The sequence below is a fragment of the Solanum lycopersicum genome, chromosome 4 (genome assembly GCF_036512215.1).
Source record: "Solanum lycopersicum chromosome 4, SLM_r2.1".
In the NCBI taxonomy this organism is placed as follows: domain Eukaryota; kingdom Viridiplantae; phylum Streptophyta; class Magnoliopsida; order Solanales; family Solanaceae; genus Solanum; species Solanum lycopersicum.
The window spans coordinates 54,485,745-54,629,923 of NC_090803.1; the positions used below are offsets into that span (position 1 = coordinate 54,485,745).

The 144,179-nt window shown below is 32.0% G+C and overlaps 7 protein-coding genes and 1 long non-coding RNA gene across 17 annotated transcripts; 5 read left to right on the forward strand and 3 right to left on the reverse strand.

The window, feature by feature from the left end:
* Nucleotides 1-20,785: 20,785 nt before the first annotated feature.
* Nucleotides 20,786-30,479, reverse strand: LOC104646943 (uncharacterized). Its single transcript, XR_741108.4, has 3 exons — nucleotides 30,246-30,479; nucleotides 30,092-30,181; nucleotides 20,786-23,910 (listed from the first exon to the last, which is right to left on the reverse strand). It is a non-coding gene; the product is annotated as an uncharacterized lncRNA (long non-coding RNA).
* A 21,865-nt stretch (nucleotides 30,480-52,344) lies between these two features.
* On the forward strand, nucleotides 52,345-55,304 carry LOC101256278 (protein SOSEKI 2). Of its 2 annotated transcripts, none has more exons than XM_004237368.5 (5): nucleotides 52,345-52,673; nucleotides 52,766-52,835; nucleotides 53,784-53,896; nucleotides 53,968-54,688; nucleotides 54,944-55,304. In XM_004237368.5, the coding sequence occupies exons 1-5, from the start codon at nucleotides 52,466-52,468 to the stop codon at nucleotides 55,062-55,064; spliced, it is 1,233 nt and encodes a 410-aa protein (XP_004237416.3). In that variant the 5' UTR covers nucleotides 52,345-52,465; the 3' UTR covers nucleotides 55,065-55,304. The 2 variants fall into 2 exon arrangements, with proteins under 2 accessions (XP_004237416.3, XP_010319750.2); XM_010321448.4 differs by having other exon boundaries at nucleotides 52,411-52,673; nucleotides 54,877-54,972.
* A 16,349-nt stretch (nucleotides 55,305-71,653) lies between these two features.
* Nucleotides 71,654-73,068, forward strand: LOC101266327 (pollen-specific protein C13). Its single transcript, XM_004237367.5, has 2 exons — nucleotides 71,654-72,000; nucleotides 72,438-73,068. The coding sequence occupies exons 1-2, from the start codon at nucleotides 71,853-71,855 to the stop codon at nucleotides 72,767-72,769; spliced, it is 480 nt and encodes a 159-aa protein (XP_004237415.1). The 5' UTR covers nucleotides 71,654-71,852; the 3' UTR covers nucleotides 72,770-73,068.
* A 1,777-nt stretch (nucleotides 73,069-74,845) lies between these two features.
* On the forward strand, nucleotides 74,846-81,583 carry LOC101265817 (2,3-bisphosphoglycerate-dependent phosphoglycerate mutase 1). Of its 7 annotated transcripts, none has more exons than XM_069297199.1 (8): nucleotides 74,846-76,181; nucleotides 76,741-77,043; nucleotides 77,123-77,346; nucleotides 78,182-78,300; nucleotides 78,379-78,535; nucleotides 78,636-78,737; nucleotides 78,824-78,943; nucleotides 80,847-81,583. In XM_069297199.1, the coding sequence occupies exons 2-8, from the start codon at nucleotides 76,977-76,979 to the stop codon at nucleotides 80,904-80,906; spliced, it is 849 nt and encodes a 282-aa protein (XP_069153300.1). In that variant the 5' UTR covers nucleotides 74,846-76,181; nucleotides 76,741-76,976; the 3' UTR covers nucleotides 80,907-81,583. The 7 variants fall into 7 exon arrangements, with proteins under 7 accessions (XP_069153300.1, XP_010319749.1, XP_004237413.1 ...); XM_010321447.4 differs by having other exon boundaries at nucleotides 76,741-76,997; nucleotides 77,108-77,346; XM_004237365.5 differs by having other exon boundaries at nucleotides 75,992-76,181; nucleotides 76,741-76,997.
* Nucleotides 81,584-83,835: 2,252 nt separating this feature from the next.
* Nucleotides 83,836-87,837, forward strand: LOC101255985 (type I inositol polyphosphate 5-phosphatase 5). 2 transcript variants are annotated; one of them, XM_019213566.3, is made up of 10 exons: nucleotides 83,836-84,111; nucleotides 84,186-84,270; nucleotides 84,353-84,427; nucleotides 85,686-85,773; nucleotides 85,858-85,962; nucleotides 86,177-86,660; nucleotides 86,738-86,931; nucleotides 86,996-87,104; nucleotides 87,189-87,337; nucleotides 87,404-87,837. In XM_019213566.3, the coding sequence occupies exons 1-10, from the start codon at nucleotides 83,962-83,964 to the stop codon at nucleotides 87,639-87,641; spliced, it is 1,677 nt and encodes a 558-aa protein (XP_019069111.2). In that variant the 5' UTR covers nucleotides 83,836-83,961; the 3' UTR covers nucleotides 87,642-87,837. The 2 variants fall into 2 exon arrangements, with proteins under 2 accessions (XP_019069111.2, XP_010319748.3); XM_010321446.4 differs by having other exon boundaries at nucleotides 83,923-84,111; nucleotides 85,690-85,773.
* A 54-nt stretch (nucleotides 87,838-87,891) lies between these two features.
* LOC101255685 (putative ETHYLENE INSENSITIVE 3-like 4 protein) lies at nucleotides 87,892-89,615 on the reverse strand. The gene has a single exon (XM_010321445.4). The coding sequence runs from the start codon at nucleotides 89,421-89,423 to the stop codon at nucleotides 88,026-88,028; it is 1,398 nt and encodes a 465-aa protein (XP_010319747.2). The 5' UTR covers nucleotides 89,424-89,615; the 3' UTR covers nucleotides 87,892-88,025.
* A 10,466-nt stretch (nucleotides 89,616-100,081) lies between these two features.
* Nucleotides 100,082-101,693, reverse strand: LOC138348184 (uncharacterized). Its single transcript, XM_069296807.1, has 3 exons — nucleotides 101,299-101,693; nucleotides 100,307-101,069; nucleotides 100,082-100,159 (listed from the first exon to the last, which is right to left on the reverse strand). Exons 1-3 carry the CDS (start codon nucleotides 101,691-101,693, stop codon nucleotides 100,082-100,084), a joined length of 1,236 nt encoding a protein of 411 aa, XP_069152908.1.
* A 34,964-nt stretch (nucleotides 101,694-136,657) lies between these two features.
* LOC101265534 (protein ALTERED PHOSPHATE STARVATION RESPONSE 1) lies at nucleotides 136,658-143,555 on the forward strand. 2 transcript variants are annotated; one of them, XM_004237364.5, is made up of 6 exons: nucleotides 136,658-136,881; nucleotides 137,100-138,255; nucleotides 138,387-138,464; nucleotides 140,325-140,530; nucleotides 142,360-142,583; nucleotides 142,743-143,555. In XM_004237364.5, the coding sequence occupies exons 2-6, from the start codon at nucleotides 137,277-137,279 to the stop codon at nucleotides 143,407-143,409; spliced, it is 2,154 nt and encodes a 717-aa protein (XP_004237412.1). In that variant the 5' UTR covers nucleotides 136,658-136,881; nucleotides 137,100-137,276; the 3' UTR covers nucleotides 143,410-143,555. The 2 variants fall into 2 exon arrangements, with proteins under 2 accessions (XP_004237412.1, XP_010319746.1); XM_010321444.4 differs by having other exon boundaries at nucleotides 136,731-136,964.
* The last annotated feature ends 624 nt before the right edge of the window (nucleotides 143,556-144,179 follow it).

The following is a 144,179-nucleotide window of genomic DNA, read 5'->3' on the forward strand; positions in this document are numbered from 1 at the left end:
ACAGCAGCTGCATGTTGTACTCCCGGAACCTGAGGTATTGGTGCAGAAAACACTAGAGGCGTTTGGCCTTGATCGGATAACCCGCTAAGATAAGCAAGAACCTGATTAATCATCTCTGTGGTAGGTTGGGGTGGTAATCCCTCATTCTGCACTTGTTCATTCTCCCCTTCCTCCCCCTCTCTTAATACTTCCTCAGTCGGTGGAGGAGTCACCACCTTAGTACTAGCTAGGCCAGGTGCTTGTCCTCTTCCTCTAGAGGACGTCCTCCCGCGACCTCTACCACGGCCTCTTGCCACTGCTCCTCTTTGAGCTACAGCCTCAGTGGCTGGTTCTTCAGACACGTCTTGTCTTGCCGGTGTTGGTGTTGGCGCAGTTGAGGCACCTCCTAAATGGGCGTCCAAATTGGACCGAACCCTTTGTCAGGCTATGGTTCCCTCAAAGTTATGGAGTAAGACATCGATTTCTCAACAAGATCAATTTTTCTGATTGTATGATGAACTCTAGTTCTAACCATCTGCGAAATAGAGTGAAGATGGTCAGATACCAATTTGTATCACCTAGATACCAATTGGATCCAAGTAATAGCACGAAAGAAAGAAAGAATGGAATTTTCCTAAAGTCTTATAGCCTCTCAAAGAAAAGTAAAGGCGCCCCCCTACCGTTCCTTAAGACTCTACTAGACTCGTTCTTGTGTGATGAGATCAACGAACCTAATGCTCTGATACCAAGTTTGTCACGACCCAAAACGACAGCGAGTGGCACCCACACTTACCCTCCTATGTGAGCGAACCAACCAATCTAAACCCCAACATTTCAACCATAATAAACAGAATATAATGCGGAAGACTTAAAACTCATTAATGAAAACGATTAAACAAATTCTAAAATTTAATACCTATTTTTCCCCAAAATCTGGAAGTCATCATCACAAGAACATCTACCCTCAAATTACTAAATCTAAGAGTATCTAAGAAGCTAAAATAAGTAAAAGTGATGGTCCATTCCGAACTTCAAGAAATCAAGACGCGAAGGAAAGAATCCAGTCCGAGCTAGGAATATTAGCTCATTTTGAAATCTGATATGCTGAAGACTGGCTAGAGTTGCGGACGAGTCGAAGTTGTTGGCACGTTTGTTGCACTCCACAAATAACAAGAAAATAAATACAAGTAGGGGTCAGTACAAGACACAAGTACTGAGTAGGTCATCGGCCAACTCAGAATAGAGAGCAATATATATCAAATAATAACATAAAATCAACCATAACACTTAACAGGTGACAACAACAAGTACCATAACCATTGGGCACAACCCAAGCACATCTATGAGGACTTAAGCCTCCACACCATATTCATTTGGGAAACAGGTTCTTTAAATCTGAGTATATTAGCATAATTCAAGATTCATTCTCTTTACTTTCCTGGTGTCGGAACGTGACACCCGATCCATACTATCCTGTTGTCGGAACGTGACACCCGATCCATACTATCCTGGTGTCGGAACGTGACACTCCGATACTTTACTATCTTGGTGGCGGAACGTGACACCCGATCCATACTATCCTGGTTTCGGAATATGACACTCCGATCCTTTACTATCCTGGTGCCGGAACGTGACACCCAATCCATACTATCCTGGTGCCGGAACGTGACACTCCGATCCCCTAATTCTACGTGTCGGTTCGTGACACCCGATCCCCTAATCTCATTCTTTCAGTTCATCAAGCCTTCTTTTATACCAAGGCATCATCATTAACAAGGAGGTTTTAAGGTTTAAGATTCAATAGCCTCATCATGCTAATTCATCACAATTACATAATCACATCATGCAAGCACACAATTAAGCATATAGAAGACTTTACAAAATTACCCAATACATATCAATCGCTATTTAAAGTTTACTACGGAATAGCATAAACCATAACCTACCTCCACCGAAGAACTTGTGATCACGCAAGCTACTCCTCAAGGTCTTTGCTTTCCTCCTCGTTCTCTCTTCTCTCGCTCGTTCGTCCCTCTCTTCTGTTCTTTCTATTTTTTCTTATTCAAACTCTTTTTCTTTTACCCTAATTACCATATAATTAAGTATAAAAGATGACAAAAGTAACCCAATATTTAATTCAAGGTTATCACCTTTAACCCCCAAGTAATTGAATTATTAACATTAAATCACTAACTTTATAATCATAAGCAGGAATAGTCCAAAACACCCCTTAAAACTTTTAACAGAAATTCGACCCAGTCAGGGTTACGCAGCATGTGACGGTCCGTCGTGCCTGCGACGGTCCGTCCTGCTGAGTCGTCACAGAGTTCAGAGACTCAAATTCATTAAAGAGTCTGTGACGGTCCGTCGTGCCTACGACGGTCCGTCCTGCTCTTCCGTCGCGAAGTTCAGAGAGTTGTTCTCAGTACCCAATTTTCCAGAGTCTAAGTGTTTTGGAACGAGACCCCCTCGACGGTCCGTCGTGCCCATGACGGTCCGTCGTGGGATCCGTCGACCCAGACAGTTATTATCAGAAATAAACTCTACTGCTCAAAACGACTAAACAAGTCGTTACATGTATGATACCTAAAATAATGGTATAAAACCACTCAATGAGAGCATCGTACTTGAGAATTTATTGGTGCAGGAGAAGAAGAAGGTTCAGAAAATTTGTAAGGAATAATCTAAGGAAATAAGATGTACTTATAGACATCGAAGTACTGTTTCTGAAAGTTTGCAACCTTTCAAATAGTCATTTAAGGGAAGTACTATTTTGGAAAGTTTGCAACCATCCAAAATAGCCACTTAAAAAAGGTATGAACTTGATCCGAAAAAGAAAATGAATTGGATCGCATAGATCCAATTCAGGTTGCACATTTGGTCAATTTAATAAAAGATTAAATATTTTAAAAATTATCCAAAAAATAATTTATCAATCAATCATTAGCTAAAAAAAACTCAAAATCAAAGAGAGCGATGAACACGCGAGGGGTTCCTCTTTCCAATCCTTTCAATAACAAATATAAATATTTTTTTATTTAAACATTTGAACTTTTCTTGCCACCGCTAATAAAGGAAAAAAATATTTTTATTAAAGCATATGGAATCACCTTATATTCCCTCCATTCATATTCCCTCACCTCAATTTCCCATTTATTCTTGCTAGCCCAACATATCCTATGTTTGAGAACTCTTCATCTATTTGTAAACTACTCAGTGCTAATCCTGTTTGGCTTTCTAAAAATATATGTTTTACATTAGTTGATCATTTATTAAATTAAGATAAAATATATATATCTTTATTCTTTATAATTTACATTATGCCTTACCATTTTTAAATTATTTTTCAAAATTCCTTATTTTTTTCTAATTTCCAAGTCAGCCTGATACATAAGTGTCCATTCTTAACCCACATCTTTTCTCCCTTTTTCGCTCTTTTAATCTCTTCTTTATTTCACTCAACAATTTTATTAGTTACAATTGCATCTCAATTTGAATTGTAAAAGGACTCTCTTTCTCTAGTCAACCAAATTCAGATCAATTAATCGATATATTTTCGTATTCTCCATTGCCTCTTTCTCACTTTCATCTTATTCTTCAAACAAAAAATTCATCTTTATTTCCTGATATGGATGGTAGAAAAGTTTTATCTATAATTTCTCGACTTAATTTACCCAAGGACAAGAAAATTGGAAGACTATTGGAATCACATCACTCATTTAATGTTAAATTTGTATATGATATTATGCAGCAAGAATATGATAGTAATTTTTATATGAATTTGTTTTGAGTTATACGTTCAATGAAATTTTATAATGTAATCTTTTGTATTTTGAAGATATTGCATACTTTTGTAAGCTGATTTTGTAGAAATTCTTAGCAATAAAATTCCAATCTCATCTAATAGTGTTCGATCCGATTCTTTTCTTACAAGATATGAAGCAATTTTACTAAAATAAAATAGCGAAAAAAAGGCCTGATACATTAGTGAAAATGACAATTCATCAAAGTCCAAGGAATGATTCACACCACCAGAACAAGAGAATTTGTTCCTATAGTATAACATTATGTATATGTGGACACCCATTTCAATATTTTACATTTTTAAGATACATTAAATTAAGTTTGAGAATTTTTCTCTAATAACTTGGTTGTTTTGAATTTGAATTTCAATATGTTTTGTTTATTAATCTGAGTATGTGTATTTTGTTTTTGAAAATCTAAGTATGTATATTTTTCTTTATATTTTGGTGTAATTATAATGTTTGTTGTACACAACAAAAAATAGGATAACTTTAAAAATTATTTGATACAAAAATAGCTTCATAAATTTAAGTATAACACAAATTTATCATTCAAGATATTGTTTATTATGTTATTAATACACTTGATATTTAATCACGGCATAGTATATTTTGAACATGTATCAAATATATTATTTTGACAGTCCTATTATGTGATATTTTAACATAAATTACATTAAACACAATCATTTACAATCATGATGTATTAGCTATATTATTATTAAACTTTTTTAAAAAAAACATACATTATATAAACATTGTATCAGATTTACAAAATTTTATAGTTTAACAGTATGATTAAATCATTATCACCCAGAAATATACATAAAATTGAACAAATTTTTATTTATTAATAGTAACACTTCATTATATTAAGTTGAATGTATTTTTCTAAAAAGTATGTATCAAAATATAGCCATCAATGTATTATGGCTTATATATCCATATACAAATTCAAAAATAAAAAATACTTATTAAAACACAAGTAAAGAAATCACATGTATAAGATACTTTATCATCAACACTCTAGTTATGTATCAATTTGTAATACGTAATGTATCAGGAATTACAATATACAAAATTCAACAAAAATAAAATAATTGAGGAAATGCATAGCAAATCGAGACAATTAGGGATGCATATCTGTAATATTTTTGTTCTTTTCACATGAATTAATGTATCCGATACATATTCACTGTAATGTCGTAACCAAAGCAGTTAAGATGCATATATGTAATATTGTTGCTCTGAAAAATAGTAATTGTGTGTGCATAAGGTATTTGTCTAGTTGAAATCTCCCACAATTATATATTTCTTGCTCAAGGCTAACAATGCATCTTCTTACAAATTCATAAACTAAAATAATAAATTCAAACGATGCAATAACATGCAAACACTGAATAAATAACTGATACATTAAATTAAATACCATTTTTGGTGTTCTTGAGTCAAATTAAAGTTTTATAAATCTTCAAGCATTGACAAACATGAATAGATAAAAAGACTTTCTTGAGTTTTGGTCGAGGCAAAGAACTTGGTGGCATCTCCACCAGTAAGACACTTATTTCCATCATTACCAAATTAACAACCCCATTATCAAAAATCATTTCTTTTTGCTCTTATTTGAAGAAAAACACAAAAAAAAATAAATTACTAGAATGAGCAAAGTTGAACCACTGTTGATTGATCTTCTCGTGTTCTTTTGAACATCGACTAATGGGGGTTGATAGATCGCCAGATGTAGCATCAACATATCAATGACGAATTTGAGGTTCAATTCAACTGTAATGAATGATTTGAGATTCACAAAATAAATTATTTGCCCAACAATTATTTAATCACTATTATACCGGTCATAACTAAGATTTCTCACCCGAATTCTTGAATATCTCAACAAAAATCAATCTATTCATCATATATTTTGGATATGTTATTATTTGGATAGATGGAGGCGAAAAATATTTGAATTTTAAATTCTCGAAGTCTGTTATGAATTTGAATAGATTGTTATCAATTTATTTTGCAAGATTCATGGAATTGATAATTAATTTTAAATTTAGGTTCCTTTTCTAAGCACAACAGTTAAGCTATTTAATGTATCACAATTTATGTATCCTGGTTGGATATAATGAATCCAGATGATACAATTTTTAAGTGATTTTTAAAAAATAAAAAAGAATAAAAATAAGATGTAATTTAGGTTTTACACTCTGTGATTTAGGTAAATTATACAATTATTTAATGAAAATTGTTCTTATTTTACTCCTATAATTAATATCCCTCCATTTCATATTGATTGAATTTTTGAGGCATTTTTTATTATTCAAATTAACTTAATTGCTCAATTTTCAAGACTACTATTAGAGCGTTCTTCCAAATTTACCCTTCATTTGAATTTACAACGTGATGGCTTTAATAAATTTGACAATAATTAATAAGGATAAAAATGAAAAACTACGTTTAATTTATGTTTTGATCTACTTTTCTTAAAGGGTATGAAACACCTCAAAAACTAAATTAATTTGAAATGGTGGAAGTATTATCAACATGCTTAATCTTCCCATAATTTCTCTATGGAAACTTAAATAAATTTAAGTTCCTAGAATTTATGTTTCTAAAGAGTTCATTAAATACTTAATTACTCCTTTTTACTCTTGCTTTAACCTACTTTGGAGTACTTTATACCTTTTGTATGTCTTGTGTCATCATAAACCATCTTGATATCTATCAATATGGATAGAGTAAATTAATCAAATTGATCATTTTATTTACCTTTTTTTTAAGTATCGTGTAAAATGAAAAGTGATCCCTTATTATGAAATGGTAGAAGTAATCACCCGAGTTTGATGGGTTCTCACTCTATATGATGGTAGCTAGTGAAGCAAAGTTGCTTGAAATTCATTTTTATCATTTTCACAGAAGTAGTCAGGATTACTTGCCTAGTAATTATTGTTCTAAACTCATCATAGTAAACAAAAATCAATTAAACGAACCTTAATATGATTTAAAGAGAAATCTTATGTTTTTTGGAAGAATAATTTACGTAGAATAGATTCCATTTTAATTTCACATTGAAAGCAATAATTGATGTCTCCTAACAACTAAGCTCCAAGACATATTTATGTGTGTCCCCTATGTGCATTATTTTTGGCAGCATGCAATGCTAAATCTTGATTGCTCTTTATATAATTTGGGACATTGATATCCATGTTATTATTACTCTAAGGAAGTTTAACTAGTGGTTCTAAGCTAAAAGGCTATGGGGACCATAACCTAGCATATATCTCAAAGATATGATCACCTTCACAAAATCTTAAGTTTAACTTTCCATAAGTGAATTCAAGAATGTCCGCTTGAAATTTGCACAAGAAGTTGAAAGTGTAAGAGCAATTATAACTTGAAATGGTAATTGGTAAGAGATACTTTAGGTTAAGGTTCTTGAAACCTTTAGGTATAATTCCTTATGTTTCTAATTAATTGTCCATTTTTTCTTTTATAGTTATCCTAAATTATTAGTCTATTTTGACTAATCAAGAAAGGACATTTTTTTTGACATATTATACCCTCAATTAAATGATTAATTACTTTGAAACATGTAGAACTTTTCGTCCACTTCATAATTAATAGGATTAAATTTGTAAACTCATTATGTCATAAATTACTTGCTTAATATGTGTATTTAGGGGTGACAATTTCAGCTTATATATAAATGAAACAATTTTGTTCATATTGAATAAAATGGATCACTCATATTTTCTTTTTATTTCTTAGTGGGTTAATATGGTTTTCAACTTATTTCAACTCATAAGGAAATGGACAAAATGAGTTAACATGAAAATTCACATCCCACCTATATAAGTGAAATGAAACATAATTTTATTTTTATTTTTGGAAACAAACAATTTAGGAGTCGATTGGTGGAAGGTGGGGGCCGGGGGAGGGGATATATTTTTTTTAAAATGAAACATATTTTTTTTTTGTTTTTGGAAAACAAAAAATTTAGGGGTAAGGTGGGGGCCGGGGGAGGGGGTATATTTTTTTAATAAAAAAAACAGATTTCTTTTTTTGTTTGGAAAACAAAAAAATAATTAGAGGTAGGTTGGTGGAAGGTGGGGGATTGTGCTCGAGGTGGGTTTAAATATTTTTTTTTGAAAAAAAAACTTTTTTCAACAAAAAATGAATTTGTTTAAATGGGTTTTAAAACTATTTTACCCAAATTATATTTGACCAAATCCATATTTGCTCATATGATATTTGGATGGATTGTAATCCAAACCATTTTTTCTCAATATATATTCAACCCATCAAATTCGATCAAATCCAGACATTTGCCACCTCTAGGTGTGTCAATTCAAAAATGGACAAATAATTAGGAACAGAGGGAATATAAGTTATGGATGACAAAAGACCCATAACAGATTTAGAATTTTTAATTAAGGGTTTAAATATAAGTGTGTTTTAGAGTGTATAGTAGACCAAAAGGATTACTGTCAATAAGGAGTGTCAAATGGGTAGGTTGGGTTGAATAGAAAGTGGGTTGAGTCTTGACCCGCCCAAATTTACTTTGATCTCAAATGGGTTGGACTCAAATGGGCTAAAAATCAGGTTAGGTCTTAACCCGCCCAATTTGACCCGATAAATCTTAATAATTTAACATATAGATATTTAACTTTTATAACCACAATTTGAATTTCTGCTCAAAAATTTTTTGTTAAAAAAGTAAAAAATGAATAGATAAATCCTAAAAGATGTTTAATAGATAATAATTCATACCTCCAATATATAAACATATCTTAGTAAAAAGTTTTAAAACGGGTTGAAATTGAAGATTGAATTGGGCTCAATTGAGAATTATTTTAAATGGGTAAAGCTTGAATGGTTGACATTGAACCCAATGAAAATTATCTTGAGTCTAACCCTTAAAATTTTGGGCGGATTACCTATGTTTGGGTTCATTTTTGCCACACCTAATGTCAATAATTCTCAAGGACATTTATAATATCACTCGACGAGGTTTCATTGCTTGAAACTTCAGAATTTGGAGAAAACATGTGTGAAATTATTCATAAAGAAAATACTGTCAATCTTAAATTTTTTTCTTGGAAATATTAGTTTGGGTACACTTAATTGCTTTATTTGATAGATTTAAAAAATAAAAAAAGTTGACAGCTTTATTGTGTATATTATTAAATGAGTATATAATTTATATAATAAATTATCATATAGTATACATGACATGTATTCTATAAGGCTATTGAATATTACTTAATTTTATTATATTTGATCAGATATTTATCCCAAGAAGAAAAGTCTCTTATTACAAATTTTTAATTATTTTTATTTTTATAATAAACATTTACACTTTGCTTTTAAGTCGGAGAGTATGATCGATCAATACGGTGAACGATTCCCGCATCTTATAGATTGAAGTGACTTTCAGAACATTTCATAAAAACTTTACTTCAAGACTTCTACTTCAAATATAATTTATGGCTAAGTTATATTTATTTCGAAAGTTTTTTAGTAGAAAAAAATATTACATATAATTGTTTATTTTGTAATATAGACAAGGTATAAGTTTTTATATATAAAATATATCATGTATTTCTATGATATAAATATAATTTATAAGAAATTCAAATTACAGTTATATCTTTTTTTATAAATTTTTGGGATAAATATTCGTGATATACATTGTTATGTCAGCAGAACTTTGTTTGTGCAAAAAAATTGTTCATTAAATTGAATATGAAATTATGAGTATATATTTCTAGTATATACATAGTATTAATTTTTCATATCTAAAATATAGTATGTATTTTTTTATGGTAGAAATATAATTTACAGAAAGTCAAATTATTATTCTGAATATTTTAAACTATAATTTTTAAGATTATAAATAAATTTATATCTAATGATGATTCTATGCATACTAGAATCTGCTTTTGGATTAATAGTTTATGTCATAATTGATAATGAGTTAATGTTGCCATTTATTTGTAATAGAATAAAGGAAATTTTTTAAAAATATCAATATTTTAACATTTAAGAGGGTTCATTATCAACACTTTCAATATTTAGTAAAAATGTCAAAATTTAAGTTTGTTATGTATCTTATTTATGTTCTTATTATTTATTTTATTTCAAACATATATATTTTTTATATAACAGATTGAGAGGAATTTAGTGGAGATTATTATTTTTAAAAAGGAATAAATGTTAAAAGTTTCATCAGTTACAATTTATTAAAATACACCAACTTTCATCTCTTTCTTCTTTTTTTAATCATGTTATAAAAAAAAATTTCTCCATTGTTCTAAAAAAATTCAATATCCAATTCTCGTAATCTTTTTTTTTGTTTCTAAACACTTTTATTAACCAAAATAAATATTCAATTTTCACTAATTATTGTTATAAAAATCACGGAATTAAAGAAGTGCCACATCTATAAAATTTCAATATCAATTTTTCACTAATTATTGTTATGAAAATCATAATAAAAAAATATAATATTTCATTCTCATTAATTATTATTATGAAACTTTATGATAATACTTTATAGTTTTATCTATTAAATTTATTTTTTTTAATTTAGAAACTTGAACACCTATAGTTTTATTTGTAATTGCCATACTTTTCTCACAGTGTATTTGTTTTATTTTTTAAAATTTTGTATCCTTGCTTAAATTGTATTTATTCCAATATGTATACCGTTTGTATTTGTATCCATTCTAGTTTTCATGTTGTATTTTGTATAATGAAGCTTGTATTTCTTTATTAGTTTGTATTCATTCCAATATGTATGTCAAATAAAATGTAGCTATTTAAGAAATACATTTGTATTCGTATATATTTTTCACTGTGTATTTATTTTTCTTTTCAAAAAATCTTGTTTCCTTTTCTAAGTCGTATTCATTCCAATATGTCTATTATTTGTATTTGTATTCGAATACAAATAAACTAATAGAAAGTTGTTCTTCTTATAAATAAAATACATAACTAGTTGACATACATTTGGATAAATACAAATTAGGGACAAATACAAGATTCATAAACCATGCAACACGAAATTTTTAATAAATAAATATATTGATAGTATACATAGTGATTTGAATACAAATTGAGAAAGCATACCGAATTCTAAAAAAGAACTATAAATACAAAACAAACTAATAGAAAATTGTTCGACAACTATCCGATCTTCGTCGTTTTTTTCAAGATCCTCATGAGTAGACAAAGATTCTACATTTGCGTTCTAAATTTGAGGAAGATTTTGCACACCAATGAGTCTTGTAAATGTTCTTACCCTCTTTCTTCCCTCATTTTAGCAGCGGATCATAGATTATACACTATTTGTTAAGTAATAAATAAATTAAAGGATGAAAAATCACCAGAAATTGGTTGATTAAGATGAATACCTCTAGTAAGCCTCTTGGATTCAACTATTGGAGAGTAAATCATGACAGAAATTAAAAAATACAAACAACATTTTTTTAAGATTTAAACAAAAATAAAATTAAAAAAGAAATCGGAAAATAAGATAAAGATTAGAGATACCTTAATCAAAGGGATTCTTGTTGATCCAATTTTGAATTAAAAAAACAACCAAAATATATTGCAGAAAAATATTTGCAACTTGAATGTTAGAGGAATTGCAACTTGAATGTTAGAGGAAAATCAGGAAAGATAATCATGAGAGAGAAAAAAAAAATTAAATGGGAGAGAGAATTAACAATTTGAAAAGATAAATATGTGAGAGAATGATTTTTTTTAAAAAATAGATATATAGAATTAATTGAAAAAGAGAGATAAAATAGGAGGAAAATTGGGACACATAAATTTTTTAAAATAATGACATTTTTTACATTATTGCTAATATTTATAAAGTATGGATATTTTTACTAAATATGTTATTTATTTTGACTAGTTTACTAATTTTCCCTAGAATAAAATTATTTAAAAATTGTCTAGTTATGTTTTTTGCGAACAATCATTTTGGGCTTCTTATTAAAGCTATACATGCGATTAAAGGCGTCATCTATACATATATAATATATGTATATAAATTCTTTTGAACAATCTAAAACTGTGAATATTATCATATCAAATCAAAGTAGTACAAATTGGGGAGCATTTAGCTTTTCGTTTAAACTAGACTTTTAATATTTGCTTCTAAATTTTCCGGATCTATTTTAAAAAGGATAAATAAATATTTTTTCAAAGTGTTTTTAGAAAAAGAGTTTGAAGAACAAGGAAGAGAAGCAGTGTGGCCAAAGTTGCATTTCGTTGGCAAGAAAGTTTGTGAAAGGCCATATTATGTAGTTGAAGTGATAATTGTATCATTTTGAGTAATGTAATTTTGAATAATAGACATTTTGTCTAATATTTCCTTTGGAAAAATTACATAAATCAATACATTTTAAAAAATAATTATAGATTTTACCGATACTTTTTATTTATTATCATTTATAACAATGCTTTGTTAAATCTGTAATATGTATTAAAAGTGAAGTTTGTATGCAATATATATGAATTATAAATTATTTTTCAAATATATCATGTTTGTTTGGTAAAAAATTATCACGTTGTATTATAAGTGTATTAATATGTGTGATAAATGTATTATTCATCATTAAAATTTATATTATATGTGAATAATAAATTATTCTTTGTAATATGTATTAAAATTGTATTATAAATAAATTAAAAATGATCAAGTGAAAAATATATTATTACTATAAATGGTAAATATTTTTTTTATTATAGTATATTTACTTAAGTTTCTCATTTCCTTTTCAATAACTACGTTTGGGCTAGGCCCAGTTATATTTGTGTTGTAGTCCATGTCATTGCAATTTGGGGACTTAGAAAATATAGGTTCAAACTTGATTAGATATTTTTAGTTATAATTTAATTTTTGAGAAAATTTACAAAAATAGTTAAGATAATAAACATAATAAGGCTCGATAACTAAAACTTTTTGTAATTGCACTTCGAAGTTATTGTTTCATTCGCTATAGAGGTTGCAGTTTGTATATTTCGCTTGTCTGTTTGTATATTTAGGGTAAGTATATACAAATGGAGGTTGCAATTTGTATGTTTTGCTTGCCTGTTTATATATTTTGCTCGCGCATATACAAACAGGATAAGTATATACAAATTATGTATTTATACATTAAGAAATTTTCAAAACTCTGTTTGAATATTTCTCTTGCCAATATACAAATTGTGATGATCCGAAAGGTCATTTTTAAAACTTTTTGTAAGGTTATCATTTTATCCCTCCGGGGTCATTCATGATTCGTCAGTGAAATTAATTTGAAAATTTGAAACTATTCGATAATTATAATTACTTCATTGATAGATATTTAATAATTTATTTATTTAATTAATGAAAGATTAATGGGTCAAGTCCATTAAAACCTTACATAATAAATCAAAAAGGGGTTTCATAAGTTTTGATCGTAACGAAAAGCCGCTTGACACTCGACGTTTAACAACCAGAACGATGGCTAGTACGTTTGTCAGGTAAGATATTAACATCTTATTATATATATAAAATTCTGTATGGAGTGAAGTTATCATTGTTACTATTATGATATTGGCTGTGAAAAAGGAACTAAATTCTTTAGGTAAATAATTTTACTAGCCAAGCTTGTTTCTTTCTATTGGAAATTATTGATTTTTTTATTGATGAAAATTTGAGTGGACCAATCATTACTTTAGGCAATGATTGGCAGTGATAAAAAGTGGTAGGATAATGGAGGTACATATTGAGTTAAGCTTTCTGTTAGGTTATTGGGAACATATTAGTGTTGCTTTTGGGTTTAAATTCTTATGTTCGTCTTATTGTGATTCAAGTTTTGATATATTGAGATAGGAAATTAAAGGCATTCCACTATATGATACTATAAAATATAAGTTAGTTGAAAAAAATTGAAAGACTTGACATGTTATTGACATCAAAATTAGAAATTTGATTATAGATTTAAGTGATTTTTTGAGTCTAATCTAGACAGAAAGTAATGTAGCTGTTTTTAGTTTCAAAATCTTATTGTGATTATCAATTTGAATAGATTGCTCTAAGTTGGAAGTTCAACAAAAGGGAAAGACTCAAGTCCGGGAGTAAATTCTTATTTGATTAGGCAAGTATTTCTAAATCCTTGTTAAGTGTATGAAATTCGTGTATTTTTTTGTAATATGTGTTTGGGGATAATGAGACTCAGTGATTGGTTGACTTGTCCACATTGATTAATTCTAATGATAAAAAAAGGGTAATAAAATGTAATGTGATTAATTGTTTATGTATGATGTGTTGAGAAAGGACTGAAGACTTGTTGAATCATTGTTGATGTAATATCATGGTTGTGTTGTTGTGAATTGTGCAATGTTATGAAAATGATCTCCTCGTTATTTATGTGAACATGTCATTTGCATCGTTTTGAGACATAATTGTGACAAATGTTATGTGATATGATTAAGAATGAAAAATTAAAGAAGATTTATCATTTTGAGGATCGTATCGCGCACTGTGATGGATACTATATTACGAGGGACGTATCATGGGTGCGATGGTTACTATTATCGAGAATCGTATCACGCGTTGCAATGGATGCATAGACAAATATGTCCTCCATGGGTCCCGGACTGAGAGACAACGAGTGTGCATCACTAGGTATGACATGCATCATTATACTTGACATTGCATTACATTGCATTGCACATATTTATCATTAGTGAAATTGATATTGTGTTTCTTGTGAATGTCTTTCTGTGGAACTTTGGTTGATGACTATTGAGCTTGTTATTGAAGATGTGTAATTGTTAAAGTGTTGTTGTCGAGCTGTATGCTGTGTGAATTATGAACTGTTAGGTTGGGCTAGTTTCAAGTAGTTTGTGGTTGTGGAGGTTGTAATTTATTAATATTGAGATTGTTGTTGAGAATATGTGATTATTAGAATATTGTTGTTGAGATATACGTTTGAAATTATGAACTGTTAGTTGGGTTGGTTTTATGCAGGTTGTAGTTGTGGAGGTTCGGTTGGTGTGCAAGGAGTACCCGTATTTCATCCTCTTATCTTGTATTTAGAGGTTTATTTGTTGACTATTACATTTGCTATTCACCCCTTGCTACCACATTTTTTGTAGGTTACTAACCCGGACCTTTGTAATACTTTCTATTTTCCTTGTTTGAGGCTTCTTGTGGAGGTTTGTGAGGTAGATGCTTGTCATTTCAGCGGACCTTCTTTCTCCTATTTATGATTTTGTTCTATTCTTGAAACAAAGTCGTTTGAGACTTGTGTTTTTCTTTTTAAGCAATTATAATACTTTAGAGGCTTCTACACGTGACTACCAGGTTTTGGAGGGTTTTATTTACTTAATTATATCTTATTTTCGCACTTTATCATAATGATTGAGTTTTAGGTTGACTTGTCTTGGTGAGATAATACGAGGGTCATCACGTCCCATTTTTGGGTCGTGACACAGACGAGGTAATTTATTGCAAATTATTCAATAAACTTTATGGGAACATTCGTATTGAGTTGAAGAATCACCACATATACTCATACCATTTTTTTCATGTTCATTTCCGCATTTACTGGCCTTATTCTGATTTACCCAAAATCCTCTATTTTTTGTGTGTTAACCAAGTGTCAACAAGATGGAAAGAAAATGAGCAAGATTTGTCTATGTATTCCAGATAAATGTGAATCCACTTAGATACAATGTATCTAGACCCCATAATTCCCAATATACATGCATCCGAACATGTCTAAACACCATTTTTTTTGTTTCTGGTTGTTGCTTGGTGAAGAAACGAAAAGAAAAAATAATGGTGTTTTTGGCTTCGCCGGAAAATGCTTCGGCGAGGGTGGTTGCCGAAAAATATAAATACTAAAGAATATTTTTAATATTCAAAAAAATTGAAACATTAACCCTAAAATTAATCCACCACAACCTTATTTCTTGACCAAATAAAACTTAAATGGAAAAAACAATTATATAATGGGCTCAAATTTTGTGGGCTTGGGATTGTGGCCCAAAATTATCGATTAATTGTGTATGCAAATTTTAAAGGGAAAATTGTATAAAATAGCAAACTAATAACCTAAATTAAATTGAATAGCTAGGGTTTGATTTAATTGTGCTTCATAGCAAACATTGACAAAAATTTGCCAGGCGTCTCTCTCCCAGAAGTCTCGCTCGCCACTCTCCCATTCTCGCCTCTCTCGCTTTATACACAGAAGTGTATAATTTCTGTTTCTGTTTTGTATAAAGCGAGAGAAAATTGTATATACACATGCAAAAATGTATATCTTCGTGTTATACACTTAATTATATAATTTACAAACATTTTACTTCAAATATTGCAGAGAAAAAGGCCAAAGAATTATACAATTGCGAATTATACAATTGCAGTGAAATACAATTTTTCTAGCTTTATACAACAGAAGTGTATATATTGTGTTTCTGTTTTTGTATAAAGCGAGAAAAACATATATATTCTTGCTATACACTTATAATTATGCAATATACATACATTTTAATTCGATTCAACTGTATGCAAAACTAATTATACAATTGCAGCGAAATAGGCCAGCGAATTATACAATTTAGGCCAGCGATATACTTTTATATGTATAGCGAATTATATAGTTTTTATGTTTGCTATGGAGCGCAATTATGCATAGTTTGCTATATTATACAAATATGATTTTTTTGTTTGCTATATGTGAAAGTTGCCCAATTTTAATAGTATTTGAATAAATTTCTAGACTATGGTAAATATCAACATACATATTAACAAATAAAATGAATATTAAAAAATATAATGAAAGTAACTACATGACATGTAAAAATGCAATTTTAAAATTAACTAATAAAAAATCATAAATTTTCATAAATAAAGATAGTTATCGATAAAATTATTTAAAATTATAAAAGATACATTTTGAACTATTAAATAAATAAAAGTTAAAAGTTGCGCATTATGAAATGTTAAGCCAAAATTGGATGTCAACAGCATGTATACTGAAATTATGGGGTTGAGATACATTGTATCTAAGTAGATTTTTATGTATGTGGAATATATAGACAAATCTTGCTCATTTACTGGCCCTTTTTATGGATTCTTCAAATTCCTTTTTTACGATTTCATTTCCTTCTATCCGTCATTATTTCGGAGGCTCTACTACAAGAAGTGATAGGCTAGTATTTGAAAAAATTAGGAACAATATAATTTCTTTGGAATATACGATTAAGACAATCAATTGATGGTAAACCAAAAATATAATATGCACTTGTATTAAAGAACATAGTACCCCTTTCTCATCTAGTTGCTAATCCATTGATTAAGCATTGAATCTGCAATCTTTAAGTCATGAGCCTGCTCAGGAGCAGGGGGTCTTCTCCAACAAAAGTCAATCTTTCAATCCTTTGGCAAAAAGCACTTTCTGATGCCATGTTCTTATAATTTATGTCATATTTGACGAAGCGGCGATCATAAGAATGATGGTCAAGTATGTGAAACCATTTGATCTGCTAAAACTTCTGCTTACGATAGTTAATTTCCCTACAACTGTTGTTTGCCTTTTTCATTTATTGGTGTTGCTTATTATGAAGAAAGAAAGCAATTGTTTTCTAGTATATATTCACTGTGAAAAATAAAAATATCCTATTTAATTTGTTTAGTTGCAAATCCCAACAAATTAATACACACCACTTCTTCTGAGTCTTGCTACCCCCACCCCCACCCTTTCTGATCCAACATTTAAAAAGATCATAGGTATGTTCTGGTATAGTCAAACTACAACATGTGATGTTGAGGAACATCACTTAGATCTGTGTAGTGAATTTGCAATGTAAAAATGTGTTTGTTTGGTGGGGATCAGTTGCTTTCCTTTCTTCTGCAGCACTTCTTGGGTTAAGCAGGTGGGGATCAGTCCTCTCCAAATACTCTTTAATTATGATAGTAGCCTCTAAGCCCAAATTGTATGCCTTTCTTGTAAGCACTATTTACTGTGAATCTGTCATCCTTGTTGTGCTTCCAAATAATTCTATCTGGTGCATTTATTACTAGATTGGTTTCCCCCAATTTTTCCAAGAAAGAAGCCACTCTATCTACTTCTTAATAATTCAATAGTCTTCTGAAAGTTAGACCAACCTTGAGTTGTCCAACATTCACATACTCTGCTTCAGGGTTGTTGCATATTGAGAAAAGACCCGGAATGATCTACTTAGAGGAACTTGATCAATCCATCCATCTCTCCAAAACTTAATCTTGTTGCCATTTCCAACTTTGAGCAACACATTTTCTTCCATAGAGTTCCATAAACCTCTGATTATCCTCCATACTTCCTATCCATAGGAAACTGACACTATCTATGTACACCATGGGTTCAATTCCCCATACTTTGCTACTATCACCTCCTTTCTCAGGGTTCCTTCCTCACCAGTATAACTCAACAACCACTTCATCAAAAGGCTCTTGTTTTGGATTCTCAAATTTCTAATACCCAGTCCCCCTCTTTCTTTGCTTAGCATCACAGTGTTTCATTTTACTAAATAGTAACCCTTGCTTTCTCCCTCTTTACCTTTTTCCAAAGGAAGTTTCTTCTCAGTCTATCCAGTTTTTTGATAATTATTGGAGGAATTGGAAATAACGACATAACATAAGTAGGCAGTAAATCTAAACAAAGTTAATCAAGATCACTCTACCCCCCAAGGATAAATACTAAGCCTTCCATCTTGATAATTTTTTTTCTGCTTTTTCCAGAATTCCATTCCATATAGCCAAAAGCTTTATGTTTGCTCCCTAGTGGCATTCCCAAGTATGTTGTTGGCAAGTTCTCTACTTTACACCCTAGAATGATTGCTAATCCTTGAATATGAGGCACCTCCTTGACTGTAATCAAGCTGTTTTTCCCCATTTGACCCTTATACATGTTACTGCTTCAAATAAGATCAAAATCAATCTGATGTAGTTTAGTTGTTTGGCTTCTGGCTCATAAAGGATGACAGTATCATTTGCATATAGCAAATGGATGATCTCCTTTCCATTCCTTGTTCTGTCTCCTATTTGGAAACCCTTGATCCACCTGTTTTTTTGTAGCTATTCTCATCATACTGTCAAAACCTTCCATTGCTGGAATAAAGAGAAAATAAGACAGTGGATCACCTTGTCGCAACCCCCTTTATGATGCAAAGAAGCCAATAGGTTCACTATTTACTAGCATTGAGAACTTGACTGTTTTAAAGCACACTTCTATCCATTTTAGCCACTCACTACCAAATACATTTGTCTAAAAACATTCAGTAAAAATGCCCAATTTACATGATCATATGCTTTCTGGATGTCTAACTTGCATAATAAACCCGCAACTCCACCTTTCACCCTTGAATCTATGCACTCACTAGCTATCAATGCAACATCCATGATCTGTCTCCCTTTAATGAAAGTCATCTGATTTTTACAATTTTCTCACCACTCAAGTAATTTAGCTATGATTTTGTAGACCCCTCCTATCATACTGATTGTCTTATAATATTTTAGTCGCTCCAACATTTTTAGGAATTAGAGGAATGAATGTTGCATTGAAACTTTTCTCAAAATTCTGATTGGAGTGGAACTGTGAAAGGGTGTTAATTATGTCCTTCAAAACCTCCCAAAAAGTCTCGAAGAAAATCATTGGGAAGCCATCCAGTCCAGGACCCTTCTCCTTAGCACACATCTTAATACTTTTTAGGATTTCTTGTTCCTCGAAAGGTCTTTGCAACCATACTTGTTCCTCTCCATTTATCATATTAACATCTTCAATGTTCAGATCAGGCCTCCAGTGTTCAGCTTCCTTGTATAAATTTATGTAGAAAATTTGGACAGCCTCCTTGATCATAGCTGGATCTTTAACAATGTTATCTTCTACATCAAGTTGTTCCATTGTATTGAACCTCTTATAAGTGGAAATTCTATGGGAAAAAATTGTATTCTTGTCTCCATAATTCAACCATTGAACCCGGAATCTTTGTTGCCATGGTGTCTCCTCTTTCTTGGATATCTCTTCAAACTCCATGCCCAGATTTGACTTCTGTAAGATTTCATCATCAGTAAGCACTATGTGTTCCTGTATTATCTCCAACCACCAAGATTCAAATTTAAAATAAGATTTTTTCCATTCCCAACCACCACATGTTAGCATAATAGGATTATGATCAGATGTTATGTTTGGTAGGACATTTTATTTGAAGTGAATGAAGTTATCCCCCTATTATGCACAATGAAGAAATCTATCAATTCTTGAAACACTCATTTGATTGTTCCCTCTTCTCCAAGTATAAGATCCTCCGAATAAATGAGGATCAATCAACTCCAACTCTTCAATACAATAGGAAAATTTGGTCATAGCACCACTAACAGTTTGTTCTCTCTGATGGGTATCTAGTAACATTAAAATCTCCTCAAACTATCCATGGTCCTACAGTTTTTCCTCACATGGCTTTCAATTCCTCCCGCAGTACCTTTTTGATCTCTCTACTACAATCAACATATGTTGCAGTTATGTGCCAACTGAACTCTTCACGTACCCCTATGAATTTTCTAATTAAGTTTTGCCCGCCAATCTCCACCAGTTCCCCCTTCCGTACCCTTTTAACCCACCAAATTGAAACCCCCCCACTGCTTTCCAGTGCCTCCTTATGAACTTCTCTCATCCATCTATTTTCCCATATCTTCTATATTAGTCCATTAACATTACCCTCCAACTTTTTCTCAACTAAAACATAAATTCTGTCTCCCACTGATGTATTAATTTCCTAACTGTGTCCCTTTTATCCCTCCCATTTAGCCATCTCACATTCCATAGAGATTATTTTCACTCTCAGTGATTGGTTAGAGCTAAAATCCTCCCACTATCTTTGAAATTCATATTAAAGAACAAATTTCCGCCTATTTTGGGACATAATTGTTAGATTTTATTGTCTTCATCTTCTCCCCTTTTCCAGTCTCATTTTCCCTCCTTTGGTCTAGCTTAGCTAACATGGTATACGCTTCCTTGTTGCATCCTTTAACATCGACACCAAATTGTTGACCTAATTTTATCATGTTCGCTTGGATCCATTGTGTGGCATGTGCAGCTAAATCTTTCTCATGTGTGCTATTGTCAACCTATAAAGGTTCTGGATCTATATATATAACCAAGAGTGAATTTGAAAAATCTATCTCCCCTTCTCCATTAATTTGAGTTGGATTGTCCTCCCTTATTGATCCCTCTTCCTCCTGAATTTTAGCATGTGGTTGTAGTTGATTGTGCTGCTCTTTCTCCCTTTTTCCATTCTTGTTACTCCTATTGCATCCAGTTCTCCCTTACCTTCGAATTCTACGAAGTTAGAACAACGACATGCTTCTAAATTTGAAATACTAATGAGCTTGACAAAAGGCTCTATGAAGAGCTTTTTTTCTCGTTCTGGGCTCAATTCTTTTTGATCTATTTTATCCTTCCGTTTATTTGATTTAAAAGGAATGGTCTTTCCACCATCTGGTCCACCACTTAAATGAACTGGAAGGGTCTTTTCTCTTTCTTCCCTAACTTTTTTTTCCAGCTATCCACTACTATTACTACTGGGACCCCCAACTCACTTCAATCTCTCTCTTGAAAAGGTCCCAACTGTGGACACATGCCTTGTGTAAGCAAAGGACACTCCTTTTTTGCATACATTGATATATGAAGTATATCTCTCTGCATCCTCTCCTCCTTTTTGGTGAATTACCCCTGTATCTCTAGATATACTAGGATTTGACCTCTCTCCTTGGTTACTGGTTTCAACAGTCACTATCTCCAGTTTTTTTTCGGTAGGTTGTTAGTTCTTCACACCATACCGGCACTGAGAAAACTAGGTTTTTTTCCTCAACTTCTATAAATGTTGGGATTTTTTCTCTAGGCCCTTTAACTCTGATTTTGGCCCATTGTAAGTAGTTTTTAAGCACCGTTTCTTCTTCATTCTCCAGCCAGCCTCCACATTTGTCTCCTATCTTTCTCATTGTTTCAGAGTTCCATAGATACAGAGGAAGTCCCAAGACCCTGATCTAATACCAGTCGAATTATGTTGTATGAAGAAAAACTCCCTTTGTTGGATTCCACCAGTCCAATTTGAGAATTTGGTTTTGTCTCTTCCATTCTCCCATCAGAATATGTTCTGCAGCTCTTCTTGAATGAAACTCAAAAAGGAAATTGAATCTATTTATGTCATACACTTGGATGTTTGATACTCCTTTCCAGATTTGAACTACCCATTTCTGACATCATTGCGTGTTGGGGCCTCTACTCCTCTGATGAATCTCCCAACCAAACATCTTTGTAGTACATCATTATCCTCCTGACCGACAAATTTTGCCACGTTCATGGGTTCTTTCTAACTTCAAGCCTTAGCTGCTCCCATTTAAGGTTTGTAATGGCTTCTTTGTAATAGCCCCCCCCCCCCCCCCCCAAACTATAGTGTTCCACCTTGTATCCCCTTCTGTAATAAAAGTGTCATGTGTATTTGACACGTTATTAATAAAATCTTCAAAATTTTGTGGACCAGTCTCCCCCACCCCTCATTAAAATAAGTCTGTGGAAGAAAAATGATTGTTTTGTTCAGGCCCTTAATAGCTATTATTGAGATGTAGCGACCATATTTATTGAACTTTTGAGTGCAGTAAATGTAGGTTGCAATATCTCTGCATCTCCATGATTTAAATATTTTCCCCTCATTTCCTGAGGCTTCTTGCATCCTTTTGCACAGCCATAAAAGAACACCCCTGCTAATTGACACCCTCCTCAATGGGGGTCTCGATCTCTCTACCCAATCAAACCAGGTATTTGTGTCTGAGAAGGAAGCTGTGATATCAAAAGACTTTACCCCCATTCTGAAAAAAACCGATTATCCATTTCTAGAAGAAAAGGAAGAGATTAGTAGAAGTGTTCCAACAAACTACTTTATTGGTAGGAATTATTCTTACAGTATAATTTTCTAACAATCGCATCCATATTCCCATCTTAACTAAATCAATAAGGGAAAAATGATAAATATTTAAGTACTTTCTCGGTGGAATTTGTTGCACGGGACTTGCTTAGTATGTAACTTCTACTTAGTATTATATGCGTTGTTAGATTGGAACAACTTCAGATTCTAGTGTCATGAAAACGAAAAGCTTTCACAGTGGAAGTTTACAGATGAGCAAATTGATATGCAGTACTTTTTAGTTTTTCTCATGCTAAAACGTAAGAACAAGTAATTGCATGTCTCATTGGCAATAGAGTATTGTGTATCATACACTCCTCAGCTGAGGAAGTGCAACTCAGTTACTCAGAATTATCATTCACATTTACAATTTAACTTTTGAAAAGATTATTTGACGCAGCATACAAACTCTTGAATCACCTATACATATAATATGCTTGAAGTACACATGAGTTTATGCATATATAAACAAAACGGGAGAAATTCGACGGTAAAAAGTATGTAATTTTTGTTGAAAAAAACAATTTCACCAAATTAAAGATTGAACAAACCTCAACAACCTCAATATATTTAAGGAAAATATATTAAAAGCTCAAATTAAATAGCAGAAAAATACCTTATGTAAACTACTTGTTCAAGTTGGTAACATCACCCATATAGCTATATCTTCCAATGGTCAAAATATAAGCTTTTTTTGGATCACATGTAATAAAAATTATACACCGATGTATAGTAAAGATAATTTGAATTGAATAATACACCGACGTTTAGTAAAGGATAATTTGAATTGAAATATATGAATTTTTGAGATCTCCCACTAACAACTATACCAGGATGGATTCTATCAAATCTTGAATGAAGGGTAGATGAACTAATTAGAATAAACGTCAACTAGTGTGATTGTCAAAAATTATACTGGCACAAAATTAGAACACAAATAAAGAATAATAACATAATACATAACTTGAATAAAAAGTAAGCAAATAAACAAAGCAATCAATGGAGAGGAGATAAAATCAGAAAAGTTAACTCAATTACTCCAGGTAAAATTGACCAGCGAGTTCATCATAATAAGAAAACTTACATTAGCAAGAGAGTCAGGTAATCCTCAAGATTAACGAACGGTAGCCTCCTGAAAGCAGAAATGGATACCTTTGAGCTAAAGATTTTTTGTACTTTTTTTTTGTTATTAGAAGAAAAGGGTTTAAAAAGAGGAAATATGGGATAGGTGGCGAAAATGAAGAAGGAGAAAACATTAAAATGAAGTGATAAAATAATACATGTCAGATCACTTTGAGCGTAAATCCATATTGCATTAAATTATCAAGTGTCCAAACTGCCTTCAGATATAATATTAAGGACAAAATATTGTCATGTTGATACCTCACATTTCTAATATAATTATATATATCAATATTGCATATAGTTTCTTTTGAACAACCTGTAAGGCCTTTAAATTTTTGGTAATAAACTATGAAGATTATTATACCAAATCAAAGTAGTACAAATTAAGGAGCATCTAGCCTTTAGTTTAAATTGGACTTTTAACATTTGCATCTAAATTTTTGGTGTTTATTTTAAAAAGGATAAGAAAAAACTTTTTCAAAGTGTTTTTAGAAGAAATCAAATATCGAGTTTGAAGAATAAGGAAGAGAGGCAATGTTTCCTTGTAAAAAATGCTTATATGTTCATTGTAACAGTGTGTTATTACAATTTAGGTTGAGCCATCGTCGCCGCCTTTTTCATGATCACAATGATTGCTGGCCAATCTCAATCAAAGGTAGGTCAACAAACTTTTTTCAGTTTATTCAAGCAGACATCATGGGAAACGAGACATGTTCCTTTAAAATCAATTTCGTATTTACATGGAGAACCACGAATCATATGGGAGCAAGTAGAGGTAGAATAGATGATAGTCAATGAGAATCTACAATATGCAGTGATATGGAAGTTCTCCTATGGTTAACCCGACATACAAGAACTTTGCAAAATAATACCCAAGCAATATGGATTGAAGGGTGAGTGCAATATTGGTTTACTAACCAACAAATGTGTTAATCAGGGAGACAATTTTTGAAGATTATGTTAATATGCTTTCTAAACATGTTTTCTACATAACTCATAAAAATTGGTTTTATACGATGAGGACCCTAAAGTGGGATCCATTATTTCACCCAGAAGAGGACCCATCAACGACGATAACATGGATTTTCTTTCCTTCACTGCCCCAAAATTTCTTTGGAAAAGAAATTGTATTCACATTAGTTGCAATAGTTGGAAAACAACTGCAGGTGGATATGGCGATTAAAAATCAGACTCGACTTAATTGTGCAAGGATTAAGGTGGAGGTGGATCTGCTCAAGAAATTTTCAAAGCGAATCAACATTGGGTTGAAAAAGATCCAATGGCGAGATTGTAGAGAAATGGGTTAAGATAAAGTATGACTTTATGCCAAAATACTATAAAACATGCATGATACAGGGTCATGATGAAGAAAAGTGCTATGTTGAACAACCAGGACTACACCCAATCAAGCAAAATGCAAGCAAAGAGATCAGTGAGATGCAAAGGCATGGAAAAGGGGAGAGGGAGGAGAATACTGAAATAATGAAAAACACCAAAGGAAGAGAAGGTCAACATAAGGGATGGGACAGAGAAAATAAATAAGAGAGATATAAGGGGGGGAAGGCCAAGCAAGAAGGTGATAAATCAAGTATGGAACAAGGTGAGAGTTAAAACCACAAACAAGTTTGATGCATTGAATGATAAGGATGATATTGATATGTTAGAAAAAGGGACATTGGGGAACAGTGAGAGTAGACATGCTTCTACCAAGCAATGGGTTGAAGACACATTCTCAAAGCCAAACAGAGTGGTACCTGAAGAGAAGGATATTAACGGATAGGGAGAGAAAAATTCAGTTGGATAAAGAAATGGAATTGAGAAAAATATTAACGATATAGAAAGCCAAGAGGTAGGTGGTGACGAAAAGGAAAAAATGCTAACATACACCTACTGAATGATGAGGATGAAGCAGTACATAATCCTACGTGCCTGAAATAGTTCCTTTATAGTTAATTACATCCTTAAAAGAGATACCGGAGAATCAAATGCAGAAGCTTGATGAGGATGAGAAAATGGAAGAAAATATCCAGCAAATTAGCAGGGCCGGGAACTTATAACCCAGGCATGTTAACAATCTGAAGAGGGATTTCAAGAAAGGGAAATCAATTGTACCTCTACAGCTCAAATCAAGGAGTAAGAAGGATTGGAATCTAGAGCTTGATAAATGATTGATAAAATAATATTCTAGAATATAAGGTCAGTTAACATTTAGAAGTCTTTTGGGTGATTGATTGATCTTAAGAGATGGATTCATTATTAATACATAGCAATCATGGAACTATTTAGGAATCCAAATAAGCTAGAACACTATAGAAGAAAGTTGGGGTATACAAATGCCTTAATTAGCAGCTCTGGAAAATATGAATGTTTTGGGATGATGAATATGAAGGACAAATAATATCATATATGGATTAACAACTGCTGTAAGATTAACCCAATAAAATACTCGTAAACTATTTTCGGTAGTGTATGCTAAATGCATAATGAAGATCAGATTGACCTATGGAAGGATTCAGAACACAACCGGAGGTTCAAATATTCCATGGATAATGGGAGGAGACTATAATGTGATTATCAGGGGGAAGAAAAGATAGGAGGTTTAGCATTTACCCAAGTTAAAGCAGCAGACTTTGCGAAATATGTAGATAATTGTGCACTGTCGGAGATTAAATTTATAAAGATTTGTTCAAATTGTGGAATGGAAGAGTACATGAAAAATGAATTTTCAAGAGGCTATATAGGGTCCTAGTGAATCATCCTGGATCTTTACCCTACTAGTGAAATTCAGCATTTGGTGGGACAAGGTTTCAATCATACACCATTACATTTGATATGTAATACCACTGAGGAATCACGTAATAGGCTTTTCAGTTTTCTATACTTCTGTACGAAACATAAAAGTTTTGTAGAGGTGGTTAGGCAGCATTGGAGAACAAATAGACAAAGGAGTTCTTTTTTGATATTTAATGATAAGTTAAAAGAATACTAAGAACGTCTTAGCTAAATCGAGTAAAGACACTTAATATAGCCACACTAGAAGATTTGATTAAGGTCAAAGAGTTATAGCTAGAACTTCAACCAACCTCATATATTAGAAGTGAGCTGAGTAAGGCAGAAGTAGAGTTGAAGAAATTTTTGGTTTTTGAAGAGGAATATTGGAGACAAAAAGCAGGCATGAGCTGGTTTAAGGAAGGGGGATAGAAACACAAATTCTTCCATTCGTATGTAAAGGGAAGAAAAAAGAAGTTGGGCCTGGATGGTATTAAATATATTAGAGGGCATTAAGTCACTGACAACATTCAAATGGGTGAGGCAACGATTTAATATTTTAAACGACAATTCTTAGAAGAGGGAAGCAATCAGAAGGTTGACATGCATCACATTACCCCAATACTAATAAAAGATGGATATAATGTTGCAATGATTGAGCTTCAAAGTTTTGAGAACGTTAAAAATGTAGTCTTTGCCTTAAATGGAGATAGCGTGAGTGGCCCAGATGGTTTCACGCTTTAATATGTGGACAGGAGATACCCAAATTCATTACACACACCAACTTTGTTTTGATTCCAAAAAAAGTTCGTACAAGAATTTAAATATTTATGACCCATAAGTCTGAGCAGTTTCTCAAATAGGGTGATATCAAGGATATTACATGAAAGGATAGTTAGAGTGCTTCCAAATATCATATCTCCTAATTGGTCTAGATTTGTAAAAGGGAGAAGCATAACGGAGAATGTGTTGTTGGTATAGAAGATTATACGGGATATACACCTAAGAAGTAAAGAGGTTAATGTAGTAGTAAAGTTGGATATGTTTAAGGCATCTGACAGAGTGTCAGATTTTCTTAACAAAAGTGCTTAGAAAATTTGGGTTTTCAGAGATGTTAATAGATATGTCTGGAGGTTGATTTTGGCTAATTGGTACTCGGTAAGAATTAGTGGACAGACTCACAGCTTTTTCAACTCAATTAAGGTCTAACGCAAGGGGATCCACTGTCATAAACTTTATTTATTATAGCAGCTGAAGTGTTATCTACAAATATGAATCAACTTCATGCAAGAGTCTTTTAAGGGATTTGGTATGCCAAAGTGGAGCCCTAAAATAAATCATCTAGCATATGAAGATGACACAATTTTGTTTAGATTAGGATACAGACACTCAGTTTAAATGATGGTGAAGGTTTTGAAGGATTAAAAAACAGTTCCGGAACAAAAGGTCAATAATGAGGAGAGTTTTTCTACTTACATGAAAAGACCCCTTTAATTGTTACAATAAGATGAGGAAGTTGATCGGGATTAGGATTGGCAATTCCCTTTCACATACCTAGGTTGTCCTATTTACTATGGAGGAAAAAGAAAGGGTCAATTGTGTCTCCACCAAAAACGGTTATAGAACAAATTCAACAACTCTTTGCTAAATTCTTTTGGGGGAATACAGAGGTGAAAGGTAAACATTGGGTTACATGGACTTATATGTGTTATCCACAGAGGGAAGGAGGGGTTGGGTTTCTTATCACTCTTTGATATATCTAATGCTCTTTTTTGCTAAATTACGATGGATGTTTAGAACTCAGACATTTTTACGGAGCATACTTATGTGGAACAAGTATTGTAAAAAACATCAACCCAGTGACGCATAACAGAGGTGCATCTCAAGTATGTAGAAAAATGATAAGAGTCTAGGAAGATATGGAGCATGAAATTTGATGGTTGCAGAAGGAAGAGAATGCTAGTTTCTGGGTGGATAATTTGACAAAATAAGGCACTTTTTCTTATATAAAAACACAAAGAGTAGAGGAAGAAGTGGAGGTCAAAGAGCTGATTCAGAATGGGTAATGGGACATAGCAACACTACAACAATTATTGTCTCAAGATATGGTAGAATGCATTCTGGATAGTATCAGTCCTAAATTGAGTGTGGAAGGCCTGGTGGATGGGTAATTCACATGGAGAAGTTATTGTGAGATCACCGTTCCATGTAACAAGACAGAAAAGGGAAAAATTTGAATGGATGAATAATATTTGGATTGGGAGATTACCATTTAAAATCTCTTTCTTTTTTTGGAGAGTATGGAGACAGAGAATCCCCACCGATGATGTTCTTAAAAGGATAAGGGTACATGTGGTATCGAAATGTTATTGTTGAAATACGACACCTATTTCTAAAGTCTCTCATAACCCAAAAGCTATGGAAGCATTTTTTTCCATATGCATATAGTAGCATTGATGTAGATCACTTACAACAATTGATTACTATGTGGTGGGATTGACCAGGACAGCACAAGGTTAAACTAATTTTTAAAGCCATACCAACAATTGTTATTTGGGAGCTGTGGAAAAGAAGGAATGCTAGAAGGCATGGAAAAAAAGTCACATATGTGAGGTTATTAGGGCAATGTCTACAAATTCTTCAATGGTTAATTAGAATAAGGTGGATAAGGGGAAGGATTCAGAATTGGAGGGAGACTTTCACCACGCTAAGTTCATATAAAGCTACACAATATTATAGAATAGTGTATTGGGAGAAATTAGAACAGGAATGAGTGAAATGCAATAGATATGGTGCATGTAAAGGAAATTCTAGACAAAGTTCTTCTAGATTTAGCATACGAGATAGCAGGGGAGATTTAATATATGCGGAGGCACATGAGATAAGGGAAGCCACCAATATAGAAGCTGAAATAAAAGCAATGCAATGTTGCAAAACACAAAACTTTCAGAAGATAATTCTGGAGACAAACTCATTAGTACTTACAAACATGTTTTTAAGACTTTGAGGATTCCTTGGTTACATGTTGAAAATATAGAGAATATAAAGCAAAGCATAGCTAGGAAGAAAATTAAGGTAAAGCATATATTTCGGGAAGTTAATCAATTAGCAGATTATCTAGCAAACATGGCCTTAAATCAAGCCGAACAGATACAAGTAAATAACTTTTATGATCTACCAAGCATTGGAAGAAGAATTCTCAACATAGAAAAATAAAATATTCCATCATTAAGAATTAAAGCAAGGAGAATCAAACCACCATGCTAAGCGAGAATATCTACAAACCAAACACAGATATAATATTAACAGGTTTTGTCTTCAAAGAAAGGATCTACCTATGTTAAAACCTAATTGCCTAAAGGTTATTTCAGCTTACAAAAAAGATCAGCACAAAGGGGGGAATTCAATGGAGCACATACTTGATTCGGCAGTCCTTTAGAAAGAGATTCATGGTTCAATACCAACAAAAAGCTCCACAAAATTCCAAACGCCTCTATCGGGATGCACATCTACAAGAAGAGGAAAGTTAACAAGGGAACTACCTGGGAGAAGCACAGAAAATAAAGTGAATACCTTTGTGAGCTGTTAAATCGCTTCACAATCCATGGATGCAGAATACTGATGACCTAGAGGTGGAGAAAAATCAAAAACAAAGAAAAAGGAACAAGAGATATGGAGGTACAGTAGAGGAGAATGGAAATGGAGGCAGAGGATATAGAGCAACGAAAGTGGAGAACTTTCCTATTTTGGGCCTTCTTCATCTTTGCTTATTTGGGCTTGATGTAAGGATTTTTCATCATATGAAATAAATGGACCCCTAGTCCAAAAAATCATTTTATTAAGAAGCAGTGTAGCGAAAGTTGACATATATATACATTTGATAGTTATAATTAGCAATAAATAGTTTAACATTAATTAGCATTTAATAGACAAATAAAAAATAGGTACAAAATAACCCAAATTAATAAATGAAATTTTAATAGCTTTTTTTTTGTTTTCCTTGTATAACCAATATCACTAAACAATAAAAAATAATGGAAACATACAAAATTATACATACAATACGTACCGCCTAAAAACCTAAATTACGTATTTTTATATATTTTTTGGTTCATTATTTGATAATAATAAATTCGATTGTATACTTGATGATTGTATATAGGTAGAAAATGGTGTATTCATTCACTTAGTATTGGTATGCATTTATAGCTATGTTATCCCTTTATGTATTCATTCACTTATAATATGTATACACTACATTTAAAAAAATAATTTAATCATTTACATCATGTATGCATATTCGTGTATTCATTCTCTCGAAATTTGTATCATACTAGATTCTTTCTTCAGAAAAATGAGGATTGCACATGAAATATAAAATGCTCAATAGAAAACACATAAGTCTAATCGGATAACAATAAGAACTTACATGGCTATAGAATTTACAGTAAGCGATAAAGAATACACAAAATTAGAATCAGAATCTCCATTTTTATGAATAATAATCCTAGGATAACTTACTTAAACATGACAATCGATACATACAATTATTAAAAACTATTACGTAATTTTTTTTACCTAAATTAGATATAACCTTTCATTTCAAAGTTAAAACCCCCAAAAAATCAAATAACAATACAAAATGGGATCAAACATAGACTAACAATTACAAAAATTGACGGGTAAATATCAACAAACCATCAAGAATTTAAAAGCGAAAGATAAAAAATATACTATGACGAATGTTTTTATAGAATTCAATATGTAGAACTAATAATCGAGAAAGTAAATCATCTTTTGTTCAAAGTAATGAAGAAGATAATCAATAAATGAAAACATGATTCCAAAGAATTGTATATGGACGAAAAGAAGAGAAAAACCATGTCCCAAAAAAAAAAGGACATCATGTTGTCATCTCTTAAAATTATTAATTTAATTTTAAAAAAACTTCCAGTGGGTTACTAATTGCAAAATTTGATTTCTAAAAATCTTTTTGTCAAGAAAATAAAAGATGGTTGTATTTTGCCATTTAGTAAAATAAGATGTCTTCTTGTGCCATTTTTTCAAGAAAGTTTGTGAAAGGCCATAGTTGGTTAATTAAGTGATAATTGTGTCATTTTGAGTAATGTAATTTTGACCAATAGACATTTTGTCTAATATTTCCTTGGGCAAATTTTAGGTATAGCAAATATAAATTAAGAATTTTGTGTGCTTGCAAAGTTTTTAAAATTGCATTCCGTAGTAAAATTGTAATTTGCTACGGATGTGTTTTTTGTATAATCTATACATATTAATTGTTTAAATTAAAAAGGGTTGTAATTTCGGTTGGATGAAAAAGGAAAAAAATCCCAGCAATCACGTGAATTTGTTTCAGTATAATTTCATTCCTTCTTCGTCTCCTTCAATCGAAAAAACTCCATTGCAGTCCGTTCAAAAAATTGATCAAGCTATTGAAACTGCCAGTTTATACGAATTATATAAGTATATGAAATGTTGAATGCTTATATGAATCTTTCAGTTATATAAATATACCTATAAAGTGTTTTTTGGTGAATTGTATAAGTGTATGAAATTGTTGTATGTTTATACGAATTTATCAGTTATATATATATACCTATTTAGCATTTTTTTCATGAATTATATATTTGTATAAAACTTTAATTTGTGTATATAAAGGCTGAAATTGTTGTATAAGTGTATGAAATTGTTGTATGTTTATACGAATTTGTCAGTTCTATACATATACCTATTTAGTTATACATATGCCTAAGATAAATTATACATTTATACAACCACAATTGTATAAGCAAACAATATAAGTGATGAATCAACATAAACACAAAAACAGATACTAAGATAGACTATACATTTATAAAACCACAATTGTATAAAACATGAATCAACACAAACACAAAAATAGATACTAAGATATATTATACATTTATACAACCACAAATTGTATCAACAGGTAGTAAAATACATGAATCAACAATAAAATATAAATATAATATAAAATTGAAACATATAGGGAATGATTATACAGATACCTTATGATGCTCGAATAACCCATTACCAACAACTTCATTTTATCATTATGTACTATATAAATGTCAGTTTTAACTTTTATTTTCTTACTCGACCCAGCAACAACATCGACATGATCTTTCAGATCTCCACCCACAAATCTAGTTGGGTCATTCCTCAATTTGGATCTGATCCCTTGCATGGTATTCGATTTAGGCATTAAACCTGAAATCTCCCCATAATTCTGAGTTATACCCAAGAAAAACGGTGGGTGTTCAACATTATTTTCAACACGCAATGCTATACCTCTTGTGAATCTCTTCGATGGAGATTAGACATCCATTGTTTGAACCAAAAAATATGAATGAATTATCAAGTGGAGTGAAAAAGTAGTTTGAGAAAATTAAAACAATTAACAAAAAATTGATAAAATGAGATAGAGTTTTTTGAGGTACATGAAATTTTTGAAGTAGTTTTGAAGATAACGAGGACGTGTTAAAGAAGTTTGAAATTTGAAATTTGAAATTGAATTTGTGGAGAATATTTGGGAGAAATTGAAGGAAAGGAGAAGAGATTGTATACTATAAAGGGAAAGAGAAAACTTCTGGGTTTTTTTTTTTAGATATTTTATATAATTCAGTGGGGTCCTATAATAGCAAAGTGATCGATTTTTTGCTCATTAAAGGGAATACTGAAAGGAAAGTTACTGCATTTAATTACATTTATTAGTTTGTCATTATCTACAATTATCCCTATTTCCTTTTATATAACTACGTTTGGGCTAGGCCCAATTGCGTTTGTGTTTAGTCCATATCATTGCAATTTGGGGGAGCTTTCAAAAATATACGTTCAAACTTGATTAGATATTTATAGTTGTAGCTTACTTTTTGAGAAAATTTAAAAAGTAGTAAAGATAATAAACATAATAAGGCTCTATAATAATAGTTTTTGTAATTTCACTCTATAGTTATAGTTTCATTTGCTATCGAGGTTATATTTTGTATATTTCACTTGCAAATAAACAAACAGAGTAAGTATATATAAATGGAGGTTGCGGTTTGTATATTTATTTTGCTTGCCCTTTTGTATATTTTGCTAAGGGAATATACAAATAGGGTAAGTATGCAACTTCGATATTTATACATTAAGAAATTTTCAAAACTCTATTTGAATATTTTGGTTACCAATATACAAACAGAGTAATTTATTGTAAAATTTTCAACAAATTTTATGAGGATATCTAAGACTGGAGGCGGTATCGGAACCGGGTGAACCAGGCCGGTAAGTTTCTGAACCGGGATGGAACCGATACTGTGCAAACCGATACCATTCCAGAACCGGGACCGGACTGAACCGGTAAATTTAACATATTTCGTCCCGATCCGAAAGGGAACCAGTAGTATACCAGACCAATATTAAATTAAAAAAATAATTTAAATTATTTAAAACTTAAAGATTTGATTTTTTTATTTGAATATAATTTTTACTATAATAATTAAAAAATTAAAAATTTAAATTTTCAAACTTTAAAGCTATAAAATTTAAATTTTAAACTCTTAAAGTTTGAAATTTTTAAATTCAAAATTTAAAGTTAAAATTTAAATTTTTCAAACTTTTAAAGTTTGAAATTTAAATTTTATAAACTTTAATGTTTGGAAATTTTAAATTCAAACTTTCAAGTTATAAAATATAAATTTCAAACTTTTAAAGTTTGAAATTTTTAAATTCAAACTTTCAAAATTTGAAAATTTTAAATTCAAATTTTAAAGTTATAAAATTTAAATTTCAAAAGTTTAAAATGTATAAATTCAAACTTTAAAGCTATAAAATTAAAAATTGACAATATGAAAAATTAAATTTAATACAACAATATTAAAAAATAAATTAAGGCGAATATCCTATATTTTTATTAATACTTATTTGATATTACAATTACATAACAAAAATATTAATAGAGTATTAAAAGATTTAACTACACAACCACCTTCTAGGAAAGGTTTTGTTTGAATTAATTCTCGAATTATCATACTCTTACTAATAGTTGGTACCACCATATAAATTCCTTCGTAAATTATTCAACATTTCTTTATTAACATGTTCGGGAATTGGTTGAATAGAAAGATCTTCCATTGCTTCAATCCCGTCGTCACTATAGTCCTGCATTACTTCATCAACGTCATCTTGAAATTTGGTCGATAGTGGTTCACGACCCAAATTTCTTCTCTCGGCATTAATCCAATCTCGAAATAATACCGATATCTCTAAGTTGTCGGCTGCTAGTGAATGTCTATGTTCTCCAAGTTGAAACCTTGTTGCACTAAAGACGCCTTACGAAGCTACTGGCGACGCTTGCATAACTAATATATCTCAAGCCATCGGTTGTAGTTTTGGAAATCTTTTGCCGCGATTTCTCCACCATGCTAGAATATCTTCAGTAGGTTTTGTATTTTGATTAACATAGGCATCAAAAACATTTCTATTATCGTGAGAAAGTACAAGATAATCATATAAATAAGCATCAATATTATCTTTATCAAATCTACTCATACAATTTTCTAGCTTCAGTTTTTATGTCATCTTTAACTTGTTGACAACTAGGAATTTCTTCTAATACATCATTAATATCTAAGTTAAAATACATTTTTTTCAACCATTTTTGATACACCTACATCTTTATATTGAGGGTTTAACAAACGCGTGGTTAAATAAATTTGAGGAATAGGAATATAAAATTTTTTTAAATTTTAGAATCAGTTTTTTAATGGTTTGTTGAAATCTTGATTTATTTTTAAATTGATATTTGTAGGATTTAGAAGAAATCCTACAAATATCAGGCAAAACAGTACAAATTGATGGACTATAAAGTACAGATATTCTTTTTGTAGTTAAGTAAAAAAAATTTAGAAAATCTATAAGTTCATTTATATCACGTCAATCACTATCATCCAGTCTATATGTCATATCAGAATTGTGAGCATTCCAAACCATTTGTAAGGGTTTTCTATATTCATAAGCGACTACAAACATTTCATATTAAAGTATTTCATCTAGTAGCCACTGTTTTTGGAATATTTCTAGGTGGAAGATTATTTTTAAAAAAAAATGATTTTTGAAAAACTTTACGCCTAGACTTAACTTGACATTTAAATATAAAATGACATGCATTTTCAACTTTCGTACATCCATTATCATATATCTGTACACCATTTCTAACTATCAAATTATATATATGTGCAGTATTAATATGATAATTATCACCATAGAAAGGACAAAGAGTAGGTTTCAAATATTCAACAGCAGCATTATTATTTGAAGCATTATCTAAGGTTATACTACTTATTTAATCACACATTCCATAACTTTGTAAAATATCTAAAATAGTTTAAGCAATATAACTATCATTTTTTTTTTGCATTTGATGACATTTATAACTTAAAATTCTTTTTTTCATATACCAATTTTCATCAATCCAATGTGCAATAACAATCAAATAATCGTTACTGTTCACACTACGACCCATATCAGAAGTAATAGTTATTTTACAAGTATTATAATAAAATAAACAATGAAGATACTGAAAATGTTGTGCATGATAATCAAATACAACTTTTTTATTGTATTTCTAGCAAAACCTAATAAAAGTTGGATTATATACTATTTGAATATAATGTATAAAACCAGAATTTTCAGTGAAACTAATTGGCAAACCCATAGCACATATCATTTTAGCAAGTTCTTCAAGATTTTTTTCTCTACTATATGAAAGTGGTAAACTAGAGCCAAAAACATTAGACGGATTTAATTATGTTTGTACCATGTTAGAGCCGCCTACTCCTACATTTTTCAGGATGGGGGTACCCTTTTTTCTTAGCTTCCGCTACCGCTTTAGCATGCAAAAATTCATTTTTACAAGACATTAAATGACTACTCAAATGTCCCGTCCCGTCAGATTTACCAAAACTTTTATGATTTAATCTATGTTTACAATTATTACAAATAGCTTGTGTTTTATCTTCGTTTTGTGTCATAAATTGCCAAACAATCGATTTTTAGCACGTTATACCTTAGGCCTAGGATGTACGGGGGTGCAGAGGCAGGACAACGAAAGGGAGCGGGACTGAGTAGGTGGCTCAGTTTCATCATCATCATTATCAAAAGTAGGCGTACCAGTATATTTATCAACATCATTATCATTATCATTATCATTATCACTAAGAAAATTCTCATCAAAAAAACCAAAGCGACGTTGTAAATGTTCATGATAAGGATCTAATCCTGAATTACTATCAATATTAAAAATCGTATCATCAACATGTGTATAATCATCCGTATTTATTCTTAATATAGTAGATTTTTTAGTTTTTTGATTTAGAAGATCTATCGGTTTTTGTATTATCGGAGGATGTAAAGTTATACATATTTCTTACACGCTCAAATGCACTTTTTTTATCCTTTTCTTTTTGAACAATATTTTTACCGGAATCCATATTAAAATATTAAACGTGAGATTATATATAATACGAAAAATGTAATGCAAATAATAAATCACAAAATAAATAAATAATTATTTAAATATAAATAAAATATAAAATAAAAGTTGAAACGAATGTACCGAATGTCTACATAAAAAAGTAGGCGTTAATGACTGATTGATCGCCTAAAGCTGAACGTGAAAAGTTAAAAGTTAAATTTTGAAGCTCCAAATTCAATTTTCAAAGACCAAATAAGGCAACACCGAAATTTAAGATATTATATATTAGAGAATTAGAATTGTTACCCACAAATCGTTACCCAACGACTATAAACGTATAGATTTAATTAAAAAAAATTGACCGAACCGGTAACGGGTAATTTTCGAAACTGGAAGGGACCCGTAAATTCTGATTTTCTGTCCCGTTACCTATCTCGGAACCGGACTTACTGATTCCGCTGCCAGTATTAAGGATATCCGTAATGAGTTAGGGAACCACCACATGTACTCACACCATTTTTTCACTCATTTTCACATTTATTGGTCCTTATTACGAATTATCCAAATTAATCTATTTTTTGTGTGTTATAGCCCATGGATCGAGCTCTCCCAAACACACAAAATATTTTCTTTCTCAAAAACTTTATGAGGACCTCCGAAATGATCTAGGGAACCAGCGCATACTCATAACATATTTGAACATTCATTTTCACATTTATAAGTTATTTTAGGAATTACCCATATATCTCTTTTTTTCGTGCGTTATAGCCCATGGATCTGGCTCCTTGGAGCACTCAATATTTTTAAAAAAAAACTTACGAGAACATTCGTAATGAGTCAGGAAACCACCACATGTACTCACATCATTTTTTCACACTCATTTCTACATTTACAGGCCCATTTCTACTTTACAGGCCCTTTTAAAAAAATTATCCAAATTTCTCGATTTTTCGTATGTTATAGCTTATGAATTTGACGCCCCAAAATTATGTCGAAGTAAATGTCATATAACTCAACAACTGAGATAAAAAAATTAATATAAGAAATATAAAGGATAAATTGATCTAGTGAAATAAAAATACACACAAAGTAATTAAACTACTCTTAAAGAAATTTTTCTAGGTTCTCTTTCATGAAGTATTATTTTTGGTAGTTATATTCTGGAAGTAATTGTCACGACCCAAATCCGGGCCGCGACTGGCACCCACACTTACCCTCCTATGTGAGCGAACCAACCAATCTAAACCTTAACATTTCAATATAATATCAACAGAAAGTAATGCGGAAGACTTAAACTCATAATAAAATCAATAACTATTATTATCCCCAAAATCTGGAAGTCATCATCACAAGAACATCTACTTCAAATTACTAAATCTAAGAGTTTCTAAGAAGCTAAAAATACATAAAAGCTAGTCCATGCCGGAACTTCAAGGCATCAAGACATGAAGAGGAAGATCCAGTCCAAGCTAGAAGCATTAGCTCACCCTGATATCCGGAGTAATGAAGACTGGCTAGAGTTATTGTTGAGTCGAAGATGACGGCACGTTTGCTGCACTCCACAAATAAACAAGAAGAAAACATAAAAGTAGGGGTCAGTACAAAACACGAGTACTGAGTAGATATCATCGGCCAACTCAAAATAGAAATCAATATATACCAAGTAATATCATAAAATCAACTATGATACTCAACATGTAGCAACAACAAGTACTATATCATTAACAATTACCGTCAAGTTCACACATGAGGACTCAAGCCTCAATACCATATTTATTTGGGAATTATGTTCATTAGATTAAGTATATTAACCTCTTTCAAGATTCATTATCTTTATTTCTCTTGTGTCGGTACGTGACACTCCGCTCCCTCATATTTATTAATCCTCTTGTGTCGGCACGTGACACTCCGATCCCCTACTACTATGTGTCGGAACGTGACACTCCGATCCCCTAAATCTACGTGTCGGTTCGTGACACCCGATCCCCTAAATCTACGTGTCGGTTCGTGACACCCGATCCCCTAAATCTACGTGTCGATTCGTGACACCCGATCCCCTAAATCTACGTGTCGGTTCGTGACACCCGATCCCCTAATCTCATTCTAGTAATTCATCAAGCCTTATCTTATACCAAGGCATCATCATCTCATTACTGTAGTTCATCAAGCCTTATTTTATACCAAGACATCATCATTAACAAGAGATTAGGTTTTTATCAAGATTTAGGATTTAATAGCTTCATCATGCTTTATTTCATCACAATCATATAATCACATTCATGCAAGCATACAATTAAGCACATAGCAGGGTTTTACAACATTATCAATACATATCATTCGCTATTAAGAGTTTACTACGAATATCGTAAGAGAAACCATAACCTACCTCCACCGAAGATTAGTGATCAAGCAAGCAAATTCCCAAAGCTTTGTGTTTTCCTCTTCGTTTCTCCTCTCTCGATCAATCCTCTCTCCCTCTTTGTTCTTTCTATTTTCTTTATTCAAACCCTCTTTCTTTTACCCTAATTAGTATATAATTAAGAATAAAAGATGACAATAATAACCCACTAATTAACTTAAGGTTACCTCTTTTAACCCCCAAGTAATTATACTTATTAACATTAACCCACTAACTTTATAATTAAAGCAGGAATAGTCAAAAACGTCCCTTAAAACGTATAAAGAAATCTGACCTAGACTGGGATTACGCAACCTGCGACGGCCCGTCGTGCCTGCGACGGTCCGTCCTGCAGGTCGTCGCAAGGTTTAGAGACTCAATTTCCACCAAAGAGTCCGTGACGGTCCGTCACACCTGTGACGGTCCGTCCTGCCATTTCGTTACGAAGTTCAGAGAGTCGATTTTCAGTATCCAATTTCAGATTTTCTAAGTGTTTTGAAACGAGACCCTGCGACGGTCCGTCGTGCCCATGACGGTCCGTCGTGGGGTCCGTCGTCTCAGCCAGTTTTCCAGAAATAAAATCTGCTGCTCAAAACGACTAAACAGGTCGTTATAGTAATATACATCAAGAGTAAAAGATTCATGAACTCAAATCGAACTTATATTAAGAAATATAATTTTATTGATAATTATTTTGAGTATTTCAATATAATACTCACTTATATAGTTAATGTTTGTGACACATCCAATTTTTAAATCATGATTTAAATAAACTTCAATGGCTAATTATAACGTGTTTCAATCCAACAAACGCAAAATCTCATTCAAACGATTCCAAATTTTATAATTGCTTTATTATCTTTCAAGTTCTTTTATTATATTCTCTCCGTTTTAAAAAAAAATCTTTTTTTTTAGTTTATCTAAAAAAGAATGATCGTTTTTTTGTAACATTTTAATTTCAACTTTTCACAATGCATGTTTAATACTTCAAGATTAAAGAAGAATTTGTACATTTGATCTAACATTAAATTAGAACTACAAGATTCAAAAGTTCTGATTATATTCTTAAATTTTGTCTCAAATTAAATCAGATTATTCTTTTTAAACGAATGAAGTATTATTTACTTGAAATGCCAAATTTTAAATTAAAAACAGCCAACTACCCTCTTCCTTTTACCCATGCTCAGTTAGACTGTAGCTAGCCTACTGAAAAAGAGATGATGTAATATCCTATGGAAATATTGGTGTCATGGAAAAAGATGAAATTTCACGGACATAGTTGACTTTGTTTTAAAAAAGCTGAAATATTTCATTTTATTTTATTTTTTTCCTTGGGAAACTATATTATGACTTTGTATTATATAACTGGAAAATATCAATATTTATGGCGGAGTTAAAATTAGAAATTTGTGTAGTTTGAATGTAGTTTTTGATGGATTGTAGTTTTGTTAATTATAATATGATTTTGATTCAATGGCATGAGGAGTAGCATAATTGACAGATCATACATAGAAAATAAATGAAGAAAAAGGATGCAATATATCAACTTTACAAAAAGGATAGTGTTATAGTAAAAGAATAATAGAACAAACGTGTCATTTAAGAAAGAAATTGATAAATTCGTTATAGTTATGTCATATTTCAAGGGTAAAAATTATTTTAAATACTTTTAATTTTATAGACACTCTATAAAGTTGTCTTTTCAAAGTAGCAGTGTATAAAATTGTCTAATTTGGGCACTCCATCTCTGCAACTTACACAGCTTTATTGTTGATTTGATGTTTGACAATTAGAATGTTAATTACTTGTCATTAAGGAAGTTTAATTAAGATATACTAAGTTTTAGTTTTAATTTTCACAAACTTAAAGGTTCTCATTCACTTACTAACATAATCATATTTACTAATTATATACAAATTAAGAGATTATATACTACCTTGGGATGAGCAAATTATAGTTCATAAATAATATGTTAAAATATTCTAAGATATTGTATTCATAAATCACATTTACCATATTTCTTTTATAAGTAAATGTTTGTAATTATAGCATATCATTGCAAACTTTTAAATAAGGAAAACGGCTCAAATATGTTTTTTATGTTATCAATTAAAAGTTTAGCTCATTTATGTTATTATTGTTAAAGAAAAGGTCTACTTATATCATTATTTTTTAATAATAATTTTATAAAATTATTTTTGATACGTGGTCAATTATAATTCGGTCATATCATTATATTTTTAATTAAAGAAATAAAAAATAAATTAGATATGTCCACTATATACCCACTAACGCCCATATGGGCCAAAATTTGAATGACAAAGGTATAAGTGAACCAAACTTTAAACAGATGGTATATCTAGACTTTTTCAAATAGTTTAGGATAGGGGTGTCAAAAGTAAACCCAAACATAGGTAATTCGCCCCTAATTTTAAAGGTTGGGCTTAAGATAATTTGAATTAGTTCAATCTCAATCCATTCAAGCTTAACTCATTTGAGTAGAATTCTCAATTGAGCTCAATTCAATCTCCAATTTCAACCCCTTTTTAAATTTTTTTATTAACATATGTTCTTATATTGAAGATATGAATTACTATCTATTCAACATCTTTTAGGATTATCTATCTATTTGTTACTTTTTTAACAAAAAATATTTGAGCAGAAATTCAAGTTGTGATTATAAAAGTTTAATATCAATATATTAAATTATTGAGATTAATCGAGTCAAATTGAGCAGATCAAAACCTAACTCATTTTTTAGCTCATTTGAACCTAAAATAAACTTAAACGAGTCAAGATCCAATCCAATTTTTATCAAAACCCATTTTAACATTTTTAATTTTAGTCTAAATCATCCATTTAACACCCCTAATTTAGGGACATATTTGATTTTTTTTATATATATATAATGAAGTTACACTTGAGAAGAAAGAGAAAGAGAAAGAGACACATGGTAATTAATAGAAGTTACACTTAAAAGAAGGCAAAGTGCATAAGGGCAGAATTGCCTCTTTTGCTCCCAGTAAAAGTCAGGGGTAAATTTGTATGTACATTCACGTGGCGCCCATGCATGCCCAAAATTAATGAGCTGTCTACTTGCACTATTTTTCTAATTTTTAAGTACAAAAAATGGGCACTTGTTAATTCGGTTACTCACATTTTAGATTGGATTAGGAAATCAATCATATTATAACTTTTTCGTTCGATTCTAGTCTTCTTGTTGCTTTTTTTTTTTAAAAAAAAAATAATCTTGGTGTCAATACGTATATGATAGCCTGATTAAATTTAAATTTATATTTAAAAATTCATATAAAACACTTTTTAATAAAGATAATTCAATAATTAAGAAATTTTGAATTTAATATCTCTTGATTAAAAATAAAAAGCCTTCAATCATTAAGGTTATGCATCTAATAGGAACGTAGGAATTAGTCAATTACTTATGCAGAAATTATTTATCATATATATTCTCCATCTTAATTAAGTTGATTAAATACTCTAAATAACAAGAAAATACAAGAATGTTTTTTATAATTTCTTGAACTAAAAAAAATTTAAAAAAAAATATATATATATATATATAGCAGCGGTTTAAATCTTATTATATTTGAACATGTTAGGTAGCACGTTGAAATTAAAAAAACTGTTACTATTAAATATAGAAAGAAGAAAAATCTAATGGCTTGGCTTGATCTCGCTCCCTTTCCGCACTATTTCTTCTCGTAGAAAGGTAATTGAGAATCTCGAGAACCTTCTCGAGCGTATGTCTTCTGTTTATTTCGTAGAGTATTTGCTTAGTTTCCCTTAGTAAACATTTTATTTAATTTATTTGTTTGTTTAAAAGAAATATATCTTTTTCTTTTTTATTGGTCTTTAATGATATTTTTATAGGACATATTTCAGATAAAATTAAAAATATTTTGATTCATTTAAATTTAACATCATAAATTAAAAAAACTTCTTTTATTTTCTTAATCATTGTACGAGTTAATCAAATTGAACAGACAAATTGAATAAACAGCATCAGATATTTTGTGGACGTGGGGATTGAGGGAATCCCTGTTCTTAAGGAAGGAGTATTTTTTAAGTTTAGTCGTATTGTAAAATCTAAAAATGACAACGACATATCATATATTTCATATGTTGAAACTTATACAAAACAATTAAAAATGTATCAAAGGTCAAACGTGATATTTCTCATTTCATATTATTTGGATTTTATATTAAAAATATTTTTTTTTATTTTTAATCTATGAATAAATAAGAGAGTTTTTTTTTAAAAAAAATTATATTGAATAATTACATAAAATAGTAATATAATACTAATAATCAAGTTTTAGAATTTCAAATTTTTTAATAAGATTAGTTTAATACTATAAAAATTCATTATGCATAGTATTAGCTATTTGTATATTAATTATTTTATTTTTTTATCTACATAACATAACATATAAATTTTCTCATATTTTATATATGCTCATATTATACGAAATAAAAATACGACGAAAACATTGATTATATTAGTAGTGTTATGGAGTATATATTATGTGGAAAAGGAAAAAATCAAATCAAACACCGTATATATTACTGCTATCTAGCTAGATTCTATGAGAAGATTTTCTTATTTCCATTTTTATAATGAAACAACAAAATTATGTTTCTTTTTTTAATAATAATTCTAATACACGACGAGTAACTCCATTATTTATTTACTGGTTACTCCAGTACCAATTCATCTGTATCCATGTGATCTGAATAAAGGCCTTTCTGTCTTCTTTCATATATATTTTTTCTGACTTACAATAATATCCCTTGGGAAATTGATGTTAAAGGTTTTAATGGCAGCACGTACAATAATGGAGAAGCAAAGTAATGGGATGAATCCAACTCATTATACTTCGAGCAACTGCATTAAACATAAAATTATTATGTACTTTAATATTGACATAAAAATATGTTTTTAAACTTTATATGGTGATATTTATGTTCTTTAATTTTAGATATACATAAATAAGTACTTATACTAATATAAAATAGAATAATCAAACATATGTATCTTACGTGCATTATAACAAGAACAATTTTTAGTAGTTGACATTAATATAGAGCGTTAAATTGTTTATCGACATTAGTTAAGTATCATAAAAAATTTTAAGAACATATACAAAAAGTGTTATTTACAGCTAATACATATTTGCAATATTAAGAATTAATTGCTGATTTTAAATATAATAATGGCATATCACATGCATAAAATGCCGTGTAGAACATGAATTGTCACATATAATGCCTAACAAAACACATGTAATTAATTATTCAATGTTATATAAATTTAAAACATACTATATATTATATTATGTCTTTTAAATTTGTACGATGTTAACGTGAAAATATATATTTCCAGTGGTCCATAGTGTTAGCTTTGACCAATTTTCTCAGTGAATCTTACTGTTACTTATCGACATCAAGCGGTATTTCTATCTCTGTTATTCACTTTTCACCGCTATATATTGCTCTCCAATCCTATTATACGTATTTCGATTTTCGGATATATCTATTTAGAGTGATTTATATGTATTAAAATATTTGATAGATGAGAGAGTCATAAGCGAGATGGAAGAGAGACGAAGGAAGCAAGAGATTAATTATGTATTTCAAATACATATGAATCTACTTGGATATAATATATCTACAAGAAATTACATTTGAATTTCACTATATATATATATGTGTGTGTGTGTGTGTATGTATGTATGTATGTATCTGAATGCACCAAAATCTGATAAGATACGTTATATTACAAACTAAAGTGTATCTAAATAATTAACTTCTAAACATGTTAAGATTTACGAAAGTTCTTTCTTAATAAATCATGAAACCTTAATCCTTATAAGACTTAATAATATTATTACTAGTACTTTAGTATTTTACGTTATAATATTATAGGTTCTTACTCTTAATGTAAAATACTCTAGCACACGTATAATTTGAAATTGAGGTCCAGAATATTTTTTGTACAAAATAGTTATGTGAAGAGAAAGCTTCTTGTTGTTATATCTAACCCATGTGTATATAACAGATTTGATCTTACATGTCCGGTCTACTTCTGATCCCAATTGCACATACAGATTTAAATTTGTCATCACGTAAGTTTTGTGCAATGTCTTGTCACTTCGCTATGGATTTCCAAAATAATACTATATATATATAGGGATTATTTGGTTGGAGATAAGTTATCACGAGGTTAGATATTATGGGGTCAGCTATCCCACCATGTATATGAGATAATTTATTTCATTATTATGGTCTATGATATAAATGGTGGGTTAAGTTATTTCAAACATGACAACTAAACAAGATACAATTTTTTATCTCATCACTATTATCTTTAATCCCTCACACCAAACGAGACCATGGTATATATTAATATAAAGTAAAAATTTACAACGAACATGATAACTCCGCCCCTGGTGCATACCCGTAAACAAAATATTCCTCGGATACTAACATGCTCATTAATTCTTAACCAGAGGTCTTATATTCAAATCTTTCTCTGTATAAAATCACTTTTATTAGAAACACTTCCTCCACCAATATAAAATGTATTGATACAAATTTAAATTTATTCAAATTTCATTATAAATATGAAATATTAAATAAAATAAAATAAAACACATCAGTTGAATGATAAAGTTGGACGTACGAGAAAGCAGTGTAGCGAGTACAATAATAGTAGGATATGACATCGACTCCCTAGCCATATTAATACAATGAATCTGCTCAACTAGCCACAAATTCTGTCATATAAATAAAAATTATTTGTCGCTTAAGAATGGAGCTAGCTTGTACCGCCCCGCAAAGAGTTACATTAAAATCCAATAATTTCAGCACCTTCATCAAACGTGATCGAGGCAAATCGTAATACGGAGGTTTAAAGACACATGTCAATCTTCAGACCAAGGGTCAAGAACATATGCCACTTTTCAGATCAGCCATTGGGGGTTTGCTTGTAGGCTAAGACGAGCAATTAATGCTCACCTAGCCAAGACAAGGACGTCTCCCAAGAATGGGACAGCAACTGATGGGGCAGTTTCCTTTTTTGGCAATAAAGCAGCCTACTGCTTTTTTGTAAAATTTCCTTTTATATCTTTTCTGCTTCCCAACTGTCACGACCCAAAATGCGTCGTGAGTGGCACCCACATTTATCCTACTATGTGAGCGAACCAACCAATCTAAACCCCAACATTTCAACCATAATTAACATAATATAATGCGGAAGACTTAAACTCATTAATGAAAATCGATTAAATAACTTCTAAAACTCATTACTTATTATTCCCAAAATCTGGAAGTCATCATCACAAAAACATCTATCCTCAAATCACTAATTCTAAGAGTATCTAGAAAGCTAGAATAAATAAAAAGCTAGTCCATGCCGGAACTTCAAGGCATCAAGACATGAAGAAGAAGATCCAGTCCAAGCTAGAAGCGTTAGCTCACCCTGAAATCCGGAGTAATGAAGACTGGCTAGAGTTGCGGTTGAGTTGAAGACGACGGTATGTTTGCTGTACTCCACAAATAACAAAGAAAGAAACATACAAGTAGGGGTCAGTACAAAACACAGGTACTGAGTAGATATCATCGGCCAACTCAAAATAGAAAACAGTATATATCAGATAATATCATAAAATCAACTACAATACTCAACATGCGGCATTTACAATTACCATAACCCTTGGTCACAACACCAAGCACATCAATGAGGACTCACGCCTCCCCATCATACTCATTTGGGAATTAGGTTCATTAAATTGAGTATATTAACATATTTCAAGATTCATTCTCTTTACTAATCCTGGTGCCGGAACGTGACACCCGATCCATATTCTATCCTGGTGTCGAAACGTGACACTCCGATCCTCATATACTATCCTGGTACCGGAAGGTGGCACCCGATCCATAGAATATCCTGGTGTCGGAACGTGACACTCCGATCCTCATATACTATCCTGGTACCGGAACGTGGCACCCGATCCATATACTATCCTGGTGTTGGAACGTAACACTCCGATCCTCATATACTATCCTGGTACCGGAACGTGGCACTCGATCCATATACTATCCTGGTGTCGGAACGTGACACTCCGATCCTCATATACTATCCTGGTACCGGAACGTGGCACCCGATCCCCTAATCTCATTACTTTCGTTCATAAAGCCTTCTTTTATACCAAGGCATCATCATTAACAAAGTAGATTAGGGTTTTTCGAGATTTAGGATTCAATAGCTTCATCATGCTTATTTTATCACAATTATATAATCACATTCATGCAAGCATACAATTAAGCATATAAAAGGGTTTACAACACTACCCAATACATATCATTCGCTATTAAAAGTTTACTACGAATAGCATAAAAACCATAACCTACCTCCACCGAAGATTCGTGATCAAGCAAGCAATTTCCCAAAGCTTCGTTTTTCCTCTCTCTCGATCAATCGTTCTCCCTCTCTCTGTTCTTTCTGTTTTTCTTATTCAAACCCTTTTTCTTTTACCCTAATTAGCATATAATTAAGTATAAAAGATGATGAATTAACCCATTAATTAATTTAAGGTTATCTCCTTTAACCCTCAAGAGATTGGATTATTACTATTCAACCACTAACTTTATAATTATAATCAGGAATAGTCCAAAACGCCCCTTAAAACATTTAACAGAAATCCGACCCTGCCTGGGATTACGTAGCCTGTGACGGGCCGTCGTGCTTGTGACGGGCCGTCGTGCCTGCGACGGTCCGTCCTGCTGAGTCGTCACAGAGTTCAGAGACTCACTTTTTATTTAAGACCCTGTGACGGCCCGTCATGCCTGTGACGGTCCGTCCTGCCACTTCGTCACGAAGTTCAGAGAGTCGATTTCAGTATCCAAATTTCAGAATTCTAAGTGTTTTGGAACAAGACCCCCTTGACGGTCCGTCGTGCCTATGACGGTCCGTCGTGGGATCCGTCGTCTCAGCCAGTTTTTCCAGAAATAAAATCTGCTGCTCAAAACGACTAAATAGGTCGTTACACCAATGTTGTGACTTATTTAAAGAAGGGCTTGTGAGAGTTTTTAGGCAGATTACTCTTGTAAAGACTTGAAGAAATGCATATTGGAAAATTTGCATTTGCCTGCGAACTTTAGTTTTCGATTTGGCCCCGTTGCTTGGCTGTTTTAGTGAATTATTTTGGTCGTCTTGTTGATATGCCTTTGGGTGATCGTTTGATTGTTTAGACTGAACATTTGAAGAGTTGTGCAAGCATTCAAGGCTGTCCCACAAGGTTAAGAAAATAGACCCGTGACATAGCTAGTATATTGGTTATGAATTAATATAGGTGAATAGCTTCGGTATATATTATGTATTGTGTTAAAAATCACTTTAATATATTTAAATACATGATAATTGATATATAACAGTAAATTTATATGTCTTGTACTAATTATGTTAAATTAAAAGATCATATGTATAAAGAATGAAGGTAATGCCATCTTCTTTTATTAAAAATACATATAGGTTTTGTCAGTGTAGTTTAAAATTCCAAATATCTTAATATAATTTGAAACAGTACGAAAGGTTAGGAAAAGTATAAAAATTTATAATAATAGAGCATAAACTAGTATCACGCCCGTTTGAACATCTTATATGAAATAGTAATTTGATATTTAAGTTATACTAGTATTTATCTACCAAATTATTCTATTTAGGACTTGGTAGGCAACACTAATTAGAATAGTTCATTGATTAAAATTTAGTTCATCTAATATATTGTTTGGCTATTTTATTTAACTTAATTCACGTGTTAGTGTTACATCATATGTGATCTTATTTATCGCTAGAAAGTGAAGGAATAAACTAATCTAAGGTTTATCAATCTTTGGACAGGACTCCTTAATGATTAAACTATCCTCCTAATCCTTTTTCTAAATTTCTTTTGTAATTGATTTGGTTTGTTATTTATATTGGTATGGTTTTAAATGTTCTTTTTAATTCTCCATAATTTGATTATTTCACTTTTTTTAAAAAAAATATCTCTATTGTATAAAAAAATTCAATGTATTTCGTTAATTAACTATGTGAATTATTTTTTTAAAAAATAAATTTTAGGTATTGAAAAATTTAAGCAACATTAAATCTATGTAAAATTTAAGATTTATTTAACTAATAAAAAAATAGAAATACACTGTGTTATCAAGAATCTCCGTAGTGATACATCACACTTCAAAATTAACAACAATGATATATATATATATATATATTATTGTTATCTACCTAACAAAAAATAATATTGTTGGGCGGTTATCTACCTTGCTCCAATTACATGATTAAAGAATTTCATAATAACCTAATAATGTAATGGGAAAGAATTTTATTTTAAAAAGTTTTAAATTAAACACAAAATTAAGTAAGAAACACTAAACCATACACTTGGAAAAAAATAATGTAACTAATCTCAGAGTTGTTAATTCATGCATTACTAGTCTTTGCGTTCATAATCTATGCATTACTAATCACGACATAATCAATATTTATATCAAACGATCCCTTAATAACTAATGACTATTTACCTTTGTTATTCATGCCGAATGTGGAAAAAATAATATTTTTAATAGGTAATAATTCATTTGAATAAGTAAAACGCTTTAGTATGCCGCAGTTGGTCTATTGTTTTTGCCCATATTGTTATTTTGTTCTTGTTGATTATTATTCTTATTAATTATGTCATAAAGTTATTTTTTAACAAAACGTGTTAATTATAAAAAGGAAACACACACTAAAAAGTACTAAATAATTCTTCGAACTCATTAATATAACAGTTAAATATTCCTTCTAAAATTTATGACCAAACAAATAGTAAAACTTCATCGAAAAAATAGCTTATAAAAATATTTAAACTCAAATGCTAGCGTGACATAATTTTTTCTCTCAAACATAAAACAAAATATAAGAAATCAGGGTAAAAATAAAAGTTTAACAAATTTCCCCCTTGACCTGACTTTCTAACAAAATAAATTTGTCCATCTTCTTCACATAATCTTTAGAATCTTGCATCTCTTTTCCATAATCTCCTCCATCAAATCTATGTCTCGTTATAGAGAACTTTTCTGAAACATTTTTTCCAACAATTTTTTTTATTATTGTCAAAAAGATTGCGGCTAGAACTACACCCTTAGAATGAATACCCATCTATAACATGGCTCCATCATTGAACCATGACTCTGATAGCATTTGTTGGGATCAAAATAAGTAGGTATAATGCGGAAAGTAGCAAATCAAACATCGAAAGACCACGACTCCATGAGTAAGAAGGCAAACGAGAAAAACACTAAAAGACAAAAAGATTTAAAATTGTTCGATCAATCGACCTACATCCATAAATAAGGAACAAAAATAAACATTATCAAAATTTCCATACCATATACATATACTTCATCCGTTTAATAAAGAATGACATAGTTTCCCTTTTAGAGCCTGTTTGGCTCAGCTTAAAAGCTGGTCAAACTGACTTAAAAGTTGGTTTTTGATTTATTAAGTTGTTTGACAACATTCAAAATAACTTATTTTAAGTTAAAAAAAACTTATTTTAAGTCAAAAGTTAAAAGCTTGGGTAGGGGTGCATTTTTTTTTAGCTTATAAGCTGTTTTAAGTTGACCACATTTTTATCTTTTTGCCCTTAATATTTTTATACAATCTCCAATTACCCACATAACCTAACATCTCTTTCTTCTATTTTTCCCTTTTCACGTTTGACATAACAACTTCAGCACTTTTATCCAAATGCATAACTGCTTATTTTAAAAATAAGTTTCACCACTTTCAAAAGTACTTTTTTAAAGTTGCTTTTATTAAGCCCATCCAAACGGACCCTTAATCTCTTTCAAAAGAATGATCCTTTCCTCTTTTGGTAAGACTTTAATTTCAATTGTCTACATGACATGTGACCACAAAATTGCAGGACATTTTGATACATTTAACATAATTTTTATTTATAACTACAAGATTAAATTTTTTTCTTTTCTTAAAAATCATTCTAAATTAAACTTGATCATTTTTTTAAAAATTGAGAGAGTATAACTTTATCAAATAAAACAAATTATAAATCATAATAAAATATAAAAATTTTAAGATAGGGGTATACAAATCGAATCATTAAGTCAAATCGAACCGACGAACCAAATCAAACCGAAAAAAACCTGACTCGTGTTTTGATTTGATTGGTTTGGCAATGGAAGAAAAAAACCGACCACTCTTGATTTGGTTTGGTATTAGAAAAAAAGAATTAAACCAAACTCAAACCAAACCGACACACACACACATATATATAAAACAAAAATTTATTTTATTTATAAATAAAAAATATTATTTATATGATTTAATTTAATTTTTATATTTGAGAAACCAACATAATAGGTTTATAAATTTTTTTTTTAAAAAAACAAACCGAACGACCTATGTAGTATGTACCCCCTAATTCTAGGGCACTGAATTGACCGGAGGTTTGCCCAATTTTAAAAGAAGAGCAGGGTGAAAAGTCAAAAAGGCAGGAGAATTAAAAAGGTGATGATGACTAATGAACCCATAAATTCTCTCCCTCTGAACTAAGATCTATTAATAATAATATAAAACTTCAATTTACATGAATTAATTTAAGTTGATACAAAATAAAAGAAAATATATAAAATTTATATTTTAAAAATAAATAATAAATATTCATATAGACTAAAAATGATAGTAATGACAGTAGAAAATAGAGTGAATAAATTTTTTCATTGCTTTTATATGTCTGATTAACTTCTTTTGTCTCTCCATATAAGTAGGTGCTTTTACAACATCACAACTCAAATAGAAAAGAGAGAGAGAGAATGAATATGGAGGTTATTGGTGATGGAAGAAGAATATGCAGAGAAAATAGTCCAGAAAGAGGGAAATCACAGAGCAACAGAGTAGTATTAATGAGAGCAAGTTTTAAAAAAGTTCAAGTTGTCTATTATTTATCAAGAAATGGACAACTTGAACACCCTCATTATATTGAAGTTACTCATCTTGCTCATCAACATCTTAGATTAAAAGGTGTAAATTTTTCACTTTTCTTTTTTGTTTTGTGATATAAATTGAAATTAATGTGGAAGTGCATTTTTTTTTGTTTTTTGTTTTGGGAACAGATGTTATTGATAGACTTACTGTGTTGAGAGGCAGAGGCATGCCTTCACTATATTCTTGGTCTTGTAAAAGGTATGTGTGTAGATGTCCATGTTTTTTTTCTTCATTTTTAACATTTTAGTATTGAACCAATACTTTACGTAGGCTGAAATTTACAAGGCGAAGTGACATGATTGAGTATCAATTTTAATTTAATTTATTACAAGTTACAAGTTGTGTTTGTATTAATTGAAAATAAGTGACTTGAAAAACTTATCGAAGTAAGTGTAGGTGTTGGATTTGGTCATAGATTTCAAATTTTCTTTCTTTTATTTGAATTTTTTATGTAGTTGAAGATGGGTGTTTGTACTTCTTACCAAGGAGAAAGAAGACTTCTTTTTTGGAATTAATGAAGATGTAGTTGAAAATCAGGCTTTGAAGCATTTTTTTTCTCTCTAAAGTTTGGAATGAAACCCCAAATTGAATTTGAAAATCTATTAACCAAACACTAATTTTGAAATAAAGTGGGAAACTATTTTGGATAATAACAACTACTTTTTTTGGGTCTCAATTCAGTCCGCATGACTTACTTTTATCTTATTTGTTAGCCTGAAAAATTAACACATTTATATAATAATAAGTAACAATTAAATTTTAAAATACTCATTTATCACTCAAAATTATTTAGAACCACAAATATTAATCACTCATTTTAAACCATTAGTTTTAAATATTTTTATTTCTTTTTGAAATTTCATGTCTGAAGGGTAGGGGGTTTGTGCAGGCCAGTGAAATGGAATAGATAGGGTGCCACAAGTTTGAAATATTGATGATAAATTAAATTATAAAATGAGACAGATATTATTTTCATGACCAAATGGCTCCTTATGTTTAATATTTAATAACTAACCAAAAATATTTTTAATGTAATCAAACAATATCTTTAAACACTTCACTGGTAGTAATATTAATTTGTTTGTTCCTTTGGTTGGAAATTTTATGGGAGCACTACGGTAGATAATATGGTACTAATTCTTGTAGGAGCTACAAGAATGGATATGTGTGGAATGACTTGGCTGAAAATGATTTCATCTGCCCTTCTGAAGGAGCTGAGTATGTTCTTAAAGGATCTGAAATTATTGAAGGTTCCACAGGTAGGATTAAAATTTCTTTTAGTTTGAAAATGAGTTGATGTTTTTGACATTTTCTAAATTTTTTATTTCAGAAAAATTTCAACAAATTCATACATCACAGTTGATGAGAAACGGCCAAGAGTCAAGACGCAAATCTGAAGTCCCAAAACGACATTCAGATGAGCCGCCAGAAATTGTTGAGAACAGCGACAATTACTTGGATGAAGAATTATTTGAAGAGAAATTCTCAAGCACACCCAATTTCAGTTGCTCAAGAGGTGTGATTTGTAGTGATGAGTTAAATCGGAAGAATAATTCTACGGAGTTAACTCACACAAACTCGTTATCTCCTCCTTCAACAACTTCCTCTTCGCTCTCAGACAAACCAATTCATAGCACCACTGAGGTCATCAACACTTCCAAAAGGTTCGAAGACGGTGACCCGGTGGTTACCGAGTCATTACTGAGTCGTAACTCGGTCCTCTTCCAACTCATCTCCTGTGGCGGATCTGTGTCGTTCAGAGGGGGGAAGAGTCCGCCGCACATTGCGAAGCAGCAACCGCCGTGCACGGTGGCGGGGGCGAGGAAGAGCAGTAGTAGCTGTGCTAGTTTTCATAAAGGAGTATTGTGCAAGGTGGCGATGAATGAGGTGGAAGAGATAAAATACATGTCGGAGAATCCACGATTTGGGAATTTGCAATCGGAGGAGAAAGAGTATTTCAGTGGGAGCATTGTCGAATCAATGACGACGGAGGAGAGAACAGCTCAACTGGATTCACAATTGAAGAAATCTTCTTCCTATAACGAAGAGAGGTCAGTTAAACTGAGGTTTGGTTTGTTAATTAATAATTTAAAATGGAAAGGAAAAGATCAAAAGTCCCGTGACTATGCAAGGACTATTTTGTGAATGTAAGGTCATTCATTTTACTAAAATAGTTTTAGAAACTTGTTACTACTTTGGTAAAAGTTCGTTTGTCTCAAAAAACTTTTTCTTATTTTAGGTGAAAAAGCTGTGTCTAAGTTGAAGAATAGACAGGCTTTAATATTTGGGTGTGATTTAATATGTAGGAGCTCAAAGGCAGGGCTAAGAGAAGTAGCAACAGAAGAAGAAGAAAAGGAGGAATTGAAGGCTGTAAAAGGAAAATGCATCCCAAGGAAAAAGTTTTCTTCTAAACACTCCAAAAAGTGACCTTTTTTCTGCTCTTTCAGATCACCAAAAGCTTTTCTTTGGGGCTTTTAGTTGGAACTTAGTTATAAAAGTACTGTTTTATGCTTAGGTTGTATTTTGTAACTCTTCAAACACTTCTTCTGGTAGGGTTACTAAAACTCATCAGAATTATTCAGGATAACTAAGGAAGTAAGGTCAAAATGTAGGATTTGATATTCATCACTTGCTCTCAAAATCTAACAACCTCAAGTTTTTTTTTTACATTCGGATGTTCAGTTTGCGGTGGAGTTCGAGATAAATTCGGACTGTGCATTGAAGGATCCTAACATGATTTTCTCGATACCTGAGGCTTGAACCTGAAATTTCTGATTAAAAATGGTGCAATCCCACTTGTATCACAACCGATGTTTGCACAACCAAAGTTTTATTTATTAGAGGCAATTTTATTTTGTTGTTTTACAAAAAAAAACAAACAACTTGTCTTACCGAAAAAATCATGTTAATTACCTCTACAGTTGAACCAAAGAGAAAAACTATCTTGTACTTAAGGTAATACTAGCTTGCTCTGTGTGACATATCTCTCACCATTAGTAAGCAAATTTCAGTTATTTCATCCATTTCGGATTTGGCTCCACTTCATTATCCCTTACCTCCATTTCTTCAAGTACATATTTAAATGAAAAACATGTATTTTATTTAAACTTTTAAGGTTAAAATGATACTACGTTAATAAATATTATACCCATAGTCTATCATTTTCTTTCTATATATGTTTTGATGGATAAAGTGATACGAGATTATGGTTTTAGAGTTGGGTTTAATGAATTTTCAAGTTGAGTAAAAAATATAAGGAAAAATAAGTTAAATACAAAACTATAAGTTTAGTATTCTCTAATTTTTTTTTCTTTTTTTAATATTATATAATTTTTTTTTAATTTTAGTAGAAGTTTAGAGATACATAACCTTCTCTCTCCTATAACACACACTTCCCCAATATCATGCCTATTTTTTCTCCACTAAAACACTCAATCTTCTGAATCACTTTTTGAATTTTGAATTATTAATTTTAATTAAAAACGTTTCACAACATTTAATATGAAATTTCGAATTTCAAAATTCAAAAAATTTGAAATTCATGAAAATTGGACCATTGTTCTCTGGTTCTTCTTCTTCTTACTCCATCATCCGTCTATAGTTCTTCTTCTTCTTAATCCATCATCTGTTCTTATTTTCTTCTTGTTCATTGCTATATTACACCAGCCGTCTCTAGGTCTTCTTTTTCTTCTTACTCCATCATCCGTTTTTTTTGTTCATTGTTCTATTACATCATATTAATGGATCCTTTTACTAATAGAAGGATTTATGATTCGTACGATGAAAATTGGAAAGAAAATAGAAAAAAGTCTTTGCGTGATCCTATGAATGTTTGGAAGGATTCAAACAAAGATTTTGGCGAATCATCTAAATGAAAGGTTGACAAAAGAGAAAAGAAGCAGCAACCATTGTTGTTGAAATTAGTAAAATTTTTAGTAAAGGAATCCCATATGTATCATGAATTTTTGAAAATTGTTATCATGTATCAGACAATAAGTTTAATACATAAGTACTCAGTGTGTTATAATGTGTTAGTCGATGCATTGATACATGAATTAGATGTGTATCATATGATTTTCTATATATCAAGAGCTTTTGAAAATTGTTATCATGTTTCAGTCAATAAGTTTAATAACTGCGCCATCAAGTGTGCTTGCCGATACATATCGACTCAGTGTGTTATAGTGTTTAGACGATGCATTGATACATAAATTTGATGTGTATCATATGATTTTCTATGTATCACGATTTTTGTGAAAATTTTTATCATGTATCAGTCAATAAGTTTAATAACTGGATGTTCATAAAAATGTCTTCAAACTAGATGATATAATCTTGAATTTTTAAAATTTGAAATTGTTATCCAATTACGTGCTGAATTAATGCTTATTAATGAACTGTTACCGTAATTTAAGCTGATTTAGATAACAAATTTAAATGTTCCGTTTTCCCCCTTTTAATATTAACAATTTTAAGTTACTATGTATCATTTACCATTTATCACAACATATTAATGTATCACGCCACAACAATTTTAAGGGATTACCGCCCTGTGTTTTTTGGATCAAATCCGGTGACAATTCTCCACTCATGTCCTTCCAGAGCTGGGTAAGTGATCTTCAAGGGCATCTTCTCGATCCATTCTTCCCAGCGCCCCTCAATCAAATCCATAACTGCTGTTGTTTGTTCAGGAGTAACTAGTAAATACTAAATTTGTCGGAACAGAATGTAATTATTGTATTACACTATGAGATTCCTTAAATTTATACATTAATATACAAAAATTAAATAGAAGGTAAAATTTTAATTATATTAAAAATATATTCATGTAAGCGCCACATAAAATTAGGGGTGTGTACTATTTAGATTAAATCAAAAAATCAAACCAAATAAAATCGAATTTTAATTTGGATTGATTTTTTGGATTCTTGGTTTGGTTTTGGATTTATAATTTATTTTGTTTGTTTTTTTGGTTAGATTTCGAATTCAGAAAAATAAAAATAAAAAAACCAAATATATATATATAGAATTAAGTTGGAGTTCATCACTTTTGTCCCTTTTTAGTTATTTCCATTATTGACTTAGTTTATTTTCTTATGTTTGGACATCTATAACTGATATATTTTTAAGTATTATGTTTTACATTTTATTTGTGATTTATATTAAAAAGCATACTTAAGAAATTTAATATTATATATATAATTTTTTAAAAATTGCAAATAACTTTGTTATGTCTCTAATTATTGACATAACTGATTAACCAAACCGAAAAAATCCAAACCAAAAAGAGAAAAACCAAACCAAACCAAATTTATTTTGGTTTGGATTGAGTTACACTTCTTCAAAATCAAAAATCAAAAATCGAAAATCCAAACCGAATAGTTTTAAACTGAATCGGAAAATCGAATGCACACACCTACATAGAATAATAAAAGTGGTGACTTAACCAGGGGCGGAGGTACACTATACCCAGTCCAATTGGATAACGTTTGTCAGAAAATTACATCGCATATATAAGTAAAATTACATCTTAAATGATTAAATAACATATTTTGAACACCCTTAAACACACTAAAGTCTCCTAGCCCAACGGTATCTTGGATCAACGCATTGCAAGATGCGCGCACCCACATGTTTGAATCCCCGTTTTGAATAATTCAAAATAACTACTATCTATTAAAAATCTTAATTAGAAACCTAATTGCAGTTAATAAATATGTTTTTTTCCTAACAATTCAAAACTCATATTTATATTTTTTTAAGTCATTTTTTTCAATAAAATTTTAAATAAAATTTAAAAGTAATTATTTAATTTAAATTTAATTAGGAAATTCTAATTTTTTTTCTGTACCGCTACTAAAACTGAAAAGGGCTCTATATAGAATTTCTTTTTTATAAAAATTCATTTGATTTTACTCTTTATTTTTCATATCTTGTTGTTAAGTCGCCAAAGATTGGTGAAATCTCGAAGTATAAAAGTGATTTCATCGTAAACTAAATTTTCTCTTGCTCTTTTTCTTTTTTGTTCACTTCCTATTAAATAAACATGAAAATTCAAGTTAAATCTTATGTGGTTTGATTTTAAAAAATTTAGTATATTTTTTCATTGAAAAAATTAATTATTAATGTTATATAGTTCGATTTCAAAATTTTAGTGCGCCCATCGTCAAATTATTGTTTTTACTATGCAAATTTTGGACACCCTTCATGAAACTTCTGATTACGTCACTGAACTTAACTGAACTTAACTGACTAAGAATAAATATGTGCTAAGGATAAATGTAACCCTTTCTAAAAGTATTAGGCAAATATGACTATATTCCGTTAACTAAATACAAGAAAACAAAATATTCAAAATCTCTTATAAAATGACATAAATTTGTAATAAGACTGCAAAATTAAATCTATAAAATAAATTAATCCAATATTTCTTAGTCGTGATAACTTGTATAATTGCAACCTATTCATTGTTTAGCTTTTAAAAGACGTTTGTGGATTGAGAAATCTTACTTTTTTGCAAATAGTTTGCAAAAACTCCCAAAGGTAGGAACCTTTGAGATGGTATACATTGAAATTAGGGGTAAATTTCATAAATCATCACGTAATTATGATTTATTCTTCACTAATATCACGTAATTATATCAATTAACAAAAAATATAGGAGAAGCTAACCAGTATCACAGCAACATGGTCATAAAGCTACTTTTATCACCGTAAAACATTTTGCTTTATAGTCATTATTCATAATGAATACAACTCAAAATCAGATTTACTTCGTTTTAATTTTATAAACAATCACATTCCTATTTCATTCCGAATCTCCATTAGAGTAGAATTATCTTCCATTGTATATCAAATCTCTAGACTTTTATGAGTACAATTGATTTGTAATCGTGTTGAAATAACTTCAATGAGATCTTGTAGGTCGTATTATTCTTGAGATGTATTTCATTGATTTTATAATTATTGTAAATAGTTTTTGAAATCCACGATTCAAAATGTCTTAACAGAAGTTGTGAAATCAATATTTTAAGAGAAATCAAAATATAAACAATATAAGAATTAGTCAAATAAATACAACGTATAATATACCCTACAAAAAAAATATAGAATTAGCTATAGAATTTCTTAGCAATCTCTTGTTGCCAATCTGTGTTATGAAATTACTGGTTGTAATAAATCATTCAGAAACATGAAGTAACTGAGATTTTTAGATCCAGTAAATAAGATGAACAGAAATTTATTTGTAAAAAATAATTTAATCTGTAAAACTTACCAGAATGTTGAATACTCTTTTATTTCTCTTTTTAGGAAGAAAATCAAGTCCACTGAATTCACAGTGTCCCCTTAAGGAAATTATTCCCCTCTAGTATCCGAGGTTTGATTTGGAATATAACCTCCCAGGGTAAAATGATCTTAATCAATAGAGTGTAGATACCAAAAACTCTACTGTCAGCGAATCAATCCACAGCTGGAAAGTACACGAAGAAATATATGTTTTTTAAGAAGAAGGAAGATCAGAAAATTCGTTAGGAAATATTCTGAATACTGAATGGTATTTATAGGCAAGAATAATATATTCTGAAAGGTTGCTACCCTTTCAGAATTGACACGACCATTAATGAAAGGTTGCAAACTTTCAAATGGTATTGACTGTTCCTAAAAGTTGCAACCTTTCAGAACAGTCATGGCGGGAAATTTTGAATATAACGGAATTTAAAACGGGTCACTCGCGCGGATCCGAGTCGGGTCGGGTTAACTAAAAAGTTGAAAACATTTCGGTTAAATTCTGTTATCAACTGATTTATTGAAAATAATTTTTGGCCATTTAAATTAATTAATAAATAATTAAAATAAATTTTGTCCAAAAAATTATCTCTCGATCGATCATTTGCCAAAGCCAAAGCCAAAGCCGAAGCGAGCGATGACGACGGCGCGAGGGGGTCCCTCTTCCAACCCTTTTAACAATTAATAGTTGTGTTTATTTATTTAAACTCTCCTATTTTCATTTCCATTACCGATGAGGGACTATTGCCTTTTTCAATAAAGCATGAAAGGAATTTTCAAGTTCCCAACCTTTCAAGTTCTAAACTTTTCAAATTCCTCTCCTTCCCTCTATTTCCCATCAATTCTTGCTACATACCCAACAATCCCCCACATTGATGGGGAATAGTTATAACATAGGAATGCATGGACAATTGTGTACTTTACAAGCAAGGATTAATTGCATCTGGATAAGTAGGTTTCCCCTTGGACTTTCCGTAGTGAACATATGTCGGATATACTCGGTCAATCGGTAGATGTGATATCTTTGAACCGTCGAACTTTGGTGTATACCTAGACAACCATATGTCACACAATTAACCCTTTACTGTTTATGATTCTTACGGTTGTGTTCGTTTCAGCCATGAACACATCTTGGTTTCATGAGTGTATAGAGAACAGGCTTTTGACATAAAATTCTCTTTGAAGCGGCTTCCACTTCACACTCACATAGATGATTTCTAACCATGTCATCTCGTAGATACACTATTTGGTCAAATCTACCAAACTTAGCAAATCATTAAAAACTTTAAGCTTTATTACCTCATTAACAAGCCTTAAAGTTTTAACCTTTTCCTGAACATTGTCTTCATCATGAGAATGGATTGAGTTAATTGACAATGTCGAACCGTCAGCCACAACTTTGTTTTTATCCTTGAATCTAGCTCTTGGGATCTCCAGTCTGCTAGATAGAGTTACCGTCATGCTGACTTGTCCTAAGCCGTAAACCCATTCCCTTAGATGATCTTTCAACTGCCTCTCTCACTAGGCCTTTCGTTAGTGGATCTGACACATTATCGCTTGACTTTACATAGTCAATTGTGATAATTCCACTAGAGAGCAGTTGTCTTATGGTGTTATGTCTACGTCGTATATGACGAGACTTCCCATTGTACATAACGCTCCCTGCCCTATCTATTGCTGCTTGACTATCGCAATGTATGCAAATTGGTCCAACAGGTTTGGGCCAGAATGAAATATCCTCTAGGAAATTTCGGAGCCATTCCGCTTCTTCACCAGCCTTATCCAAAGCAATGAATTCAGATTCCATTGTGGAGCGAGCAATACATGTCTGTTTGGAAGATTTCCAAGAGACAGCTCCTCCACCAAGTATGAATACATAACCACTCGTGGATTTTACATCATTTGACCCGGTGATCCAATTTGCATCACTATATCCTTCAATCACAGCAAGATATTTATTATAATGCAAAACATAATGTTGTGTCCATTTTAGATAACCCAACACACGTTTCATAGCCATCCAGTGAGTTTGATTCGGATTACTAGTGTACCGACTCAGTTTAATAATAGCACATGCTATATCTGGTCGCGTGCAATTCATAATATACATCAAACTTCCCAACACTCTGGCATATTCCAATTGAGAGTCACTTTGACCTTCATTCCTTTTAAATGTACAACTTAAATCAATTGGAGTTTTGACTACATTGAAATTCAAGTAATTGAACTTATCCAATACTTTTTCAATATAATGAGATTGAGATAATGCTAGTCCCTGGGGAGTTTTGATAATCCTGACCCCTAAGATCAAATCAGCAACTCCTAAGTCTTTCATATCGAACTTGCTCGACAACATGCGCTTAGTAGCATTTATATCGTCAATTTCTTTACTCATTATTAACATGTCATCAACATACAAACAAACAATGACTTCATGATTCATAACGTTTTTAATGTAAACACATTTATCACATTCGTTAATCTTGAATCCATTTGCCAACATTATTTGATCAAATTTAGCATGCCATTGTTTGGGTGCTTGTTTGAGTCCATAAAGTGACTTCACAAGTTTGCACACTTTCTTTTCTTTACCATGAACTATAAACCCTTCAGGTTGTTCCATGTAAATTTCTTCCTCTAACTCTCCATTTAAGAAGGTTGTCTTTACATCCATTTGGTGGATTTTAAGATCATGCACTGCTGCTAGTGCTATTAACATCCTAATTGATGTTATCCTTGTTACTGGAGAATATGTATCAAAGTAGTCCAAACCTTCCTTTTGTCTGTACCCTTTGACTACCAGTCTAGCCTTATATTTGTCAATAGTCCCATCAGGTTTCATTTTCCTTTTAAAGATCCATTTTGATCCTAAAGGTTTATTTCCTGGAGGAAGATCAGTCAATTCCCAAGTGTGATTGCTTAAAATCGATTCAATCTCACTATTGACTGCTTCTTTCCAATAAGTTGACTCTGACGAAGACATAGCTGCTTTAAATGTTTGAGGCTCATTTTCAAGCAATAGTGCTACAAAATCTGGTCCGAAAGAAACAAATTTTCGTTGTCGAGTACTTCGCCTAGGTTCCTTACTAGTTAGAATATTTTCCATTGATTCTTCTCGTGGTCGTTTAGGTCTTTCACTTGTTGACTCACTTTCAGTTATACGGATAAATTTTTTCAAAAAACTCTGCATTATCTGATTCAATTATCGTATTAACATGAATCTCAGGATTATCAGATTTGTGAACCAAAAATCAACATGCTTTACTATTCACAGCATACCCAATAAAGACACAATCTATTGTTTTGGGTCCAATTTTAATCCTCTTAGGTAAAGGAACCTCTACCTTGGCTAAACACCCCCACACTTTGAAATATTTCAAGTTGGGTTTTCTTCCTTTCCACAACTCATATGGAATTGATTGTGCTTTTCGATGGGGTACTCTATTGAGTATTTTATTAGCTGTAAGGATGGCTTCCCCCCAAAGATTTCGCGGTGAACCAGAATTGATCATTAAGGCATTCATCATTTCCTTTAATGTTCTGTTCTTCCGTTCTGCCAAATCATTTGACTGTGGTGTATAAGGTGCAGTAGTTTGATGAATAATACCATATTCCAAACATATCTCTGCAAAAGGAGATCCATATTCTTCACCCCTATCACTCCGAATCATTTTTATCTTTAGATTCAATTGGTTTTCCACTTCATTTTTGTATTGCTTAAATGCATCAATTGCTTCATCCTTACTATTAAGCAAATATACATAACAAAATCGAGTGCAGTCATCAATAAAAGTTATAAAGTACTTTTTCCCACCACGAGATGGTGTTGACTTCATATCGCATATATCTGTGCGAATTAAGTCTAAAGTTTTAGAATTTCTTTCAACAGACTTGTAAGGATGTTTAACAAACTTACTTTCCACACAAATTTCACATTTCGACTTATCGCATTTAAAATCAGGCAATACTTCTAGATTAACCAATTTTCGCAAGGCTTTGTAATTTACATGTCCCAAACGGGCATGCCATAAATCATTTAACTCCAATAAGTAAACAGAAGCAGAATTTTTATTAATACTGTCAATAACCATTACATTTAGTTTGAAAAGACCCTCATTGAGGTAGCCCTTTCCTATAAACATTTCATTCTTACATATTACAACTTTATCACTAACTAGGACACACTTAAACCCGTTCTTAACGAGTAGTGCAGCAGAAACTAAATTCTTCCTAATAGTAGGGACATGCAGAACAATGTTTAAAGTCAACACTTTGCCGGATGTCATTTTCAACATTACTTTCCCAGTTCCTGCAATTCTTGCTGTTGCTGTGTTTCCCATGAATAAATCTTCATCGTACTCAGCAGGAGTGTACGTTGCAAAGGCTTCTTTTGCAGAGCAAATATGTCTAGTAGCACCTGAGTCGAGAAACCACTCCTTGGGATTTCCAACTAAGTTACATTCTGATATCATTGCACACAAGTCATCTGCATCTTCCATCTTTTCCACGATGTTTGCTTGACTTTTGCCTTTGCCTTTGTTTTTGTCCTTTCTTGGAGCATGACAATCAGAAGATCTATGACCAGCCTTGCCACAATTATAACAGTTGCCTTTGAATTTCTTCTTGGCCTGTTCTGACTTCTGCTCGTTGGACTTCTTTCTCTTTTTGTCTTTGGTAGGAGCTTCTTCAACAATATTAACTCCAATGATTGTTGAACTCTTACGCGACTTCTTTTCGGCATTTCTGTTATCTTCATCAATCTTGAGACGAATCACAAGATCTTCAAGCTTCATTTCTTTACGCTTGTGCTTTAGATAATTCTTGAAATCATTCCACGAAGGAGGCAACTTCTCGATCATTGCAGCCACTTGAAAAGCTTCATTTACTACCATATCTTCAGCAATCAGATCATGGAGAATAAGTTGAAGTTCCTGCACTTGTAATCCAACAGTTTTACTATCTACCATTTTATAGTCTAAAAACTTTGCGACCACAAATTTTTTTCAAGCATGTATCTTCTGTCTTATATTTCTTCTCAAGTGCATTCCACAACTCTTTTGAAGTTGTTATTGCACTATAGACATTATATAAGTCATCCTCTAAAGCACTCAAAATGTAACCTTTACATAGGAAGTCTGACTGTTTCCATGCTTCAACAATCATAAATTTTTCCCTGTCTGGCATATCATCAGCAGGTACTGGAGTATCTTCACTTGTAAATTTCTGCAGACCAAGAGTGGTAAGTCAGAAAAATACTCATCGCTGCCATCCTTTGAAATTCACCCCTGTGAATTTACCCGGTTTCTCTGCTTGTGATACAAGAGTTCGGGTTGGTGCAGCAACAGCCACTGTAACATCAGTGTTTTCCATTTCTGATAAACAAAATTGATACAATATAAGTAAGCAATAAATTATAATTGCAAACTTAAAGGAGTATAAAATCACAAAGATTTTTGTCTCCACCAGAAACACAGATTTATAAATAATTTCCTTAAGATTGTTGCCAATCTGTGTTAAGAAAATCAGAAATTACTGGTTGTAATAAATCATTCAGAAACACGAAGTAACTGAGATTTTTAGAACCAGTAAATAAGATGAACAGAAATTTATTTGTAAAAAATAATTTAATTTGTAAAACTTACCAGAATGTTGAATACTCTTTTATTTCTCTTTTTAGGAAGAAAATCAAGTCCACTGAATTCACAGTGTCTCCTTAAGGAAATTATTCCCCTCTAGTATCCGAGGTTTGATTTGGAATATAACCTCCCAGGGTAAAATGATCTTAATCAATAGAGTGTAGATACCAAAAACTCTACTGTCAGCGAATCAATCCACAGCAGGAAAGTACACGAAGAAATATATGTTTTTTAAGAAGAAGGAAGATCAGAAAATTCGTTAGGAAATATTCTGAATACTAAATGGTATTTATAGGCAAGAATAATATATTCTGAAAGGTTGCTACCCTTTCAGAATTGACACGACCATTAATGAAAGGTTGCAAACTTTCAAATGGTATTGACTGTTCCTGAAAGTTGCAACCTTTCAGAACAGTCATGGCGGGAAATTTTGAATATAACGGAATTTAAAACGGGTCACTCGCGCGGATCCGAGTCGGGTCGGGTTAACTAAAAAGTTGAAAACATTTTGGTTAAATTCTGTTATCAACTGATTTATTGAAAATAATTTTTGGCCATTTAAATTAATTAATAAATATTTAAAATAAATTTTGTCCAAAAAATTATCTCTCGATTGATCATTTGCCAAAGTCAAAGCCGAAGCGAGCGAGCGACGACGACGACGGCGCGAGGGGGGTCTCTCTTTCCAACCCTTTTAACAATTAATAGGAGTGTTTATTTATTTAAACTCTCCTATTTTCATTTCCATTACCGATGAGGGACTATTGCCTTTTTCAATAAAGCATTAAAGGACTTTTCAAGTTCTAAACTTTTCAAATTCCTCTCCTTCCCTCTATTTCCCATCAATTCTTGCTACATACCCAACATCTCTAGCTAATTTATCGCTAAAACGCTTTTAGATAATTGAATTTTCTTAAAATTTCTGTCTAAGTAGAATCAACATGATTTTTTTTTAAAATTTAGCTATAAAGTTTCTCGCTAAGTTGGAGAAGATGTATTTTTTTTTGCATGTTCTGTGTCTTGCATGTTTAGTTTAATTTGTTTAGTAATTTTCAAGATTCAAAAAATTACATGTTACAATGTGTTTGGAAGTGTATTTGGAATTTTTATTATGTTATAGTTAGTATTATTTTTGTATTTCATATACTTATTGTATTTTATGTTCTGTTTTTTTTTTGTGTGTGTGTTAGTTATGTCAATGTAACACATTTTATGAGTTTGATTGTGTATTTACTATTATTGAATAGATTTGTAAGTGTATATGTAATTTTCATTCTGTTATGGTTATTATTTATTTTTGTATTTTCATAGTTTTAATGTTTTTTATATTCACTGTTATAGTTAGCATGTATTTTTGTATTTCATATATTTATTGTATTTTGTGTTCTGTTTTTTTTGTGTGCAAGTTATGTCAATGTAACACATTTTATGAGTTTGATTGTGTACTTACTATAATCGAATAGTTTTGTAAGTGTATATGGAATTTTCATCCTGTTGTAGTTATTATTTATTTTGGTATTTCATAGTTTTTAATGTTTTTTGTATTCATAGATTTGGAAGTGTATATTGAATTTTGTTGTTGTTTTAGTCAGTATGTATTTTTGTATTTAATAGTTTTATTGTATTTTGTATCCATAGATTTGGAATTGTATTTCATATATTCAATTCATTTTGTATTTCTATTTTTTTTTGTGATATTTATGTCAATGTACCACAGTTAGTATTTATTTTTGTATTTCATAGTTTTAATGTTTTTTGTAATCATAAATTTGGAAGTATATATTGAATTTTGATACTATTTTAGTCCGTATATATTTTTATATTTCATAGGTATATTGTATTTTTGTATCTATAGGCTTGGAATTGTATATTATATTTAATATATCTAATGTATTTTGTATTCTGTTTTTTTTTTGTGTGATAGTTATGTCAATGTACTTCATATTAGTAATCATATCTATTTTTTTTCTCACATTGGTACGTATTCAGTAAATTAAATAATGATAATTGAATTGATCAAAATGCATAAAAAATTCAGAACGCAAATACATATGATTAATAATTATACAAGCAAAATCGCATCAAATCACAATCAAATATAAAAACATAAGGGTTAATTAACTGACTTTCGATTTTCCTATCCTGTTTATTTTTCAAAAAGCTTTTACCCAGATTATTTTTCAAGACATAAACCTTGCAAGAATTTTTTTGTAATTAATGAACATCATGAATAATAGACAAATTTATCATTCAGTTTTGGTATAAGTTGTAACTGATGTTGAATGTTTTAAGCATTTGTTACTTTTTATAAATTTTCTCTACCCTAAATAGCTCCTGTTTGTAATATAAATTCTGTATTCTTTTTAGTTAAAATATAATTAACATACATAATAAGGTAAAATTTTAACATTATCATTAAATATTTTAAGTGTTAACACTATATCCTATTAAATATTAAAATATTGATATTTAAAAAAATTTCCTTATTATTTTGCTAGATTTAGGATAGGGAAAAATTTTGGGTCAAAGGCCCAAAATAAAAATGGGTAAAAGCCCAAAATAGGTGGATCCAAAAATCGGTCAAGGCGAACAAAACTTGGATTTGGACCCAAATCTCTTTCCCTCTCTCTTATTTCTTGTTTATATACTTGCTTTATGTGTTAGTTAGTTTTAAGTTAAGAAAACTCCAAACTCCCGCAAACGCCTCAAATGTTTTATCAACATAAAATCAACAATTTTGCAAATAACTCACTTAGATAATAAGTTAATATTTTAATTCTTTACCCTCCTAAGTGATTTTCAAAATTGAGCGATTTTAGCCAAATACAAAGTTAGTTGTCGGATAACCGTATTAAGCGGATATTTTAGGTGCCTTAAGCACCTTCGTAAAATATAAAATTGAATCCCCGAACCCCTTCTAAAATTATTTTCAATTGATTTTTCTGTTGAGTCTTTTGAAAATAGAAGTTTTCTTGATTTTTCTTAAAAATTAAGTGGCGACTCTAAAAAGTCCAAAACTCTTCGAAACAAATATATTTCGATAAAACACATCTTCTCGACTTTTTTGATAAATTTGAATCAAAATTGAAAGGATATTCCACGAATTGGGAGAAGAAATATGAAACTCATCACTCTATCGTTCATTACTCATCTTGGATTCCCAGATTCTTGAATGTATTAAAAAAAAAACACCTGACAGCACATTCTTTTTTATCCTATTTTTTATTATTTTCTACCATTTCAAAAAATTACAAAAATCACTCTTTTCTATAATATTTTACTTTTACAGATACATCACTGTAAACTATTAACCCAAAATTATTTTTCTTTTTTTCACGCCTAAAATCACTCTATGGTATCACCAATTATCTTTACACTCTATTTCAAATTTTTTCTCCATTTTTTTCTTTCCACTTCATCCGATATTGATTTTTTTTTTTTAGATTTCTTCTACAAATTTAGTTGGTGAAGGATGCATCTTTAATTTCAAAATCGATTGTGGAAAAAATCCCTAAAAAAAGAGGAAAAGGTCGAGTTGTTGGTGGCTCCGATAAGAGCTTTGGATCGAGATCCATGGGTGACACCATTGTTGAAAGTGAAAACAAATGCCATGTAAGTTGATACAAAGCAACAGAGGAAGTGTAGAAGAATTTTTTCCATCATCAGTTTTTGCTTTCAGCAGATCAGATTATTGCCTTTTTCCCGATTTTTTATTGTTCGTCTTTTATCTGATATATATGTGTTTAGTTTTTTAATGTATTTAGTCATTTTTGTTTCTTAAATTAATGCATAATGTTTTATTTTTTTGTTGCTTTCAGCAGATCTTTAATGTATCTAATTGATTTTTATTCTTCAGTTAATGTATGATTAGTTCGTTTCACCTTTATAATACATTACAATTTTACTATGCGCAATATATATCATTTTCAAATATTAGTTTTGAGGCATAACCTCAATTTATTGAAACACAAATTAGTATGTATCATGTTCATATATTATGTATTGAATACACAACTATTATAAATTTCATTATATTTACCACCGATACACAGACCCAACCTTATTTGACTAGGGGTGTGTAGACACTCTGCAGTCACGTTCCACCCCGTTTTGGGCGTGACAACAATCACCATTCACTTAGCCGTGTATAGTACGATATATAGTTTTGTCCATGGGGAGTCACAAGTATGTAAAGTTTATCAAAATAATTAGAATAATGTTTAATAATTAGGGGTCAATTCATCAGTTAAATCCTCAATGCTTAAGTCAACCACAATCCACTGCACACTTTTGGATCTGCACAACTTAGGTACAAATTGTAAATTAGATTTCTGATGCATGAAGTTAGCTATTGCACATGTAGCTGTTTAATAAGATCCATCGACACTGTTCCCACTTGTAAAACTCTGACTAAATGAAAGACTTTAATTATGTAAAGGGAATTCATGAGATTTTAGTTTATGTTAATTTTTCTCATTCAATATTAATTTAAAGATATTTCAAGAATTTGCTTACCGTAGTGTATATATTTTCTTGATGATGCTAATTAACTTCAGGGATACCATAGTGTCAAGCATATATATGGGATTGTAAATTGGAACCAACTACAATTAGCTAGTGTTAATATGAATTGGAAGTTAAGAAGGGTAATAGGGAAAGCAAATTATATATAGAAAAACTATACTGTTAATACATGATTATTTTATGTATATATAGTAGATATTGAATCTCTTCAAAAAAAAAATTCAATTTAAAAATTTTATATTTTAGAATCTTGTACAATTTTGTGTTTGCGACTCAAAGACTGAACAATCACAATGACTAGCTAAAAAGTTCATTAAAAACGCAATGGAATTGTTAAATTTACTCCATAAACTACATGCCAATCCAATTTATGAAATCTGTTTGTTTTCTTTTATTTTATTTTCTTACGTTAATATCTATAATTTAAGTCCTTTTAAATTAGATTCATACTGAAAAATCTTATGCTTCCTAACAAAAACGACTTCATACTTTAAAAAAAAAGAAGGTCTCCTTTCAATTATGTGGCGTTATGTGAAATTAAAGTGGTGTCTTGCGCCATAATTTTGAATGATTATAGCGCCTAATCTGGCAGCACTATTATTAGAAAAGAAAATTAATGTAAAAGACGAACAAAAATAAATTAGGCGGGCCACCACCACAACTTTTTTTTTTCTTTCTATTTTGACAAACTCATTGCAAAAAATGTTACGTAAAAGCAATTTCACTTCTTCTTCCAATTCACACACAAATCCTTGCGCAATAAAAGTTTCCAACATTGGAATATAAACATTTACAAATTACAATATATTGTTTCATAGGATGTGTTAAAAAATTCAATATTAATTTTAATTATGTTATTACTTAATTTTGTTGGACAAATGGATTAGTAGTAATGATAAATGCGTAGAACTTTTCAAATTTGAATTAAAATTCAATAATTCGAATATTTTTTATTAATTTATCAGTAATTAGCTGTTTAAATAATGATTTTGATATTTTTTATATTAAATTGTCAAATTTTCATAATTTTAGATGTTTCTGTAACGAATTAATCGATAATCTTGATATATTTAACTGTTTTGAATTAGAGTTTGATATATCTAGTCAAATTATCATTTTTAACGAACTGAATTTTTTTTTCTTAACAATTTAATAGATAATGACGATTGCAAAAAGTAGAAGTAACTGAAAAATTTAACAGATCTCCCGCGTAAGGAGAAAAGGGGCAGATGGAACCCACGCACCGAAGTTAATGAACCTTTGATTGGCAAAAAAAAATATATATTGGCGCAAGACGCGCTTAGTATATAGCAGCTTTCTTAATTACTTCCTCTGTACCATGTGAGATTTTTCGTTGGTCGAAAGTGAAATAATTTAAGTTTAATTGAGATACAGTTAAAATTTATATGTTGGAAAATATGTGTAGAATAAGTCATAATAATTTATTAATTTAAATTTTTTAATATATAATTAAAATTTATATATTTGAAAATATGTGTAGAATAAGTCATAACAATTTCTTAATTTAAATTTTTAATATATAATTAAAAATAAATTTATTTAAATCTCGAACTATAAAAGGTAGCACATAAATTAAGACGGAGTATTCACTTGATTCCCGAAGCTCCCATGTGACTTTACTACTGTCTGCCAGCCAATCCACCGACGCCTTAACCCCATTATATTCCACTTTCATCTCTTTCTTCATTTCTATCTATTCCCTTCAACGCAAAAAGTAGAGAGAGTTTGAGATTTCTTCTTTCAAAAAATGGCAAGATTGGTTGTATTTGTTGCTCTTTGCTTCCTCTCTGTTTCTTTGGCTACTACCACTTCCAACCCTTTCCTTGTCAAGGGTAAATGTTATTGTGATACTTGCCGATGTGGATTTGAGACCCCTGCTACTAAGTATCTTGCTGGTAAACTCTAAAAAAAACCCTCATTCTGCATTTTCTACTGTTCATATTTCAAGATCTGTTCTCATTTCTGCCATTTCTTGACTACCCATTTGCAGATCTACTCTATAGATTTACTAGATCGTATTGTTTAGTGTTTAAGTGAGGAAATGTTCATTTCTTGTCTGATTTAGTAATACAGTGATGTAGTTTATCATCAAATTGGATTGTTTCACGTCGTACTGTGAACTGTTTTTTTGTTGCCTGAGTCGGATTTAGCCTTCTGATATTGTGTTCATATGAATCTACTACTTTTGACGCCGAACATAAATTTTGGGGAATAAATTGCGTCTATATCAATTTTTAAAATTGAAGTCATATCAAGTTTAAATCTTAAATCTGCCTCTTTTTTTGCTGCTAGTTTACGGTAGGATTAACAATAATTGTGGTATGACGAACAGGATCTAAGGTTAAAGTTGAGTGCAAAAACAGGGTGACCAACAAAATCACATACACAATTGATGGAGTGACAAACTCACAGGGTGAATACAACATCTTAGTTAAACGTGACTGTGGTGATGATGTCTGTGATGTTGTGCTCGTCGAGAGCGGTGATAAATCATGTAACATCCCCAATGCTGGTCGTGATCGTGCCCGTGTTGCTCTCACCCGCAACAATGGTATGACCTCTGATGTTCGTTTCGCTAACAACATGGGTTTCCTCTCCAACGAACCTCTTGCTGCCTGCACTCAGATCCTCCAGCAATACCAATTGACTGAGGATCAATATTGAAGAAACAAGAAGAACAAATAATTTGTTATGGATCTTTGTTTGATGGGTTCATTTATTATTATATGATGCTATAGGCATCAAAATTGATACTTCTATTCTCTTTGTTATTGTTTTCTGGATGTTCAGCTTCGAAGTTATATGTTTCCTTTTAGTAGTATATGAGGAAATTTTAATGGCTCATTAAAATTATTACTTAATGCTTAAATTGTGGCTTGATTCATTTTCTTGCTGCTAGTCAATAGACATAGTCTTAATACTTCAAGTTTGTTTTAAACATAATAAAGGAGTAAGTTGTTGGAGCTTGGATAGTTCTTAATATTGCTTCATAAAAAGGCATAATGATGTCTTTAAGTACTTTCATATGTAACATGGTATTACTTGTGGGATTCCTAATGGAACAATGTTAACTCCGATAAGAAGCAAGCAAAAGAGATAATACAACATTTGAGGCATGAAGTTAAAAATGATAGAAATTAATAACAATAAGATGAAAGTAACATGCAAGTGAAAGTGTTGTGTGTTGATTCTTCAAATTATGTTGTTTTAAGAGTTTTAATTAGATAATTTAGCAAATAAAAGTACATGTTTATTCTCAAAAAAAAAATAAAATACTGAATCTAAAAACTGATTACTAGTCTCCTAGGCTAAAGGCTAGGAAATAGCTTATTGACTTCTAAGACAAGTGCAACAAACACTCTGTTGTCAATCTTTCCTCTAAACTAAAATAATTTTTAATGTAATTTGCAAACACTAAGCTGATCACGTATTGTGGGAAGGACATTGATTTTAGGGGTTTTATGAACATCATAACAAGTGATATTTCACATTATATGTTTATTTCGTTTATATTCGACTGGATTCTTTGAAGCTGAAGTAGTATCACAATAAAATGGCATTGATTTTCCTACTTTAAAGGAAGTTCTTCAAATAACATTCTGTAGCCAAATAGCTTGATGATGTTGAAGTGATGTACTCCGTCACACTAGTAAAAATAGTAACAATGGATTGTTCTTTTGAAGATGAAAAAATAACTATATACCCCAACATAAAAACATATATGGTATCTTTTTTTGTCTTGAAAATTTTCAATATAGTCAGTGTCAGTGTAGCTAAGCAAATTTCCAGCTGCTTTCATTTTATAAAATTATTTAAAGGCACTAGTATCATTCAAGTACTGCAGAAGTTTTATTGACAACTTATAGATGCATTTCCTTTTGACTCTTGAGCTTGTTAACGAGACTTAGATAATTGATACATATGTTTAAATATAGCTGATAATAACTATGTTCGCTTCAATAGGTATTTCTTTTTTCTTCATATTTTACTCGTAGCATTTCAAATCATTTCTGAAATCCTTTACGGAGATTATATCAATTAGTATGAGTATCATGATAAAATTTGGTAAAAATTCAGCAATGAAATTTTTTGTTAGGGAAAGATACAATCTACCGTTAACATTATATAGTTATGTTGATCAAAATAATATTTAATTATTTTTATATATTATTTTATTATATACATGTAAATTATATTTTTGATACAAAATAATTTATAGTTTTTGATACATTTGGCTAGTAATTATTTTGATCGATCGTTGAAGTATAATTCACCCTTTTATTTTTGGGTTCTTATTTGTTAGTACTCATTGAATTCTTATTAATTCGAATTCATGTCAAATAGAGTTTCCTATTTAAAAAAAATTCTTGTCTAACACTTGAAACTGAATGTTTGATTTAAGGGGGGAAATCAATCCACTAGACCACTTGATGCCCTCTTATTAGGAAAAATTGTGTAGTACGATAAACATATGGTATGTATTTACTATACACCACCTATAGTTTGGATTATCATTCACAACTATTGCTTCATAAATATAGTTATGTTAACGCGCTGTCTCCGCTCTCGCTTGGCTCTCGCCCCTCTGTTTTTGCCCTCTCTCTTATCTCTTGCCCCTCTTTCTCTGCCCTCTCTCGCTTGCTTCTACCTCCCTCTCCCAGTCGCGTCTCTTCTCTCTAGCCTGTTCCTCTCTATCTCTCTCCAATACGAATATAAATGGAAACACTCAGTGATACAAATACAAATGGTAACACTCAATAATACAAATACAAATGGTAACACCTAAATACAATACACAAGGCAATTTGTGAATACAAATACATTTTACTACGAATTACAATAATGATACAAATTGTATTCGTTAATATCTCTAATACAATTGATTTGCTTCAACAAATTGAATACAGTTGTTTTTAAACAATTGTATTAATTGATACAAATCAGTTGTATAAATTGTATTCATGATACGATTATCAAGTCAGATATACAAATCGATTGTATCTCTCTCAAATCTCGCTGGCTTCTCTTATCCCTTTCCCAATCTCGCGCTTCTGTCTCCTCCTTCTAGTAGCTCGTTTTTTTTTTATATACAGATCAATTCTACTCACACTATAGTCAGACCAATTGAATTCCCTCCTTGTTAGTGCTTAACTCTTTCCAATCTTGCTTGCTTCTCTCCTTCTTATAGCATGTGTCTAGAAATCATAATTAAGCAAATGATAAATAGCTAAGAAGCCCGGTTTATATTTTTAGTCATGACTGTTATTGAGAGTTCCTTCATTATTGGTTCACTTCATAGTTAGCATTAGAGGGTGTTTGGATTCGATTAAAAGTTGGTCAAACCTACTTTAAAGTTAATTTTTTATTTTTAGAAGTGTTTGATAAATATAAAAAATAATTTAAAGTAAAAATTTAACTTAAAATAAGTTGGGAAGTGTTTGGTAAGGTGACAAATGACTTAAAATAAATTAAAAACAACTTAAAGTAAATCAAAAATAAAAAGTAGGGAGTAATTCTTCCCTTACGTTTAATTTTTTAATTTAAAACTCATTTCATTTTGACTTTTTATTTTTGATTAAAAAGTTGTTTCTTTTAAGGCAATCCAAACAGCTAATCAAGTACTCTCTTTGTACGGAATTGTTTGTCATGTTGTGTTTATCGAAAGTCAATTTGACTAATTTTTAAAGGTAAATTAGATCACATTAATTCAATATTTTAAACAAAAAAATTAGATATTCTAAAACTATATAAAAAGCATTATAAATTACAATTTTTTGCATATAAAAAATTACAACTTAAAATGTTAGTCAAAATTTTTATAATTTGACTTTAAAAATACAAACAATGCGGTACGAAAGGTGTAAAAAATTATATTTGTGAAAAATTGGCCTAATCGAAGCCCAACTTGAACAAAGCCCTTGAGGTTTGAAACGGCGTCACATCTGACTGTGACAAACTGACAACGACCTCCGGCAGCCATTCTTTGAAATCTCCGCGTTCACATGTATGACCTTCTTCTGTGTCTGCATTCGTTTGATTACACAGTTATTGAAAGGTGAAGTTTGATCACAAAGAGGTAAAGATCATCTTTTTGTCAATTCTCATTTAAAATCAAGATTCCATCTTTTTCTCCTCTTTTATATATTTGAGTTATTTTAGTCCATATGTTTAAGGTTCTGCTTAATACGCTTAAGTAGGAAATGTCTACTCCATCTAGCATCATGTGCCCTTTTAGCACTTTCTTGATTTGGAATGATTATAGTTGATGTTGAGGTACCATGTAATAGGTCCTTGGACTTATAGCAGGAGCTCTAATGCATCAGAATACCATTTTTTTTCTTAGTTTCATGAATGTGAACATGTATGATCAGCTTGTTAGGATTTATGATAACACAATTCTGGTGTAAAGTTATTTTTTTGAAAAGCTTATTGTTAGCTATCCATGAAATTGTTACTAGTTGATCATAAACTTATTCAAATTTGTTTTCCCTTTTTAAAATAGTCTATTAACTCATCTGAGAATCAGCTATCGGTAATGTATGAAATGCAGTTCTTTTTCTTTGGTTATGAAATTTAGCTGAACACTGTGAAGATGTCTATTCAGTTTCCGTTTTGTTTTCTTTTCTGATGCTTAGTTGGGATAACTTCATACTCAATATGGTTGCTGCTGTATATCACCAAGCAATTTGCTTCACTGCGAACGAGGGTGTTAGGGACTTCCTGATCACATCTTCATCTGGGAGTCTTAAAATGAAACCATTGTTAAGAAAAGAGAGATGCAGTTTGAGGCAGTATGTGAACTGTGTGAAGTATTCATCAAAGTCATCTTTATGTGCCATTAAGCCAATTTTCTCCTCATTGTCAAGTACCAATGATTCGCGGAGAACAGTTCGTGAGTACACTCCTTCCCAGTAATTCTTGTTATCATCTATCAAAAAGTGAGTGTACTCGTTATTCGTTGTTGTATCTGGATTCTAGTTTGTGATCTTGTCCTTTTTTAAGGCTTTATTCCTGCAGCTGAATCATACTTGATCTTAATACGGCATGGAGAATCGATGTGGAACGAAAAGAACCTGTTCACTGGTTGTGTAGATGTGCCACTCACCAGTAAAGGAGTAGAAGAAGCAATTGAAGCTGGTAAGAGAATTAGACACTTACCTATTGATGTTGTCTACATCTCTGCATTGATTCGTTCTCAGATGACGGCCATGCTCGCCCTAACAGAGCACCACTGCAAGAAGGTACTTCTGCATTTTGATCATCAAAAAAACTTTTCTTTTTGAAGCATGGTCCTGCTAGCTAGTGCACTTCTTTGAAATGACTTAGGGTAGCACTAAAATATTCTTGAATTTACTCTTTAGTTTGAATAACTTCATGTACAGTTGGAGCAATTACAGCTGTCCTTGTGCTGTCTGCTCTTATGCTATGTCGTATCCTCTTATGATTTGTCATACGTATGTCAAAACTAGTCCTTTTCTTGGTGAACCATTCTGGAGAAAGTTCCCCTTATCAATTGTTACATTTGTTTGCTAATTATTTCCAATCATTTGGCCTGGTTTATGTTGATATTCATGATTCATTAATCAGAATTCATGAGGAAGGTTTAATTTTTTCTTGAAGGTGAAATCAATTAAAAGTATAGACACAGCATGAATTAGCAATGTGAAATAAGACTATCCCGAGCTTCATAAACAAAGCCCTTCTGTTTGTTGTGTTGCAAGAAATGTTCTTCCTGCTTCCTGGATAATGTTATCCTATATAGAAAAGTCTTTTTTTTGGTTATCCGTTTATCTATGGGCTATGGCTTATTGTTACCTGTCTATGTTTATATCATGTTGTAAGACATGGATGACGGTCAAACAGGTTTTAGCATCCAAAATAAATAATTCAGGAAATAATAAGTGCGTCTTTATTGAAAAATTACATAAAAACTTTCCATGAGATTCAAGAAAGGTTGGTATACCAAAGATTGCATGCTCTTTTGTTCGTATGTCACCAATATAATGTGCAGAAGATATCAAATTTATATAAGAAAAGGCCACTGTATATAAGCACTTATCCTTCTTAAACTTTCAGGTGCCCATTATTGTCCACGATGAGACTGAACAAGCCAAAGTATGGAGTCAAATTTATAGTGAAGGCACCGAGATGCAGTCTGTTCCTGTTATTAAAGCATGGCAACTGAATGAAAGAATGTAATTTAACAGTTCTCATTTTGTTTCTATTCCAATATGATGTCATCCCATATTCAGTAGGATGTTATTATTTTATAGGTACGGGGAACTTCAAGGGTTTAATAAGCTAGAAACAGCTGAAAGATGCGGACAAGAGCAAGTCTATAAATGGCGCCGAAGCTATGATGCTCGGCCACCCAACGGCGAGAGCTTGGAAATGTGCTTGCGAAGAGCTGTTACCTATTTCAAAGAGCAAGTAAGCTGCTGTGACTTGTAAAAAGCATAAAGAGGAGACTTGTTTCAATTGATGCAGGGCTTGATATCTTGACCTCTCATTTCCGAGCATTTACTTGCAGATTGAACCCCAACTTTCCAGTGGAAAGAATGTAATGGTAGTAGCTCATGCAAATTCATTGAGGTCCATCCTAATGTATCTCGATAAATTGACTGCAGAGGAGGTAATGAGTATTGTCATTTTCCTTTTAGTATCACACATTTTCAGTGCATGTATGTTAGTTGGTTATGAATAGGTCCTTGGTAACAGGTCATCCACTTAGAACTCTCAACCGGAGTACCAATGCTTTACATATATAGAGAAAATCAATTCATCAGGAGAGGAAGTCCCTTGGCATCTATGGAGAATGGAGTTTATGCTTATACAGAGGTAATATCTTTTTTCCTGCTTCATTAATGTATGTCATTCTATAGGAAATAGTTGGTGATAGCTCTTGTTTATTTCTGTATGCTGAAGTACTTCAGATGTCAATTGTCAATCTAAAAAAAATAACAAGTAAGTTGATAGAAAGTTGAGTTTAAGCTGATGTTATGTTATTAGCCTATGCCACATTTATGATGCCACAGGTACAATAGCTTTATGAAAAGTTCAAATAGAAGATCAAGATGATCTTAATTGACCATAATGCTAAATTAAATGTAATTACAATAGTCCCTTGTGGTCCAGCCCTTCTCTGGACATCCCGCGTGTAGCGGAGCTTTAGTGCACCGGGCTGCCCTTTTAATATGAAAATTGAATTATAATAGAAGTTTGTCAAGCAAAGAATGTAGTTTAACAATCAATATTATCATCGCTATCAAAGACAGAGAGTAGAAAATGATAATATTTGCTGAAGGCTCAAAGCTCAAAGGTAACGTGTGGCCTAGTGATCAATGAAGTGGTTGAGTCTTGAGGTCTCACATTCACACTAGGTGATTCTTCTCATCTATTATAGCCTTGGTGGACAAATTTCCCTAGTACCTGTTGTCAATGGATGTTACATGGCTCTTGTGGAATTAGTCGAGGTGCGTGAAAGTTGTTTTGGACACTATGATCATCACAAAAAGAAAAAGAAAAGGTCACTAAAGCCCTGAAGCGAGGCTCAAAACATATTGGAGTGCTTCACCTCTCTTTATGTGCGCTTCAGTGTCGTTATCAAGGTTCTAAGACATACTTCTCCTTGCCGATGACCTTTTCTAAAGAGACGACACTAAAGAATTAGTCAATTAATTCACTTCATCGTAACTATTTTCATGTTTCTTTCTTCATATATTTGTCATTCATGCAAATAAATTAGTAGTCTTGGACTAAACATATGTATTTGTACTTCTTCTCCCTTTGCGCCTTTTTTCATTAAAGGCCACACTGTATTTGCAGTTTGAACGGACCTTAGAGCTTTTTCACCCTTTTTACTTCTGGTAACACTGATACAATTAACTGAAATATGTGAAGTAAAAAGCTTGTCAATCACTTTATCAAATGTTTAGTCTCTGTCCTACTAATGGAATCATGAGAGGCATTGAAGCGCCACCTAAGCGACTTCACTTTGCCTATACTGCACCTGTATACAAGCGTACCTCAAGTTAGCTTTTAGCAACACTATTGCCACTGCTTTTCTCCCCTTCCCAATAGCAGCAGTGGAGGGTGTATACTAGGGAGTTACAAAATGTGACTTCTGTGCATTAAATGGAGCAGTTAGTTAAGTGAAATGACCTTTAATATACTTGTTCTACACTTATCAAAAGAATCATATTTAACTTGTTGCTTCACAATATTATAGCAAATGGTGAAGGTGTTTTAGAAAATGACAAAGAAAAGGCATTGTAAAAAAACATCACTGCAGGTGAGATGTGATATGTAGCGATATGTTGCCTTAACATTTATGTCTCTAGTTGCCACCTGTTGTAGCAAAAATTTCTTCATAAAAGATAGAAAGCCATCTTCCCCTCTGTAAAAGTTATCAAAAGAAAAGCAGAAAATTAGGAATTCGAGTCTCTGTGTTGTTTAGAGATTACTGTTCAAAGTGAAAATAATTAGGGATGGTAGGCGGGCCACGGCAGGTTCAGTTATAAAGAGTTGTGGTGTGAATTGAAATTTTTTTTTAATGAAAAAGTGTGGTGTGGGTGTGGTACACCATCTCTGATTGTCGTTGATGGACTTTCAACAATCATACCTTCACAACAATACTGAATCATCAATGTTTTTCACGCTTCTGCTATATGCACATCTGATATGCTGCATGAAACCTTGTTGAGCTGTTGAAATTTATGTAGTCTATTATCGGTTCCTGCAGAATTTGGCCATATACAAGCAAAATCTGTTAGATGAAGTGCTAGATGAAGTGTCTTTATAACTTGCTCCGTAAAAGTAAAAACTATCATGCAAAGCTTAAATATCTTCATTTCACTGGAAGTTCATTGAGGTATTTTGGGTCATTAATAATCATGAGAAACACCAGAGTGAAGATCAAAGAGTTTTTATTGCTACACGCTGCAACAGTCAACATATGGTGTTTCTAAACTCAAATTGAGTCCCTTGTTATGGTTCAAGTGAATGCACCAGTGGAAATCTGGCAACACAATATCTTGTGGAACAGGGGATATCAGATCAAATGCTGATTCTACTTGGCTGTCTCCTGTTATCATCATTCGAGGAACTATATCACTTCATTTTATATTGTCCTCAAGCCAGGGCTTCTTACATTCACATTAGATATTTGTTTTCTTTGGCGGGTTTAAGTTACAGATTAGGTTGAGAGTGCACAAAAAATGTTTGTTGGCAACGACAACTTTAAAAATTTCCTTTTCTTGGTCCTGGAAGATCATTTCCATATGCTTATTAATGATCTCCTTGTTTCTGTTTTTTCATGAATGTTGATTTGGTTGTCTTTTTGATCTGCTTCTATATCTTCTGTACAATCCAAATCCTCTATCATAACAGCGGTACTTGGAGGCAGATGTATGTAAAAAGTTAGTACTGCACTTTCAATCTCGTTGTCCGTTCATATTGTTATGCTCCTTAGTTCTTGTTCTTCGATTTCTTTTACTATATGTTGTTGATTCCTTATACCTCACGGTTATCGTATTGTTTTTTTGTTGTTTTTGTTCTACTGTTATTGGTTGTTTGTTATGATTTGTTGATTCTTGTACTTTCATTACTTCTTTCTATGGATTGCATTGGACTATTTTTCGTTGAGCCGAGGGTTTTATTTGAAATCTGAAGCAACCTTCCTAAGATGCTAAGTCCGCAGATATATATCCTCTTCAAACTCCAATTATATTGAATATATTATTATTATTCTGTTAAATTAAACCTATGAATTTAAGCGTGCATCGGATATAATGGTAAGAACATAGAGTTATCGTGAAAATGCTCTTTATTCTTTGTCATTCCCAAGAATATTTTATTAAGAAATGGTGGCAAAGAATCAACCCCACATTAAGGTAACATTTGGTTTTTAGATTTCACAATTTGGGTATATCTTCTGTCCATTTTTCAAAATACTCCCAATATAATTTCAGCTTCACTAAATCCTTTTATGAATTTCAAAATGACAAATATTTGACTGTGGATCAATTTCATCACTTCCACAAGCACAAGCCCCTTTGAACCAAAGCTTATGATAGAAAACGTAGAGATTGAAGGAGAAGGAAAAAGTTTTTGGATTTATTTTCTAGTGGACCTAGTGTTAAACTTAACAGAAGTTTATGACGAATTTGCTACTTTTAGGGTAAAGAATCAAATTGAGCACTTTTTATAATACATAAAGTCATTAAGGACTATATGGATTATGTGAAATATATTAAGGATCAAAATAAAGTAACTCCGTATATTAAGGATTATTTTGATCAATTTGTCTCATAATCTAAAAAAATTTCTATCATTTAAAAAAAAACTACAAAATCACCTTTTGGATGCATCTCTATCCCCTCTCAGATACACCCCTCCCATTAAATAATGTATTATATGTGAGACAATCAAAAAATGTAACCGATAACAATGAAAAATTTAAAAATTTTGTAATTAGAAAAAGTTCCAAAATAAAATATAATTAATCCCAAATATATGAGATTATATACTTTTTATACTTGAATTATTGCATTTTTGAGATCACGAGATGGAAGCTTAAAAGTTTTTTTGTGCCCTTAGATCAAACAACACACTTTTTAGTTGTTTCTCAAAGTCATTTTTCTTATTATAAAGAAAGCTCAGAATATTATAATAAGAAACAAGTAGTATAAAATAGAGGAGAGAATTTTTCTTGTCAAGTGTGTCTTCCAAACATGATGATTGATTCTTTATTTATAGTGTTGAGATATCACTCCAAAAGCATCTAACTAATAGATACATAGTCATCTTGGAAGTTTTTATCACCTTGGAAGCACCTATACATGAATCCAATTAATAGTAGATAAATCTAATGGATAATCCACATATACTATTGTTATTTATAATATTTCTCATGTTTTACTGAATTTTTCAATACAAATACAAAATCCATGCAAGTGCTATTGGTTTCCCATTCTAATACAATCTTCTAAGACGCCTTATCCATGTTTCTTTTATACGTAAAAGTTTCTCATTACAAACTTTAAAATATACATCATTTATAAAGATCAACTAATCAATAAATAGTAATAATTAATCTTCTTAGTATAATCTTTTCATCCAATATAAATAATTTTTTCACGCCAAGCATGACTATGTTTTCGCAAAATTTAAAATTATAGAACCTTTTTTTTTATAAACTTATGGTAAAGTTCTACATTTAAAAAAATAAATTAAAACCATGATTTGGAATTGTTGAGAATTTAAAATTCTAAATTATGATCTCATATAGCATGTATACTTCATTTTCAAATACGAGTTTTAATAAAACATGTTTATTAATCAAAAGGAAATAAATAAATTAATAAAATGTTGACAATGATTGTCACTGTGATGCAACCATTCATGTTAACCGGTTGATCACCATTTATCCTAAAATCTCCGAAAGATTTGGCGCCAAACTCTCATCCCATCTAACTTTTTTTTTTCTCTTAAAAGTAAAAAACTATTTTTTAATTAAAAAAATAAAACCCTAAAAGTAAAAAGAAAAGAAAAAGCATTTTAATTACATTTTGTTAACAATAATAATAATTTTATAGAAACAAAAAAATACAAAAACTCAAAGCTTAGGAAATACAAAGTCAAACACAAAGCACATAACAAAAAAGAACACAGAAATTTAGGTAGACAACAAGAAAGGAATCAATAAAAGTTTCTTGTATTTTTTACCTTTGGTGTTCTGTGCATTAATAGATTATTATCTAAATTAATTAGTATTAATCTATAAGAAAAAAAGTAGATTTGACTCCAATTTTGGAATTGTGGATTTATTAATTTGATCCAACATTATATAATCTTGAATGTCGTCTCCAACAAGGTGTTGTAAATCTGATGATAGCATCCACATGATTAAGGCGGAAGCCGCCGCTGCCGTCGTCGTCAAAACCACCTCCAGCGGCGGCGTTACCACCACCCTTGACAATTGTGTCAAGGGTCATGAAAAGAACAAGGTACAATTTATTTATTTTAAGATTTTTTTAAATTAAAATAATTTTAATTTTTTTTTAATGATTTTGAATAAAAGTGTGGCATACCAAAGCTTATTAATTCAAAAGGCATTGGAGGAAGTTTTGAGGAGCATGTAACACAATCAGAAAAAAATGATCAAGGTTTGATTTACAATTATTATTTTATTTTTTGAATTTTATGTATATATTTTTATATTGTAATTGATTTTTTTTTTTAAAGTAGAAGTGGATTGGAAGATTATATCGAGGAGAAAAGTTTTATTTGAAACGTCTCCTTCAGTAAAGAGAAGTTTTACAGGTAGGAATTATCATCACCAACTTGTTTTTAATATTAAATTGCATGAGTAGTAATTATATTTTTTTTTTATGAACTTTTCTTGTGCATGATGGAATTTTATTTTTTAATTTATTCCATTGTACGTATGTTCATGTTAAAGAAACATATCTGGATAAAGTTTTATATTTGGGTGTGGTCTAGTGGTTAATGAAATAGTTGAGAATTTTGAGGTTAGTAAAACTAACAAAGATCGAAAAAACACACACTAGGTTATTCTTTCTATTTATTCAAGTCTTGGTGGACAGAGTTATCAAGTACTACTTATTATTGGTGGGAGGTGATAAGTATTTTATAGAATTTATCCATATGTGTCAAAAATAAAATTAATAATATCCTAGATTTTTCTTTTTAAAAAAGAAAATGGATGTGTATGTGTTATGGTATTACTACTTTCACCTATCATTTACAGATTTGATTAAGGTTATGAATATCGAGCTATAGTTAATGGTCTTATTACACGCCATTTTAATTCAAACGTTTTCAACAATAAGTTCATTATGGTGTAGTGTTCAAGGTTATAAATATTGAACTCCTTATGCTCTTAATATTATGGTTCGAACTTACTACTTATTGCAAATTTAGTGACTTCTTTCTGTATGCATGAAAAAATCGTGTTGTGTATCGAAAGTATTAAATAGATGTATCTAATACTGAAATGGTGTAAATTTCTCCTTTGTTCACTTTGATGTTTACACTTTAAAATTTAACAGTTTGTTGAGACAAGGTATTGTCACTTTTATATGTATATATTGATTTGATATATTCGATTTATCTGTCGTATGTGTTAAACATTAACACGTATACTTAATTAGGTATCTTCTCCAGAATCTGCTTAGCTTCATTTATAGCATAATATTGGTAGCTCACCTAACAGAAGACTAAATTGTATTTTGATTGTAAATTAGCAAATGCTATTTCTTTTCAAATAACGTGGACGTAATTTTAATTGTGTAGAAATTTGACCTTTTCCCACTGAAAAAAAGTTATGTTTCAAATACGGATCTTACCACTCCAACAATTCCGCCAACTGATTTATAAAATATATACAATGAATACATAGGATATACATATGTATAACATAGTATTCTGATCGTATTGATAAATAAGTTTGGCTGAACTGTACCTATTGATAAATTTCCCTATAAAAATTTCAAACTGAAGATTGTAAGAATATCAAAAACAACAACAATCATGCTACTAATTTCTTATCTACTCTCAGCAAGGCATAATAGTGCAAGGATTGAAGGCCTAAACCTTTCCAATTTTGATCAGTCAACACAACCTGCTACTATGATTAAAAATATTAGGTATGATTTTTCTTGATTTACAAATAAATTTTAAACATACTTGAATTAATTAACTAGGATATATATATGACTGGAAAATTTTAGGGTTTTTGCTGGGACATGGAATGTAGGAGGAAAAACTCCTAATCATGGACTTAATCTTGAAGATTTCTTGCAAGTGGAAGGTTCTGCAGACATATATGTTTTGGGGTATGATAAATTCACCATATATTACTCCGTCCATCTTATTTTCCTCGTTTTGGCAACTCTTCATCATACATGACATGTCTAGGACCGAAGATTAAAAAATATTTTTGTACAGTCTGCATATCTTTAGTTTAAAATCAAAAGTTTTCATTCGCAAACAAATTGAAACGGAATGAGTGAGTATTAATTTAGGGTCTTACATGCCTTATTTTTTCAGGTTTCAAGAAATTGTACCGTTAAATGCAGGCAATGTATTAGTGAGTGAAGATAGTGAACCAGCAGCAAGATGGTTAGCCCTAATAAGCCATGCACTTAACAAATCATCCTATGATAATGATGATTCAAGCAGTTCAAAATGCAACAGTTTATTCAATAAACATTCTCTTAAAGTTGTTAAAAAGAGTTTAAAGGCTAATAGTAACCTTCTCAAGACATGTAATTGTCCTTCAACCACAAGACGTTTGAGAAAGCTTAGTGATCCTTCATGTTCTCTCTTGACACATTTTCGTGAAGACGATTTACAGTCTATTGCTCAGAAATTTCCTACAACTAATTATGGTTTGAGTTATCATCTTATATCAAGCAAGCAAATGGTTGGGATTTTCCTTTCCGTTTGGGCACGAAAAGAGTTAGCACAACATGTTGGACATCTCAGAATATCTTCTCTTGGTAGAGGTATCATGGGTTGTCTTGGAAATAAGGTAAATGAAAGATCATAATATTTTTTTAAATTTTTTTTTAATTTGAATATTAATAGATTTTGTAATTTAATATGCAGGGGTGTATAGCAATAAGCATGTCACTGTATCGTACGAGCTTTTGCTTTGTGTGCAGTCACTTAGCTTCTGGAGAGAAAGAAGGAGATGAGCTAAGAAGAAATGCAGATGTTGCTGAGATTCTTAAAAGCATACAATTTCCTAGAATTTGTAGGAATCCCGATAGAGGAATCGCAGAAAAAATTACTGATCACCAGTAAGTGATCACAATGTCCTCATTGTAATTTTGAATCAGACATTTCTAATTTTATAAATTTCAGGCGTGCAATATGGCTTGGAGACTTGAATTACCGAGTGTCTTTGAGCTATGAAGAAACAAGGCTTCTTTTAGAGGATAATGACTGGGACTCTCTTTTAGAAAAGGATCAGGTTTAACTTGGTGCAAATAAAATGGTTTGTTTGTTCATATTTATTGCCGATAAAAAATATTTGATATATTTATGTTGGTGACAGTTGAATGTGGAGAGAGAAGCGGGGAGAGTGTTTAGTGGGTGGAAAGAAGGGAAGATCTTCTTCGCCCCGACCTATAAGTATTCACATAATTCAGATTCATATGCCGGAGAGACAACCAAGTCTAAGAAGAAACGAAGAACCCCTGCATGGTATTCCTCCATCTCTCTCTCTTCTACCTTTTCACCTCATCTTATTATTTATACGATTCATTTCAGGTGTGACAGAATATTATGGCGAGGTGAGGGCATTGAACAATTATCTTATATTCGAGGGGAATCAAGATTTTCAGATCATAGGCCAGTTTGTTCTGTATTCGCGGTGGATGTGGAGGTGGAGGCTGAGCTAGTGAAGAAGAATAACTCCAAATTTAGAAAGGGTTTTTCTTGCATTGCTAATAGAATGGATCAGTATGACGATTTTATACCACAGAGACATAGCTTTTATGATTATTGAAATATCAATCTCTAACCAACTATAGTACAGTTCTTCTTTACCTTGAGCTAGGAAAAATTATAATCTCACAAGGTAGGGCAACATCACCCTTCCCTAGACCTCGAGATTTCACTAGGTATGTTGTATCGTTGTATCTTGAGGGGGCAAAGATGGATTCCCCTTATTATCCCATCAAGTAACACTACCTTTTTGTAAAGCATGATAATATTAAAGGGGGAAATTAAAAAAATGAGCAAATAAGAAAAGATAATGACACTAATAGTTTATTTATTTATATATATATATGATAAACCGTGTCTAAAACATGAAATGCGAGTAATCTAAGCATATAATGAACTATTCGTGAAAGGGGGGGAAACACACACGAATTGTTCATTTTTTTAGCTATAGCTCCGATGGATCCTCATATGCCAAATCCCAGACAGAAAGGGGAGATTGATAGTGTTCATTTTCTTTTGGTGTATCATTCAAGTTCATGATGCTGTCATAATGATGTTGTTCAAGGACATTATTGTCTCCCCAAAATACTTCAAAATTCTCCTCAATTGATCCTCTATTAGCATATTGTGCAATATGGTAGTTGTCCACGCTCCTTTTTATGTCCATGTTCATCCCATCATGTTCGCTGTGATGATCATCACCAACCATTATTTCTTTGTGTAGTATAGGTTGTGTTCCAATCAAGCTAGTAAAATTGTTCATGAACATATTAAGTGACTCGTCATTGACACTTTGTTGTTCATTCATTGTTTGCTTTCCGTGATGAGAACAAGTTGTCTCATTGTCCATTCTTGAATTCTTGTAGGGAAATCCAACTCCTAACTCACTTTGGGCGCAATTTAAGTTTTGATATAACATATCCTCAGTGTCTATGTCGCTCTCAAACACACCCTTCCTTTTCTCGTTTCTCCTCAAAGCAAGATCTTCTTTTATCCCCTCAACATTTTCTTGATCCTCCTCTTTTGATGTCGAAATCTTGAGAGCTTTTTCGGTCATCTTGATAAGGACTTCTTCTTGATTAACCACTCTAGACCAAGTAGCTGTTTCTTTAGCTGTCATCTTGTTTTGCAAGCTCTTTGATTGCTTCACCAATCTCCTCATTTTGTCGAAATTAACGGACATATGTTTGATAATTCCAGCCAAAACACTAACCTTCCATGCTTTTTTCAAGTCACGAGGCTTCTTATATGGTGGTGGTCCTTCTTCTTGTGAAAACCCTTGATCACCCCACCATAGTTCCGTCCCTGTAGGCCACCATGGTGGAGCTAAGCCTTTATCCAAAGGGAACCTCCTTTGTGGAGGAATACAATGTCGCATAAGAGATGAAAGTAGTGAACCCAAAGTAGTATCTTGCAAGTCATTTAGAAGATCCATGCATGAATTAGGAACCAACACATTTTCTTCAACTAGTTTAGGCAAAAATGCAGCAATAGCATTTGGGGCATTCTTCTCAAACCTCACTTTGTCCTTCCACCACTCTCTTAAACTATCCGATGACCCTGTCACGGGCTTCCCTTTTTCGGGTACTATGCCATACACGAATCCTTGACCTTTACATATCTCCATGATTTTGACCATGTACTTAAGGACAGAGTCTTGAGCTCTAGACATCTTCTTACGACGAGATTGTTCTTTCTTAGCCTGTGACTCCTCGTCCTCCTCCTCTTCCTCGTCCTCGTCCTGATCAAGTGATAATTCCTCGCTACAAGTAGCACTAGTGTTGATCATCATGTCCCTCTTGTTAGCCTTGAATATTTGCATTCGCTTGCGATCCTTCCACATACGACGTTTGAGATCATCGTAGTTGATTTCTTCATCGTCAATCTCTTTATTTTCTTCGACTAATTCGCTGTTTATCGGGCTCAAAGGCTCGATAATCTCTTCAAATCCCACCAGTTTATGTATGTATATATGTTTAATTAATTTTGAAATATTACCTATGATTCGATATATATAAGAATATATGGTGAGACTTGTAATAAAAATAAGATGTTTTTATACTGGTGAAATATGGCGGTGTGAATATTGGATAATAAATAAAATTTATAAATGATGATATTGGAGGAGACAAAATGTGGCCTTTCCCAAGAATGAAGGATGATTTTGGAGGAAAATAGGGGAGTGGGGACTTGAGAGAAGAAACTGATGAAATTTAGGAAATTGTTGCATTGATGTTATAAAAACAGCTTACCCGAGATACAAGGAATTGACACTACTACAACAAATATGAAATTTATTTAAAAAATCTAATTAATTCATTGCTTAAACGTTCTTAGCTAATTATATTGAATTTTTTAATAATATTTCTATCGTTTAATTATAAAATTTTGTATGTCGCTAATTTTTTTGGCACCCAATGATGATAGACCGATTTGTCATTTGTGCATTCGTGGTTGATCCTCAGCTTTGCATGTATGCATATGAAAACGTAAGGTTTTCATGCTTACTCACTACCAATTGCCAATGCACTAAAAAAATCTTTATTTTATAAGTCAATTGTACACCATGCATCTCATCAATTTCTATATTGATCGAAGATACGTTTGATTATACAAAATATTAGATATTTATACGGTTATGAATAATTACGTCACAAAATTTATTTTAAATTATATATTATTAAATTAAAAATTAATATTTATTTTAAACATATTAAAATAAAAGTGCGTAATATAGATTTGAGAAAAATCGAGTACTCCATTTGTGTTTGGCTTATTTTTCTTTTTAGTCCACTGTAAAAAAAATATTCTTCTTATAAGGTTATGACATATTTTAATCTCAACTTTGGTATGATATGTTTAAATCGCCAATATTGCATATCTTTGATTTAAGATTACAAAATTTTTAAATTTATTTTATTTTCTTAAAATTTCGTGTCAAATTAAAATCAAAATCAAATAAATAAATTTTTTTAAAAAGGAAATACTATTTATAGTATAACGACAAAAACGGCTTACCTAATGCATGAAGTGTATTTAAAAATAAAAAATAAAAAATCATGAAGTGCCTTCCAATTTAGCTAAATCTTCCTCTTGTAAGAATGATGAAGTGAAAAAATCAAAGAAGCAAACAAATGCTACCGAATTTCATTGCATAATTCCGCAGCAATGTATAACATATTGTTTATGGCAAGAGTTATAGATAGTCAAGTATTTTTTTTTGTTTAATTAAAATTTTCATCAAGTGTTAATGAATACAAAATCAACTTACTCGGGGGAATTTTATTTTTATTATGAGATTTGAAATATCAAAAATCGAGAAAATCAAAAAATAATAGTTGTTCATCGTATTAAAAATAGTTGTCTAATAACATTTGTTTAATTTAAAAAAGTAAGAGATAATTTATCTTTTGTGTCTATTTTATCTTTGTTATTAAATATTACTCAATAATTATCATCTAACACATTTTTCAAAGCACTATATTAAATAAAGTGAAAGGATAAAAAGTAATATTACGAAGTATTTCTTAAGAGATGTATCAAGTCAATAGTGGAAAACTATTTTGGATAGAGAGAGTTCTAATTACCATACTTCTTCCACTAATTTATGTGATATCAATTGATTATGTATTAAAAAAAGTAAAGATTTTTTTTAGATTCATAATTTAACTTAATTAAAATATTTTAAAGATATAAATTATTTTATTAAAAATAGTAAAATAATTTTAAAAATTAACCTTTTTCTAATTATAGAGATATGATATAATATTTTTATATGTATATTTTAGAAAAAGTGTATTTAGAATGAGAATTCTAAGTTAGGAAAATGCATAAATTTACCTCGAATTTGTTTTTAAAATTCAGTTATATAAATATAGTGATGTATACTAAGCCTGTTATTAGGTAGTGAATTTCTTTTACCCCTAAGACGTGTAACATCATTTTTACAATGGGAGATATATCACACTTGTGCCACATTAATGTCATGTCAATGTCACATTAGATGTCATGTCAAATTTTGAATAAAATTCTTCATATCATTCAATTTCTTTTTTAATGAACGTCACCATGAAATCACTACCATTGCCGCCATGCATACTACTACAATTCTTTATATTTCACCATGAAATCAAAATAGTCACCATAAATTTCACCACCTACGATCAAATAATCCACCATTGAGACCATACAATCACCATTATCCCCACAAAAATTAGAAAGATTCATAACACAATTTGACACCCATAAATAAACTCATCACCAAAATTATATCATCGCCATCAAGGTTTAAACCCACCACCAAATATCACTATCACAATTGTTAATATCAGTTTTTTTCTTTTCCATCACCTTCAACTTCTGTTTCTTTGTCACCCCGCACCAACAAATCCATCATTTACAACTTAATCATTAATTTTATCAATCACTGACAAAGTCGATGAGAAATATCCAATATAATGAAAATGGTGAAATCAAATAAGCATTAAAATAAGATATGATTGGGAGAAGATCCAAGTCAGCACCGGCAAAGATCTCTTGATTCCTCGCGGCCGGGCCGGCTTGGAAGCAAGCTACCTCTTATATAGTAGGGTGGATGGAAATTGGGTATGAAAAAAACTATGAAAATAGATAAAGAAGAGGTTTATGGTTGCCTATGAAGAAGAAGAAGAGGCGTTGGGTGGGGGTAGGGTGATAGTAAAATGAAGACTATTTAATTTATTCTTTTATTTTATTTTCCATAAAAAAAATGTTTTGTTTTGCTAGGTCAATTCTAAGGGTAAAAAAGTTCATTTTTAAATAGTAAAGGTGTGTAATAGGTCGTCATGATAATTTAAGCGTATAACTCACTTTTTGAAATAAGTTTAAGGATGAATTTATATCTTTTTGGTTCATGTAGAATTTAAGTTTAAAGGCTTCTTTTTATCAAAAAAATAATAATATGATAATCACTTGTCTCTTTGTTGCGTGTGATACATTGATTAATCTATTTTAAGATATTTTAAAAGTAATTTACTTTTAAACTTCAATTTCGACCTACAATATTTATTATTATAATTTATTTTGGCAATAAATATTCTTAAAATATTTTTATTTCTTAAATTTCGTATTCAATGTAAATAAAAGACATATATTAGGTCAAAGGAATACAAATTAATGACTTGATATATAATATAATATTGTGTGTCAATTTTATTGTTTGATTTAACTTTGTGTGAAGGTTAAGAAAATAAAAAATATTTTCAAATCTTGTAATTTAAGTTAAAATATGAAAGAAAAAAAAAAGCATCAAAATGTCCTTTGAACTTAATTGTAGTCTTAAATATGACAGATAGAGAATTGAAATTAAACTATTATCCATATAAAAGTGACATTCTTCGAAAAATATTTACCGTTAAATATTCCTTCATAAATAAATATTTTTTTCTATTAAATGTCATTACAAATTTTCAAGCACCCATAATTTGATAAAATTCATTAATCAACGACAATAATAATTAGTTATTTTTTAGTATATTATTTTTACATGATATGAACAATCTTATCATGTTAGGGATAATTTTTTTATAAAATTATTTGAATTTTCCTTTCCCATGATCGCAAATCCGGCCTACGATCTATGTAGACTCTAAAAACAAATTCTTGCAACGGAAATGTTGAAAAATTGTGAGTTTGTGATGAGCCACCAATATTAGGGAAGCACATACATCAGCTTCACGTCCTTCCAATTTTTCAATTATTAAATTATTCATTCTTTCGTGAAAAAAAATATTTTTTTAATGTAAAATTTTGTTTCATTTTTCTATTTTTTATTTTTTATTTTTTCTACCTATCTTGAAACTATAAAAATTATGGAAGCTCTTAAAATTAGGTAAACAAAAGAACAGAAGAGTTTGACCATGCGATTCTGTGCTTAAGCATGTTAAAAGATCAGAAACATCTATCAGAATTTGGTCACCGATTTAAAAAATTATAATATCTTTTTTATTTTAAAATATATAGATTTTTTTTATTTTTAATTAAAATGTATTAAAGTTAAAAGGATAAAAATATTTAAAAAGGTAAAATATTATTCTAATCAAAATTTCTAGCTAAAATTGTTCCTTTATTATATTATATTGCATTTGCGTAAAAATGATAGATTAATGATAAAATTTTGTAAAATGCCTAAATTTCATAAACGCTAACATTATAGTGTTGTGAATTGTCCACTTCATATTCACGAGTCTTTGATTTCAATTTTTCCAAGACAAATTTAACATAAAATACATCATAAAGGTAGCAAATTAACAACATTGTCAATAGTATTATAATATTTTGACAGGTGCCTGTGAATAATGGGATAGGGCATTGTTAGGGGTGACAAATGATTGGATTGGATAGGATTTGAATAAATTGAATATGAATTTAGCAAAAATAATTTGGGTTACAACCATCCAAATAGAATATAGACAAATATGCATTCGATAAAATGGTTTCAACCCATTCTAAAAAATCTATTTTCAAAAAAAAAAAAAGGAATTATCCCTCCCCCAGCACCCGCTTCCCCCTCCCCCCTCCACACACCTTCCACCAACGTACCCCTAATTTTTTTTTTGATTTTCAAAAACAAAAACAAAGAACTATTTTTTGCAAGAAACAAAATAAAATTTTACCCCCTTGGTGGAAGTTGGGGGGGGGGGGGGCGGGAGGGGATAAATTTATTTTTTATTTTTTTTCATAAACAATTTTTTTTTTAAAAAAATAAAATTTAGTGGTAGGTTGGTGCAAGGTGGGGGGGTGGGGTTTCGCGGAGGGAGGGGGGTAGATTTTTTTTTTTAAAAAAAAGAAAAGAAATTAGGGGTATGTTGATGGAAGGTAAAAAAAATTTTCAAAAATACTTTTTTTTTAAAAATAATAATTAGGGAGGGGGTAATTTTTTTTTTTCAAATATAATTTTTTTTTAAAAAATAATTAGGGATAGGTTGGCGGGGGTCTGGTGGGGTGCCTGGGAGGGGGTATTTTTTTTTTTGGAAAACAGATTTTTTTTAAAATGGATTGAAACCATTTTATCCAAATCATATTTGCTCATATTTCTATTTGGATGAATTGTAATTCAATTTTTTTTTCTAATTCATATTCAATTCATTCAAATCCCATCCAATCCAACCATTTATCACACCTAATGGTGAGGGAATTTAAGAAACACAATCTTTTGTTGGACTTGAAACTTTATTATATTTTATTTACGTTTCCAATATAATTTTGAACACTAGTAATAACACTGAACGGAGTGATAACATGCTTTAAATTTTCATTTTACTCATAACTAAACTAGCACTCCATAACAGGAGTGTCAAAGATTACAAGATTTTTAGTAAATATTGAAGCAGCATAACTTTTGGACCTGGGGACAAAAATACGTATGATAAGAGCTTAGTGCTTCAGATGTTTTGATGATCTCCTCACATGTGCATGGACCTGGTCCTCTGCATAGTATGAAACTATTTCCAGCTGTCAAAAGCACTGGACAACTGTAAATGCTGTCTATATCAAGAAGGTTGGTGAAGAGCAGTGTATTTCACCAATCAAAATCGACTAGGTTGTTTGCAATGGCGCAGCCAAAAAATTCATGAAGGGTATCTGTTTTAATACGGTTTTCGAAAAATAAGTATTTTTTTTTTGTTTTTGAGACTTTTTAGAGTCGCCACTTAATTTTTGACAAAAATCAAGAAAAATTGATTTTCAAAAGATTTAAACAGGAAACCTAGTGAAAACTTTAAGGGGGGTGGGGGGGTGGGGGTGGAGGGTTCGGGAATTATTATTTATATTTTAGAAAGGTTTTAATGGCACCTAAATATTCGCTAACGCGCGATTATCCGATAACTAACTTAGTTTGGCTAAAGAAAAATCTAACTTATTTTGGTAAAAGTTATTTAGAATTGTTTGAAAGTGAATTCTTGGCTTTTTATCTAAGTGAACATCTAACTTGAAAAATTTATTATTTTAAAAATAATTAGATGAATTTATTTAAAATTCTTTTCAAAAAATGGGACAAAATCAATCTATTATATAACGAGTTGCCTACTTTGCAAATTTTATCATTTTTTTTATAGTCTATTCAAAGATGATCGATTTAGTTAGGATAGTTAAAACATAAAGGCGTCTTGGGAGGATTCGAGGTTTCCAACTCTACATCTAACGACGAATAAGCAGATAATAAACGAAAATATAAAGAAGAGAGAGAGAGAGAGAGAATTGGGTCGGGACCAAATCCGATTTCTGTCCACCTAGACCGGTATTTGGACCCATTTCGCTTTTAGGCATTAGGCCTATTCGATTTGTACCTGTCCTAAATTCTAACAAGGTATTGATACAAAAGATAAGGACTTAAACCCAAAATAACAAAATACAACTTTCAAAAAAATAAATTTGAGCCTTGGTGGACCAATCTCTTCACTTCTTCCACCTCAAATCCTTCAATTTCAAAAACCTGTACGTCGATTCCTAATGGTCAATTGACTCAATGAGTGAATTTGAGCCTTTACGGCTCTCTCTGAAATGCAAGAGGGAAAGCGATAGTTCATGGCAAACTCGAACGGTTTATCCATGCAAACAAAGACAAATGGATTAGTAAGCAACTTGTTGGAACAAAGTTAAGAATTTTATGGTGATTAAAATAAAATGTAAGTGACATGTGGGGACCAAAATAAAGTAAATAATTATCCTACAAAGTCACGATAGGAAAGATAAAGATACGGTTGGATCACTCATTCAACACAAAAGATAATTACTTAAAGGAAAGAAACCTATGTTCCAAACAAACGCTATTTCAAATAAGGATCAACACAAATCGCATCTACAATAGGTCAAAATAACCTGACAGATGGTAACACCGCGATAAAGAAGAAAGAAAATTCATAACTGCCTCTCCTAATTCTAACAGAAAACAAGGATTCAAACTTTTTTACAACTCAAATAGCATTTAAAGTATCCACAGATAGCGAACTAAGGAGTCGAGACATTTAGTGCGGGAATACATTATGCAATCCGGATTATATATGCATTCGTTATTCTACCTCAAGTGCGATTAACCATGGCAACATGCCTTTACAAACAAAAGAAAGCTTAAGAAAAGAGCGGGCTAAAAGGCGTTTGTAATAAGTCAAGAGTTGAACAAAAACATAACTTGGACAAAGACCACGAGAGATATAACTATGCAAGTAGAACAGTGATTCAAGAATTTTTCTAAGCGCAAATGATTACTGAAACAAGCTTGCAGAAGTGCAAAAACAGGAAAGGACAACGTGTCAAAGTTGAAGGAAGCTGAAAACCTCCATGGATGAAAGCTTGATTGGAGAAGAAGCATTGAAAATGTGTGTGCTATTTTCATTGAATCCAAAAACTGAAAACTGCACAGTGGTTATATAACAAACAAAAATAGAAAATGTAACTAACTTTCTGAACCTAACTAACTAATTAATTGATAACTAACTAACTACACTAACAGCTAAGTGTAATTACTAATTTAACCTCAATACCCCCCTCAAATTGGAGCAGAGGTGATCGAAACCAATTTGTCCAGAAGCGTAGAGTGCTTAATCCCACTAAGTGCTTTGGTAAGGACATCTGCCAACTGATTAGTAGTATCAATATGATGCAGTGTAACAAGCCCTTCTTGGAGCTTTGATCTCACAAAATGGCAATCCACTTCTATATGTTTCATACGTTCATGAAAAACAGGATTTTTAGCAATATGTATGGCTGCTTGGCTATCACAAAACACAGGAAATGGTGCAGTCTGATATATATTCAGCTCCTCAAACAATCTTTGCAGCCAAGTTAATTCACCTATTACCTTTCTCAAGGATCTGTACTCTGCTTCAGCTGAAGAGAGTGAAATTGTCTCTTGTTCCTTGGACTTCCAGCTAATAGGACTATCTCCTAACAATACAATATAACCACTAACAGATTTCCTTGAATCAGGACAGACAACCCAATCAGAATCACAATATGCTTGTACTTCAAAATTTGCAGCAAGTGACATGAAAACACCTAGAGTAGGATCTTTCTTGAGGTATCTTAACATGTGAAAAGCAGCATGTAGATGAGGCTCTCTAGGGTCTTGCATGTATTGACTGAGAAGTTGTACACCATAAGCAAGATCAAGCCTAGTATGTGTAAGGAAATTCAACTTGCCAATTAGTTTTCTATAGTAAGTAGGGTCATCCAGAACTTTCCCTTCATGGGATCTTAGCTTGATATTTGGATCCAGTGGAGAAGATAAAGGAGCCATGTGATCACAATTGAACTCTTTGAGAAGATCCAACACAAACTTTCTCTGAGAAATCAAAATTCCATCATCTTTGTACAAGACTTCTAGGCCTAGAAAGTAATGTAATCTGCCAAGATCTTTGATCTTAAACTGATTGTCAAGGAACCTTTTGAGCTCATCAATTTCATCAGTGTCTGTTCCTGTAAGTAAAATATCATCTATATAAACACCTAGAAAGACATTAGATGCACCTCTTTTCCTGTAGAACAGTGAATAGTCATGAAGAGAATGTTCATATCCTCTTATGTGTAGTGCTTCAGTCAGTTTTTCATACCACTGCCTACTAGCCTGCTTTAGACCATATAATGACTTGTTAAGTTTGCAAACCAAATTCTTGTGAGGAGTGACCAAACCTGTTGGTATGTCCATGTACACTTCTTCATGTAAATCTCCATGTAGGAAGGCATTGTTAACATCAAGCTGATGTATATTCCACTGTTTCTTTGCAGCAATAGCAATAAGTGTTCTCACTGTGGTCATCTTGACCACAGGTGAGAAGGTTTCTGTATAGTCTATCCCATGATGTTGAGTATATCCCTTTACTACAAGCCTTGCTTTATACCTTTCTACACTTCCATCAGCCTTGTGTTTGACCTTATACACTCACCTACAACCAACAGGCTTCTTATCCTTTGGTAGGTTTGTGAGAGTCCAAGTATTGTTGTCATGCAGGGCAAGAAACTCTTGTGTCATAGCCTTTTGCCATGCAGGATTCATAAATGCTTCCTCATATGAATTAGGTTCACAGTCATGAGAGACATTCATTACAAAACACTGACTATCAGAATTAAAGACATCAGGAGACACATGATGTTTAAGAGTAAAAAGGGCACTCAAGGATGAAGAAGGTGGTTGTGGTGGTTGTGAATTTGAAACAGTTGGGGATGGTACATTGTGAACATAGTCAGACAAATATGTAGGAGTCTTATGTAGTCTTTGGGATCTTCTAAGCTGTGGTATGGATAGTGAATTTTCAGGTGTGATATAAGCAGGTGATGTGGAGGTAGTAGGTGAAGTGGTGGGAACCTCAGTGGTTGCTTCATTACTGGAATGATTTTGATCATCATATGATATTGGATAATCATGAAGATACACACAATGAAAATTTTTTTTTGGAAAGTGAGTAGGATCTTTAGACATGACAAAAGGAAAGATAGTTTCATGAAAAATTACATCTCTTGAGACATGGATTTTCTGAGTGGATAAGTTCAAGACTTTGTAACCCTTTGTAGCATAAGGATATCCAACAAACACATGTGGTATGGTTTTGGGATCAAATTTAGTTCTGTGAGCTTTTGGAGTAGTAGGATAACATAAACATCCAAAACTCTTTAAGTGTGAGTAGGTAGGTTTGTGTTTATATAAAATTTCATAAGGAGTTTTATTGTTAACAGGAAAAGAAGGTAGTCTATTTATAAGATATGTGGAAGCAAGTATACATTCACCCCAATATTTCACTGGGAGTTTAGACTGGAAAAGAAGAGCCCTTGCTGTTTCAAGAATATATTTGTGCTTTCTTTCGACCACACCATTTTGTTGAGGAGTATAGGGACAAGATTTCTGATGAATGATCCCTTTGGATTGAAAAAACAAAGTGGTTTCATTGCTAGTGAATTCTAAACCATTATCTGATCTGATGGTTTTAACAGTGGTGTTGAACTGGTTCTCAACCATGAGTATAAAGGCTTTACGGATATGGAAAGCATTGCTTTTACTACTTAGAAGATGTGTCCAGGTAGATTTACTAAAGTCATGTACTAAGGTAATGAAGTACTTGAAGTTGTCATGAGTTGGTGTGTGATATGGACCCCAAATATCAACATGTAATAGTTCAAAAATGCCAGTAGTGGTGTGAGTTTTTGGTGGAAAGGGTAATCTGGATTGTCTTGCGCCATGGGACATATAGGACAGAAGAAAGGTTGTTTTGATGAGAAGTTTACTGGTATGGAGGATATATTTTTCATCTTCACAAAAGGTACATGTCCAAGTCTATAATGCCACAACAAATCCACACTATCATTAGGAAAGGAATTAGAACTAAAAGAGTTGTCAGCAACATTGTCTTTATTACCAACAAGAGAAGAATTTATTGCATTTGAATGAGAGTTACATGAGAGAGATGTACATTGTACTTTATCACTGGATAGAGGGTAAAGAGAAGAGGAATGATGTTGAGGATGTGAATTCTTTTATAGGCAGTCTGAGCAGAGGAAGTAAAGGCCATCATGCATCTTACCAATTTTCAGAGGCCTCTTCAGTGAAGGGGCCTGCAACAGACAATAAGTGTTAGAAAAAGAGACAGTGCATTGGAGATGGTTTACAAAAGAGTTGATGGAGATTAAATTGTACTTGAAGGAGGGGGCATACAATACTCCTGACAGGATGATTTTAGGTGTAAGATGTACATTACCAACCATTGGGATTTTGACTCTATATCCATTTGGTAATCTGACTAACATAGGATAAGGTAGATTTACTGTATTCACAAGGTTATTTTTGTTAAAAGTCATGTGATGAGAAGCTCCTGACTCTAGAATCCATAGGTCAGTCCTTGTTTTGAAACACTCAGATGAAAGTTTAATATAATCAGGAGAAAAAGAACAAGCAAAAGCACCTTCAAAGTTCACAGATCCACATACTCCATCATTTTGAAACTGATTCAGGAGGTGAGAAACTTGATCATATTGCTCCTTGGTGATACTGATATTCTCATTTCCTTGAGGATCATTACAAGAGGTTGAACTTGATTCCTTTGTCTGCCCACTGGCATCTTCATCACAGGATAGTCTTACAGAGTTTGTTGATGCACCTCTTCCTTTATTGTTATGCCTTGGATTTGAATATGTGTTTTGAACTGTGTTCCTTGGATTTTGCTGATCACGAATAGAACCATTTGTGTCATTAGATGGATAGCCATGCAACTTGTAACACTTTGCTCTAACATGTCCTTGCCTTTTACAAAAATCACAAAAAGGCCTTCCTCTTGGTGTTGTGTTGGAGGTAGAATAATTTGTTTGAAAACTTCTACCTCCTGAACTTGATGAAACTGCATCTAGAGAACTACTCTCAGTAAACATCTGATTATTTGGCTTAAACTCTCGTTGTTTTTCCTCTTGTACCAGTAAGGCAAAGGCTTGTGCCAAGGATGGTAAGGGATTCATCATCAAAATACTTCCCCTAATCGTAGTATATACCATATTCAAACCCATCAGAAATTGAATCAAACGTCTGTCTTGCTCCGCCTTCTGAACATTGGCTTTAGCTCCACACACACACACACAACTACACTGACTTGAAACACATAAACTGTTTAATTCCTCCCAAAGTCTCTTCATCCAAGTGTAATACGTTGTGATATCGAGAATACCTTGATTAAGGTCATTTATCTCCTTTCTGAGTTTGATACAATTTTGCTCCATTTGCCTGATCATATCGATCCTCCAGTTCTGTCCACAGTTCCAAAGCATCATTGACATATTCAACACTACCAGTAATATCTCGATCTAGAGAATTGAGAATCCATGAAGTGACCATATCATCACACCTCACCCATTGACGATAACTGGAATGATTCACCTCTGGTCTCTTACACTCACCATTGATGAACACTAGCTTGTTCTTCACTGACAAGGAACGAAGTACACTACAACGCCATGAATGGAAACCAGTACCATTGAAAGGAATTGGTACAAGTACTGCTCCAGGATTATCTGAGGGATGAACGTAGAAGTGACTCCCTGCATCAATCCCAGATGGAGGAACACTGTCTAATCCAGTGCTCGTAGAGGCAGAATTTGCCATTTATGTGTCAAAGGAAAATTCAAAAATTTACAAAAGATGAAGTATGAAGATCTGATGCGCAGATTGAAGAAGAAAGAAGCAAGAAAATCAGAAACATTCCTGCTCTGATACCATGTCAAAGTTGAAGGAAGCTGAAAACCTCCATGGATGAAAGCTTGATTGGAGAAGAAGCATTGAAAATGTGTGTGCTATTTTCATTGAATCCAAAAACTGAAAACTGCACAGTGGTTATATAACAAACAAAAACAGAAAATGCAACTAACTTTCTGAACCTAACTAACTAATTAATTGATAACTAACTAACTACACTAACAACTAAGTGTAATTACTAATTTAACCTCAATACAACGTATAGGGTTCGTAGAAGTATTTAACGGAGGAACATGAACAAAAAAAAAAAAACCAAAGAGATGCTAATGAACGAGACAGACATTACTACAACAATTTTCAACAGAGAAATCGAGCTAGTGACTTGCTTCAAGATCAGCAACATAAACCGGAAACTTGCGAGATCATTATTTGCAACAATAAAAATAAATGTTGATAAACACCTAAGCAAACAATAAATCTTACATTTATTTGAAAATAAAGGATAAACATCATCTATTAAGGATGCGACTGCACTGTCACTTTATCTAAATCAACTATTTTACAAAATTTAAGCAAGTTAGCAGTCCAAAATTCACATAATCAGTTCAGAGCGAGATATGAATGGCTTGAGGTCCAATGTCGACTATCCCCGCGGAATCGTAACAAAACTGATGCAAACCAAAACTTAGCAAGACTATTTCTAGATTGTTTATGGCGATGCTATGAGAAAACAAAACAATAGGACATACAATTATTGTGGGGTCCAAATACTTCTATATCTTACTCACATGGTGAAGGCTGGTCTCGGAACGGGCAAAATGACCACAATCTCAACGGCACAAACAGAGAGAGATATCAAAATAAGAAAATCTAGACTTTCTTAACGAAACAAAACATGTTGTCTTTGCTCACAAGAATAAGCTGAAAATAGTAACTTCAAACCAAACACATCTTATGATCTAACTTAAAATCCACAGCGAAACTATATATCAATCCCATAAGGAGCAAAACAAGAAAAAAGAAAAGATTACGACTTATTTACCTAGTTATGGGCAGCGAAGTGGGATGACGACGAATAGCAGACCTCACCACACAGGAAAATTCGAATATAGATCAACAAAACGAGGGCTGAAAACTAGTTCTTTTTTTTTTTGTTTTCTTTTCGAGTGTATTCTTATATATTTGGTTGTTCTTCGTTACGCTGCTTTCAAAAGCTTAAAAATAGGACTTCGCTAAACCGGGAATCTCTATGTATATATATCTTAATTTAAATTAATGTGTAACATAATCAAGTCTATGAATAGAAAAAAAAAACGGTTCTATTAATTCGAAGATTCTACTCTATGTAATAGGAAAAGACATCCGTTTACTTCCAAAGCTTTTGTAACTCCTAAATACTAATCAACAAATAGGCCTTTTGTATCTCCTAGCTCAACTACTGCTTACCCCCATTAATTAGCATTTGAATTAATTGGTAATTAACAATTAAAAATTAAAAATATAAGAAAGAGGAGATGTCACTCCCAGATTATTTTTGGAAAATGAATAACAACAAAGACCATCAAGCTTTGAGGTATGTATCCTGACTAGCAAATCTATCTCTTTGTTTTTTCTTTTTTAACTTATTTTTATTATAAACCTTAAATTTCATGTAGCGAATAATATTTCTATGATATATAGATTGTTTTGAACGATAGTATGATTTGTAGGCGATTTTCTTACATCTCACTTTTATAGAATATCAAATTTGATTATACGCGATTTTGTTGCAACCATGAATGGATAGCTAATTGCACATGCAAGCGAGCACCTTATACTTGATCTATCATAACTAAGAAGGTCTTATATTTCATAGTAACTTTTTGTACTTATAAAAGCTTTCTAAATTGTTTAAAATATTTCATTGACTAGCTCAAGACGTTGATGTGCCACCAGATTGACCATTTTGTTATCAACATTGTAGTCGTCTTTCTTTTATTTTTGTCAAATATTACGAATGCTAAGGTTTTATTCAAGAAAAGTAATGATAAGTTTTTTTTCGTTGTTATGTTGTTTATTATCTTAGGATAGTGTACAATATGCATACTTTATGCACATTGAATAAATTACATATTTTTCTTTTGAAGTTAATCTTAATATTGTCATTCACACAGAGTTGGTGGCCACGAGAATTTTGCAAAAAAAGTGTTGTCCTCAACACTTTACTACAATGATTCAAGATTCCATTACAATATAATATTGTTGTATACTTTCCTTAAGTTCTTTTAAAACAAATTAATTTGATTACACATATTTTTCATGTAATAGTTCTCATGTAATATTTCTTTATTGGTCATTATTTTTCCTATTATTTTATGTCCTTCGTTCATTTTTTTATTTTAATGATTGTTAGAGTGTTTATATCCCAAGAAACTTCAGCCTTGGGGCCTTGGGGGTTATAATTTCCCTCCCCCCCCCCCCCCCCGTCCAAAATTTTATTTATTGATATTTAAGTTCTAGGCAGAAAGTAAACTCTTTTACTGATTAGACAAAAAGTAAACACTAAAAAGAGTTCATTTTATATGCACAAAAACACAGATAGGAGTACTTCAGACAATGTTGAGCAATTTTATATCAACAAGAGTTGATCTTATATAAATTATAATAGCAACAAAGGTCAAACGTGCAAGGCACGTTTTCAGAACTCGTACAATTATATATGAAAGAACTCAGTTCATATACCTCTCATAAAGCGTAACGGCGTGCAAACTTTCTTCTCAGTTGTATTAAGGGTGTGCAAAATTAAATATACCACATAATTTTTCGGAATAAGGTATGCACTGGACCACCCTTCACCTAAGGTGGCTCCGCCCATGTACTTTATAATATAGAATTATCCAATTTATGGCATTTTCAGCTATTATTAAACAGATATTGTGTCTTTACCTCTACATATTGCTCTGATGAAGGTGCCACAGTATAATAGGGTCTTTCGTGGCAAATTCCATGTCCATGCCCTTGGAACTTCAATTGGTTGTTGAGTGGACTCTTCATCTGCAAAAATCTGTGTAGATCACATCATTAGTATTTCTCGAACAAAGAGTTATATGTGAAATGGTTGCATGATTGAATACATTAGCATGAAATGAAGAATAGAAAGTAAAATTCACCTCATTTACTTGGAAGTATGTTTCATTGAGTGGAAATTTTCCCTTATTTGTTGTTCGACACAGAATCTGAAGATGATATTGTTAGTGAAAAAAAAACTTACAAGATAATAAAATTGCAAAATTACAATTGAAAATAAAATGAAGAAAGTAATCTCTTCAGGCTGAGGCGCGTATATCTCGCTCGAGATTCAAGCCCACTGCAGCAAATGTTTTCACCGGTCCAGCAGTAGTCCTCTTTGACTTGTCCCCTCCAGGATACAACAACCTTCACAAAGTATAACTCAACAACTATGGACAAGAGTTGAGTCCAAATCTCCACAAAAAAGAACACCTCCCTTCAACTAATAAGAACTCTCTTTTAGACTAACTCTTTCACTCTTTGTTTTCTCTTGTGTTTTGTGTGTCTCTAAGACCAAATGAAGACTATCACTATTTATACTACAAGAAGTCTTCCTAGCATTGAATAGGAAGATAATTGAGGTAGTAAATAGTGAAGATAATGGCCTTAGGAGTTTCATAGGTTACAATGGAAGTTACAAAGGTTACATAAGTTACAATGGGAGTTACATAGGTTACATAAGTTACAAAGAGTAATGGAGGAATTAAGAATGAAATACATTGATGGATAACCAATGCTAATGGATGATGTAGAAGTCATTCATTCCAATGTTCATTCTTATAACTCCAAAATAAAGCAATTTAATATGTTAAATATTAATATTAAAATGCTAATAACCTAACAATCCCCCACTCATTTTAATATTTAGATAAGAGAGTATATCAGTTGAAGGAAGACTACTATGCATAATGAAGGTGTGCTCTGCATTGAACCTCCACTTAGTGAAACAGTAACTTTTACTCCAGAGTCGTAGTGGTCTCAGACTTGAACTATGATTGCTTAAGGGAAATAAAATATCACCGCTCATACATAATAATCAAGGTGTTGACATGAGATTTAACAGCCAGCACGTTATGGTCATGTGCTATCCCGGTTTTATGAGTGCATTTGAAAATAAGCCCCATTCTCATAGGAAGCGACCTACTTCCACACATCACATAGGTGAAATCTATCGAGAGTGCTCCTGTAAGATTAACACTCCACCCATACGGGCTAAAAATATTCATTAAGAGTTTTATCAACTCAACCTTCACAAACTACAGGAAATAATGCACTCACATCATAGGGAGGGGAAAAAATAGTGCATTTTTCACAACAAGTCAACATATGATTAGTTTTTCCCTTTGAACCTGGTTATAGGATCTCTAGTCCCCAGGTTGGGTTTCCTCATATATGACTCAAGGATTTGTAGGCTTCAATCCCATCCCCATCGATGTGCTCCAGACCTTTTCTCTTGTTAAGGCCTTCGTAAGAGGATCTGCAAGATTATCACAAGATTTGACATAATCAACATTTATGGTACCATTTGTCAAATATGATCTTACATTACTGTGTTTCCTCCTTATAGGTCTGGATTTACCGTTGTAATAATGGTTTTGAACTCTACCAATTACAGCGGTGCTATCACAATGAATTAAAATAGGAGGAATTGGTTTTTCAAAATAAGGAATTTGAAACAATAAATCTCTTAACCAATTCGCTTCCTCACTAGCTGAAGCTAAAGCAATTAGTTCAACCTCCATGGTAGAGTTAGCAATTATAGTTTGCTTTTTTGATCTCCAACAAACAACACCACCACCTAAAGTAAAGACATAACCAGTTGTAGAACAGGAATCACCTGACAAAGTGTTCCAATCCGCATCACAAAAGCCTTCAAGTACAGCAGGATATTTTTTCTAGAACAAACCACAATTTTTCGTTCCAATTAAATATCTCATAACTCTTGTTATAGCATGCCAATGTTCATTACCTGACTTGCTTGTAAACCTGCCAAGTACTCCTACTGCATATGCAATATCAGGCCTAGTGCAATCAGTCACATATCTCAAACTTCCGATTATACTAGCATATTCCTTTTGATTTATTACATCATTTTCACTTTCAATAGGAAATAAGTGAACACTTGAATCAAAAGGAGTAGCAACATGCTTGCAATCATGAAAGTTATATTTTTTCAAAATTTTCTCAACATAATGTGACTGGTCAAGGAAAATCCCCTCACATGTTCTTGTTATTTTTATTCCAAGAATAAAATTTGCCTCACCAAGATCTTTCATATCAAAATGGCTTCTAAGAACATTTTTAGCTTCATCAATAACATTCATGTTAGAGCCAAAGATCAACAAATCATCAACATATAGGCAAATAATCACATGAGAATTATTCCAAGACTTATGATATATGCACTAATCACTCATTTGTTTTAAAAACCATTTTCAATCATGCAGGAATCAAACTTTTCATGTCATTGCTTTGGTGCCTGTTTCAAGCCATATAGGGATTTAGTAAGTTTACATACTTTGCTTTCTTGGCCTTCTTCAACAAAACACTCGGGTTGGTCCATATAAATTTCTTCATTTAGGTCTCCATTTAGAAAAGCAGTTTTTACATCCATTTGATGAATTTGCAAATCAAAAATTGCAGCCATAGCAACTAAAAGTCTAATGGATGTAATTCTTGTTACCGGAGAGAAAGTATCAAAAAATTCTAGGCCTTCTAGTTGTTTAAAACCTTTTGCAACTAGCCTAGCCTTGTATTTATCAATAGAACCATCCGGTTTCAACTTTTTCCTTAAGACCCATTTGCAACCAATTGTTTTACAACCCGGTGGTAAATCAACTAACTTCCAAGTTTTATTAGAAATTAGAGATTCCATTTCATCATTTACAGCCTCTTTCCAAAAAATAGAATCATGTGAAGATAATGCTTCTTTCAAAGTTAGAGGGTCATTTTCAATATTAAACACATAAAAATCAGAACCAAAATCTTTTTCTACTCTAGCTCTTTTACTTCTTCTTAACTCAAAATCAACAACATCTTTATTTTTTAAAGTTGAAGTAGAAGAACTAGGTAGTGACAAAATATTTTGTTCAATCCTTTGACCCCCACTATTTTTAGTATCAAAAGGAAATTTATTTTCATGAAAAATAGCATCATCAGATTCTATTACAATATTATCTTCAAGATTAAAAAATCTATAGGCTGTACTATTTGAAGCATAACCAAGAAAAGCACAAGTAGTAACTTCCTTACCCAACTTTGTAATCTTGGGATCCATTAGCCTCACAAAGGCTAGACAACCCCAAACTCTTAGATAACCCAAACTTGGTTTATAACCTTTCCACAATTCAAAAGGTGTCAATTTAGACTTTTTATAAGGCACACGATTCAACACATAACAAGCAGTTAAGATAGCTTCACCCCAAAAATTTAAAGGTGCATATGACTCAATTAGCATGACATTAGTCAATTCAACCAAAGTTCTATTTTTCCTTTCTGCTACTCCATTAGACGAAGGAGAGTAAGGAGGAGTAGTTTCATGAATTATTCCCAATGATCTAACAAAAGAATTAAACTCATTTGATTCATATTCACGGTCTCTATCACTTCTAATTCTTTTTATTTTTCTTCCAAACTGATTTTCAACCTCATTGAGATAAGTTTTGAAATTTTCAAAAGCATCACTTTTATTTTTCATCAAGTAAACATATGTAAACTTAGAAAATTCATCAATGAAAGTGATAAAATATCTATTACCTCCACGAGTTAGAATTCCACCAAGTTCACAAATATCAGTATGAACTAATTCTAACAAATCAGTCTTTCTTTCAACTTGAAAATGAGGTCTTTTAGTGATCTTGGCTTTACTACAAGCCTCACACTTTTCAAAATTCTTTTTAATCATTGGGATTAATCCTAAACTACTCATGATTCCAACATAACGATCATTAATATGACTTAAACGAGCATGCCAAAAATTAGTAGAAGAAAGTATATAAACAGAAGTAGAAGTTTTATTCATTTCAACATTCAACTTAAACATCTCATCACATGCATACCCCTTCCCCACAAAAATACCTTTCTTCACTGTTACATATTGATCAGATTCAATAATCTGTTTAAAGCCTGCTTTATTAAGAAGAAAACTAGACATCAAATTTTTTCTCATAGAAGGAGTATAAAGTACATCTTTCAATGTTAATATCCTTTCAGAAGTAAAACACAATTCAACATCTCCCTTTCCAAGCACTTGAGTAGTGTGAGCATCACCAAGCATGATGGTTTTGGGCTCCTCAAAATGACTATATTTTTTAAACCAGTCTTTGTCATAACAGACATGACGGTTTGCACCAGAATCAGCCCACCATCCATCAACATTCTCAACCATATTTATGTCGGTAATCACCGCCACAAAAGGTTCTTCGGTAACGTTTGCTTGAGGGTTAGGACCACGTTTCCGGAATCTGCAAAATCGAGCAATATGCCCACTCTTGCCACAAACAAAGCATGGTCCCTTTTCTTGAACTTGTTGATTTTGTGCTTGGTGATTTTCACCATTATTTTTCTTGGGAGGTCTACCATTATTTTTCTTGAATTTTTTCTTCTTAGGCTTTAAACAAGTATTTTTGTGAGTTTCAGGATTAGCATTATTCGAAGTAATTAAATTTACCTTCGATGTGATGTTGTTCTCTTCTGTTTGTAAAAGTGCATCTTGGGCTCTTGCTTCTTCTTCCATGCGGATTTTCATTATCAAGGTTTCAAGAGAGGTTTCCTTTTGTTTGTAGCGCATAGTTTTTTGAAATTCCTTCCATGAAGGTGGAAGTTTATCCACTATGCCACAAACAATAAGGTTATCTCCAATTTTAACCTCTTCGGACCTAAGCTCTCCAACAATCATGATGAAGTCTTGAGCTTGATCTACCACTGATTTGTTGTCCACCATTTGGAAACGAAAAAATCTACTAGCTGCATATTTTTTCGCTCCAGCCTCTTCGGTATCATACTTACTCTACAATGCCTTCCAAATTTTCTTTGCACTAGAGTAAGTTCTATCATAATAATCAAAAAAATTATCAGATAGACAATTAAGAAGATAATACCGACACTTATAGGAATCACCATCGTACTTTTCCACTTTCTCTAGATGAGAAATAGTTTCATCATCATTCATGTCTTCTTTATTTGGATTCTTCTCGGTTAAAAAGTAAGAAACATTGAGAAGACTTAAGTAGAAAAGTACTTTACCCTTCCATCTCTTGAAATGGTTACCATTGAACCGAAATGGCTTGTTAAGATCTCCCATTTTGACATCCGCGATTTTTTCAATTGTAGCCATCTTTGAATCTCCTTAAAATTGTTAGTGAAAAAAAAATTACAAGATAATAAAATTGCAAGATTACAATTGAAAATAAAATGAAGAAAGTAATCTCTTCAGGCTGAGGCGCGGATATCTCGCTCTCTTTAAGGAGATTCAAGCCCACTGCAGCAAATGTTTTCACCGGTCCAGCAGTAGTCCTCTTTGACTTGTCCCCTCCAGGATACAACAGCCTTCACAAAGTATAATTCAACAACTCTGGACAAGAGTTGAGTCCAAAGCTCCACAAAAAAAAACACCTCCCTTCAACTAATAAGAACTTTCTTTTAGACTAACTCTTTCACTCTTTGTTTTCTCTTGTGTTTTATGTGTCTCTAAAACCAAATGAAGACTATCACTATTTATACTACAAGAAGTCTTCCTAGCATTGAATAGGAAGATAATGGAGGTAGTAAATAGTGAAGATAATGGATTTATGAGTTAGTTTCTACTGGATAAATAACTATCCAAATAAATTAGAATGTGAAAAATTTTACAAACACGAGATATCCAGGAGAAATTATCAAGTCATAAAAAAATTCTCACAAAAAATGTCCCACTAACAGTCTCAATATTGTTTCCTGTGCCTACGTTTGATGCATTGATCTTGTTTTGAGTCTCATTGCAATTCAGGATTTACACTTCTCTTTTGTAGGTTCTTCTGAAGTTGCTTTCATATACGGTACAAAAGTGTGAGTTCACTGCGGATAACGCAGCGGATGATACGTACTTGGAAATAAGCAGATCATAGATAAGTTTTTTCATGCCTTGACTCTCCCTCTGATTATCCTACATAGACCACATATTTGTATTTCTTTTTCTTTTATAGAAATTTAGTCCATTCAAGTATATAACTTTTTGGAAAGCAATTACCTGGTGTCCTAATAGCAAGTAGATATGGGCAACGATCTTCCAGTTCTCGTTTCTCTAGCTGCATTTATAAGCTTCAGTCAACTTCACCAAATCAAAAGGCATGATAAATAAATCATTTAATTCATGTTGGTAACCTAACTTACCCTTTCTAACAGAGGATGTGAATCTGGAAGTTCATAGTTGCAATGCGTAGTAAAAATGAACAGTTATTTAAACACTTGGCCATTTTCTTCGGTATCTTCTGAAATGTGCATCCCTTTTTATTGTTCAAAACTTCTTACGAATTTTTCTTCTTCTTATATCCATTTTCAGCTCAATAATAAGATTCTTAATGTGCACACATAACTTTCTTTATTAATACTATTGAGAATTACAACTAATTATTTATGTTAACAGTAGTTTAATAGTGCATTAAAAAATTCTGTTAGTTAGTTACATTAGTTAGTTACTTAGTTAGTTACATTTTTTATTCCTTTCTAGAAGATTCTTGATCACATGTATATAGTGTATGGTTGATGAATGAAGGAACAGATTTTGCTTGGCTGAATCCACAAACACTTTCTTCTTCTCCTCTTCTCATTCTCGTTAATCACCATTAATGGCTAGCTATCCATAGGAAGCTGCATTGCATACTTTTACTCACTGATACAGTGAGTTCTGTTATGGTATCAGAGCAAGGTTGATTTCTCTCGTTTCTGCATCATCAAGATCTATTTTCGATCTGTTTTGTTGTTTTCAATTCGTTGATCCATCATGACAGAAACCACTACTCAAGAAACTGCTACTAGAATTAATACAAACAGTGTTTTCTATGTCCACCCTTCAGATAATCCAGGAATATCACTTGTTCCAACTCAGTTTGATGGGGTTGGATACAGATCCTGGAGAAGAGGCATATTGCGAGCTCTGTCTGTGAAGAACAAGCTAGTCTTCATTGATGGAAGCTGTGTAAAACCAGTTGATCCTTCTCAATGTCGTCAATGGCAGAGGTGTGATGATATGGTAACTTCGTGGATTTTGAACTCTCTTACAAAAGAGATTGCAGACAGTGTTGAGTATGTCAACAATTCCTCTGAACTTTGGAAGGAACTAGAAGACAGCTATGACCAAACAAATGGTGCGAAATTGTATCAAATTCAGAAAGAAATTGATGATCTGACTCAAGGAACTTTAGACATCACTGTCTATTACACAAGGCTGAAGAAACTCTGGGAAGAGTTGAACTCCTTGAATGCAAAGAGCATATGCACTTGTACATGTACTTGTGGTGCCAAGGATAGTATACACAAATCTGAACAGGACAGACGTCTAATACAATTCCTCATGGGATTAAATGAGGTTTACACTGTGATCAAAGGGAATATACTCATGATGAACCCTCTTCCTTCCACTGCACAGGCTTTCTCTTTGTTGATTCAAGAGGAAAAACAAAGAGAATACAAGCCTGCTAGTCGTACACCTACGGAATCGATTTCATTGAATGTAAATGCTGGTAGAGGATCACAAGGTGGTAGACGTTATAGAACAAATTTTTCTGCCAATAATGATTCTAACATCAACAACAGGAGCACTATGATCTGTGATTTTTGTAAGAAACAATGTCACATTAAATAGAAGTGTTACAAGCTGCATGGATATCCTCCAAGGAATAATAATTTTAACAATAGAACAAACAATGCACAACAGTTCAATACACAATAACACAGGCAGAATGATAATCAGAACTTCAGAGGAAGAAGGATTGTAGCCAATGCACATGGGGAAGAATGCTCACAAGAAAACAGTAATTCAAATGCTGTCATTACACAAGAACAGTATGGTCATATTATGAGTTTGTTGCAGCAATTCCAGACTGATAGCTCAGGAGAGGATTCTAAGAGTAATGTTGAGCCTAACAAGTTTGCAGGTACAATACTGTGCACTTCTTCTATTGATTTTGGTATTACTTCATGCAAATGTTCTAGATCAAGTATTGATTTATGGATCATTGACTCAGGAGCTTCAAACCATATGACATATAACAAATCCTCACTAACAAACATTCAAACATTACCCTATCCTATACTTGTTTCACTCCCTAATGGTTACAAGGTTAAAGTGACAGAGTATGGTGATGTACATATTTCATCTAAAATGGTTTTAAACAAAGTTTTACATGTTCCCTCTTTCAAGTATAACCTCATTTCAGTCCAGTCTCTAGTCTCTTCAATGAAATGCATACTTTCATTTACTGATACAACTTGTCTATTACAGGCCCCTTCAATGAAGAGGCCTCAGGAAGTTGGTAGTAGCAAGGATGGCATTTACTATATGTGTGGGAGATGCTTGAATGACACTACTCATACCTCTGATTCTGTTTGTAATTGCATATCTCATAGTTGTAGGTGTTCTTCATTTCCAGCTTCATCTTGTAATAAATCATCTGTTAAACAATCTAGAGAGGTTCCTGTAATCTTTGATAGCTCTTCTACTAATAATACAGGTATGTTGAACAATTATGCATCTCTTGAATCTCTGAAAGATGATGTAGATTTACTATGGCATAATAGACTTGGCCATGTACCTTTTGTGAAAATGAGAAATATACCTACTATTCCTATCAAGTTTTCTGCCAAACAGCCCTTCACATGCACCATATGTCCAATGGCAAGACAAGTCAGGTTACCATTCACTCCAAGCACAACACATTCTAAGAACATTTTTGAATTACTTCATATTGACTTATGGGGTCCTTATCATGTTCCTACATATGACAATTACAAATATTTCATTACCTTAGTGGATGACTATAGTAGAGCTACCTGGACATATTTGTTAAGCACCAAAAGCAATGCCATACAAGTCCTTCAAACCTTTATTAACATGATAGAGAACCAGTTCCAACAACTATAAAATGCATCAGGTCAGATAATGGTTTAGAGTTCAATAATAATGAAACACTCAAATTCTTCCAAGCTAAAGGTATCACACATCAGAAAAGCTGCCCCTATACACCACAACAAAACAGCATAATAGAGAGAAAGCACAGATACCTACTTGAAACAGCTAGAGCTCTTCTCTTTCAGTCCAAATTACCTACCAAGTACTGGGGTGATTGTATTCTTACATCCACTTACATCATTAACAGGCTTCCTTCCACATTCCTTCAAAACAAGTGTCCCTATGAGGTGCTCTATAAAGAAAAACCAAAGTATAGTCAATTAAGGTCCTTTGGATGTCTATGTTATCCCACACTACTAAAGTCCATAGAGACAAATTAGAACCAAGAACCACCCCTCATATCTTTTTAGGATATCCTTCTGGAATCAAAGGGTACAAGGTAATGAGTCTTGCCACAAGGAAAATACAAATCTCAAGAGATGTGATTTTTCATAAAAAGATTTTTCCATTTGTTATATCTTCAGAAAACAACATTTTTCCTTCTGTTTCAAAACCTTGTTCTACTGATTTTTGTGAACCTTGTGATACACTGTTGAACAACCATTTGGATGTAATTGATGATCATACAACTCTGTCTCTTAATCCTGCATCATCATATTCCTCACCAACTACACAAACTGAGTTATCAAGTCCACCTATACCACAAAGAAAATCCAACAGAGTAGTTAAGACACCTCATCATTTAAAAGATTATATTTTGTCACTTCCTAAGCTAAGAACCAACTCAAATCCTGTTTCCAACATCAATACCATTTCCAACAATAACCTGGCCTCCAATACATTCCTTAATAAACACCATTACATAAGCCCTGAAGTCATTGCTTCTAAAAGTCAAGTCTTGGTTGAAAGCATTTGTTGTGACAGTGAACCATGTTCCTATGAAGAAGCTGCAAACAATCCTGCATGGCAAAAGGCAATGGAACAGGAATTTGATGCTCTACATGCAAATGAAACTTGGGATCTAGTTAAACTACCCATAGGTAAACAAGCCATTGGATGCAAATGGGTTTATAAGGTGAAACATAAAGCTGATGGTAGCATAGAAAGGTTCAAGGCCAGGTTGGTGGTTAAGGGATACACTCAAAAGGCTGGGATAGATTACACTGAGACATACTCACCTGTTGTTAAAATGACTACTGTGAGAACATTGATGGCATGTGCTGTGAAAAAGGGCTGGGAGTTGTTTCAACTTGATGTCAACAATGTTTTTCTACATGGTGATTTGCATGAAGAAGTATATATGTCAGTGCCTCAAGGTCTTGATGTAGGTGAGCCAGGTCTAGTTTGCAAGCTTAACAAGTCCTTATATTGCCTTAAACAAGCCAGCAGACAGTGGCATGCTAAATTGACTGAGGCATTGTCTCTTAGAGGCTATACACACTCACATTATGATCATTCTTTGTTCTACAAGAAATCTAATTCACTGGTGGTGTTTGTGGCAGTTTATGTTGATGACATAGTTTTGACAGGCACAGACACAGTTGAGATCACTCAACTGAAAATGTACTTGGATAAGACATTCAAAATTAAGGACCTTGGTAGACTTCACTATTTCTTGGGCATGGAAATACTTGACACTGCAGGAGGGGTCCTTATTTCACAAAGGAAGTTTGTATTGGACTTACTGAAGGAGTATGAGTGCTCCAACTACACATCTTTATCATCCGCTCTTGATCCCAATGTTAAACTCAGGGCTAAGGAAGGAGCTCCTCTCTCTGATCCTACTTATTACAGGAAACTTGTGGGGAAGTTGAATTTTCTCACCAACACTAGAATGGATATAGCCTTCAGTGTCCAACAACTGAGCCAGTTCATGCAGGATCCTAGACTTCCTCATTTACAGGCAGCTTTTCACTTACTTAGATATATAAAACAGGATCCTACATTGGGAGTTTATTTGTCAAGAAATTCTGATTGTAACATGAGAGCATACTGTGATTCAGATTGGGCTACATGTCCAGATTCCAGAAGGTTTGTAAGTGGTTACTTGGTATTACTTGGAGACAGCCCCATTAGTTGGAAGTCTAAGAAGCAAGAAACAATTTCATTATCATCTGCAGAAGCTGAATACAGATCACTTAGGAAGGTAGTAGGTGAATTAGCTTGGTTACATAGACTGATCATTGAGTTAACTATTCCTCATCCTTCTCCTATTGCTGTGTACTGTGATAGCCAAGCTGCCATTCACATAGCACATAATCCTGTCTTCCATGAAAGAACCAAACACATTGAAGTGGATTGCCATTTTGTACGAGATAAGCTGCAGGAGGGGCTCATCTCGATTCAACATGTGCCTACAAATGAACAATTTGCAGACATTTTTACTAAGTCTCTCAATGGTGTTAAACATGCTGCAGTCTTGAACAAGTTGGTTGTAAGATCATTACCACCAACTTGAGGAGGGGTATTGAGAATTACAACTAATTATCTATGTTAACAGTAGTTTAATAGTGCATTAACAAATTCTGTTAGTTAGTTACATTAGTTAGTTACTTAGTTAGTTACATTTTTTATTCCTTTCTAGAAGATTCTTGATCACATGTATATAGTGTATGGTTGATGAATGAAGGAACAGATTTTGCTTGGCTGAATCCACAAACACTTTCTTCTTCTCCTCTTCTCATTCTCGTTAATCACCATTAATGGCTAGCTATCCATAGGAAGCTGCATTCCATACTTTTACTCACTGATACAGTGAGTTCTGTTAAATACCAATGAAATAGTTAAGATAAATGAAACTTATTACAAAACTTACACATGGTGCTCCGTCCTTAAGCAACTTATATGCTTCAATTTAGGCAAAAGACTTTTTGAGTTGCAATGACCAAAGCTTTAGACAAACCAATGTCTTTTGTTGAGAAATCATTCTCATCTATGTAACTTAACAAATTTTCCATGAATGCCTGGATATCAAATGTGATGGTAGGTATGCCACTGGCACAATAATCTTCAATGTCTGTTTCTCCAATACATTCAAGTGCTGGATAGGTTATGAGCTCATTCTTGTGATCCCCCATTGAATGTTGCGAATTCGAAGCTTCCTGGAAAGAAGAAACAAGTTGTGCTTGACAACTGTCAGCACATGAGCATGCACTGTCTACTGGTACTAAACGCAGTATCGACATTTGCAGAGCTGTTTTCCCCTGGCCCCTAGGAAGTCTTGCACTCCATTAATGTTCAATAGGTTTACTTAGGAAGAGAATATAGTACTGCTTCTTCATATATCTATCAACATGATTTAAGTTTTGAATGTTCCATAAGAAGATCATTGCAATGATTTCAAAGAGAACGAAGAACTATTATAAAGTTTATCGGGAAGTATATACTTAGAAGCATCAACTGTAGAAAGATACAATATATTGGTAAATTCAGCAAGAGAAAACCTTGTAAAAGCACTTGCAAAGTGTCTACATTCTGCTTTCATTGATATTCATTACAATTTGGGCTTGATTTTGTACAGAATACATGTGTGCAAACAAATTACAGTCCCAGTCCCAGAATATCAAGAAAAGCAATTTAATACTAATGAAAACTAACAAACCTTTCCAAAGGTAATCATCTGATGATGAAATTCATATCTACAAACAACCGCAAAGGAACATAATGATTTCACTAATATTCTGTCAGAATAATCAACTATTAAATTAAGAGTATATATCTTTAAGTCTGAAGGTGAGGTTTTCTCAAGTCGATCCTTACAGTGTTAGATAATTGAGTGTGCATAAACGTGGCTAGATATACTTGTGAACATCTTTGACGTCCGGGTACCTAAAGTATGACATTTAGTATCATGGATAAAAACTTGCAAAATGAGAATTTGACAGCATCAGCTTACATATTCAAAAGATGCATCTCTTGTCCTCTTGGAAGTGGTTGAATAGGTAACCAACCTAGCCGCACGAGTACTCGTCCTACATTTGTATTGTTATAGAATGTATATAGACTTGATTTCTAGTAGAATACATAACCTTATTTAGATAGTAGATTTGTACGAATTAGCAAATTCACAAGAATCATCTTTTATTTCTTTCCTAAGTTAGCACACAATCTATTGTATTTATTCATTGCTTACCTATTGGAATAAGACATCTTCTTCTCTCTGGTATGTTTACATGGTATCAGAGACTATAGGCTCGATTCATATTCATAAATTGGAAACTCTTCGTAGGCTCTATTCATATTCAGAAATTGGGAACTTTTCTCTGTTTATTCGAGAAAGAACTGATCATTTCAGTCATCTTCGACGTCGCCTTATCTGTTTCAGCGTATCCGAGTTTTCTCTGGTGTTTAAAACACCCTTTGGAGAGTTTTCATTTCCAGGTTACTTTCTTCCCTGTAACTTCTGCGACTTTAATTTGGTATTTATCTTTTGTGCTTCTGCGGCTGCACTTCTTCTAGGATTCAAATTATTGTTGGATTTGTGGGTTGCTTCTGGTGGTTATCCCTGGTTTCTTTGTTCTTTGTTGTTGATGCTGCTGGGATTGGGATCTGTAACTCTGGATTACACAATCTACTGGAAATTTTCCATTTTATTCTATTTTACGTTATGATATTAATTTTCTCTAAAAATTTGATGAACATTGACGTTGTATCTATGTGATTGCGCGACATGTGTGTCCCTCTTTTAGCCTTTCAGATTATTCTCTAGACACTATCTCTGTATTTCTCTTCATTTAACTGCTGAAATTGAAACTAAAAATAGATGAAAGTCAGAGAGGAAGCAATCACAGAACTCAAGCAACTAATGTTGTTACTAGACAGACTTCTGATAATATGGCTTTGGTTTCTACGGAGAAATTTGCTCAACATCAAAAATCATTGATGGGATCCAATTCTATTAATGCATTTTCTGAGTCATATAAGATATGCCTTATTACCTCTTCGAATAAATGGGTTATTGATTCAGGTGCCACAAATCACATAACTGCGAATCCTAGTATTTTCTCTAGCTTTCGACCACACAATTCACCATCTCCAGTTACTGTAGCAGATGGTTCAACTTGCAATAGTGTTGGATCTGGGACTGTCAAACCAGCATCCTCTATTACATTGTCATCTGTCATTAAGTGTACCGAAGTTAGCCTTTAACTTGATTTCTGTCAGCAAAATTACTAGAGATCTGAATTGTTATATTTCGTTCTTTCCGAATTATTGTTTGTTTTGTGATCTTACGACAAATCAAGTTATTGGTAAAGGATATGTATCTGATGATCTCTACATCCTTGATGAATGGGAGTCTCGATTAGTTGCCTGCTCTAGTGTCGTGTCTCCATTTTTGAAGCACATTATCGATTGGGACACCCTTCTCTGCCTTTGTTGAAGAAACTTTGTCCTCGGTTTCAAAATATTCATTCATTGGAATGTGAATCATGTCGATTTGCAAAACATCGTCGCAGTTCAGTGGATCCAAGGGTTAATAAGCGAGTTGAGTCATCTTTTGAGTTAGTTCATTGTGATGTTTGGGGATCATTTCCTGTCGTTTCCAAAACAGGGCATAAGTATTTTGTCACATTTGTGGATGATTTCTGTCGGATGACTTGGATTTATTTTATGAAGAGTCGCTCAGATGTGTTTACCTATTTTGTGCCTTATGTGTTGAAATCAAAACTCAATTTAATGCTTCAGTACGTATTCTAAGGAGTGATATGCTAAAGAATATATGTCAGAGTTATTTCAGTCATACATAAGACAAAACGATATTCTTCACCAGTCTTCGTGTGTTGCCACACCCTCTCAAAACGGCGTTGCTGAGAGAAAAAATAGGCACCTACTTGAGATAGCTCGAGCACTTTTGTTCCAAATGAAGGTTCCTGAGCAATTTTGGGCAGATGCAGTCTCTACGACTTGTTTTCTGATAAACCACATGCCATCGACTGTGCTTGTTGGTAATATGCCTTACAGTGTTCTTTTTTCAAACAAGTCACTATTTCCGGTGGAGCCTAAGGTTTTTGGGATCACATGTTATGTTCGACCATCTATTTCCAAGTTAGATCCGAAGGCATTAAAGTGTGTTTTTCTAGGCTATTCTCGCCTTCGGATTGGATATCGGTGTTATTCTTTAGAACTCGACAGATATCTTGTGTCAACATATGTGGTATTTTCAGAGACTACACCATTTATGTATGCACCTCCCACTAATCAACTATTGTGCCTTCAACATCTCCAGTTAGACCACCAATTTTACATGTTTACTTGAGGAGACGAGAAACCGAAGATACATGTCCATCACCAATTACTTCATCACCAGATATTGATCTCCCTATTGCTCTTCGCAAAGGTACACAAAAATTGTAAATCTACATATTCCATTGCTAATTTTGTTTCCTATGACTGTTTATCCTCGACGTCTAGATCCTTGATCATTTCTCTAGATAGTGTTTCTGTACCTAAAACAGTGAGGGAGGCTTTGAATCATCCTAAAAGGTCTGAAGCAATGCTTGAGGAAATTCATGCCTTAGAGGAAAACCGCATGTCGGATTTGGTGGATTTACCCAACGGAAAGAGACCAGTGGGATGTAAGTAGGTTTTCGCAGTTAAAGTTAATCCTGATGGTTCTGTGGCAAGACTTAAGGCCAGACTTGTGGCTTAAGGGTATGCTCAGACATATAGAGTGGATTATTCAGACACATTTTCTCCGGTTCTAAACTCACTTCTATTCGTTTGGATTATTCAGACACATTTTCTCCGGTTCTAAACTCACTTCTATTCGTTTATTCATTTTTCTGTCTGCTTCAAAGAATTGGTCTTTACATTAGTTGGATATCAAAAACGTTTTCCTTCATGGTGATTATCAAGAGGAAGTATATATAGAGCAACCACCTGGTTTTATAGCTCGGAGGGTGGGGGTATGGAAAAGTTTGTCATTTGAAGAAGTCATTGTATGGCTTGAAACAGAGTCCTCGAGCTTGGTTCGGCAAGCTCGATGAGGTAGTTCAAGAGTTTGGATTGAAAATGAGCAAATGTGATCACTCCTTTTTTTATCGTCAATCAACAGCTGGCACTATCCTTCTTGTTGTATATGTTGATGATATTATCATCACAAGAAGTGATTATAGAGGCATCTCTTCTCTAAAGTCTTTTCTGCATAATAGGTTTCATACGAAAGACTTAGGTCAATTGAGATATTTCTTGGGAGTAGAAGTAAATAGAAGCAAGAAGGAATTTTTCTATCTCGGAGAAAGTATATTCTTGACCTACTTGAAGAAATCAGAAAGTTGACAGCCAAACCTTGCCGTACTCCAATGGTTCCCAATGTGAATCTTATGAAAGATGATAGTGATCTTTTTGATGATCCAGACAAATATAGAAGGTTAGTTGGGAAATTAAACTACCTTATTGTGACTTGTCCGGATATTGCTTTTGCGGTAAGTGTTGTTAGCAAGTTCATGACATCACTTACGACCAAACATTTGGGATCTTTGGCACAGATTCTATGTTACTTGAAAGGTTCCCTCGGACTAGGAATATTGTATAGAAATCACGATCATACCCGTGTTGAGTATTTTGCAGATGATGACTATGATGGATCCAAAATTGATAGGAGATCGGCTACTGGCTATTGTGTCTTATTGGAGGGAACCTAGTTTTATAGAGGAGTAAGAAGCAAAGTGTTGTATCTCGATTAAGTGCAGAATCTGAGTACAGAGCTATGTCCCATGTGTGAGATTATGTGGATACATCATCTTTTAACGGAAATTGGTCTAAAGCATCATGCACCAGCAAAACTTTTTGTGTGATAATCAAGCTGCTCTTCATATTGCCTCAAATCCGGTGTATCATGAGAGAACTAAACATATTGAGGTTGATTGTCATTTTATTCGTGAGAAAATTCAGGAGAACTTGATTTCCACGGGTTATGTGAAGACAGGAGAGCAACTGGCTGATTTGCTTACAAAGGCATTGCATGGAGCTCGAGTTGACTACCTTTGTAACAAGTTGGGCATGATCAATATTTATGCTCCAACTTGAGGGAGAGTGTTATAGAATGTCTATAGATTTGATTCCTAGTAGAATACATAGCCTTATTTAGATAGTAGATTTGTAGGAATTAGCAGATTCACAAGAATCATCTTTTTTTTTTCCCTAAGTTGGCACACAATCTATTGTATTTATACATTGCTTACCTATTGGAATAAGACATCTTCTTCCTCTGATTGATTACATGTATCAACCTAAAATAATGAGTGTTAATGATAAATCTGATAGACCACATTAACATGTTTTTACGATATAAACTTACTGGGAAGGCTTGGTGTCGGAGAGTTAGCAACCTTATGCATTCCACACTTTTCACTCCCTCCCTGCAAGAAACAGATTTCTCAATCAACTACACTTTCAAAACTCAGTTAACATATGTGTTTCCTGTTTCACCAACTATCTAAATTTTTCGAATTCATACAGAAAGAAAGTGCAAACATTACTTAGCCTTTTCTGGTTCAACTTCTTGTAGCCATTCTAGATCTGCATTCCCTTGTTCCAGGATCAGGCGGTTGATAAAATTCTGCATGTAGTGAGCAGTTAGTTTATTACAATGCTGATTGATTGCCGAGTAATTCTTAGCCAAACTTTATTATACTTAATTCTTAGTGCAAGTTTTTTGTCCATTTTCCTTTGCATGATAGCTTTCGATACTTGATCCGTTGTTGCAGCGTGGACTGCATGCCAATCTATGACATCTAACTTGCTATCATTTCTCTCTTTGGGATTAACAAATGAAGATCACTTCCTCATATTTTCTCATTCAATGGCTTCACTTTCCAAGTCTGCATTCTGACTTTTCCTTCTTAAGATTGGTTCAGATTGCTGATTTCTTGTCTCCTTTTTCTTCGCGCCCCTTTCGGATTTGTTCTTCGAATTATCCCCTGGTTCTTAATATTAGAACTTCCTTTTGAAGATTTCTCCAGCTTCGTGCCATTTCTGTTGTGGAATGTTGATTTGAATCTGACTTCATTACATGTGAGCAGCAAGGGACATGAAAGCAGAGCTGCAAATGCATCAGCATAGAAAATTGAGATTACTATTCAGATTCTTAATGAACAAATTAATAGTCAGTTGTGAAAAGTTCCTTGCATACAATCTTCAATACCTCGATAAGTTGTCTGCGACATTTTGAGCCAGGAAAACCCCAGCCACAGAATCTACAATTGAACCTTTCCACTGTGAGAACTGTCTATTACCTGTCAATATATAATCTGCCCGCAGTTATATCTTCGTGAAGACACCGACCAAACATATTCTCTTTACATGATAATGAAAGTATTTGAAATGTTTGCTCATCGTTATCTTACTCATGCTGATAAAGAAGTACTCCAATTGCAGATACCATTCTTTAATATCTACAACTTACATTTATCGGGTTCTCATCATGTTTTATTTATAGGGAACACTTCAAGTCATAAAAGATTACAATCAAAGCCTTAGTTTGAATATCACTAAAGAGAAATGCCAAGAAACACGTGAACTTAAGGTCATATCATGTGATGCATAAACAGGCATTTTGATGATTTTCTGGATGAATTCTTGTGCTAGGTGTACTTCACAAAGTTGGTAGTAGTTTTTCTACTTGAATTTGGCCTGCTAGAGTGATCTTTCAATGATGCTCTAGAGTTTACTAGTGGCAATACTGTGGCTACACTTAATGGATATATGCTAGTTTGTCGAATTCTATGATATTTTTGTATCCTTGAATCGGTGGAGTTACATATATACTATTGTTTTCATTTATGCTACTTACATTTGTAACTTTCAGAGTTGCATACAAGAAATTAATTAGATCACAGTTTGATACTGAGTTCAATGAAGGAAAGAGTCATAGAACTTAATTAAAATACAATAATAAAATGATAACTTGAATAAGATGCATGCGAGAAATGAATATCACCCGTCCATGGAACAATGCCTCTCTATTTCCCATCTTTCATCACACTTTTCTGATTTGCAGCCTTCGTTTTCCGGTTATTCCATCAGAAATTTCCATTCTCGTACCGTCTCCTCATCAAGGATTACTTTTGTTCTCAAGATCATTTTGTCTGTGTCACTAGGTGTTTCACTGGTTGGAACTTTTGCATCTTTCTTCTTGTGATTGATTTGATAATTCTTATTATGTTTCAATGTGAGTCCACTTTTACTGCTAGATTCTTGAAGCTTGGTTTCTTGTGAATGGGAAGGCTGGCAGCCTCCATGTAGTGAAAAAGGTCCTGATTGGAAATTTGAGGCAAGATACTAATAATGCCTCAAGAGACCTGTTATGTTTAAATAGTTTTGATGCTTTATTGAAGACTAATGGGAAGCAAGTAAGGTTAACGGAAAATGACCACGATTTGATCCAAGAAAAATAAGTCTCACCACCTGCTTTAAATAGCAAATTAAGTCCAGAAGTTCCTGTATTTGTGCCTAAATGTGTGCTTGCAAGGAAGAAAGAGTCAAGTGCCTTAGTGTCAAATACAATTTATTTGGACGAGGATTCTCTTGATGAATCATCAAGAGTGGATTTGGATGAGGATTATCTTGATGAATATGAGGAAGACAATATGTTGGACATTTGCTTTGATAGAGTGGCTAGGAAAGGGGATATATCACCTAGGTAACAAAGAAGTGGAAGCAACAAAAGCAAAAATAAGGCATATGGAAGGCAACATAGTTGGGACGGTAAAATGACTGAGAATTTTGTTCCAAGGCACCTACATGCGACAAGCAAAGCAACACCATTTGACAATATCAATAAGTTCAACTAGATCCAATAAATCCATAAAGAAGGTCTGAATCATCAAATTTTGTTGGATAGGTTTGAAGAAGAGACAAGAGAATAATACTTCAAGTTACTTTAGCAATAGAAGTTTGAGGCTGGTAATTCAACTTTCTTTTTGATTGACATATTTTTACATTATTTAAGCATCCTCATTTGTAATATCATCATAGAGTGTATTACAAATTCTGTGATGATCAGAAAATATTTAGTTTTCTCTAACTCTTATTTTCTTCATGCTTGTTAGGTAGCATAAGTTAGGTACGACATTAGGATTAATAAGATAGGCCTACTCCCCTTGCTTGTACTTGTCCCTATGATATTTTTTATGTTTAATAAAATACCACTAGACATTGTCTAGTGGTAAATTTGTTTTTTTTTTTTAAATGTAAGTTGTTTAACCACGCAAATCACCGTCTTCATTACCTTCGGTAGTAGAAACTATTGATGTTTTCTGCTTCTTGTTCTGCCCTTCCTGAAAGGATGGCTCAACTGTTTCGCACTTGTTATATCTCTGGTTCTTCTTAAATCGTCGATTGTACACCTGCAAGGCTGCAACAGATTGTTAGTAGCATAGTTTGGGAAACAGAGAAGATGACAATGTAACAACATTTGTAGTAGAAACTAGGGGCGTCAAAAATTAACTCAAACATATGTAACCCGTTCAACCCGTCCAGAATTTTAAGCATTGGGCTCAAGATAATTTGAATAGGTTCAATCTCAATTCATTCAAGTTTAACTCATTTGAAGATAATTCTCAATTGAGCCAAATTCAATTTTCAATTTCAACTAGTTTTAAAACTTTTTATTAAGATATGTTCCTATGTTAAAAATATGAATTATTATCTATTTAATATTTTAGAATTTATCTATTCATTTGTTACTTTTTTAACAAAAAGTTTTTGAACGGAAATTCAAATTGTAATTATAAAAATTAAATAACAATATGTTAAATTATTGAGATTAATCGGGTCAAATTGGACAGGTCAAGACCCAACCCGTTCTTTAGCCCATTTGAGCTCAAAGTAAACTTGGGCGGGTCAAGACCCAACCCAATTTCTATTAAACCCTTGTAATATTTTCAATTTCAACTCTACCCGCCCATTTGACAGCCTAGTAGAAACATTTGCCTTGACAGGCTTGTTATGCCCTTCAATGAATGGTTGAACCTTTTCGCACTTGTTACGCTTCTATGGTACACCTGCAACGGAGAGTAGTACCATACTTTGGATATGAAATAAATGAACATTTGCAGGATTGACAATGAAGAAATAGGGGGAAACTTTTACATGGAGAGTGTTGGATGGAACAGATAATGAACCAAGCTTTTTTGATGAGCCTTTGTATCTGTGTTTTTCTTCATTATCTGCTGGAAAATAATTCAATAATATTCTCCAACAGGAACAGTTAAATATATATATGTCGATATTAGTAACAAGCTCAATGTTGAGATACTTAATCATCATTCATCAAGCACAAAATCTAATTTACTAGGTGAGTTTGGTTCATCAAGCAAATCACAGTTGAAGTCCTTACCTGCACCCAAGCTAAGCCTTTCCTTTACTATTTCCCGTTGACGAAGAAAGTACCTTTTAACTGTCAAAATGCTCTAAATTAGTAAAGCAGAATAACATAATCCTAACGATACAGAACCTTTCATACTTATTTGATTAATAATCACCTGCTCCCAAACTAAAGTATCTCCTTTCCTTTCCTTGGTCGATGCCAATAACTATTATCTGCGGAAAAAAGACATTTACTATGTATATGCATATTGAACTGATGAAATGCCAAAAGAAAACAATAACCTAGCTCTCGATTGCATGACAACAATGCTACAACCAACCAATCAAGAATTCATCAATGACATAACACATTCGGCACAGCTGGCAAGTAATATAAGTACTCCAACTCTAGGTCGTTTGGTTAGGAACAATTTATCCTGCGGTTAGCTATCCTGGGATAACTTATCCTATCATGTATATGGGATAAGATATAAATGGTGGGATAAGTTATCCCAAACATGACAACCAAACAAGATACAAAAATTTTATTCCATCACTATTTTCTTATTCGTTACTATTTATTTTTATCCCTCACGCCAAATTACCCCCGAAAGTACACACCTAGACGCCTCAACTTGGTCACAATGGAAACTAAACACTCCAAACCGTCCTCAATGTGTATCATGGACACCTAACCCTGACGTGGCACATAAGTTATGGAGGTGTTCAAATAATCATTTTGTAAGTTGAAGTGTTCAACTAGCACTGACATAATGGTGACGAGTTGATGTGTCTAAGTAATAGTATTTTCTATACAACAATATGATAGGGGAACTAAAAACTAATTAATCCCATGAAGTCTCAAACTAACTAACATCAAAGACAATAATGTGCTTACTGTGTTGAAAGTGGGACTCAGTGATGTCTTCATTAACCTTAACCCATCTTTTTCTGAATCTTTTCCCATTTGAAATATCTTTCTCTGAGTTCTAACTTAAAGGGAAAAAAAAACTCTGTGCCATTAGAAGTGATACATGCAATATACATAAACAAGAGAATTCATCCATATGCAATATTTGTATAGAGACTTTAGCCAAAACAAGCATGCATGAGGATGGACATGGATGATGATCATTCAATTGAAGCAGAAAAGGAATGAGAAAAAGAATACCAGAAAAGTGCACAAGGAAACCGGAGGTAATGTACTCTTTACTAAGTCTTGAAAAACAGAGAATGTAAACAAAGTGGGACAATTTAAAAGGCTTGGTGAGGTATTATAGTGTAACAAGTCCCCAAGACCATGTAATAATTGCATCATGCAATAAAAACTTACTCTTGAATTTAATTTATTGATTGAGTTGTAGCTTATGGATTATTACACCATGATTTGATAACACTCTAGTTGGTTCAATTTATTTGTCTTGTTTCGATTTGTTAGGATACAGAAATATTTTGAATTTTATGGACTTAAATTAAAGCTTTATAGAATGGAGTAAATTGTAGGTTTAGCAAACATAAAAATCATATTTGAATGTTATAGCTACAATTTGCATGATTACACTTCATCGCAAATTTTATGTTTGCTATGAAGAATTAGATTTGTATAATCAAAGGCAACATTTCGTTTGTATAAAAGCATATCGATTGTATATGTATATCAGTTAGATAATTGTATATATGTAACTATTATGTATATATATCAATGATTGTGTTTGTATATCTGCATAAAATTTGAATTCATATATACTTCACCATTTTAGGCCTACGGATACCCAATAAAGTGTAGCCTAAACTACCAAAATGTGTGGCCTTTGATAAAAGGCTACACTTTTGGACTTTAAGCAACGCTTTTTAGGGGTGGCCTAATGAACGTTAATCTTTGACATTAGGCAACACTTTTTAAATGTCGTCATTTTTCGCTATACTTCTAAAGTACAGCCAAAGAGGTATAAGGGAACGCTTTGTTGTGATGCATTAGCGACACCTATTTTTTATTATACTATACTAAGAAGTGTTGTCTTTACAGTGTTATTGAATCGAAATAAAATATTTGTATATCAAATATCTCTCGGTTTATACAATACAAATTACACATTATAATTTATACAATTTGTGTTGTATTGAGTGAGAAAGAAGGAAAAATAGAACTGATAAGGGAAATTTTGTACTTGTATTTATATAAGTGTATAGGATGAAAATATATGTATTTGTGTGTATAATTTTCTCTCAAGTTATACATTTGTGTTAGTATAAAGTGAGAAGCGAGGGAATTGGCGAGCGTGATCTGGGAAAGTGGCGAGCAAGATGTATGGGGAGAGAGGCAATGGCGAAGTGTATGGTACGGATTAGCATCAAATGAAAGTGTGATTATAGCATTTAATTTGAATTGATAGTTTGTTATTTTTTACAATTTTCCATTAAAGTATTATTATTCCCTCAAAATATATAAAATAAAATGTAAAATATTATTTTATTTCGCTCCATCACTTCCTCTCACCATACTTCATTCCCTCCTCATTATAGTATTTTATTTTTTTTAAAAAAAATCTACACCACCCCACATAAACCCCACTTCCAAATTGTTTTTTTGGAAAAACTATATATAATGGCAAATTAATAAATCAAATTAATTGCTATAACCACCCTTTGATTTAATTGTGTCCCGTAGCAAACTGTTTGTCAGACACCTCTCTCCCTCAAACTCTCGCTCGCCACTCTCCTCTCTCACTCCATCTTTCCCTCGCTTTCTCTCACTTTTATACAAACACAAGTGTATAAAATTTGTTTCTATTTGTATAAGGATGACGAAATTGTATAAATACATATATTTTTGTTTTCCTCTCTCCCCTCTCCCTGATCTCGCTCGCCACTCTCCCTACTCTTGTTCGCCAACCTCGTCTCTCTCGCTTATACAAACAAAAGCGAAATGTATAAATTGTGTTTCTGTTTGTATAAAACGAGAGAAAATTGTATATACACATGCAAATACATATATTTTCATCCTATACCCTTATAATTATACAATAAAAATACTCCCCTGGCTAGTTTCTTTTGCCTTTCTCTCTTTCTCGTTTTATACAAATTCAAATTGTATATAATTTCTCTCTTTCTCGTTTATACAATTCAGTTCAATTGTATATTCCCTGCCCAAGTCTCTTTTGCCTTTCTCTCTTTCTCATTTTATACAAATTCAAATTATATATAATCGTTCTACACACTTATAATTCGTTTTTATACAATTCTCTGTCCAAGTCTCTTTCTCTTTCTCATTTTATACATTTCGTTTTATACAATTCGCTTCAATTGTATATGTATAGCGAATTATACATTTATATATTTGCTTTGGAGAAATTATGCAAACTTTGCATATCTAAAAGCGTATATACATATCTAACACAAAACAAAAAAATAAATAAAAATAAATTAGAAGTTGGGGGTTAGACAGGGTGGAGTAGAACTTAAAAAAAAAATAATATCAAATTACTTTTGGGAAGGGGCCGGGGAGGGCTAAGCCCTATAATTTTTAAAAGTATTTTACAAAAGAATTTTATAAAAATAAAGAACTGGGGGTTGTCGGGTGGAAAGGAGGTGGTGGAGTGGCGTGAAAAAATATTTTAAATTTTATTTTTTAAAACATAATTTCCTTTTTATTTTATGATAGGAATACTTTAATTTTTAGCTTTTAATTAATATTAGTAATTTATTAAATTTTTGACAAGGTGAAATATTTTATCCATGTGAAATGTCACATAGCAAGATTTTTGCAAATGAAAAGAGTGAATACATCGCACATGTCATTGAGGTGTGTTTTTCAAACTAATAAGTGATGGTTTATGTATGAAACTCACTCTTCTAATAGTTTACGCATGAAACTAAAAAAACGAAAATAGTTTATGTGTGTTTGATACTTATCTCAATATTGTGGATTTAAACTGAAACAACTTTCACATATAGCAAACATAAAAATCATATTTGTATGTAATAGTTATAGCTTGCATTTGCTATAGAGCTTTTGATTTGTATAATTCGCTAGATACTTCAATTTATAAAAATTGTTCAGTTTTGTATAAATTCATTTATACATTGTAATTTGGATAATTGTAAGTGTATATATATTTGAATTTATATATACAATTTTCTCTCGCTTTATACAAATACAAACGCATCTTATACATTTTATACATTTGTATACCGAATGACTAATTATATATCGAAAATGGTTAAATGTATGACGAATCAGATAGCAAAAAAATGAGATATTTGCTGCGAATTACAAATAAAATAAATTATAGTTATATCATTTAATTTGAATTAATAGTTTTCTATTTCATACAATTTTCCCTTTAAACTAATGTATTAACATATTATTTAATTTTGTGATATTAAATATATTAAGTGGCAAAGTGAAATAAAAGAGTTGACCAAAAAAAAGTTCATTCAGCAAAAAGCATATAATTTCAAATGAATTATGACTTGATTTGTAGTGATTTTGATTTATAGTTATAAAACTTCGTTTGAATTCTTGATCTGAGCTTTTATTCTCAATTTATCAATAATGGACTCATATAAGTTTGAAATTTTGGAAAAAATGAATTGTGTATTATTAAGTAAATGTTAAATAGGTTTGTTAAAATTTATATAAATAAATTAATAATTAAAGTTTTTTCTTTTATGATACTAAAATTAATGTTTCAGATTTGAGTTTATTTCAAATATGTATTAGTCAAAATTATCAATGATCTTTAAACTCTTCAAACTTAACAAAAGTCAAATATAGTATATATACTGGTAAACAAGATATCAAAGAATGTGCGAAAAATAAAAAAATAAGATATCAAAAAATGTGCGAAGAATAAGAAAAATTTTCCGAAATAAAATTTATTTTATATCGTGTCAATAATATCATTGTTTACAAAGATATAATGCCTAATATAGTATATCAACTAACTAAAAACATACTACTTAACTAGTTAATTATGACAAACTAATTAAAAAAACTGAAATACTTCTTTTTTTACCTAAATAACTTTTATCTCTCAACACTTCTCTTCAAGTTAGATAGTGCAAAATAAAAGTGTACAATGACTAAGATCGATAAAAAGTTATTTATCTTAACGAAACAATGAGTAAGATAAAAAGTAACTCCAACTACTCATATCGATATTAATTAGTTTTCACTCAAAGAAGATGATATATGGATGTGTATGTAAATATTTTTAAAATAAATTGTCACTAATTTTACATACATTTCGAGATCAATAGTAATTTAACCTATTAAAATAAATATGGTCGAACACATTTATTATTTTAAATTTTTTTATTCAACTTATTTATTAAAAGATATTCATACATAATTCCTTTACTAATTATAATATCTCTAGGTTCAACGTAATGACAAATCAATGCCACAGATAAACTATTTGAAAATATTAGTTAGAAAGCCTTGAAATTGATGAACTTAAAACTGCTATTATAATATTTACACAATGAAAAGAGATATTAGGAGGCTATATGGTGAATTAAGTAGCCAGTATATCATCACTTATTATTTGATTATATTATGACAAAAGAATTATCTTATGACAAAAGACTAAAGAAGAATTACTTGATATATTCTGAACTCAATCATATTAACAAGAACAGTAATTAAGTTGAGAGATTTTATGTGTATTGAAATAAAAAGACTAAAGCTTATTTAATTATTAGTCAAACATTTTGTGTATGAGCTATATATGTATAACAATTTTCATTTTTCTTTTAATAATGTTAACCACTTGATGCGATATAATACCTTTGTTCTTATTCTCAAAAATCTTATTGCCATATAATAAGTTTTAATTAAGTTGATTCAAAATTTTGGAATATGACACAGTTCACTTTCATTTAACTAAAAACTTATAAATTTGAGAATAAAATATATTATATTCTTAATGTCATGACTATAAAAAGGAAATGATTAATTAGTCTAAATCTTAATTATAACTTTGTAATACATGCATATAGTAGTAACTTAGTAGTTATAAAGAGATAGAAAACTTTTCCTCGCGAATAATTTAAAATAACTTCTTTTATTATCTCTTCATGAAATATAGTTTACAATACTTCAAATTTATATCAGCCTTTTCTTTTTTGTCGAAACTCTTGAATTCATTACGTTATAACAGTATGGTAGTTTATTTTTTAAAATATATTTGAAAAGGATAATGCACAAGTACCCCATCAATCTATACCCAAAATTTCAGAGACACACTTATACTATACTAAGGTCTTATTACCCCTGAACTTATTTTATAAATAATTTTCTACCCCTTTTCGACCTACGTGGCACCATCTTGTAAGCTCAGTATGTGCTGACCTTTTTTTTTCAAACTAGTGTCACGTAGGCCAAGTTATTGTTATATCTTTGCATTAGACTTATTAACATAGTTAGAAGTAACTCAACTATAGTATTAACTCAACAATAAGATATTTTTTTATCGGTTTTTGGTCTACCGATTTTAGGTTTAACCAATAAGAAAATACTTATAAAATAAATATATGACTTTTATAATAAATTTGATGTGAAAACACAGTAATGTAACATTAAAAAAGACGCTCATAGAAAATGAACAATAATAACAAACATGAAAAGAACTATATGAGTGTATACAAAGAGAAATTAAAAAGAATAAAGTTCTAACTTTAAATTTTAACATTTTGTATAATGTTAAATTGTGAACTCAAAGTTACTGTAAACTGTAAGTTGAAGATTAAAGGACAAATATAGTAACTAATAAGATATTGAAATTAATATATAATATTTATGTACATGTAAAAGTAGTAAATTATTAGTCTTAATGGGTCATCGATTTACCCAATAACCCAATATTTAAAACAAATTCCAAATCGACAACCGAATAATTTTTTTATAAAACCATTCAAAATCTGTTAATCCAATATCCCAATAACAACAAGTCAGTTAAACTTTTATCGATTCAGTTTATAAATTGATTTTGTTTTTGCACAATCTTACTAATAGAAATCTCGATTTCAAATTTTAAGTATAAAAAAAACTTTAATAAAAAATGATATCTCCAAACAAACTTACCCGATGTAAATTCAAATCAATCCAATCTTAATACAATTATTAAATACATAATTAAAAGACAAAATAAGATATATAAAGGGGGCAAAAAGGATAAAAGGGACTCCAAAATGAGAAGGAAAAAGGGGAAGAAAGAAACAAAAAAATAAAGTAATTTGCACGAGGGAAGAGGCGCCCATTTTCTCTTTGTTTTGCGCAAAATCCGCAAAAAGTTTGCCGTGCTCCTATTTAAAAAAATTATTATTATTTACTTTATCATAATTAATTTATATTACTTTTTTTTATAGTCATTTAATATAAAAAAATTTATACCATAATCATTTAAAAAATATAAATTGCATGCAAATATTATAATTTTTTAAAAAATTATATATAGAAAAATAAATTTATAAAAAGCTAACTTTATATTTAAAATTAATATTATAAAATATATTACATAAAAATAATTAAATATACAAAAGATTTAATTAAAATATATCATTTACATAATATTAAATTAAAAATTTTGTATCACAAAATAATGTTAGAATGTCCAATAACATAAATTGGTGTCATAATTAGTGTTACACATCAAAATAGTGTAGAATTGAGTGTTGGATTCGAGCTCCAAAACACTCAACTTTACACCAAATAAAAAATTTGATACAAAATTTGATCTTGGACGGAAGATGGTCTAACCGCTTCTTTTATTAAAAAAATATTTATTTTATTTCTTTTTCCTATTAATAGAAGAGAAGAGTTAAATATATTCTTCAATTATTCAAAATGAGTTAGTTTTATTTTTTACTCAAAAATATCTTTCAACTAACAGAATGCAAAAAAATAAAAAATCCCTTTTTAACGGTTATTTTCAAAACCAAAAAAAAATGTAACTTTGGTAAAAGTTGTGGGGATAATTGATATATCCATGAACTTTAAGGTACTTGTTGTAAATTACCTAACCATTTAATGAGCATAAGACAAATTAAAAAGGTGATTTACCTGCTTAATCACGCCATTATGAACCAATTAATTGGTCCTGACATGTAAGATTCTCTCAAAATTTACATTATTATACACATAAGACCATTGAGGTACTCTGTTAAAAGGGACAAATGGATCAGATTGCATAAAAATATATTCTCAAGGGCTAAAAGAGTAAGATTCAGATCTCCAGTATGACTAGAAAGAAATACTTCAATAAGAAAATTAAGTGGAATATTCTATATCAAACTAAAATAAATAAATAAATTTTTAAAAATCAAACTTGATCTTTTTAAAACTGGACAAGGTTCAAAAATATCTTTAAAGTATGTGAAAAGAATAAAAATGTATTTCGTTTATAATTTGGTTCAAAAATATTTTTATTATCAATATTTTGGCTAAAAACTATCTTTAAATTATACAAAAGAAACAAAAATATCCTTCATTTGTTGTTTGATCCAAAAATGTCATTATCGTCAATACTTTGACCCGAAATGTTATTATTATCATTTACTGGGTAAAAAATGTTCACTTTTTCAAACAAAAATATTATTATTTTCTTTTTAACACATTCCTTTTCTGATACTATATATATATATATATATATATATATAGAAAGGGCATATGAGATTATTCTATTTTAATTGATTAAATGAGATAAGAAAAAATAAATATTTTATATACTTTTATTTGTTAAAGTGATACTAAAAGAAATAAAAGAAGAATAGTATTCTTTAATAATATTTTAATTAGGAAAAAGATACGTTTAAAAAGAAAAAATTATATATTTATAAAGGCATTGTTAACCCATTCTGTAACTATATAGGCAATTTTTTTGAACAAAATATTAACTGCAAAAACATTTTTGAGTTAAAATATAAATAAATTAAAATATTTTATAAACTAAGAACATTTTTATTTCTTTCGCATAGTTTAAAAATATTTCGGATCTTTTTCCCTTTTTAAAAGATTAAGGAATATACACTAATGTATATTCATTTGCACTTCTTTTTCCTCACGTAGTGGGAGCTCTACCCCACTAATACTTGTCTCCTCTACGTAATTGCCTTCTTCTATTAGGCAAATTTACTGGTCAATTAAAATTACTGCATTTTGGTGGTATATTTTAAAAAAAAATACAATATTTACACATTCATGATTGTCATTAATCCACGTTGAAAGTTTATGAGCTTAAACAGGTTTAATTATAATACCCTTGTACTTTTATATTTATGGAGATAAAAATGTTTTGGGTGTGTTATCTTCATTTTTTCGAAAAATGGAAAAAAAAAATCATATAAATTAGAGTAGAAAAAATAAGTAATATTTCCTTCGGTTAATTTTTCGTAATTAACCAAAAATAATACTCAATGTGAAGGTAAAAAGTAAATAAAACTGTAGCAAAAGACAGTAGAGTGATAAGAAAAGGAGCCGTTAGACTGGGGGTAGTTTAGTCATAGAATCACATTTCCCAATTAAACAGTCATTAATTTGACTGACACAGATTGTATATCCAAAAGAATACTTGTTGTGCAAAGGTTTTTTCTGTTCAAAAGGTATCGCCCACGCAAATAATCTCTTCGTCTTATATTAACTTATTAATTTTTTATTTAAAATATTTATAAATAAAAAAATAATTTTATTAATTTAATCTTTAGATTTTTTATAAATAAATAAATATTTTCTAAAATAGTTAATTACAAGATAATATAAAAAAGTTAATAATAATTAATTAATTAATATAAAATAATTACATTTGATATAATAATCCATTAATATAGAGTGCGCAAACAAAAATTCCATTGCTTTCTGCACTGTGGAACCTTGGGTGAATGTGTCATCTTTGTATCATTTTATTTGTTGTTTCTCATTAGTCATTCTTTTCTAATCTATTGGTTAAACACCATACTAATTTGATTCACAAATATTATTGCTAAGTACAAAGATTATTTTGGATTTATAATTCCTAAACCATTTTCGTTCAATTTTTATTCCAACTACTATTCAATGATTTATTTCACGAAATATAATACATAATGTCCTAGTTTACGATTCATAATTATTAATTGGTTAAAAAAAGGATATTTTATGTTTAACGATAATAATTTAGTTTTAAAATGTCATTTTATTTTTATAATACGAATTCTACTCACACAAGTATCTTGACTTGTTTTAAATCATAAATTTCAAGGCTTTTTAAACTTTTTTTTATGTCAAATTAAATTAGATCATATAAATTAGAATGAAATTAAAAAAATATTATACATTCTTAAAATTTGTGATCTAATCGAAGTCATTTATATAAAATAATCATAAATATATGTAATGACTATAATTTTTTAAATTCTTTCATTTAAAAAAATTATGAAAAAATCGTAGTAATCCATGTGAAGATTATTTTACCATAAAGTTTTGAAGCAAATAAACACTATTGTTCAGCCTCCTGTTAAATCTTCGTTTTCATTCATTCATATGAATAAAGAGGAAATGAACGTAAAGTAGCATTCAAGCACACTTCCCGAGGCTAATGCATCAACACTGTACAAGATTCCCTCCTTCCTTCTTCTACCAATTTTCTCATCATTTCAGTAAGGGTCCCTTTGCTTAAAAAGTTGAACTGAATACTCTATTTTCATTGAATGGTTTCCACTTCATTGTCCAATCGATTCAGGTTACCTTTTTATGGGCTTAAAGATTTACTGTTTTGTTCGCTTTTCACTCTCTCCTCTGTTTTAGAGCTTCACTTGGGTTTCATTTCTTCGACTGAAGAGGTCTGATTTACAACTGTTTCTTTTTCTTTTTGCAGCTTTCTACATGGGCATGAACCCCCTTTTATCCATTTTATCTGTTTTGATGAGAAAAGGGTTCTGGGTTTGGTGTTAGGGTTTTAGTGTTTTTGGGGGGAATTCAGTGTTGATGGTGGAAATGTTCAATTCAGGGAAGTGGGTGATTTGATTTGATTTGTCTTTTTCTCTCTGTGTAAATGGGTGCGGCAAGTTCAAAGTCTGAACGGAGTGAAGCTCTGAGACTGTGTAAAGAAAGGAAAAGATTTATAAAACAAGCAGTTGATTCTAGGTATGCATTAGCAGCTGCTCATGTTTCGTATGTTGAATCTTTGAGAAATATAGGCATTGCTCTTAGGAGATATGCGGAGGCTGAAGTGTTGATAGAATCATCTCTATCAACTTCAGCTACTGAGCTTGATAAAACTCCGTCACACTCGTCGTATCCATCACCTTCACCATCTCACGTTGGTGGGGTTTCAGATTCTCCTGTTCTAAATGGAAGCCCCCTTTCACCTCCTATTGCTACTAGGTTGAGTTACATGAGGTCTGCTGGACCTACTGCTGTCACTGTTAAGGTGAGTCCATCTTCAACCAATATGTACGTAGATGATGTTGATTTCTCAACCCCATTACCCCCACCCCCGCCTCCAGATTCAGGGTCTTGGGATTTTTTTGACCCTACAGATAATGAGAGCTTTAGGTTTGTTACACATAATGGTAGGCAACTGAACTTTGATGAACTTGGTGAAAAAGATAATGAGGGTGACAATGGTATTCAAGAAGAGTTCTTGACACCTAAATCTGAACCTAGAAGTAATGGTCATGGTAAATTGGAGTTTCATGATTCTAGTCCAGTTATGCCTAAGAGGGCTGAGAATAATAGTCAGCAAGTAGCTGATGGTGAGGGTAATAATGTGAGAAGTGAGCCGAAAGCAAATGGTTCGGTTGGGACTACGATTGGGAAATCTGCCTTGCAAGTATCTGTTTCAAAGGGAGACAAGCCTTCAGTGGATGAAAGAGAGGATCCTTCAGAGTTCATAACTCATAGAGCCAAAGATTTTCTTTCTAGCATAAAGGACATTGAACATCGATTCTTTAGAGCATCTGAATCCGGAAAAGAGATTTCAAGAATGCTCGAAGCTAGCAAAATCAGAGTTGGGTTTTCTGAGGCCAAAGGTATAACTATCTCTTAGAATTATTTAAAAATGCTCTTTTATTGCTTACTTTGGTTTTTGCATCGTTTTACCTACTGAAATTCACATGTTTTTTGTTATCTATGGTCAAGTGCTAATACATTGCTTCTTCAGGAAAATCTTCGGTGTCCGCCTATTTGTCTTCTATGGGCTCAGGTTGCTGCAGAAGAGTGGGTGAGAACATGTCTGGTGGTAAGTTCATTGAACAAATTAATAAATTGCGTCTTCATGTAAAAGTTGCCAATATGGTAATTTAATTAAACATTACATAAACAACCTCTAAAGAGGAAACATAGTCTAAATTCAGGCTTTAGATTGCATAATTTGTGATTTACTTAATTGTGTTGCTCCACTGGTAGTAGACTTGGGGTTTCTTCATGAAGGCTGTGTTTTAATGAGATAATCACATCAGCAAGTAATTCTAGAGCTCTAAAGACTGGATATTTTAGGCTTTTCCCTTCAAAACAGTTGCTTTTTACTATGAGCAAAATAGTTAAATTGTTATCAACATATTGAGCTTACTTGAAGCAAAAGGTTGATCTTAAACTTTTGGAGCACTTTAACCTTAATATTGATGAAGTGGGCGTTAAAGTCAGAATGTTGACAGATTTAGCAAAGAGGCCCGTTAAGAAACTTTGCAGCACTTGCATCCTCGACAATTGTCTTGAAAGTGGCTTTTTGGTCTTTCGTGGTCATTTTAAGTCAAATCTGAGTCGTTCTCCTACATAATCCTTGTCCTTCTCTTTCCTTCTTTGAGCTAGTTGGGGCTTTGGGTGGGTGTGGAGTGTGAGCATTGTTGAGTATGGGCGAGAAAGCTGGTGGTGACTGCAAGTGGCTGTTGTAGATGGATGGGTTGATGCCTTGTTGATGGTGGTAAAGGCTATAGTACTTGGGTTGTAGTCTTGGTGCTAAGCGGTGTTTTATAGCATATTGAAGGAAGGAAGAAAGGGATGTAGAAAATTTGAAATAGAAATAAAGGAAAAAGAAAGGATGCAAGAGAAATGTGTGACTGCAGGATAAGAGAAGTTAGAAGAGAGAACAAAAAGTTGAGTAAAAAATACAGTGAAAGCTGTGGTGAGGGGATGTAGAGATAGTTACCTTGGTTAAACTTTTGGTTTACTCCGAGAAGATCACTGAGGTGTCCGAAGTTGTTGACCAAGGGGTGTGGCCTACTGATCAATGAAGTGTGTTGAGACCATGATGTCTTAGGTTAAGTTCCAGTGGAGAAAAAACATTAGGTTATTTCTTCCCATTGCCCAAGCCTTGGTGGATAGAGGTACCCGGTACCTGTGTTGGCTAGAGGTTAACCTGTTAAATTAGTTAAGGTGCGCCCAAGTTGGGCCGAACGCCACGATTATACAGAAAAAAATTTATAGCTTGTGATGCTGTACAGAGTTTTAAGATTTTAATTTGAAATGTGAACTCTAAAAACTCGTGAATGCTTTAAAAGATATTATGTTAGAACGGTTTCAAACAGTTATGGGCATCACATATCGGAAAGACTTCATATAAATTTGAGTTTGAGACGGGGAGAGTATTTACTTTTTACATCCATCCAAGGCAAGGCTGAAATGTCCACGATTCAAGAAATTCTAGTCCTAATCTGCTCCAACAAATATAGCGATTTATTATCTTAAAGAAGACACAACACAAATATAGGGATTTAAATCACAACTACCCATTAACGGAACTAAAAGCATAATTAACTTATCAAACTTGTTTGGAGTAATGTTGGACAAACTTGATTATGGAGTTAACATTAAAAAATTGGTTATTGGAGTAAGTTTTCTTTTCAATAACCATGGTTTCTGTGCCTGTTTTCGTGCACCTCGACTAATTCCACGAGATACTTCTAGCTCCCACCAATAATAGGTACCAGGTAACTCTGTCCACCAAGGCTAGGACATGTAGGAAGAGATCACCTAGTATTTAGAATATGTAATTCAAGTTCAGTTGTAGTTCATAAATTTTAGCATTATATGTTAGTGGATTAAAGCATTTATACTCTTTTTTCCTGTTCATTGCTGTTCTAATACTTCTAGTGCTATGCAGAAGCAGACCATGTAACAAAGGTGATTATCTGGAAGAGGACCACATCCTCAAGATCATCTTCATCGAGGAATCCTCTTAATAGTAAGGATGACAATGATGATAGTGGAAGTGATTTTGTTGAAGATTTTTGTATGATAGCTGGAAGCCACTCATCCACCCTTGACAGAGTATATGCATGGGAGAGGAAACTTTATGATGAAGTGAAGGTACTGACCTAGAAAGTTGAGTGTCCTGATTATTCTGAATTATTATTATTGGTGTAGGATTAGCTCAGGGAGCTTGAAATACAGCTCAAGTAATTCAAAGATATATAAGAGCTGAATCTTCAGATATTAATAAGTAGCATCAGAAGAAATGGATATGGTTTATAGAGTAAATACACCATTCTTTTTTTTAAAGAAGGGTTTAGAGTAAAATACTGTAGAATTTGAGAATTAAGGAAAATTTTAGTAGCCTTGATCATACTAGGATAATTTTAATTGCTAAATGACACATTAAACAAAGAGTATACTATAGGAACATGTGGTGAAATGACCCTTCGATTGAGAATTGTGATGTTCAGGCCAGCTTGTGTGCACTTAGACTAATTAAATGTGTTCCTTCTACCTCCTACCAGCACAAGTACCGGGTAGCTCTGTCCACCAATACTTGGACGGATGAGTAGAAATGGTATTTTAGTAGCCTTGATCATACTAGGATAATTTTAATTGCTAAATGACACATTAAACAAAGAGTATACTATAGGAACATGTGGTGAAATGACCCTTCGATTGAGAATTGTGATGTTCAGGCCAGCTTGTGTGCACTTAGACTAATTAAATGTGTTCCTTCTACCTCCTACCAGCACAAGTACCGGGTAGCTCTGTCCACCAATACTTGGACAGATGAGTAGAAATGGTATTTGAACCTGAGACCTCATGTTTCTCAACCCACATCATTGACCTGTAGGCCACAACTTGGGTGTTGTTCATCCTAAACTATACAATGTGCAGCCTATTGACTGCCCCTAGGGGTACTACGTAGGTCGATAGCTGCATTGCTCTATAACCAGAGATCTGGAAATACTAAGTTAATGAGAAATTCCAAAATGCTGAAATCTGTCGGATTTTTTCCCCCTTAATTTCTGTCCTCTTGGCGCGGGCTTGCAGAACTTCACGTAGGCCTTCTATATTACTCATTCACATGATATACATGAACATACCCCGTCTTCCAACTTCTTTTTTGACAAAATTCTATTCTGCTTGAGGTGTCTGAGCACGTTTCTTTTATCCAGTCTCCTAACCTCAACCATCATAATGATTTAATTATTTTCATTCAATTGAGCTTCACTTTTTCAAAGAAGTCCATCGCTTGTTATCCTCCTTGATGATGTCAAAAATTATCTTTCTGCTGGTGCAGTAGTTGCTGTCGGTTTGCTCTTTCAATAAGAATCCTTATTTGTTTGATAAACACAGAATCTGGTTGACAACAAGAAAGTTTAGCAAGTTATATTAATACCCATAAAAAAAGGATGTTTAACAAGTTGTATTTATAAAGTAATTGGTGTTGGGTCATGTTTTACTGATACTGCAGTACTCCAAACTACCAATCCGTCCTGTCAGTTTCAGTTGCTTTAGACTGAAATCCTTCTTTGAGAAGCTGTTCTGGATGATAAGGAGCTCCATTTACTGTAGTTCTCACCAGTATCGATAAATAACAGCCAATCGAAGAATGTTTCTTTTCTGCAGAGGGGGTGTTCAGCAAATTTGTATATATGGAGGAAATAACCTTGTGGAAAACAAGACAGGAATTCAGAAATTTCTTTTAGTATAGATACTAATATTGATAAGATACATTTTTACTTTGGTTTCTGGACCTTCCATAGCTTTGTGTATTCCACACCTTATCACTGTTCTTGAATTCAAACTTGAGGAAATGAAGATGAACTATACAGCCCTTCACAGGCATGTCATTATTGTGGTAATTTTAGAAGATAATTTTTCTTTTTTGTGAGTATTTCAAAGCTCATTCGCTCATCATCCTTTTTAATTTGTAGACGATTGAGTCAATCAGGAGAGATTATGATCGGAAGTGTAACCAACTTAGGCATCAATTTGCCAAAGATGTTAGCGCCCAAATAATTGACAAAACACGGTCAGTGGTGAAGGATCTCCATTCACGCATCAGGGTGGCTCTATATTCAGTTGATTCAATATCAAAGCGGATAGAGAAAATGAGGGATGAAGAGTTGTTGCCTCAAATTTTGGAACTTATCCAAGGGTAAGGATAACAATTCTTTCTCTTCCTGCTATTGAGCATATTTAATCTGAGCAACTATGCTATCTAAACCTCATTTTAAGGGTCATCTGTCCATGCACATGCCTTGAATGTTTGCTATTATATTTTTTATTAGATTCTTAATATCTGGGCTCCATGCAGATTGATCAGAATGTGGAGAGCGATGCTTGAATGCCATCATGCTCAGTATATAACCATTTCTCTAGCATACCACGCCAAAGCTTCGGCTTCTAGTCCCCAGGGTGAAACTCAAAAGCTGATTATGAGTCAGCTGCAGGATGAAGTAGAATGCTTTGGCTTGAGTTTCGCCAATTGGATTAACAGCCATACTTCATATGTGGAAGCTCTTAACAGCTGGCTGCAAAACTGCATCCTGCAACCACGTGAGCGAACCAAAGGCAGAAGAGCATTTTCCCCTAGACGAGTTCTGGCCCCACCAATATTTGTGCTTTGTCGCGACTGGTCCACTGGGATTAAATCTCTGCCTTCTGAAGAGCTTAGTGATGCCATCAAGGACTTCTTGTATGACCTGCGGCATTCAGTTGGACACCACTCCGAGGAACTGCAAAAGAAAGAAACTACTCCTGAACCGGGGAATGAGGAATTGGAAGGGAAAGATGAAGAGAAGAATGATGAGAAGTCATCAAATTTGAATTGCATTCACTCGAGTTTAACAAGGGTTCTGGACCGTCTGACCAAGTTTTCTGAGGCTTCTTTAAAGATGTGTGAAGATATCAGGCAGAAATGTGATACAGCTCGAAATGCATATCTGAACTATCGACCAGCACCAAGATCCTTTAGTATATGATTGCATTATAAAAATTATGTTATTGTAAATCAAAGGTGGCTGCCTTGTCTTTTTGGTGGAAAATAGGTTACCAATTTAATTGAAAAAGTATGGACTCTTCGTCAGTTTAATGATTAAATATCCATTCTACTTGCCAGTTGCATCAAGCATGAGCTTTCAAACTACCTAGTGAAGGCAGCATCATTTCATCTTTTGTTAGCTCTCTTCCTCACTGTTGTCTCAGTATTATGTTTTAACATATTTCTTATCAAAGTAAACATTATTGCTAATATGAAGGTACTAGCAACACAGCAGCTGTTGTATCATGTGAAGATCAATTTGTAGTGACTAGGGATGCTGCAGCAGTTCCAAATTTAGAAAAATAAGATAGGTGCTGTACTAGAGCGGTCAGAGTCTCTTTTTGGACTCCAATTAATTTATGAAATTATTTTATTGATATAAAGTAGGTGACGGGCTGTGAACTGGTCCAGCAGTGGAAAATATAATAAGCTCAAATGGTCAATGCCAAAATAAATGCGCTGTTGTTGGGGCTGACATAAATTTAAGAAGCTTATAAATGTCTCGTGTTTCGCTCAGCAACCCTCCATCTCAAATTATCTGGTGTTTTTCTATTTTCGATGTCCCTTAAAAATTATTCTTATTTATAGCTTAGTTACTCTATTTATATGCTTAATTGAAGTGTTTTCCTCCTTTTCGAATTATTTTCAGTATTACTATTATACACAAAGACACTAACTAAGAAAATTTATATCCATCTTATTTTTATTTTT

What these genes read in the sequence shown, in the direction of transcription:
- LOC101256278 (XM_004237368.5), top strand. Translation starts at nt 52,466, where the DNA reads ATGAATATGGAGGTTATTGGTGATGGAAGAAGAATATGCAGAGAAAAT. An exon ending in AATTATTGAAGGTTCCACAG is followed by an intron (nt 53,897 to 53,967) that starts GTAGGATTAAAA and finishes TTTTTATTTCAG; the next exon opens with AAAAATTTCAACAAATTCAT. An exon ending in TCTTCCTATAACGAAGAGAG is followed by an intron (nt 54,689 to 54,943) that starts GTCAGTTAAACT and finishes TTTAATATGTAG; the next exon opens with GAGCTCAAAGGCAGGGCTAA.
- LOC101266327 (XM_004237367.5), top strand. Translation starts at nt 71,853, where the DNA reads ATGGCAAGATTGGTTGTATTTGTTGCTCTTTGCTTCCTCTCTGTTTCT. An exon ending in TGCTACTAAGTATCTTGCTG is followed by an intron (nt 72,001 to 72,437) that starts GTAAACTCTAAA and finishes TATGACGAACAG; the next exon opens with GATCTAAGGTTAAAGTTGAG.
- LOC101265817 (XM_019213564.3), top strand. Translation starts at nt 76,733, where the DNA reads ATGCTTAGTTGGGATAACTTCATACTCAATATGGTTGCTGCTGTATAT. An exon ending in CAGAGCACCACTGCAAGAAG is followed by an intron (nt 77,347 to 78,181) that starts GTACTTCTGCAT and finishes TTAAACTTTCAG; the next exon opens with GTGCCCATTATTGTCCACGA. An exon ending in ATAAATTGACTGCAGAGGAG is followed by an intron (nt 78,738 to 78,823) that starts GTAATGAGTATT and finishes CCTTGGTAACAG; the next exon opens with GTCATCCACTTAGAACTCTC.
- LOC138348184 (XM_069296807.1), bottom strand. Translation starts at nt 101,693, where the DNA reads ATGGCAAATTCTGCCTCTACGAGCACTGGATTAGACAGTGTTCCTCCA. An exon ending in CAGGCAAATGGAGCAAAATT is followed by an intron (nt 101,070 to 101,298) that starts GTATCAAACTCA and finishes TACTACGATTAG; the next exon opens with GGGAAGTATTTTGATGATGA. An exon ending in ATAGAGTCAAAATCCCAATG is followed by an intron (nt 100,160 to 100,306) that starts GTTGGTAATGTA and finishes TGTCTGTTGCAG; the next exon opens with GCCCCTTCACTGAAGAGGCC.
- LOC101265534 (XM_004237364.5), top strand. Translation starts at nt 137,277, where the DNA reads ATGGGTGCGGCAAGTTCAAAGTCTGAACGGAGTGAAGCTCTGAGACTG. An exon ending in TGGGTTTTCTGAGGCCAAAG is followed by an intron (nt 138,256 to 138,386) that starts GTATAACTATCT and finishes TTGCTTCTTCAG; the next exon opens with GAAAATCTTCGGTGTCCGCC. An exon ending in GGGTGAGAACATGTCTGGTG is followed by an intron (nt 138,465 to 140,324) that starts GTAAGTTCATTG and finishes AGTGCTATGCAG; the next exon opens with AAGCAGACCATGTAACAAAG.
- LOC101255685 (XM_010321445.4), bottom strand. Translation starts at nt 89,423, where the DNA reads ATGTGGAAGGATCGCAAGCGAATGCAAATATTCAAGGCTAACAAGAGG.
- LOC101255985 (XM_019213566.3), top strand. Translation starts at nt 83,962, where the DNA reads ATGTCGTCTCCAACAAGGTGTTGTAAATCTGATGATAGCATCCACATG. An exon ending in AGGGTCATGAAAAGAACAAG is followed by an intron (nt 84,112 to 84,185) that starts GTACAATTTATT and finishes TTTGAATAAAAG; the next exon opens with TGTGGCATACCAAAGCTTAT. An exon ending in AGTAAAGAGAAGTTTTACAG is followed by an intron (nt 84,428 to 85,685) that starts GTAGGAATTATC and finishes ATCTACTCTCAG; the next exon opens with CAAGGCATAATAGTGCAAGG.